This window comes from Diorhabda sublineata, chromosome 8 (assembly GCF_026230105.1).
Source record: "Diorhabda sublineata isolate icDioSubl1.1 chromosome 8, icDioSubl1.1, whole genome shotgun sequence".
In the NCBI taxonomy this organism is placed as follows: Eukaryota; Metazoa; Arthropoda; class Insecta; order Coleoptera; family Chrysomelidae; genus Diorhabda; species Diorhabda sublineata.
The window spans coordinates 26,886,842-27,008,737 of NC_079481.1; the positions used below are offsets into that span (position 1 = coordinate 26,886,842).

The 121,896-nt window shown below is 31.9% G+C and overlaps 7 protein-coding genes across 9 annotated transcripts; 3 read left to right on the plus strand and 4 right to left on the minus strand.

Moving 5' to 3' along the window:
• Positions 1–13,981: 13,981 nt before the first annotated feature.
• Positions 13,982–26,975, minus strand: LOC130447456 (uncharacterized). 2 transcript variants are annotated; one of them, XM_056784277.1, is made up of 4 exons: positions 26,843–26,975; positions 19,695–19,868; positions 15,123–15,239; positions 13,982–14,277 (listed from the first exon to the last, which is right to left on the minus strand). In XM_056784277.1, the coding sequence occupies exons 1-4, from the start codon at positions 26,895–26,897 to the stop codon at positions 14,051–14,053; spliced, it is 573 nt and encodes a 190-aa protein (XP_056640255.1). In that variant the 5' UTR covers positions 26,898–26,975; the 3' UTR covers positions 13,982–14,050. The 2 variants fall into 2 exon arrangements, with proteins under 2 accessions (XP_056640255.1, XP_056640256.1); XM_056784278.1 differs by having other exon boundaries at positions 13,994–14,277; positions 19,728–19,868.
• A 1,222-nt stretch (positions 26,976–28,197) lies between these two features.
• Positions 28,198–29,207, plus strand: LOC130447947 (signal peptidase complex subunit 3). The gene is made up of 4 exons (XM_056785019.1): positions 28,198–28,454; positions 28,509–28,671; positions 28,852–28,955; positions 29,024–29,207. The coding sequence occupies exons 1-4, from the start codon at positions 28,312–28,314 to the stop codon at positions 29,151–29,153; spliced, it is 540 nt and encodes a 179-aa protein (XP_056640997.1). The 5' UTR covers positions 28,198–28,311; the 3' UTR covers positions 29,154–29,207.
• A 1,099-nt stretch (positions 29,208–30,306) lies between these two features.
• LOC130447946 (FGFR1 oncogene partner 2 homolog) lies at positions 30,307–33,362 on the minus strand. Its single transcript, XM_056785018.1, has 3 exons — positions 33,015–33,362; positions 32,480–32,857; positions 30,307–31,248 (listed from the first exon to the last, which is right to left on the minus strand). The coding sequence occupies exons 1-3, from the start codon at positions 33,147–33,149 to the stop codon at positions 31,147–31,149; spliced, it is 615 nt and encodes a 204-aa protein (XP_056640996.1). The 5' UTR covers positions 33,150–33,362; the 3' UTR covers positions 30,307–31,146.
• A 562-nt stretch (positions 33,363–33,924) lies between these two features.
• LOC130448113 (E3 ubiquitin-protein ligase UBR1) lies at positions 33,925–53,458 on the plus strand. Of its 2 annotated transcripts, XM_056785323.1 has the most exons (13): positions 33,967–34,147; positions 34,256–34,429; positions 38,853–39,036; positions 39,140–39,310; positions 40,938–42,183; positions 43,118–43,415; positions 43,732–44,166; positions 44,227–44,415; positions 45,516–45,761; positions 45,816–46,104; positions 48,704–48,837; positions 49,655–50,038; positions 51,385–53,458. In XM_056785323.1, the coding sequence occupies exons 3-13, from the start codon at positions 38,866–38,868 to the stop codon at positions 53,153–53,155; spliced, it is 5,334 nt and encodes a 1,777-aa protein (XP_056641301.1). In that variant the 5' UTR covers positions 33,967–34,147; positions 34,256–34,429; positions 38,853–38,865; the 3' UTR covers positions 53,156–53,458. The 2 variants fall into 2 exon arrangements, with proteins under 2 accessions (XP_056641302.1, XP_056641301.1); XM_056785324.1 differs by lacking the exon at positions 34,256–34,429 and having other exon boundaries at positions 33,925–34,147.
• An 849-nt stretch (positions 53,459–54,307) lies between these two features.
• On the minus strand, positions 54,308–58,016 carry LOC130448114 (RNA-binding protein 28). Its single transcript, XM_056785325.1, has 4 exons — positions 57,648–58,016; positions 56,769–57,577; positions 55,407–55,584; positions 54,308–55,304 (listed from the first exon to the last, which is right to left on the minus strand). Exons 1-4 carry the CDS (start codon positions 57,670–57,672, stop codon positions 54,436–54,438), a joined length of 1,881 nt encoding a protein of 626 aa, XP_056641303.1. The 5' UTR covers positions 57,673–58,016; the 3' UTR covers positions 54,308–54,435.
• Positions 58,017–58,223: 207 nt separating this feature from the next.
• On the plus strand, positions 58,224–63,970 carry LOC130448116 (uncharacterized). Its single transcript, XM_056785326.1, has 9 exons — positions 58,224–58,503; positions 58,570–58,920; positions 59,174–59,292; positions 60,320–60,514; positions 60,599–60,786; positions 61,233–61,456; positions 61,788–61,971; positions 62,192–62,367; positions 63,711–63,970. Exons 1-9 carry the CDS (start codon positions 58,488–58,490, stop codon positions 63,818–63,820), a joined length of 1,563 nt encoding a protein of 520 aa, XP_056641304.1. The 5' UTR covers positions 58,224–58,487; the 3' UTR covers positions 63,821–63,970.
• Positions 63,955–115,686, minus strand: LOC130448117 (alpha-N-acetylgalactosaminidase). The gene is made up of 9 exons (XM_056785327.1): positions 115,492–115,686; positions 100,612–100,800; positions 89,782–89,956; positions 82,682–82,871; positions 82,377–82,618; positions 69,261–69,458; positions 67,468–67,632; positions 65,008–65,080; positions 63,955–64,180 (listed from the first exon to the last, which is right to left on the minus strand). The coding sequence occupies exons 2-9, from the start codon at positions 100,773–100,775 to the stop codon at positions 64,053–64,055; spliced, it is 1,335 nt and encodes a 444-aa protein (XP_056641305.1). The 5' UTR covers positions 100,776–100,800; positions 115,492–115,686; the 3' UTR covers positions 63,955–64,052.
• Between the last annotated feature and the right edge of the window lie 6,210 nt (positions 115,687–121,896).

Here is a 121,896-nt window from a genome sequence, read left to right on the forward strand (position 1 = left end):
AGCTTCAGTTCAACGTAATCCTGGTCTATCGACTCGCAAGCGATCAGCCAAACTATGGTATCCAGAGCATCTTTGCGTAGCATTTTGTCGGAAGATCTGAAATTACACCCGTATAAAATTCAACTTGTGCAAAAATTACAGCCAAACGATTCAATTTTAAGACGAGTTTTTATTGGAATGATGATGGAACGCTTTCAGAATGTCAACAATATTCTTTTCTCCGTTCTTTTTCACTTAAATAGGCATGTCAGTACACAGAATTACCGTTACTGAGCTGCAGAGAACCCACGGACAAAACATCAAAACCTCTGTATTCGCCGAAAGTAACCGTTTGGGCGGCCATATCAGCGCACGGAATTATCGGGCCCTATTTCTTTCAACATCGACAAGGGCAATCTGTCACTGGAAATTCTGAACAATACATAGCAATGTTAAGAGATTTTTTCTTTCCGCAACTGCAACAATTTGAAGCCTATAATCGTACGACATGGTTTAAACAAGATGGCACGATATTTCATACTTCTAATGCTTCTTTGGCGGTCGTAAACCGGAGGTTTGCTGGGAAACTCACCAAGATGACATTGCATGACCCCCCTAGAAGTCCGGACCTAACACCAACGAATTTTTTTATGTGGGGATACCGGAAAAGTAGAGTCTACTCCAATAACCCGGCCACGCTTAATCAGTTGGAAACCAACATCTGAAAAGAAATAGCAGCTATTTCACAATGTGCTAGCGCAAAATTCGCATAACTTTCTGGCCTAGCCTGTATTACGATATTACATGGTTTATAATATGCCCATGACTAATTAGAAGTATTAACTTTACATACAATGTTCCATCTTAACATTTTTAGATCAATATTATGCAGATGTCCAAACGATTTTAGTGGACCGAGAAACATCTTCAACATGTTTTATTGGCCATTCGAAATGGAGAGTCAGAAAACTCCGTCTCGAACAGCTTCAACATACCGAGAAGACTTTAACTCGTTACATGAGTAAAGATATGAATAAAAAGCAGCACTTGGAAGTAAAATGGTGTTAAGTCCCAAAAATAAAGCCGAACTAACTGAAGTAGGTTATCCTCTAACCAATTCTGTTTTTAACTAGTGTAAGGAAAAACATACGCCTCATATGTTTTCGCACGATAAAAGATTATCTGGTCGGTATTGGTTGAAGGCGTTCTTAAATCGTCATCTGGAAATCTGACGGCCACAAAATCTTAATCCGGCTAGAGCTCAAAACTGGAATAGGTATATGGCCAAAGATTATTTAGACAAACTTAGAAAACTAAGAAAAGGATATATAACGTAGCTGAGAAGAGATGTAGGTTAACAATGCATCATCAATGAAGTATTCTGGCCAAAATAGATACAAAGTGAGTGCACTTAACGCCTCCAGAGCACGGTGATAATGTAACAGTGATGTCCTGCAGCAACGCTAGTGGAGTAAAAATTTCCCCTGCCATTTTATCAAAGGGCAAAGCCTAAAGCCAGAGTGGTGCGATCATCTACCACCAGGATCCCTTACTATAATGACGCAAAAAGGAAGGACAAGGTTGAAACCTTCGATAAATGGTTACAACACCTATAGAAGTATTAATTGCAAGTAAAATGTCTCCTAAATTTCGATGGTGCTTCATACCATTCAGTTAAATCTACTTTAACGAACTCCAGTCCATGGACAAAGCTGTTTTGGAAGCTTTTGAATGTTACTGGGATGAGCTAGTGCTCTTATACTGGACATGTTACAAAGAAAGAAGCATATCCAAACGGATATATTCTCACCATAAAATATTGCATCTGGTTTATCTGCTACGGGGATATATCCATTTGATCCCGAAGCGATTTTCGGTCTAGCTTTTGCTCCAAGTACTTTAACAGAATTACCACAGCTACAAAAAACTTTAGAACAAACAAGGTGTTTGGTAATTAATAGCAGGAGATTAATTGAAACATTTAAAGATATTTCACCACAACTAGGGCCCTCAGGATCATGTCAGCTAAGAAACTACCAACAAGTTTTCAACGACAATATATATCCAAAGCAAAACCACAAAAACAACAAAAACGAAAACCTAACGATCTTCATTAGAAAAAAGGTATTGCCTAGTGCCTAAATGTAGTGTGACCATTTTTAACGAGTAAAGACGTGGAGAGGTTAGTGAAGCTTTGTTGATTGTGAGTTGCGAGTACTTGTTCTTTCTCCCCGGTAGAAGCAGACAAAACTTTGAGTTTATTTTTCACAAATATTTTCTTTATTAATAGTAAAAAATGAAATCCATCTCTGTCCACAATTAGTTACAGACCATCACGGTTTTTTCAGCATTCGAGAAGAAGTATAATAGTTGAAACGATTCAAAATGTGACATCGATGATTTAGCAGTCGGTTATTTTTCTAGAAATTGCATCCTTACTCCGATTTAGTGTTTTTCGCTTCACCTAACTTTCAAAATATCTGCCTCGTACCCTTTCAGAGTTATTGCTTTGAACCAGATACGGAAATCATTAAGACCCTTTTATGGTTAAAGTAACTTATGATGATGAATGGCGTGACGCCATTTTGATGCGGCTACGCCAACCGCAGATTCATTTCAATTTAAGTTTGCGGTTACTTTAAACTATTTGCTACTGTTTTCATCCAGAAATTCTCATTAAATTAGATTTAAATGTAATTTTTGTTAATTTAATCTTTTTTCTGTTTTTATTTTTGATGGATAAACAGAAACTCCTTGAATAAGAATTAAAATTGATAAATCAAGATGTATTGCAGAAGGACGTTTTTGTGTTAAGGAATATTTTCCTTTTATGTCACGAGTTTCTAAGAAATTCTTTAAGGTTAGAACGTTGATTAAGATCTTTATTACTTTTTATGTATATAGATATTCTATAAAATCTTTCCAATGAGTTTTTTTCATAATAAATAAATTTTAGTTTCTGTTAGAACGTTTTATATGTGTGATGCAATACTGCAGCATTATGAATATATAATCAAAATACCAGGAATTATATTTAGAAAGTGATTATCAGAAAAAAACTTGATGTCAAACTTCCCAAAAACGGCTTTCACGTGATATTCAGCAAAAACTAGTTAGATCATCTTCCACCTCTTTTAACCATTTTGTCCTACTACCAAAATTGCACTGCATCATATTGTATGCTTCTTTCTCTTTATATATATATTGCAACTACTTAACTCGATAAATTTTAATTTTAGAATAACTCCACTGAATTCGTCAGTTATTTCTCTGTTTGTTCTTATGCTATATTCATATCCACTAATGGGATTGTGGCAAAAGTAAACACCAAAGTGTACTAACTCTAAGCTTTCGGATGAATACATAAGTATTCGAAAGCTCGGAATATATTAGAGTTAGTACACTTCAATGTTCAATTTTGTCTCCGTAAATCGCCGGATCCATAACAAAAACCTAATAAGATAAAAATTTGGAAAAATCGTATACTTATTAACAAAAGTATGCAAATAAATATAGGACAAACAGAATTGTGAAAAGTTTTCATATAAAAATGTATTTTTGAAGCAGCTTCGGCATAAACTTGTTGACGTGTTCCAAAAAAAAATGTTGGACATATACCGCATCTGCAATTCGTTTGTACCTCTTTGGTTCATTGTTTATATATTCTTTAGATTCACCAAGGGAGTTTTTAATTCCCGTTCTGAGCTCAACACTTTGTTGTATTTTATCTCGTCGAGATGATAGATTCCCTTGTACTAATGACATGCCAAGACTCTGTAAAAACGAACGTATATAACCCGAATAATTTTGGTAAATCACCCTTGCATTGCAAGCAGTTGTTCATCAATAGTCATATATTAATTATCAAAAAATCTTAATTCTATTTTCTCCCTATTATCAAATCTTAGGCAGGCTAATAAAATTTTGAATATCTGTAGATTCATCACCCTTCTAAATACAACCAGCAGCAGTTGTAAAATTAATTGGCTTGTTCATACACTCAAGACAAATACAGTGAACCTTATGTAACACATATGTCGACTGAATCAGTATGTTTTGCTATGAATTTCAGGAATTTTATAGATTTTTTGCAATGGCTTTAACACCAGGTGGATATGTTCTAATTATATTTTCAGCTCTTGTTCATACAGAAGGAGTAGACAACATTTCTTTCATTTAGTTTTATTTATCTTTTCCTATATAATATTTTTGAGTTTCTTCACTTCCATTGCCATAGGTATCTCTTCTATCTATCTCTTCTTGTTTTCTATCTTACCTGATGGATTACGTCGTCCAACCGTAAATCCATCTTCAGCGAGAGGAGCTGTTTCCATTCTCGTCTCTGTGATTGCTTCTATTCCATCTGCTTGCTCAGACTCAAATTCATGTGAACTATGTTCAGAATTACTGGAGCCAGCTTTAAGCCTTCTTTTCGGTTCATTTTCGTAGCCGTACATATTTTATCTAAACAGTAATAGAAATAGAAATAATCGAGAAATGAAAATGATGGGAAAAGAATAACAAAAAGGCAAATTATACTCAGTGTGGGGGGTGACAGTGACACAAGTAACTCTAAAATTATAGCGCTAGATATGTGGAGTGGGGTTATTATCACCTACGCAGCTTTTTCATTGCACGTTACCAAAACAAACACTCTCTCACATCGAAACAGCAACTGTCGTTGCAGTCTAGACGCTGGCAGCACAAGCTGCCGAAAAGAGGAGGAACTTAAATTCTCTTAGTAATACATGGTGAAAATTTTGTACAGGTGATTTTCGCCCTACCACATACCCGCGGTTGAATGAGCGGGAAACCGTCTTTACATGCACGTAAGTCGTGTTTGGTCATGTAAACTTCGTCGTTCAGCATCTTTTTCCCACTGACTGGTCTCACTGATATATTACTGCTCGAACAAAACTTGTGGGTGCTGTTTAAATGGCAGTGGGATGCAGTAGAGCAATAATTGTTGTCTGTCTTATTGAGTATGTAATATTGACTCAATCCTATTGATCATAACGGCGAAATACTCTTCTACCTCTCCTACCTTCATAAATTCACACTCGCCAATTCTAAATTCCAAACCATGCCATTGCTTTCCGAATCTCATAATTTTTGTTTTAGTCTCGTCGATTTTTGGACCCAATTGCTTTCTTTATGTAACTATCTCGTTTAACATTGGCTCTATTATAGATCTTTTGATTTCCTCATTATGTATTCTAATGCCATGTTGAATAGTTTTGCTTTACTCCTTTGTTAATCATAAACTCATCAGATGATTCTCCTTTAGATGTTAGTATGCTGATCCTTGTTTCCTTCTTAGTTATCTCGATTGTTTTTTAGTTCTGTCAATAGCTTGTTTAATTCTATTGACCAAAAATTAGTCGAAAGAAATGATGAATGATTTATTATTTTGGTGTTATCCTTTATTGTTTCCAATTTGTAGACAAAAGTTTGTAAAAAACTGAGAAAAAAACATACAAATAACTAAATAAAGACACAAATTCAGATAAGCGTTTATAAGATTGGCGAAATGGTTTAGGTAATATTATTCGGTGGATCCAAGTTTCTTAAAGCGTATTTAAATCTAAACGAATTACTTCTAAACAGCTTCATGCTGAAAAATAAGCGAATCATTTGGATCTTTAACGTCTCTGAACACGTGGAAAATGCAGAAATACGTTTAGAAGCAGTTTACGGTATTTTGTAAGTAGCCAAAAAATCGGACTACGCTCTCTTGATTTATCGCAATTAATCATTAAAAAAGAAATTTTAGCTTCATTCAAATATTTTTTTCTTTCTTTGTTGACTTATATTTCCAAGTTGCAGTACTATATAATTCCCGAAAACGTGAAGGTTGTGACTATAATAATAGTATCCTCGATGAAGAGTTTAAATATATTCCAGTCTGTTAGAATTGCAAATATTACCCCATTCTTGAACTGTCAGATACGCATATTCCACAGTAAAAAATTCCCTCTGGTGCTTTTAGATTCTATGACTTTATCTTATTTTTCATATAACGCCGACTTCGAGACGCAGGACCGACTTTCTAGTTTTAGTTGTAACTTTAATCTCAGTATTTATTATTATTATTTTGTAATATCCACAATGAGGTTTCTTTATTTCCCCTGGTGTAAAAATATTTTATGTTAGATTATTCCTCACTCCAACATGCTGTTTGTACTTTTAGAAAACTATGTTCAGATTACCCTGATAATGATCTAAATGTTCGAAAAGTAGCCCCGATCATGTTCGCTGTTGTTCCGAAATTGGTCGAGTAGATTAGGTCGTAGTCATATTATGAGATCCTTTCTACCATGCTAGACCAATTGGTAAATGCGATCAGCTGACGGATTATTTCGTTCGTTAATGTTTTTTTTTTGAACAAACAAGCAGCATAAGTTACGGCTTTCATATTGTGGCATTTCAATATAAAAATAGCTTATTGACAATGAACTTCGATAATTCATCCTATATCAATTATTAAACATCTATAATCTATTATACAGCTAAATAAATATCATGAAAAAATGAACAATTCGTTTGAAAGCACTAACCGCCATTGTAAATTTGTATACATATATAATGTATAGTGATATAATCAAGATGGTAACTCCCCATCCTCAGTTATTTTTCAAAATTTTTTACTAATTCAGACGTATGCTGGGCTATGGTCTACTATAAACGCCGTCGGCCGCGTACAACGTCAAACCATGCGCCGAATGTACTATTGTGGTCTTTCTTTTTTTGGCCAAATTCTAATTACCCATTAGTCGCAGTGTTAAAACTATCACCTTTTGTCACTATCGTCTTAGATGGGTTAAGGCTATATGTTTCACTTCCAGGAGTTCTTCAGGGTGACTAACTCAAAGGCAAGGTAGACTACGGTGCAGGTAGGAACAGGTATCTTTGGTTGAGTAACAGAGGAAACGAAACTAACTAGATTTAATTCCAGTAAGATCCTTAAGGTGAATGGAGGTAAAACATCGATTTTTATTAAGTTCTCATACATTTCTTCTCTATGCTACATATACCTTATGACAATCCAAAATAATGTGTTCCAAGTCGTATATACGGCTGCAACTATCGCAAAAGTTGGAATCTACTACATTTGCTGGATAGTCTACTTAAAATGACTATGTTACTTCGATGTAATTCATACTTCCTATGCCAGCTTTGACTAGGAATTTCTGGATGTAATTGTCTATATCTTGTTAGGTTCTTGATGCAATATTCATACAAAAAGTGCTTCCAACCTTCTTCCACAGTTATTTTGTTATTTATTGGCTCATTTTGCTAGATATCTACATGTTTGTTATGACTGAGTGCTTTTATCCACAAAAATTTTATATCTTATTCTTTAATGCGTAGCTCGTTAGCTTTCAGTTTAATTGGTAGAATAGTTTGATTTTCGAAAGTGCCATATCAAAAGGTTGACTAGTGCTTCTAAGAGCTGATAAGTAGTCTGGTATTTTGATCTATGGTCACTTTCACATGCTGAAGTTGGTGTGTGGACACCGTAGACGCCATTCAATCAGCACAAAATGTCGAAATTCGATCAAGACAAAGACTTTTCTTCAGGATACCTTTTTGATGGCGGCTTCATTATATATTCTCGTACAAGTTCTACGATATGTTTGAGTTGTTCTTGATTAACACGAAAGTATTTAATAAATTTAGTATTGTTGTATTTTGAGTGTTCCATTATCAAAATATGGAAACATCCTTCTTTCTTCCTCTTCATAAATAATCGGTGCCTTGTTGCTTTGAGTTTTCGTCGTATGTAGTCGTCTTGTGCCTCCTCTCCAAGTAACATAAATGTCGAATTTATATCCATTTTATATCATACGACTACACACTAACACTATTTGTCAACTACTGTTGTGAACGAGGCGTCCCAACTCTCAAAAATTTATCTCCCTAAAGCCCAAATCAAAACCCCTAAAATCTCCACAATTACTAGGGATATCCCCTAAGAAATTTTATTATTTATGAAACATCTATTGACATATATTTAAATAAATAACATTGAAAATTATAAAATATCATTAAACAAATAATAGATTTCAAACGTTCATATTTTGTAACATTTCAATCGATATAATGTAACGCAACATAGTTAAAAAAATCTCTAGAATACCCCTAAGCACAAACATCCCTAAAAACATCCCATCTCACAGTTTTTCCCCTAAATTTGGAGGGGAAACCCCTAAGTTGGGAGCCCTGTGTCGCCGTTCGCGTATATGAGATGTATTGACCACTGACGCTGTGTCTGGCGTTCAGACGTCGATCGGAACGTTCATGCTCAAGTCGGACGCCGCATACAGCAGTTATTAGGAGACTGAGGCCTTGGTGGTCAAAAGTATACCATGTACCAGAGTCATGATAAGTAGCTTAATAGTGTCCAGACAAATAAACATTATTACAAGGAGAGTGAATACGCAATTATATTAAAATTTCTTTTATTTTTTGTGCTATCGGTAATTTTGGAACCCGTAGAATAAGTTTTCACTTTTGGTGTCAAAACATAAAGTTGGAAATAGTAATAGAAATCATTTGTTTATATAGATCATAAACATTTGAAATTTCCACTGAAAAAGAAATGCAACTTTCGGAAACTGTCATCAAAATCTCGTTCTGGGTTAAAATCCCCAATCAGCAAAAGTTCTATTATTTATCTGTGATTAGATTTCAGTCATAATAATCTCTATTTCTTGAAGCTACTTTTTTGTACATTTTTAACTGTTACATGTGAAAATATAATTTCCAACTCGAAAGATCCACCTAGCTCAAGGCTGTAATATGATATAAAACAAGGAATCACAAGGTCTATCCAGTTTTTCACGCATCTACATATATCAGTGAAAATTATGAGGCTTTAGGGTCCTCAGGGAATGAGACCAATTCTTTTAGAACTTTATTGAGTTTTTTACTAGGTTCCTACGTGATATTTTATCTTGGCATTATATTTTTCTCTGTAGAAAGAAGGACAGCTTCCAAATTAAATATTTGAACGAATCATAAATTGAAAATAAGAAAAAAAATATTACAGAATAGATGTTTTATAAGAAGTAGGAAGTTGTGAATATTGGCCAATAGAGATAGAAATATGTTGTAATTTTTGAATTTCTTACCATTTTAGTCCAAGAAGATGATGATTCAAATTTCATTAATCAATTACTCGAAATTTTGTGGAAAATATCTTAAAAATATGGAGAAAGTGTCAAACAACAAATCCATTGACACTATATATCGTATTAACATCTGCATTAGGAAACGAATTATTTCATTCTCGAAAAATATCTATTTTCCAATTCTTTTTAATTATACAAGATTCGACACAGAGCAGTGGTATATAAGGGAGCCCTAAATATGACGATTAGTAGCAATTTATCTTTATACGAAGCAGCTTCTCCGAGGAATTGAAGAACCTCAAATTAGAGCCAAAAATTTCAAAAAAATTAATGCTTTGCAACCCTTTAACATAGAACCACTGTATGAGACGGTATCAAGTGATGGTAAGTAGAAGGTCGAAACGGTGTCCCACAAACAAAACATAATATTGTCTATTATTTGCTTACTTTTTACTAGCGCATGCTTATATTTCTTCGGTATTTATGTATTTTAGTTATTAACCCTGTGAGACTCAAGATTGTGCTGCGATTTATACTTTTTGGACCAAGAAATGTTTTTGTGACCGGTTGGAGCTCATGCATTAATCGCAATCTTCATAATGTAGGCAAAAGTGACCGTATCATTGCCGCCGAATTAAAAACACCTCGAAAACGTGAAAAAATATGCATCCACCAGGAGCTTCAGCGATAAAAAACGTTCAGTACGGCCTCGAATAACCACAGCCTCTGAAGATACTTATTATATTGATCAGTAAATGTAATCGACGACTAACGGGTCTAAAGATAGAAGCTCAGATCAATAAATCTAGGAATCTACCTTTGAAACTTCTACAGTAAAAAAGAGATTGAGAGAAGCTGATGTTTTTAGAAGGATAGCAGAGAAGAAACCTTTTTTAAAACATCAGAATAAAATTAGGAAGTTGCAGTGGAGGCTAAAGAACATAAAAATTGAACGCGTGTAGCGGGGAAGAGAGTTTTATGGAGTGATAAGTCAAAGTTTGAGGTTTTTTTAGTCTGAGCTAAGAGTGTTTGTACGCAGGTCCATGTGTAATCCCGACTGTAAACACGGCGGAGTCTCGGTGAAGGTTTGAGGATGTTTTGGAGATAAGGCGACTAGAGACCTGGTAACATCTAGAGGAATTTTGAAAAAGGGAGGCTACAAAAAATATTAAAGGAAAATGTAGAACATTTTGGCCAGCTAGTGATCGGTAGAAAATTTATCTTCCAGCATGACAACGAACCCAAGCTTCCCTCTTAGCTCTAAGAGTATTTGAAAGCATTTGAAAGGAAGAATGTACTGAAAGTAAATATTTGGCCGTCATAATATTTGTATTTGTTGTGTATCACTTTAGGGCGTGCAAATACTTTTGACAAGTAGTGTATATATTTCCATACATATATGACGCTATTTAACATTAGCTGGTATTAGTTTCAGTCTCTCGAAAGGTGCCTTGACTCGTTGTTTTTTCAAAAATTTTCAATTGCCGATATGGAACTTACTCATGCTAGAGTTAGAGCTCAATTAATTGAGAGATAATCAACTTTTCATAGAAAATTACTGTCTGCCTTATTAAGCTCAGATTAAATATACATACACTAAAGAAAACTTTCATTCATTCAAAAATTTCATTATTTTGTTCTTGGTGGAGAATGTAATTTGCTATTAAATCAATGTTGACAAAAATAATCATTTTTCACATGGTATAATTTATTAACCCGCTGTCTGGAGATTCGAGGTTAGGGATGGACTCTACCTGAGCTAAAAGAAGATATGTCCAAAAATGTTACGGACGAAAATGAAATATCTATATGATTGAATTGCTACATAGTATATCAATATTTTTATCTATTTACCCAAAAGAGTTACATAAAAAATAAAAATAGCTGCAATTTATGAAAAAATTGATGACTAAAATATATTTCGAGATCGTTATATATTTTATTATTCGCGAATGTGGGAAATTTTTGGTGAACAAACCATGCAAATCCCTTGCCCTTTATTTCGTAAAACATTCCCCAAGGTCTAAACTTTTAATGGGGAACGAACGACTGTAAATAACGACGTAGCATTGTATAATTTGAACTGTTCCTTCCCTTTTTTTTTGTTAATCGAAAAAAAGTTTGTCTAAATTACCTCAAGCGGTGTAATTTAACGCTTTAATATTCTATATCTTTTACATTAAAATTATTGCTTGTTTGTATTTTGCCTTTGCTAATAAAGATTCTAGAAATTTTAGCGTTAGAGTGTCTCAAGAGAAGCGAGGTCTAATCCCAGACGGATAATGCCCTTGTGCTGACATCTATTGATTATGCTGTAAGTTATTAAACTATATCTATAATTAAACGTCTTTCCGTAAATAAAGCATAGATAACATTTATATGCGGAAATAGATCTCAATATTAAAATTTAGGCACTGATTTTGGTGACACCGCGTGGTGCCAGGTAAATTTATTCATATAAATTTTAGATTATTAGTACAATTTCCGTACTGCTTTTGATATTCTAGATTGTCCAAGACAAAACGAATTGCTGGTACATTGTTCAAATTTGTATACCCCGAACTTTTCTCACCGAAGGAGGCAGGAAAGGCAGCAACCCTTATGCCACGACTAAGCAATCGCGGCGATATGATTCCAGGGGAAGACCTCCTGGAATCTTTCAACGGAACTAGGAGAAGAGAGTTTTTGAATGTCCTCTTTCGTGATCTCTCGTAGCCATTGCCGAAGAGTGGATGCTTAAAGCAATGGACTTTTTTATTTATGTGTATGTGAGTGAATGAATGTATTGTAAACATGGTAAAATTCCATCAGATGAAGAACCACTCCAGTTAAGAATTTTGAAGAACTTCTCGTGATGATCAGAAATGACGAAACTGGTGGTCATTTTTCTGAAACGTGACTTACCACCTTAAGACAATAGACATGGTAGAGGACGACAACTGTAGATTCTGTGAGCAAACCATAGAAAATACAAACCATCTACTCTGCGAATGTCCTGTTCATTTCGTTAAAGTACCTTGAAAGACTAATACTAACACCTAGGGAAGTAGGACACAAAAACCCCCAAAAATTGTCTTCTTTGGAAGTTGAACAGTAAGATGTAGAGTCTTGTACAAAATATCTTCTAGGTATAGGTACTGTAAAGCCAAAACAACTCCCCAAAACAATCTACAATCTCGTTTCTAACACTGGTCAGCCTCGGTTGACCACCTGGTGTTCTTCGTATACTTCTGCTTCCCTTAGTCATACACTCATGACCGTCACTGCAGTTATTGAAACGAAGAGAGAGAAATGTAGTGATATGATAAACTTCTTGAAAGACTACAATTATACACCTATGAAAATCTTAAATAAATGCTTTGAGTGCCGAGACATCTGATTAAACAATTTAATCGGCTTGAGACAATTACAAAGGAACCGATAGTGATGACTGTTGTTCTGATGACCAATATCAAACAAAATGGTTTTCGGAGGCATTGAACCGAAGACAATTCATTCAAAAGATGGTAAATTAAACTTCAAGTCTAGGCAAGGTCTTTCAAAGACAATAATCATAATAAATTTAGGGAAATTATACCTGTATTGAAAAAGATCCCCAACTACCCATTTGCGGAAAACAATAAAGTGGAAGTCCAAAACTGAGACAAAGATCATGGAAGTAAAAGAAAAATCTAGGCGATGATGATAAGTTGATTTTTTGATTACAGGAAAAACGAAAAAACGAAATTTGCTATGGTTGTGTTGTCGTCGGGTATTGTCGATATTAAGTTTCTAATAGTACAATGGTTATATAAGTTATGAGATATGGCAACACTGATGTTATTATGTCAAATTTGACATTGCCATCATAAAGTTTGACATTTTTAATGGTAAATGTACTCAGAATGTGTTGTCGTACGAGTGTTATTTGAATTGTTTACGGATACTTGAAAAATTCATCTTGATAGAAATATGGAATTAAACCGATGATTTTCGATTATATTCGCTTTAACTTTTGGTGATGAAGCACCATCTCGAGTCACCGTAAACCCTCCGTTCCATTAGAGCAACATGGAATAGTCAATTCTGAATCGTATACCAGCATTTTTTTGCCAAAAGTGTTCGAAAAAATCAGGGGAACCAATCGTAGAAAACGAATCTTTCGAGCTCTCACACATCACTTTAAACAAAAACGGTTTTGAACAGTCAAAACATCGAATTGATGGATCATTCGCCGTACAATCCTTATTTGGCAATTAATGATGTCTTTTCATTTCAACAGATTAAAAATAAATCGCGAGGTCAACGTTTTTCTACACCTGGAGAAGCGTAATATTTTGAAAAACAATAAAACCATTTCTAATTGTAGATATTTGTTTCTATTTGTCTTTCTATTATCTTAAAATTGATGTAGCAACCCTCGTATAAGGTCACCAAAAGATTTTATTTGTAATTTCTCTCAATATTTATATATTATTATGTTAATTTTTCATATTTCTGATTGGTATTACCTTAAATTTGTTTATTAATACCTGCAATGTTCGGGTTAGTAAACATTATATTATAAAGGGTGTCTCATAAGTAATATAGTTTTTCATATGTGAAAATTAAATCCAAAGGAGAAGTCGAAAATTTAATGCGATAATATTTTTCATCTAAAAATGATTTTACCATGGTGTCATAGGTTAAAAGCGTGAAGTACGATGGTCTATACCTACTTCGAATATTAAGGCTTTCATTCTCAATGATTATTTAATACAGTGAACATTGGAGACCGATATTATTCATGTGACACCCTCGATAAATTGAATTTAATTCAAAATACAGTTACCTCCCGCTTCTCTACATCAATAAGAAAAAAGGGTAATTGTGTAATAAAATAGACCGCCTATAATTTCACAACTATGTATTAATATCAAGGTTTTTGTATCGTTCAAAATGACTTCACACTCAATTTATTAACTAAATAAACTATGTAATAAACCAGATAACATTATTAATATCAAAATATTAAGAGCGTTAATGTTATATGCAACATTACAAGGCCAATGTATCCCATTCGTAGATTTACACACGCATATTTCAGTTTCATATCCTTCTGTCAATTTCTGTTTATAACACCCACTATCCACTATTCCACCAGAGTCGTGCTGAACTTTTGCGCACATGTAGGTAATATTAGCAACTGAAAAAGTAAAAATATTAACAAACATTATCCACTATTTTTAATATCTTCGAATTAATCCCAAAACATCATTTTTTTTATTTATATTTTCAAACAAATAAAGTTTGTTTCCGGCTTTTGGAGAGGATAGTCATACAATGTAAATGGCATAATTTAAAATAGAACTCATGATAAACCTCCCAGATTTATTATTATAAATTATGTAAAAAAGATAATGAAACTCCACTCGCGTTGTAAGTATTTATTCTGATTTTCACTTAGTGGACATTCTGATTTGTAATTCAAATATTACGAAAACAGAGAGAAGGTAAATCCGGCTCGAAGGACCAAAAGTTAAATTTAGTAGAAATGAATAACATTCATTTATTTTGTGCTGGTTTGTTATAATCAAGTTTTTTTATAAATTTGAGTTATTTTTCGGTTTTTAATACATTTTAAACAAAATTTGGTATTTCATAAAGTATTTTTTTGTCTAATTTAAATGTTACTAGTCAAGTATATATGAAAACAAGTAAATTATTTTGATGTTGATATGGATTTCGGTTTGTTTCTTGTTCACAGCCATGGGGCATAATAAATTGTTTCGAAAATCAATCGATAATGTCCGCATGCAAAGAAAACAACCTCCTCTCACTCACTATTGGATTCTTATCACAAGCACTGCTAGCAGTACCAAAAAATGAGGAATTGAATAAAAGAGTTGCTGGCTTTGAAAGAATTCCAAACATTTTTAGTGTTTTATTTTGTACTTCCCTATTTTCAATAAAATTTGTCGTTTTATTTTCAATTTTCGTATGTTCCAAAGTAATAATAACATAAACCCGCATTTGTAAGTTTATACTCACTTATATTATTATAATAATATGTATACTTGATACATCTTTGACTTATACTTCTTTTACACAAAATACTTTCTCTATATTTATCCCAAAGGTAATCCATATTAGGCAAAGTTCCATCATCTACAAAGGTAAAGCTTTCTTAATATATTCTATTAATATACATTCCAAATAACTATGGGCAAATGGCTCTGATAATATGATTATTTGAGAAACTAATAGTTGCTTCTCCAATACAACGAAACTAAAAAATTACTTTTCTGCTAAATATGTTAGATTTTCATATTTAAATTGTAATTAATTTATTTATAATCATCCACTGACCAACGGTAAATAACTTTCATGGAAATATATAGATTTGGGGACTCTTAAACTCTGCAACCCAAAGGATCTATTGTGTCCCACTTTCTTGCTGCGATACTAGAGAACACAGTGTTTACAGCAGTTTTACACTTCGAGAGAATGGGGATAGAGATTTTGTCCCCTGCCCAACATAACCTGTACGCTATATTATCCGCTAGATCTAGCATCTTCAGGTGTTTGTTAAGGTAACAGTGCCCCGATAGAGCTCCTGTTAGAATTCGTAGATAGTTCTTACTTAGAATGATACAATCAACAGATTTAGTCTGATAATAGTTTCCCAGAAGAGTCTTTGCCAGTTTTAGCCCTTGTAGGTTGTCCCAATAATTAGTTTTCCTCCTATCTACCTTCTTTTCCAGTGCTTTTTCTATTGTTCTGTAGCTGATACCACAGAAGGGTTCGGGTTCCATGAAGGGCTTGTCTATCCCCGCTTTAGCGAGATTCACATCTATTTCATTTCCCTTCACTCCGGTGTGTTCCGGAATGTAGGGTAATTTTATTTTTCTTGTGTATCTCGTTCAATTTTTCTAGGTAATCCCAAACGATTTTGGATTTTATGATATTGGAGTTTGGAGCTCTAATGGCTGCTTGACTATAGGACAAGATGATGATCTCCATGAATGCTTGGTGTGCTGCCCATGTTTTCAGAGTTTTTGGTTCTGGGCCCGTACACTCCTATCCCAGTTCCGCCTGCCGTTTTGATCCGTCCGTACACCATCTACCCTTTGTCGAAGTATGCTTTTTACTTGTAAGTGGTAAAAACCATCCCTTATTACAAAATCTCATATTATAAAGTCAATTAGTGTAAAACTAGAGATTAAACTGAAGTTTAAACTATGATTTAACTCTAGTTTAAACTAAGAAGAAACAAGATCGCCCTATTTTACAGGTCATAGTTAAACAGACATATTTCTGCCAGTTGTCACCAACATAACCAGAATTTTTCCAATATTTGTTCTAAATTAAATTGTTTAAGAAAGTTTTATACACAAAAATGAACAAAGAACAAAAAGAATCGTGCAATTTCTATAAGATATACTTTTGGTTAACGTTGTGAAAAAATACAAAGGAACAGTAGAATCCAAAATAAAAGTAATACGTAACTTGGAAGGAAAAGGAAAAAAATTGGCAGGAATTGGCAAGGGAATTGGATATAACTATAACAAATTTTAAAAATTTAAATATTCACTCTTGAACAAATAACTTTTCGATTTCTCGGTGCGTCGATAATGTTAATAACTTATTCATCATCATCTTCGAGTTCATCAAATATAAAGTGCAAATTTTTAATCATTTTATCGTAAAATTGTTAACAATTTCAAAAAGTTCCGTTCAATATTAAACTAAAGTTTAAAATACCACTTGTCGATTAACGCCATCTATAAAACGTGAAAAAAAAACGATATCTGTAGTCTAAACCGAGGTTTGGGGTTTAAACTAAAATTGAGAAATATAAAATAAAGTTGAAATGAATTATTTGTAGATTTCTTGACACCCTTGACACAGGTTTATGATTAATTCGGACAGAAATATAAATAATAACCCAGCCTCGTAGAAAGTAAAAGTTTGTGAATGGAAATTCTAGTCTGAAGTTAGAAAAACAGCACAATTTCTGCATTTTCTTACATATCTTTCCCAATGAATAATGTATTTAATGATTTTAGCTCATATTTACCACAAAATTAGTAGTCCTCCCACTATTGGCAATAGTATTTTCCCCCAAAATCACCCAATTCAGAACAATTGAATAGAACTTAACAATTCAGATCAGATAATACTGATTAGAGGTTGACAATACACGTTCTGTCGACATGTAGGACATGCACAATGTCCACAAAATACAAAGATGATGCAACGTGTTTTTACTGGAGATTAGTTCACATTTGTGTTTACTATAAGCAAACATATATAAAGAAATAATTTACATACTGGATAATTTATCATATATATTAACCCCGATGAAACATCTAGTGACTATCAAGTTACTTCATTTGAGGAAACGTTTGTGCCACAAGTATTATAACTAAATGTTCAAACGACCTTAATGGATCTGTTGTCAAAACAAAGGCAGAATTCTTTGAAGATGGAGTTCAAAATCCAATGTACGATACGACATGTACTTTAATAGTATTAGAAATTATGTTAAAATGTGGATTAATGTACATATTTTCATTTAAAAGTAAATTTACGAAAAAATCTCTGTCTATACTTAAAAACAAATTACTTATTTCCAAATCATCAAGCTAACTTTAATTTCGGTTCTACTGAACAAAAATCATTCCGTTTTGTAAAAACGTCTCGTACTTCTTCCTACAAGTAGTTTTCTTAAACAAAAAGAGTAACTGGAAAAAATGTAAATTCATAAGTCCTGTAACTAGAAAATTTCTTTCATTTATAAAATTACCTATTGTAATAAAACTTCTGAATGGTTCAATCTTATTAAATTAAAGCTTGCAGTGATTTCCAAATTGGATTTTGACTTTTCTATTCTTATCAGTCCTTACAAATTATCAATTTTCAACTTCATTAATCAAATTTTACTACCATTCTCTCAAATACATTTTGTTTATAGTTGTTCTAAATAACTAAATTTCAAACAATTGCGATCTAATACAATATCTGAAGATTTACTCTCACGTATTCAGTAAATCCATATTCATCTGACATAGCGTACACGGTTGAAAGAGCTGCTTGATGAAATTGGACAATAATAACATGAATTATGGGGATATTATAGATATATGAACGTATACAGTGCGTATCTCCCAAAATTTTTGTTAGAATTCAAACATATTTATATTTATTTACACATATTCTGTTTTAAATTACCCCAAAGAAAAGCATCATCTGGAGATCTGCTAAGCCTCTTTGAACCTGCCAATTCATTGAGATCAGGTCAACCATCTTGCTCTAACCAAATCTGCTTAATGTAATTTGAAGTAAGAATTATTTGATTTTAATTATGTTGGATCGAGCTTTTGATGTAAATATTTATTTTCCGGTTAAATTTCATTAATCCGAAATATGAAATATACCTATGATGTACCTAATCTCTATAATTCTCGCTCAAACACTAATTTTTTACAGAGGTTAAATCAGTACAAGTATGCGTCATTGTTTATTTTACAGATACTAGTGGATTGATTATATTTTATCTATCGAAAGCGTAGATTTATCAGTAAGCAATATGTTTTTACAAAATTCTTCTTTCCCTTTCATTATAATTTTTACTTCTAATGTTGTTGAAATATATTTCTGGGCTATTTCAATCAGGGTTACTGTAAGGGTCGTATATGAATTACATCCCGAATACCTTCAAAGAAATTTAGTACTAAATACTTCTGTAAACTAATTATACTTCCCAGGATTATCGATATCTAAAGATTGAATTATGGTTAACCATTTTCTATTAATCATAACACCTCTTTTAATGTTGGTATAAGTACAATAGATGGCGATAAATTTGAAGTAATCGGTTGAAATATTATGACCTAACCTAAGCTAAGCTTAGCCTGTAAATAAGACCATTGTCAATCCAGTTACAACTAAAAGCCATTTATCGAAGAAAAATAGTAAACCAAAACAATGATTATCACGTGAATATCCCGAGTGAAACGCAGCACGGCATTGTTATTGGTCCAAATCAGTGGCACTATAATACACCACAAATAAAAAGCCGCGTGGGAGTGGCGAGAGCTGCATCGCTGCAGAAGCTGCTAGATCAGGTGTAGTTTCCGTACATGAAATTGTTGACAGCTATACTGCTTATTTCCAAAAAGGCAAATATATCGGGAGTATCTTCTTCAAGTATCTACCGAATCCTTCACGTGTACAGAGCTTATCATTCACTGGCCCACCAAAAAAGTATCCATCCATGGTTTACTATTTTTTTAGATAAATAGACTTTAGTATACACCTTTACAGGTCCGATTGATCGCGGGACGCAACTAGTTCGCAGCGGTTCAAAAGTGTTTTTTTTTCCTTTTTATTCAAAATTTATCGATTTTTTAAAACAAATTCTTAAAAAAGACGAGAAACTGAGAATATTCGTGGTAGTTTATTTTATAACAAATTTTCACTTTTTCTCAAATTCCAAACCGAAACGGTGAAAAAATATCTTATGGTGACAACTTGTTTTCGCACACTGAATTCGTTTTTTTATTTAAATAGTACAATTTTGAAGCCTAGTTATAACACCCTATATAATCGATAACTCACATGAAATTACAATTGGGGCAGCACAGGGTATACCTTCAGCCCGTGTTTCGTCCAGATAATCAGAACAAGTGCCATTATACATGGTGACGTTACTGTATTCAGGTCCGAACCATGTCATTTCCAAACAATACGTCCATTCTGGATTCAATTCCGGATAGTCCGAATTATTTGCTCCTGTCAATAAATAAGTTACACAGTGTTTAATCTAATAGATTTATTATAAAAATTCGAATAATATTCTACTTCATATTTATAAACAGAGATCCAACTTAATGCATGATATTTATTGTGAGTCACATCTTGACGTGTTTTTTTTCAAACTTAATTCAACTTATCTTTGTTTCAAACTTTATCAATTTCAATCAAGAAAAGATACACAAGTGAGTTGTACGTTAAGATTAGTGGAGCTTTTTAAAAGAATGTACGATCAAATTAAAATGCATTTTGTGCATTTCGAGAATTGTGTGGTCAGCATAATCGATCAAATGTATCCATAATCGGGAGAATTATACGCGAATTTCAGCAAACCGGGTCTTTATGTAATATAAAAGCACTTGTGCATACTGACCTATTTAGTTCGGTGGAAACATTGATGTTGTACTGTCGTAGTCAACAATAAAAAATTTCACGATGCGAATTTTGAATAAAAACTTGAATTTACACGTTCACAAGGTTAAATTGACACAAAAAAATCTGGAACCTACTGAACATTTCAAGTGTGTTCTATACGCCAAATAGTTCACTGAACAAACAATAAATCAATAGTGACTTTAATTACCGCAAGATTGTTTGGTATGATTTATGGACTGGAAATAGTACCGGGGACCATACTTTTTCGAAAATGAGGTCTCCCTATCACGAGATCATAACGGGCTTTTTGTAATTAGAAATTGAGAATATAGATATGGACAATACGTGATTCCAACGGAATGATGCCACTTACCACACAGTCAACGAAACAATGGCTCTTTTGCGCGAGAAATTCAGTGGCAATGATATTTCATATTCCATATCAAGATCGCCACGATCATGTCTTGCGACGCCTTCTATTTTTGATGATATTTAAGAGAAAAAACGCCAAGAATATTTCAAAAAGTAGAGGATGAGATAATTTAACCACATTGAACCTCAATTATGCGTCAACGTAATTGAAAATATGAACTATCTTATAGAGGTATTCCACTGAAACCATTACCAAAATTTGACCAATATTGTGTTACACATTATTTGGTTGGAACACCCTCTGGAAGATTTGTCAAATAAAAATGTATAAGTACATATTTTGATAAATTTCTTCAACTTTAGTTCTTATACCTTTTAATAGAAATTAGTCAAAATATTTTGATAAAGACCGAAACAAGTCGAAACGTCAATCTTTACTTGTTTTTTCAACAAATTTCCTAATCTAAAATCAGGACGATTTAACAAGAAAAAAATTTTAATATAAGCATTAAAAAACGAATGATTGGAGAATTATTCTATATATATATATATATATATATATATATATATATATATATATATATATATATATATATATATATATATTATCATAGTTTTACTATATTGGGTACATCAATAACAATCCATAGAAAAATAAGAACACTAATGTTGATTTTATGCAAAAGAAACCACTTATGTAAGAAAATTTGAAGAACGTTTCTAGTGACATAACTTCCCACAGATCATACCCTTGGTATGTTGAAGGTTATCATTATGGAGACTTTTCCTTTGTATGCAGCTGTTCGAAATAATTCTACCGAAGTATACATAGACAAAATAATGCTAGAAAACGCGATTCATATACTCTCTAAATTGAAAAGTTGTGCCAACCGTAAAAAGTAACAGTCTCTGATCTAATGTATAGTTATCTTTGTTCCACTATGCGGTTAATGGTGGAATGAAATAAAGGAATAGCGAAATAGAATGGTGGAAAGAGTAAGATAGAAAAAATTGGAAAAAACACCACTAACTTTCGATAGAAATTACGATACCGTAACATTCTTTGTATCTTATTCTTAATATTCACCCGAATTTCATAGAAAGCACATTCTAGTATTGAGCTTGTTTAGTAATTAAACCACCCAGTATTACCAACCCCAAATTACAAAATTTTCCAAATTCGACGCCATGTTGAAGCCAGTTATCTTTCCTTTCTACTTTCTCTATATACATATCGCTAATTTTGCTATTTGAATACTATAATTATAGCTATAATATATTTTTACTTGAAGAGATTTCTTTTTTATGCCACTAACCGGGCCCATACATGCCTTTCACTAAGCAAAAATGCTCACTGGATATTGTCTGATGAATTACCACCTAGATAACATCGAGAATAAACCCCGACAGCTCTTGCCCACAAGGAAACTGCCAAATCATTTGTACGTGCGGGTCTGTCCATCAACAAAGTTTACAGTACTTACCATCATTATTCTTAAAAACAGAAGAAATTAACCGCATATCCCTAGCAAAGTCGTTGCTACCTGATTGGTAGATCAATAGGGGAAATGTGCCTATGATGGACCTCCGCCAATGATGGACCACTAGCTATATTTTCAAATTTACCGCGCATATTACACTACCACCATATTGGTTGGGTTGATTGATGCTTATAGTCAGTTGTTTACAAGCGCTCTTGCGAATCTAAACCGTTTTTGTGAAAATAAATAAATAAATTGAAATTGCTATGTATTGATATAACCAAGTAGCATGGCATGATGTTAGATAACTTTTGTTTTACTCTTAGCTAGAATCTGATTTTGTTACTACAGCTTGATAGAACTGTTGCATGTTGATTGGCGAGTAAAAATTGAGGTTATGGCGGAGAACAAAAAAAATTGACATTTTTATCTGATTTATGCAATATGGCCTATGATGGACTACTTAACGGATCCCAATGATGGACCAGGGGTCCATCATTGGAACTGAAATAAACAAAATAAATATATTGTTTTAGTAGTTTTTCTTTTCCATTTATAGAGATGGCATCCAAAAAAAGACAACAGTGGGACGAGCATGATATGCGACAGGCTATTGAGAACGTACAAGATCACAGTATGGGCTTTAAGTTGGCTGCAAAGATCTTCAATGTTCCCAAAACAACTTTGCGAAGGCGTTTGGCTAAACAGGACAGTTCCAAGGGTAATTTGGGAGGACGAACCGCAATTTTCTCTAAAGCCATCGAAGAGGAGATTGCAGGATATATTATTGATATGGAAACACGTTTTTTTGGTTTAACCTCTAAAGATTTGCGGCGGATGGTATTCGAAGTAGCCGAAAAAAATAAAATAGGGCATCGTTTCAATCGTGAAACAAAAATGGCAGGTTGGAAATGGGTGAGGGGATTCCTGAAGCGCAATCCACGAATTTCTTTGCGTAGTCCAGAAAGTACATCATTAGCTAGAGCCCAGGCTTTTAACAAGCCTAATATTCAAGCCTATTTCAATGCACTATCTAACACTCTGGAGCAGTACAACTTTCCTCCCGAAAATATATTTAATATGAATGAGTCAGGTTTGACTACGGTCCAAAAGAAAAAGGTTGGATGACCAGTGAAATTTTTTGTAGATGGCTAAAGCATTTCGTGAAGTATACGAAAGCATCTAATAACAATAAGGTTCTTTTGCTCCTAGATGGGCACAGTAGCCATAAGAGTCTCGAATCTCTTCAGTTTGCAAAAGAAAATGGGGTAATTGTGTTCTGCTTCCCGGCACATTGTTCACATCACGTTCAACCATTGGACGTAGGATTCTTCCGTCCTCTTCATACGTATTTTGATCAAGAAATTCAATTATGGCTTCGTCAAAACCCGGGGAAGGCAGTGACTCAATTCAAAATAGCAGGTCTTCTCAATCAAGCTTATTTGAAGAATGCTGTACCATCAAATGCATTAAATTCGTTCAAAAAGACTGGCATTCATCCTTTCAATCCTCATGTCTTCGAGGACTGGCAGTTTGCACCAGCTTTAGCAACGGATAAGCAGATTCCCGAGGCTCAAGGAGATATCATCGAGAACCAAATGGAATTAGAAATTCAAACCCCATCAACATCTGGTCTTAACATGTCTTCATCGTCAGTTCTCGACATTTCTGTGAAGGAAATTTGTCCTCCCCCTCAAACTGTAGCAATTGGTACTGATAAAAAAAATGCAGAAGAAGGGGAAAAACTGGTCATTTGATTTCAACACCAGAAATTCATGAACTCAAAGAGAAAATTATAGAAAAGGAAACAAAGATAAGAAAACAATAAGCCAGGATAGTAAAACGGAAACTTTTCATTGAAAATGGCAGTTCTGATGAAGATGAATCCGCCTTAGAGAACTTTTTGGAAAAGGGACAAGATGACTCAGATGATGATGCTAGCTGCCTTTACTGCAATGAGTTATTTTCGCACTCACGTGCAAAAGAAAAGTGGATTCGTTGTCAAAAATGTAACTCGTGGTGCCATAATGAGTGCGCTGGTGTTTCCTTCCATTGCAAGTCTTTTATTTGTGAGCTCTGTACCTAACGTGATGTTAGTTTGTTCTCTATTTTTTCTAATAAAACTTTAAAGACATTTTTTTTTCATTTATTTTAAAGGGGTCCGACATGGGCAGATGTGTGCCAATGATGGACCCCTCGACTACTTTTTTAAAAATAGCTATGCTATTAAACAGGAAATTATTTGGCAGAAAAATCTTCCTATACTATAATAAACTGCGAGTTAAGTATATATTTTCATGTAAAAAAAAATTCCAAAACTAAAAAAGTTGTAATGATATTTCCTTAAGGGGTCCATCATAGGCACATTTCCCCTAAGTTAAAGATTAGTCGATTCACAGTATTTACATTTCATCTACAAGATTTAGTTTAAATAATACTTCGTAAAATTACTTTAACTAAATAACCAGATCTATTATTTAAAATGTATGAAATTTGTACTTCATATTTTTTGTAAAAATTAATTTAATTTACGTGGAGAAGCTAAAATTACAACAGAATCGCTGACATATTTTCATTAAATAATATGTTCAACGTTCTTTCCATGAAATTGTTTTTCTAAGCGGAGCCTTCATTAAAATACTCCTACGGTGGGATTGAACCAAATTAAAGCTAATTTTAACTAATTTCATTTCAACAAATAAATATATTATGAACCGAAAAACGTATAACATATATACGAATAAAACAATCCGTTGAAACCTAAAATGAAAATGTAAGCAATATCGGACTGACTCGTGGGAGGAAACCCTGTTCCATGCAAATATGTGGTGAGGAAAGACTCGAGGGGGATCTTATTATTCGGTTTTGTTTCCATTCTTCGTTCGTTTATATTCTATTTTACATTTTGCTTTGAACAAATCTAAAATTATGGTATTTGGGGATATTAGCAGCGAATGGTTCCATTTATACAAATAATTCTCTAGTGAAAATAAAGGGATAGTATTTGAAATTCCATTTGGATCGTGCAAAAATAATACTAATTAATTTATTAACAACATTTTATTAACAATATTTAGGAGATTTCATGGAAAAACTGATGAATTTTAAAGAATTCCAAAGATGTCTTACTAGTGTCGTAACTTTAAGTCTTATGCGTTATGCGCATGAGAGTTTTGACGATTGAGATTAATGCTTACCGAGGCCTTGTAAACGTCCTCAAGTTGTGCAGGTAAAAGGGGTTGACGTGGACATGTATAAACAAAAACAAAGGAAAAAATAAAGAAAAGCATCTGTTCAGCAAGTGCTCGTGAGCAACACTATACGCGCTAACAAAACGTCGCAAGCGCTTGACGTAAGATTAATTTGATTTTTTGTTCAAAAACCTAGCCCGAGTAATCGACGAGAATCTCACGCAAACCCAGCACTCCGTTCACACGCTTGTGTTTGTGGATACTTGTCGAGGCTTGCTAAGCATGTAAATACATTCTCTATATTACTTGAAACGTAGAGCGACAGAGTTGTGACTGTAATAACAAGTGGTAAGTTTTCCAATATCAATTGCAGAAGACAGTTATGCGAGGAACAATCAATATTTCGTAAATACGCACCGCACTCATATCAAATTGAGAAATGAAAAATAAAGTTTACTCCCCATATAAAACTCGGTAAACATCTAACAAACTGTCAGTCCACGTGAACTCATCATCTATACTGTTTACCAATATAAACGTCGAATCGTTAACACAAATGCATTTCTATTGGCCAAAGCTGTATGGCGTATGAACACAATTTCTTTGAAACATGCCTAGTAGAAAGTCTGCGATAAGCATTGGCGTGGCTTGGTGAGATTGATTTAATTCATAAATTTCTTTAAATAAACAGAAATATGGCGTTCTTTAGATTAATCAAGGATAGTTCGAAGGCGACAAGATTATTTGAATCAGATAAAAGACTACCGAAGTTCTAATAAACGAATATGGTACAAAAAGAGCTCAGTTCACGTCTGGTACTCTATTTAAACCAAACTCCCTCACAGGCACGTACATTTTACTCGTCTATTTACGTTTTATATTTTAATATTCATTTGTAGCAAGTTAACGAGGTATAATAATATTTTTTTTCTAATTTCCAAGTGGGACTACAATTAAGTGCATCAGTTTAAATAACGGCGTATAATGCCGTCTAATTTATAATGATTCGATTGCCTTTTAACGAATACTTTCTCGCATAAGGTATACATATTTTTAAAAGTATTTATAAATATTTATATTTATATTTTATAAAATGAGGTATCTACGCCTATGATAGATCAAACAAAATTATCGGCAAGGGTTTTTATAATCTGCAATTGATATTGGAAGAAGATTCATTCTCAAACATGCCCATAATATCAACATAAGAAGCAATAAATGCTTTGAAAGCAAATTTGTTAGCATGGGAATTAGTAATTTCGTAGACGTCAATAAAAGAAGAAATTGGAAAATATAGATTAACATTGTTTGCAATAATACATCCCATGTAGTATATATTTTATATCGCGAATTCAATATTTTGTATGTATAATAGAACGTTGATTATTAATTTTGATATAATAATATATTTCGTTTGATAAACAACCTAAGACGCATATTACCTCAAATGTCTTAGGATAGACAAAATCGAATCGTAATAAAATTTTTTATAAACGGATCTATTATATTGGTTATAATAGTAGTTATTACTTACCAAAAACACATGTTCCAAATGAAAATACGATCATAAAAAACATAAAATATATCATCTTTCTTTTCACTTACCCTACTCTATCATAATCATAAAATAAAGATATCGACTATTGCAGTCTAACGAATGTACATACTTATCTTCTAAGATGATGATGGCAAGATAAACTAAATCGTTGATAATTTTCTCTTATCTCATGATTAAGTCCTACTTGTATTTTCATTTTACCAGAAACTGATACCTGTTGGTACATCCGGTATTAGAATGAATATTTTTATGACAGGTATTAAAAATAAATTACCGATAACCATAAAATCAACGTGATTTTGATCATTAAAATCGTTAAAAACATAATCGATTTTCATTGCAAGCAAATTTTAATATAATGGGGACAGCACATATTAATTAAAATACAGAATACGTTATTTTAGAAAAAACTACATTCAATAAGAAAATTATTTTAAAGACACTTTCTCTGTCATCTATTGGAAGATAGTTAAACTATTCCTATGAATTGAATAATTATTCTAAAAATTGACATGTTTAATTTCAAAAGCACGATGAAGATACCGCTAATCGTGACTACTTACTTTTCCTAAATGATTTTGTATTCATGGTCATTTTCAAAATGTACTAGTACTTTTGTATAAAATTTATTTAATAAGGTATTTGTATATAAAGTAACGTTAGATACAAACGAAACTGATCTTCAATCCTTCTGCCATCTGCTAAGCATTAATCAAACTAATAAAATAATCAATAATCACCATAGATCACGTCTTTTAGATAGTACACGATATTATTTGCTGAAGTAGCGCTATCAAGGCGTGTAAATCCATCATAAGCTACTGACAAATTTTATTAACAGCTGTATGATTGAATGTACTTTTAGAAAAGAATTTTGTGAACTAAAGGCAAATAATGTAAATATGGAAGCTGTAATATTATTAAGATGAAGGTTTTGAATATTTTAATAGTACGTGTGAATATTTTAATAGTACGTATTTTCTTCTTCATACAAGAATAAAAGCATCATGTTAATGAATTCGGATTATGAAAACAATATCTACTCAATGGCATTCTCAAAACACTATAGTCGTTGGAATTATAGAAAAGTCACAAATACGGCGTAATAATAATGAAACAACACCAAATTTATTGATAAACTTTATATGGAAACTCAGTATAAAGTCAGTTAGCATAAAATTACCTATTTTTTCGTTATTTTGGTCAGTTTGATTTACATTGCCACCATGAAGTAGAAAATAAAAAATTAACTTAACCTTGAGTCATACACGTGAACTGTTTATAAAATATATTCTCTCAATAATCTGTGATACCTTCTGACGTGTCAAATTAAGTTTGTCAATTCTAAATTGAGTTGAGGTTATGTATACTATTAGTACAAATTGAAAGAAATTCATATTGACGTGTCTGTTAAAATTTTATTACACGTTAGAAAGTTATAGAAAATGCACTCGGTACTTCAAAGAGGAAATTCAATATTAGCTTATACTCTCAGCGTTCTGGCATGTTTAACATTTTTCTGTTTTGCCTCGACGGTATTCCTCAACTATGTAACAGATGCTAAAATGAATACAGTTAAAGTTGTCGTGTGAGTATTATTATATTTATATATTTCATTTACTTTATTTGTTGGTTTTTATAGGAAAAACGTTCCGGATTATAGTGCTAGTAGAGAAAAAAATGATCTAGGTTTCATTACATTTGATTTACAAACTAATCTCACTGGTTTGTTTAACTGGAACGTTAAACAATTATTCCTCTACCTCACAGCTGAATATAAAACACCCAGTAATGAACTTAATCAGGTAAATCATTAAAAATAACATTCTTCTAGTAATGGTAATAGACTTTCTTCCAAAAATATCGAAAGTTTCATGTAAATAAATTAACTGAAGTATGATTTATAGAAATTAGTATTTTAATTAGAATCTAAATAAAATTATTGTTCTATCAGTTCTAATTTATTTTGGAAATAAATATTTTAGGTTGTATTATGGGATAAAATAATTCTGAGAGGAGAGAATGCTGTTTTAGATTTTAAAAGTATGAATACCAAGTACTACTTCTGGGATGATGGAAACGGTCTTAAGTAAGTAGCTTAATATATTAAATGTTCATTGTAAATATTTACTTCTGAAAACTTAATTTTATTTTCAGGGGTAACAAGAACATTACATTAAGCCTCTCCTGGAACATAATTCCAAATGCGGGTCTTTTACCAAACGTTTTTGCTAGTGGAAGTTATTCATTCAAATTCCCTTCAGAATATACGACTACTAGGGTTTAAATTTTATTTATTATTAATAGGTGTAATTTTTTTAATAAACATCTCTGCTAACAAGGTTTTTTGATTATTTTTAAATCATTTGTTAATTGGCTACTTCTATCACCACACTGTTGATTACCACTACACAATCACACTGACTGATTCTTGGAGCCGGATATGAATCTGTGACCTATATAATGCTCAAAATACCAAATACTGTAATTGTATGTGTGTGATGTTCATTTCAAAATCACCGATATTTCCAGAAATTTTAATTTCTATCAATAATCAATTCTTTTTGTATTTGCAATGGGTAGAGTATTAACCCTTCAAAAGAAACATCGCCTGTCAGGTGGATATAGTTTATAGATTTGCTACTAGATCTTGCTAGAGAGTGAGTAAAGGACTATGGCTTCATATGCGCCTCAGTGTAACCCTACTTTTCATTGATAAAAGATGTTAGCTGTCTTTCACCAAGCCCTAAGTAGGGATGTTAGATGTTAAAATCGTAAAGAATCTTGAAATTTCGAAATAATGGTCCTGGAGTGGGAATACAAATAAGCAATATTGTGTTTCATAGTTAAATGCTTTCAGGTCCGTTGTGTCCCACTTGACTTTACCAAACGCCGATATCCTTTGAGAAACTGATCAAGAAATGGTTTATAACTTTTCTTGAATCGAGGAATGGCATTTCCTGTGTGATCTGCATTATTTTTGTTCTCTGTCAGACAACTCTCATAGTGTACTGATGATTCTGTTTCTTCGAGTCATGAATAGGCCCCATGGACTCTTGGATACTGAATTTTTCTCCTTATACTGATAATAAAATATTATTAGTCTTGTTTTCATGTATTTATGTCAGTGTTGTTGGAGTATTATGGATACAATAAGTATATTTTCAAAAATGAAGTAATCGTAAGGTCTGGCATTCTGGCAAGTAACAATTCCTTTTTTTCTAAACTACCCCGTCTCATATATGAATGTTACGGTTTTCCTCATCTTCTCGTTATTTTTACTTCCTGTTTTTACTGTTCATTTTATTCTTTATATACTTATTATCAATCTACTCCATACTTTAATTTTCTTATTGCTTCTCAGACCAACATACTTTTCTAAATTATTTTTTGGATGTGTTTTATTAAAGTTTTTATATTTAAATGATAGTTATTACACATTTGTTTCAACATGTCCTTTTATTAGTTACATTTTTGTTATATTTGGCATTTTTTTTTTATTATAATATGACTCTTGTGTTTCGATTGATAATCAGCAATTATGTTCCACATTCTTTTCAAATAATAAATAATTTTTTTTATTAATAGGATTTCTTAATTACTTATGAACTGTTTATGTGCTGATTAACAATAAAAAGTAAGATGGGGTAAATAAATGAGCTAAAATATTGAGCGAATTCAAAAAAAATAAGCTGAGTTCCCATATCAGTCAGTGAAACAGATGTTCCTCATAATGCAAAAAAATCATGTTCTGTCTGAAGGGTTAATTAGTCATTGAGGATTCAATAAAAAACTATATACAAAAATTATATTTAAAGAAAAGGACAGATTTGAATATACATATAATTGTAATGGAAACTCATAAATCATTGAATCTGTAAGTGTAACCTGAGCATCTAGGTTATTTTGACAATAGGCAAAATTATTACTAGTCACAATTGTAATGGATTAACCTTACATAAAAAAAGACTTGAATTAATTTCCAAAAAAATAATATTACTCATCCTATTAGGCAATTGAATGATAAAATACAGTATAGAATAAAACTTTTTAATAAAAAAACTTAAACTGCTTTATCGTTAATTGTGAAATTGAATTCATTACAAATAATAATGTTCTAGTCGCTCCTATATTCATTAATAATATGCATTGGTAAAAAATAATAAATTAAACTTGTAAGAATTATTAAAAAATTTGAAAATAACATACATTTTTAAAATTATTTTGCAACACACAAAGAATACTCATAAAATATTGCATATGTGCAAAAAATACTCTTATTAAAGTTTATCGGGAGTGTTTTCCATATCAGTTTGTACAGTCTTGTCTTCCTTCTTCAAGTTCCCACATTTATGGGCAATATCCAACATTTCTCTTAAGCCCTAGAAAATAATTATTATTAAAATAATAACACATTTAAATGCTTAGTTATCACATTTTTCACACATTCTTTAAATATACTGTTTCTCGTTTCAAATAATCATTTATTATTAACTGAAAACCTAAAATTATGTATAAAAATTTCATCCAACTGTTTGAAACCATAAGATGATTTAGATTACTTGAGCTACAGATAATCTACCATACTAATGTTTCAACATTTATAAGATTGCACTACATGAAACTTGTATTATTAGTTATAAGAAGCCTAATCAACGCAAAAGCTAAAACACATTTTTTTGGAGCAAGATTATGATTTTGATAAATTTTATGGCTTCAAAATATAATGTTGGTTAATTTAATATAATCTAGTACCAAAAGTATTGATAAGTATTTTTGTGTCAAAGAAATTATTTGGCAGCATTAAAATTAAGCCTAAAGTTCAATCATTAAAAGTTTTAAAATGGTTACATGGAAAATTATTATTAGAATATATCAACACCAGCACATACAGGGTATATGTTCATTTAATAAATAAATCGAAAACAGGTTCCAGGATGAAAAATGTTTTTTAGTATTATTTTCTAGTCGTAATATTACTAAATATCAAAGAATTATGCACATAGCAAAACTTTACTTGGAGTTTTCCAAAAGTAGTCAGAAATATCTCATTTGTGCTCCAAGACAGTGTTTATCAATGTGGGCTCCCCAGTACCCTGGGGTGTTAGTAAGAGTATATATATATATATATATATATATATATATAGGTAGTATATATATATATATATATATATATATATATATATATATATATATATATATATATATATATATAGGTTCTTCACACAGGCCTTTTAGGCTCATAGCATGGAAGTGATTCCCTTCCACTCTTTCCTATTTTTTTCCTTTCGTTTTCCAATCTTAAATTTTACTCACACATAGCTAAACAGCAGACATTAGTGAAAATCTCCTAATACTATTAGTTTCGTACCTATTTATAATTAAGATTAAGACTACACAAATGCCACCTTTTATTCGTTATTTTACTTCAAATTATGTTATTTTTCTTCCAATAAATAAACCAATTTAAAACGACTTTTTATAAAAATCCTAGCTAGATAGATTTATCACCCCCACAACTCCTACTTTGCTAGTTTAAAGATATAAGATAATAAATATCACCCATATACTCCCAGAGTCTAATAGGAAATTACTTAAACCAGTGATGCTCACCTGATTTTCCACTTTTAGCATAGACACAACTTCTTGTTCTCTAGAATCCCTATCCTCATCTATGAGAGCAGCTTTAAACATCACGGCAGCCATCTCTTGAATCTTCTCTGCTTGTACTTTAATAATCTCACTATATTTTTTCTCTTGCATTGCTATGAAATTGACTTTTGATTTATATATTTCTTCATTGGTATGTTCACGATATTTGGACATCACATGTTGTAATGTGGTATTGTATTCTTCCAATGCAGCCCTAAGTTCTCTATTTTCTTGTTGTATTTCTTTTAAATGTCTATTTTCTTTCTGAATGTTGGCTATAAGTTGTGAATGTGGTCTTTGATTTGCTACCTCATTCAATTGTTCTACTTCTTCTTGATACTGAAAAAAATATTAATGTTTGACTATATACTGAATTATTAGTGTTTTATTGACCCTCTTCTACATGAACGAAAAATTCTGCAAACTATGTTTAAATCTACAGTAAAATTACGTTGATCCCTTAAGTGAATATTTATCTTATTTTTATTTTTCTCACCTGTTTCATGGCATCAATTTTTTTATTAATTGCATGGGTTTCGTTCAATAATATATCAGCTACTACATCTCTATCTTTTAATCGACTTGCAAGTCGTTTTGCATCAGTAATTATTTGCTGAATTGTGAGGGACATATTTATTAGATAACTGTTTTTTAATCTACAAACTACTGATAGTTATATACCACCCACTTTTACTTTTTTATATGATACTAATGGCAATGAACTGTTAGTTGTTATTTAGTAAAAGTGACATAGTGATAAGAAAAATTCAAACTTATTTACTTCTTGAAATTATATAGTAATTGTGACAATCTATTGACAGTAATTAGTAATAGATGACAGTCTGGTTTGTCGATTAATCGTTACCCTAGTAAAATGTAATCGATGTTTGATTTAAAATAATCGATTATTTAAAAAAACTGGAAAAAATTGACGTTTCGACCTATTTCCATCTTTATCAAAATATAGGATTAACTAAGGACGCAGTTAATTTGATATATAAGCAAGTATATTTTTCTCGAATAAATATTCTAAATTTTAGGACTATTCGTTTCAGCTTGCTTTTGTCCTTTATCAAAATATTAGCTTTGTTCATTGGTCAAATTTGGAATCAATTCTGAATTAGCTTGTAACAAATTTGTTATCGCTATAATGCGAACATACGTAAATCAAAATATTCAACTTTCAATTCAACAATTGCGGTAATTGATTTTGTTGACAATTCTCAACAAATTAATACATTTAGTTCGGGAATTTTTACCCTGTATCCGTTATTCGTTACGCTGATGGAAGATGCTGGGAATCTTCTTTTTTATATGACTTGTATTACTCGCAATACAGTTAGTAATAATATTAACATTGATTGGCTATGAAGTTTAATGCTGTACTGAGGTAATTTCCGAGATATGATTGGATAACTTTCCTTATGTCGTAATATAATCTCCAATCAGCTGATTTACAATTTTATTCTAAATCCTGGTGAATGGATCCTAATGAGAACTTAACATCCATTGTACATTTTACATTTTGACAACATCTCAGTAGCAGAAGTAAGTGGTTAAATGATCTGTTTAATAGTGAAGTAGGAATTCAAAATCGCTTTTCAAAAATATTCTCTTAACAAATTGAAGGTAAGTCACATGTTTTACATTATTTACTTCGTTTTATCTAAATTTACAATCAATCGAAGGAAACAAGTTTCTCCATTTCTTGGCACTTGACCAATGTGTATTTTTTAGATCACGGAAGCTTTGCACTAAACGTATTGAAATATAGATTCAGTATAGTTCAATTTCTACATAATATATTCAGTTTGGTTTTTTCATATAAAATTTTTTGTGATATCCATACAGTTAAAAACGAAAAACACCTACATGAGATCTAACCTTGTCCTTGTCAATCGGGATAAAAAGGTAATTGCGTTTCTCTTTGTGTTTAATAATAACGTGTCATTTATTTTCAAGTTATTTGAAGATTTTACTTGTCATGATGTACTATTTTCCGATTTTTGTAATTTGGGAGAAAGTTTTAACTGCAATATTACTTTCTCTTCTTGATGTTACTTAATGATTTGCAGCTGACAGCCCTACACCTTTGTATTATATATACCTATGGTTTTTTTAATATCAAAATAACTTAATATTTATTCATTTATGACAGTTTATCACTTATTTTTAACTAAATGTAAGGAACCTTTCATGCAAATTGAAAAAATTTTTGCAATATTTATTTTTTCATTCCAGTAAACAAAAAAGGTAATATATGGAAATTTTTACTTATTTGACTTCATACTATTTTTTATTTTGGTAGCTAGATGTAGTTTCATCAATGTTTGTATTGAAAAATTATTGGAAAATCGGAAAATTGGCTACAATAACTATGAGATCTTAAATATAATATAATGAAAGTTTTATCAATATTTAGTACCCAGGGATTATTTATAAATCACCTGACTAGCAACTATGTTTATAATCTCAGTACCACTTCCTACATACCACCCAACCTCCTTAAAAAGTATAATATTGATAATAATCAAATCTGTTGATAATTTTATGTGGTAATTATTTCCAATCAATCTGTGAACTTTTTAAACCAGCACACATAGTTTTTTTATTATTAAATTTGTAATCCACCACAATTTGGTGACTAACATGTATTATTTTTCATTATCAAGGATTCCATTCTTATCAATTTTCACAATCTTTAATGATTTTAATCAACTCATATCATAAATTATATTTAGATTAATAAAAATAGTATCTAATATAGACAAATAGAGCCACTAGCTTTCAATAAAAGTTCAATAATATTGGTCTGGATTTTTAATGTAAGGTAAGAGAACCTGAACCCTTTATGTATTTACCAGTTAAATAACTGACTGCTGTTAATGGAAAAACAAGACATGTTTGGGTTGATGTCAGGTAAATCATGATATTTCTGTGATTGCTAATAAGATTTTACTACTTTAAGTACTCTTAAATAAAGTCTCTTAAGATTCAAATTGAAAGTATATACTTGATATTTTCAGTTTTCTGTGACTTAGAGTAATAACCATTTAACAGCAGAGCTTGGAATTAATATTACTTTGTTTTTGTTTTAAAAATGAGGGGTGTGTCGATTTTGGGTACACATATTTTTATTTGTATCAGTGGTTGACATGTTATGTCGACTATGGATACAATGAAGAATATGTTTTATCACAAAGTAGACAAAAATAAAATCAGGTAAAAATACAAACAGCTTTGTTTAATTTCACATGTCTAAGATTGGCATGGAGTAAATGTCTTCAGCTCTGTCTGCCTGTGAAAATGGTATATCTCTAGCAACTGCTACAAAATAGTTTAATATATGAAGAAACACCCTTTAGAGAAAATTTCATGAGTGTTTAGTGGATTAAATTTAAGGCAAATAGGAAGTTTGTAAAAACAAAGATTAATTTAACATTGTGTGCAGCTAAGTTGGAAATCGATCTTGATGTAAAAAGTTACTAGATCAGATATAAATGGTTTCATGTGTCAATTTTTACCCAAGTATCTACGTAAAATCTGCATCTGTCAGATTTTATTTGAATAATTAGAATTATACTATTTTATTTTTCAATTTTGTTATTAGCTTAGCAGTATTATATACTGTCTGCCATTGGTACCTGGTTATGTCTGACTTTGCTCTACCATGATTAGTATAGGATCATTTGCACTTTTAAATGAAAAAATGCATATTCAATTTACTTAGTACTGACTATCTAATAGCCGTGCATTAAAAATGGAAGTTATTCTTTGTTTTTTTGTTTGAAATTGTTTTTTAAAAGAAATATCTTCTCTAAAGTGTCTATCACTAGTGCTCTTACCTTAATTAATAGATTCATCACATACCTAGTTCAATATAGAGGTTTAGATGATAAAAAGATCAAATAGGCTTGGTTTCACTCTCCTCAAATAAATTTTAGAAATGGAAGTAACTAAACGAAAAACATAAATTTTTCATAACATTTGAAAACTAAATATATAAATAAACCAGTTCAAATTATACTGGAAACTTGAAATCTATTTGCTGATGAATTATAGTGTTTCAATAATTAATTTTTGTTGTATCAAACTTTTACATTCACCAATGTTGTTATTTACAATAATCTCATGATCGAAATCATCAATAATAATTCATAGATTATTATTTTCAATTATCTTGCTATTATTCAAAGTTTCAATTTTATCATGTATAGTTTGAAAACAATCAATATAATGATGTCATTTCTAAATTTGAAAATTTTATTACTAAGTAGTTTGAAAAGTATAAATATTCTTTATTATTAAGTTAAAATATATAAAAGTCATATCGGTTAGTACATCAGGGAATCACAATAAAATTGTTGTATTTATTAATGTATGTATGAGTAATTAGATTAATACATACCCAAAGTTTAATTAATAAAAGTTGAATTTTATCCAGGAGTTATTAATAATCAGATAACATTTCTTTTCTCTGAATTCAGGTGAAAAAATTTTAAGAGAAATTTTTGCATTTGGTACATCCAGCAATTCATGTATTAGTTATTTGATTTCTTTAAACCCTTATCAGAAATGTTTCCTTACTTCAGAAGGATTGTACAAGTATTACTCTTTTGCTTGAATGTGTTAATTGAATTTATTGTGAAATTTTATTTAAATATAATTACAATCTGGAAAGAAATTGAATTGAGTTTCCAAAAAATACATTTCTGATCACTATTGTAATAATATTTTGTACAACCTTATACAAAAAAAATATATTGATTACTTTCAGCCACAACTTCATAAGTGAGGAAAATTCTTACAATGTTCACTTTCCTTTCTAGATTAATTTATATTTCTAATCATTTCCCGCCCTCACATATTGTATTCTAACCACTTTCAACTATTAATAAACAACAAACAGGAATCATTGTTATAAATATACTTTTGTTCAATTAAAAAGCAAAATTGCAAGTTGTAGTGTTTCATTAAGTTGTTTAACCACGAGAGTTTGCATTGAAAGTATAGTTTGTTTTTTAAGTTATTAATTTCTGATTCTGATATAAAGCAAATCATGCCTAAATGTTTTATCGTAAAGTGGCATCAGATATGTCCTAACATGTAAAGTATATTCTAAACAGGTATATTTTTATTACTTATAAATATAAGAGATAATATATACATATGAGGAAACTAAAACATTTTTTCATGTACAACGTCTCCCTGATAACGTGGAAAAAAACATGTACTAGGTTTGAAGTTGTAAACGAGTCCCGTCATCGTATGCGTATCGAGCTTGAATATATTTTTGCGATAAATATATTGATTTGAATTATATCGGTATAAATTGATAATGTGAAGAAATATTTACATTTTATAACGTTTTGAAGTTGATAAGGCTTAAGTCTTTATCCGCCCAAATAAGTTTCCAGTTACTATATCATAAATAACCAATTTTATATAAGAGAAAATTCCACCATGTATATTCACCACAGAGGATAAGGCAGCGGTTTCACGAAAGTTCCTAGGCTAACCAATCTACACAAAACTTCTACAAATCACACACCTAAACCGTCTTCATGAATCATTCTATTGGTGTTAACAGCATGAAAACTGGTCAGCATTTTGAGGTTATCGCGAACTGACAGTCAGATGCTGCCAAGAGTTTGATTTTGTAATATTTACTTATTAAAAAATAAACTTATTTTTGTTTAATAAAAATAAAAACATACATTTTGTTAATATAAAACATCTTCTAGAATACAGTAATCCCTCCTTTAACAGGGTAAATTGGTTTCACATTGTAGGAGTATTCCCTTATTTAAAATTGCTTGTTGGAAGAAACGGTTTCTAATTCCATTAAATGATTGAAAATTTTTGAGCTTTTGCTTTCATTAAATAACTATTTATATGAATATTATTTTGATTGCTATCTTCTATCCAAATCATCAAACATTTTTCTGCTTTTGGTATTAACGAATCTTTTAACTTTCATTTTGTAAAATTGTTCAACATATAACTATTGACTTTTTACCATTATTTGTTGTAGAGAAATAAATTTCCTTTTCAACTTGGGTTTTGTTTCCTTTTCACTTGTCATGGCTTAAAACTAAATATTTTACTTAAAATAGAATTTTTACACAATTTACACACTATAAAACTAACTGTACAAATAATTATATATTTTAAAGTATGTACAAGAATATAATGTTTGACATCCCCGCGTTAAAAGGAGGATTACTGTATTTATTATTTTTTATAAAGGATGTTGCATAAAAACTATAGTGTCAAAAACATTTTTACTTGTATATATTGCTCTAAAAAATTATAGTATTTGTACTTGCTTCAGAACTAATGTGGTCATGGACGAGGCTGCGGATATAGTCATGTCTTCCGACAATGTTTCCTTTGAAAGTGTTCCAGTGGAAAATTCGGCCCGTATTAAAGAATTGGTAACAGATATTGTTCAAAATTGGCGTGAAAAACATAACGATGGTTTACTTGGACCGGTCCATTTTGAAGAACTCTGGAGGGTTTGTACCACAATTGTTTACCGTTTACTTTTATCGTTTTATAGAGTGTTTTCTAATAATTTTTTTATTTGATTGAACTGATTAAAAGAGAGTTTTTTTCTAGCTATGGGTACCAAGGATTTACAGTCCATCCTTGAATGAAAGTTGTTTGAACTGGAATTTCAATGAGGAATTAAGTCAGGAAATATTATTTAATACTTTGGACAAATTCATATGTAATGGTGATCCCAATACTGTGTTGGCACATATGGATTCATTCGGGACAAGGCCTTCTGTAAGTTATATTTTGTAAATATCATAATTATTGTTCGTTTAATCCAAGCTTTACCGAAGGCAGGGCCGGATTAAGATTTGTAAGATCCGGGGCTAAAATAATGACGGGGCCCCCTTAAGGAATTCGGAAACCCGGAAAAATTCACAAAATAATATCAATACGTTAGATTTGTGGTGTCAGCACATCAAAAAATACAAAATGATGGGGCCCGGGGCTATAGCCCCCCTCCAAGTCCCTAGCTTAATCCGGCCCTGACCGAAGGTTTCTAAAATTGTAGGAAGTTATTTTTTGATATATTTCAATAACACAGTTTTTCCTTTAATCAAAACTTTTTGTAATCCTTCCTCACATATATTGGAACTAGCTTTATTTAAAAACAAACTTCTTATAACTTTTTTAGCAGCAAACTACTGACAGATGAATTGTTAAGACTATGAATTACATAAGTACTAAAAAAGAAATAGGAAAGAGATTGCAAAAGTATTTGCAAATCTTAAAAATAAAAATATCAAATTACATTGCCAAAAGATCAAAACAAATTTTGTTAACATTAAGGAGGTGTTGATATTTCTAATCAAATGGTTCAATGGTATACCTGCTAACAGACAGACAACAAAATAACCTAGTTATAGAGTTAATATATCGAATAATCCTGAATGGCAAGTTCAAAATAAATCCCAAAGAAGAGAATTTCTTTTTGAACTCTCTGAATAATTATTATCTCAACATATACACACCGATGAAGAGCTGGACCTGGCATCGCCATATGAATGAATGTATGACTATTTTTGGTTTTGTTACCATTGTTCCAGATGTTCTTTTTCATTCTCCAAAGTATCATGCAATGTCATAAGATCCCCAGTTTTCAAAAAATGTCTAATCTGTCGCAAAACCATGAAGATAGGTGGCACTATTTACAATTTTGTTTCCTACCAAGGATATACTGCCCTATTTATCGCCTTGTTGATGGTGTGCAAGTGGAGATTCCTTAGAGAAGATGACATAGTTTGGTTTTTATTAAAATTGTTTTTATTTCATTTCATTTTTTCACTTCATCAGTCAATCATCAATATGAAATATCTACAAGCTTTGGCCCCCTGTTTCCTAACCTAAAAACTTGTCAGGATTTTAATCAAATGTAGAAGTGATAAGATATTTTACATATTGCATTTGAAAATATTTTGAAGAATTAAATGATGTTCTTTTATTCAATTCATTTTTTTAGTGAAGCTCTAACTTTTTTTAACTCTTGTAAATAATATTTTTGGTACTTATTTGCAAAATGCGCTTCCTCTTCCAATATATGGAAGACTTTAGCTTTGGCCCCCTGTTTCCTAACCTAAAAACTTGTCATGGTCTTTAATTAGATGAAGTGAGAAAATATTTATAAATTGCCGTTGAAAATGTTATTTGGATGAATTAAATGATGTTCTTTGATTCAATACATTTTTTAGTGAAGCTCCAATTTTATTTTACTGTTCTGAATAATATTTTTAGTATTTATTTTCAAAATATCCTTTCTCCTCTGATATATAGAGGACTTCAACCATTAAAGTAATAGACTCCCATTATGTTTTTTTGGAGGATAAATGATGAAAAATAAATTATTTTATTTCTTCTATTTTAGGTTTGCGGTCGAGTTTTCAAATTAGGTGAACCCACATATTCCTGTCGTGAATGCGGCATGGATTCAACCTGTGTGCTATGTGTCGAATGTTTCAAAAATTCCGAACATCGACATCACAAATACAAAATGGGTACATCGCGTGGAGGAGGATGTTGCGATTGTGGTGATCGGGAAGCTTGGAAAAAAGATCCGTTTTGTACGATTCACATGGCTGGTTTAACAACGGAAGAACAAAACAAAAGTTTACCGGAAGACTTGAAGGAACGTACTAGATTAGTTTTTGAAACGGTGCTTTGGTACGCTTATCGTCTATTGAGTACTGAACAAGTGTCTGACATAAGATTGGGCGCCGGTTCATCTGAAAACTTTTTTGACATAGATACATACTGTACTATATTGTATAACGACGAAATACACACTTTTGAACATGTAATCAATACGTTGACTAAAGTGTTGAAGTGTAATCAAAGGAGCTCTACAGAATTCGTTACCAATATAGATCGCGAAGGAAGAGCTATTGTTAAATGTTCTAGTTTCCAACATTGTTCTGATTTAAAACAAGATATTGAAAAATATACATCAAGACATGGTAATAAACCATTGAAAGTCCTCGTTAATCATTCGCACATCATAGCACATCAAATATTTGCTGGAAAACTTTTATCGTGGTTAGAAAGATTTTTAGGACAAGGTGAAGCTTTTCGTGCTATTTTCGCTGAAGTTGTTCTTAAACCGAAATCAATGGAACCTTGTATAGTCAAAGGTATATTACAGAAAGATCTTAGTTTGTGGAAAAGCGCTAGAACACAATGGCATCGATTATTGATATCAGGAATGCTCCTTGAATACGAAAACAAAAAAGCTTTAGCGAAAATATTTACTAAAAATTACGGACAAGTTATGAAGGATTTTATAAAGGACGATCACGATCATACATATTCTATATCATCGTTATCTGTACAGTTGTTTACTGTACCAACTTTGGCTCATCATCTAATAGCCCACGATGACGTCTTGTATATATTATTGAACACTCTAATTTCAGAGTGCAATAGGAAATGTAATAAAGCGGGAAAGCTCGAATTTGAAAGGAATCCTACTTGTCAAACGTTCAAAAGGGCGCTGTATATGTTGTATGATCTGAGGTATTTACTCGGCTCCATTCCAGAGACATGGACAGATGATTTGAGGAGGAGTTTCTTGCACGGATTATCTATGATGCTTTCACTTTTAACTATGATGCAAGGTAAAATAATTTAATTAGTTTTTCTTGTTTTAATGGATGAAACATAATTAAAACCCAATGACTGAACTATTAAACTCATGTCACAGAATTTATGAATAGTTTTGTAGGCAATGTCATTGTATATGTCCACATTTATAACATTTTCTCTGACTTTCCATTGATAAAAAAAGCATTTTGTCCTACTTTTTCACTATTTATATTCCTTTGAAATGATACTCTCTTTTCGCTTTTTTGTAACAATTTATTTTTGGCTTTCTTATAAGTTAGATTATTGGAATTATCAATTATGGCACTTACTGTTTCGTAAAATTTTGGTAAGGTTAATAACAAACTTCCTATTTTGTAGGAATCAGTCATTTTACAACCAGGATTACTTAATTGTCTAATAAGGCTCCAACATGTTTCTCTAGTGATTCACCTTCTTTTAGTTTCAATCATAATAGCCTCTTCAAAAATATTTGTCCTGGCAATCCTTTCTTTTCATATCGATTCCGTAAAGCTTCCCACATTTCAAAAGTATTTTCCTTGTCATGTATAAAATCTAATCAGCTATCATCCAAGCATTGTTCAATAATGGATTGGCATAATTTATCCTTTTTCTTGTCCTGCTCCCTCTCAACTTCCAGCCCACCTAATGGTTCCAATTGAGGAATTCTGTATCAAAATTGTTTTTGTTTGCCATTTCTTTATGTTTTTACTTTACCATTACTTTTTTATTGTCATTAAAACTAAAGTGTCAACAATCATAGATCTGTCTAAACTTGTAAGCATTTTAGCGTGACTCTAATAAGGGGCTCCTTAAAGTGGTGAGTTGAATGTGTGAAACAAAAAAAAAATCGCAGACCAATAGATGAGCATATGAGTGTATCAGATTTTGTTTTATTTGCCTTTTAACAGCAGAATTATGATAGTAAAAATTTTAATCTTATCACAGGAATGGACGCGGTGACCCGTCAAGTTGGTCAGCATATGGAATACGAACCCGAATGGGAATCTGGCTTTAATTTACATATAAAATTAGCTTATTGTATTTCATTAGCAGTAGAATGGTGTGGTACTGATAAAATAGTTCTCGTAAAGGCTTATAGATCAGTATTGAAGAAATTAGAAGAGAACCCTTGTTATGAACCTAGCGAAGCTGGTAAAACTAGAGAATTAGCAGATCACAGCACTGCATGTCTGCATTATGACGTTTCAACCAAACCAGTTTCTATACATCTACCTTTAACCAGGCAAGTAACGTTCTTTTATCAATAAATCTAAATTTAAAGTATAGAGAACCATTGAGCCAGGTGTCATTCTCTATTCTCCGTGACATCTTATCCTTATTTACTTTATAAAGTTGAGTTCACTGGTTTAAACTTATTTGATTAAAAATTGTAAAAGATTTCAGTGATTTTTAATTTTTTCTGGTTTCACTCACTTCTTCGAGAGGTAGTGATACTAAATTTCATATATTAAGAACAGATTATATTGGTGAGATTGCATAGTATAAATTATTTAAACAATTTTGAAGTATACAATCGAATTAATAATTTGACAATTTAGGTTTTTGGCTGCACTACACCTACATTTGGAAAAATTTAATCTGCATTTCGATGGGCCCGAATTCCAAGTTCCCAAACCAACACCAATTCAAATAATAGAACCGGTGTTAAGGGCTCAGGTTATGATAGCCCAAGTGCATTCTGGTATGTGGAGAAGAAACGGTTATGCTCTATTGAATACACTCTTTTTCTATCACAACGTCAAATGTAGAACGGAAATGTTGGACAGAGATATAACCTTATTACAAATCGGTGCTTCATTGATAGAAAGCAACGAGTTTTTGATCCACGTTTTAAATAAATTCAATTTGATCGGTTGGGCTATGTCCGATTATGAAATAAATAGTTTAAAATCCCCAGAAGAAGATAGCGTAAGACAAACTATCAATCTGGTAGAAGAAATGTTACACTTGTTAATATTTCTTATTGGAGAACGGTAAATTATACAATATTAACTATTTTTTTCATATTTACATCACATGTGCTATTTTTTTAGGTATATGCCAGGAGTTAGTAACGTTACGGTAGAAGATAGAATACGTAAAGAAATTATTCAGTATCTCTGCATCAAACCTTTACCACATTCAGAATTAGTGAAAACAATACCTGACGATTTGACATATAGAGAAGTTGCTGTCGACGAAGTTATACAAGAACTGGCTAATTTCAAAAAACCTGTGCATGGGTGAGTAATTGGGAAAAGGCTAGTTTGAATATAAAACTTACTAACATGTAATTTAAACTATAAAGAAACTTTACATGGTTGGAAAAAAAATACCTAATATTAAATACAGCTTCGCGGCTTTAAGAAAATCTAGAATTTTCTTCATTTCTGTTGGGCAGTTAAATGTATGTGTAAGCTCTCCCCCAGTAGTAGAAGAAATGAACGACAACGTGATCTATTTTTCCATGTACAACGCAAATGAGTCGAGAGCACCAATATCAACCATGTTCATGAAAAGTTTTAAGTGGTCAACGAGCAGTTTTGCTAGCACATGAATATTCTCTTATCAGTTTGTCAGTATTATCAACGGCGCACTTGATTTTGTTATACTCTAAAATTGTTAGTGGCTTGTTTTTGGTTTCAGGAAAATTTTTGTCTTGTTGCATAGGAAGTAAATGAACCATTCATGATACCCCTCATTTCTTTCTGCTTTTCCAGTCGACAACTTTCCGGTGTACACTTGAAGATTACAAAGATACGATGTTTTCACTTCAAATTTTCATGCCATAACGCCCCGGTTTTGATTTTATAAACTGTCTTAAAGAGACACTCGCCACTAAAACAAATTAACTGCTGTTTAATATGGTTGTAAAAACATATTGCAAATTTCTCTAATTGCCGCTAATTTGTCATTCTTCCTCCTCTCTTCTCGCGTAGATTTATCATCGAATCGTAAAAAACAAATTATTTGCTTAAATCAATCTCTAGACATGGCGGCTGTAAAAAACAACCGACGTATAGATCTGTTCATAGACCACATTACTTGGGATGATTCTTTTCTACATATCAATACTCCAGCTTTCATCAGAATGCCTAACCAATGTTTTTGTTTGTTTGGATTTTTTTCATTCCAAATATTGTAATATCTAGGATATTCTTCGTTTTTGTATGTGGAGACAAATTAATTCCTTCATTTGAGTTATTAAAAACAATTTCTTACTCAAATGCATTACCACTCTTTTTATGATTAAAAAATCACAATTATTCGTTAATTTTATTAGTGCATTTGAAATTAATATAGTCCTATGATAGATCACATCATAGTTTCTATTTATTGCTAGATCTGGAAAAGGCGTTTATGAATTGAAAGAAGAATACTACGACGATTTTAACGTTTTCTTCTACCATTACACAAGAGAAGAATTATCCAAATCCGAGGAAGCTCAAAGGAAAAGACGAAAGGCTAAAGGAGACCTGGAATGTTGTCCACCGCCAAAGTTACCAAAACTTAACGAATCTTTCAGTCTTCTAGTTAATCTTTTACAGTGCGACGTCATGTTGCATATTATGTCACTTGTTTTAGAAAGGTAAGACAATTAAAATAATACACAAAGTTTATTGAAATACCGTTTTTTTTTTAGATGTATTAACTTGAGGGCAAGAAGTTTCTCAGAACAACAACTTCACAAAACGCTACATCTTATAGGTTACGCTCTATTGGAAGAAGAGTCCAAAGCATATCCCTTTTTCAAATTTATAGAAAATTCTCATAAATTTAGAATTTTCCCGCTTATGGAGGAATTATTGAATAGCCCTAGAGTCGATTCACACAAGGGGTTATTGCAGTGGACTTTGAATAAATTCAAACAACTTTCAGATAAAAAGGAAGTTAATCCAGAAATCAATGCAGAAGCATCTACATCAGAAAAGGTAAGTACATCAACCAAGGACAGTTTAAATTGGTGACAAATTTAGCAGGAGATGAATATTTTATGTGATTTGCAAAATGTTTGAAATAGTGGCACTCAAATCTCTTAAAAATGATTTTCAAATATTCATCAAAATCTTTTTGTTTCTATTTATCATCAAATTAGTAGTTTCTTGTTAAATTGCTTTTAACTTTGGAACAAAATGAATATTTTATGGTATTAGGGGCCGATTTCTTCACGTTATAATAAAGTACCAAATAATTATTAGCCACATAACTTTAGTAGAAACTTTTAATTGTTGAATAAATGTTTACAGTTTCTTCACCCCTAGTTAGTTTGAATCCGAACTAACTAATAACTATTTGTCAATTGATTCTGTACTTAACAAATAGTCTGCTGTTGGTAACACCATGAAAGATGACTATATAGCAATCGAAAAAACGTTCTTCTATTGACGGTTTCCTATGACCTGTGTTAATGACAATGATCTGTGCTTAATTCTATTTACACGTGTTTTAGTAAGGTTAATATGTTGAAGTAGTCGCTATTTGGAGAAGATTGTGTTGGCCTGAAAATTATAGTTCATATTGAAAAAAATGGATATGAAAAGAAAAATAAAACTGTTAAAAAATTTGCATTAGCTGTATTTCCTCAATCAATTCCTCATGAAACAAATCTTCTAAATCTTCGAATCTAACCTAACCACTTTTGATCTATAATATTTTAGGTTAAGTTTCTACTAAACTCTTTAATTCGCACTTGTGACTGCTTAACAACTTATGTGGCAAATAACTCGATTTATTCAAAGGTTTAATTTATTAGAAGGTTGAGAAACCGAATTTTTGCTTATTCGGTAATTAATAGTTAGTAGGGACTGTATTAGGGCCTGAGTATTTTAGAAGACTCTAAAACCTCTTAAAACAACTTCACATATAGTTAAACACATTTTGCTTCTATTTACTATCAAGGTTGTTGAAAACTTGCATTTTAGGTGGTGGAACTATTGTAGGGCATTTTTTCCATAAAATTGTATGTAAATAATAATGATAAACTGTATCATATTTTATCAAACTTGATTATGAAAAAATAAACAGTGGATATCAATTAACTTAGATCTCTTCTGTTTATTAAAATAATTTCCTTATTTAAGTGACAACCTCAGTATAAGTTTCGAAAAGTACTGAATGTTTTTAAACTATACTTAAAAGTGGTGAAGACTCACTTATCTTTTTTCCAAAATCTGATTGTATGACAACGTTTTAATCTGGAGACTTCCTAAAATTTTTATGAATATGTTAAATCATCATTTTACTTCAAATAGAAATAATGAAATACCCAGTTCACAACTAAGCAAATTAAAAAAGAAATATCCCTTTTAAATAACAAAAACGCGCCAGGACACAAAATCAAGTAAGCATAAAAAAGCTAAAAGAACTCTCCAAAAAAGGGAATCGTAATGCTAACCTACTTATTTAATGGTGTACTGTCATGGCCCAAACAACTGAAGGTAGTAGACATAGCAATGCCCATGTTAGGCAAAAGCCCAAATCATGAAACCTCCTACAGACCAATTACCATTTGGTCAATCATATCTAAATTTTTCGAAAAACTCCGAATACACAGAATGAGTTCTATTCTGCATCACTAATTTGGTTTTCGCCACAGAATTTTACACATGATCAACAGATCCTTCTACATAAGTCAAGCCTTCGATAAGGCCTTCTTTTCAAAATCATACATTACTTCAAATCAGACAGTTCAGAACAAGAATTAATGGAAAAGTCTCAGATACATTCCTGATCAAGTACCACAAGGCAGTGTTCTAGGGCCATTATTTTATTTATTATGTACATCAGATCTCCCTACGGCAGAAAAGACTGTAACAGGAACATTTGTGGATGATTCAGTCACAAAGATCCAGCAACTGCGATAGCTCATCTCCAAAACCACTTAAACCTCTTAGAAGATTGGATGAGAAGGTGGAAAATAAAAATAAATCTGCACAAATAAAATTCGGTTTGAGGAAAAATCAATGTCTCCATCAGTCACTATCAATAATATAATAACACCAGAAACATATTCAGTCCGTTATCTTGGAATACATCTAGATTCAAAGCTAAACTGGAAAGAGCACAAAATCAAATTGATTTGCGCCTCAAAGAGTTGCATATATTGTTAAATTGACTAAGGTCAACAAGATGTTCATTTATAAAACTGTGATAAAATAAATATGAACTTATAGCAAAGTACTTTAGGGTTGTGCTGGTACATCAAGTATTGCTACCCTCCAGAGGTCTCATTTCAAAATATTTCATGCAAAGGTGTGTACTTTACACAAAGATCACAGCAGAAATCCATAGCAGCAAATATCATGATCGACTAGAGGGAGATGAAAATCCTCTTACTACAACCATTATTAGTACCCCAAACGGAAAAACGACTCGTTATAGATCTTGATGAAATATAGAGCCCCCTTTACTGGAAGATACCTTATCGTGTCTTTTAGAATTTTAGAACTTTTAGATACTGTGTTCAATGCTAATTGGCTCTGTACAAATAAAAAAAATGTGAAAGTTTTCATAATTCATAACAAATTTCAGGTCGACAATGAGAAAGAGAGAAGAGCTAATTTGGCAGCAGAAAGAAGAGCGAAATTGATGGCTCAGATGCAAACAATGCAAAAAAATTTCATTAAGAACAATGCCAGTTTGTTTGAAGAAACTAGCACAGATGTGTAAGTAATAAATTTATATCAAACATGTATTGAAATAAAACAAAACAGTTTCATTAAATCCAATATAATTTAGAAAATCTTTGTGTGCACTAAAATAAAATCTATAATTACAATTTCAACTTTATTCTATAACTGTCGGGATGAAAACCAAGTTTTGGAATACAATTAAATAAAACAATAGTATGATGATATAGAACAAAATAAAACATTAATAAGGTCAGTGATTGCGTATGCCATGGAAACAACTGTCATAAATAAAAAGGAAGAAGACCTGAAGATAATCGAGAGAAAAATAATGAGAACTATACTAGGACCACATATTACAGGCGATGGTAAGAGAAGATTGGAGAAAAATAAAGAAATAGAAGAAGAACTGGGAGAAAATATAATAATGTATGTAAAAGCAGGACACATCAAGAGAAGGAAACCTACAGAAACGGTAAGGAGGATAACACAATAGATACCAATATGGTCAAAAAACACCAAATTGAAAAAGATACCAGAATCCTAGGAATAGTAGACTGGAAAGCCAAATCCAAGAACAGAAAAGAATGGAGAAAGCTGACAAACGAGCGAGGACCACCGAAAAACTATAACAAAAGAACATGGGGAGTAATCCACCCCAATAAAGGGATATGTAGGAGCCCCAAGCGCTAGTCATAATCCAAGGGATTAAATGACGTGATGGTTAAATTTTTCGGTTCCATTTTTTTGCTACTTGCTGTAATCTGAATAAGCCGATTTATCACGTTATTATTTATTAATGTAGTTAAATTTGAATATTAATAATTTAATATCTAAATTTATTTTGTTGTAGTAGAAAACCAAGGACATCTAGTCAAATCGAAGTAATGGATATTACCGAACCAACTGAAGAACAACCAATCGCTCTCGGACCGAAACAATCGTTGAGATTTTCCGAAGAGAAAACATATACTTGTATATTATGTCAAGAAGAAGAAAAAATTACAGCAACAGGTAGAACAATGGTCCTAGCCGCATTTGTTCAACAAGCTACAGTATTATGTCAACAAAAAAACAATGAACTTCTCATGGATATAAGTAAACATGATCCGTTGTACCTTCATGCTAATTTAGGACCAGCACCCCACACAAGTACCTGTGGACATGTTATGCATAGTGATTGTTGGAGGAAATACTTTGACATTATTATGGTCAGGGAGCACAGAAGACCTTATCGGTAAGACCCTATTTTCCATGCAGTACCAATTTTTTTTAAATTGACCTCATCAGATAGTTGTTTATATCTGACATTATTGATACCACATTTTACAATATAACAAAAGACCATTTTCGCAAATTAATTCCAATAATACCGAAATAACTTCACAAAATGCTTCCATTTTCCATAAAGTAGTCTATAAAGAGTCCTCTGTTTACAGTACAAGGATCAAAATGGACTGATTTTAACATGTGTTGAAATTGCCTATTGGTGCAGTATTTACCCTTATCAATACCACAATAACTGTCATGTTTTGATGATCAACTTGTAGATAATAAAGTTTGTTACTGATATTAACTGACATGAACCAAGGGACCAAGCTTGCAATCCCAATGGGCTCAGAACACTTTCCAGATCGTAACTATCGAAATGCAGAGATATTTATCCTATCAGATAGCAGAGCAGCCCTACAAAAACTCGTCTCTTATAAAATTAAATCAAAGCTAGAATGGGATTGTATCGAATATTCGAACTCGAATGTGAGCAAACAATAAAGTTACTCTTATGTGGGTACCTGGCCACACCGGAGTATCCAGCAATGAACAAACCAAACGCCTGGCGAAAAAAAAGGCGGGAATTCCTCTCATAGGAGCACAACCTTTTACAGCTTTCCCAAAAAGTCATCAAGTCGTGGCCAAAACAAATGAGAAAACGAGAAGAAATCAGAAACATAGAATAATATCCCAGATCTGAAAAAAATGAAAATATTTCTTTCCTACTCCACCAATTGGTCTGAAAAAGGCTCTTTCCTTGAACAAAGACGAGCTAAGGAGAGTTACTTATATGCTTATTGGACACTTTCCGGTGAACTACCATTTGAAGAACATTGGAGAAACTCTCGACAAAACTTGTCTTTTTAAAGCCAGAAGAGGTAAGCCGAATAGATAGGTGGCTCACATGACCTGACTGGTGAACAGTCTGGGGTACACAATAGATCAAAGTATTTGAACTGAGTCCTAACTCATCTAATCTAACTGATATGACATAGTCGAAATTACATTACATCTAAGCATTTTGTCGCATTTAAACTCCCCAAAATTTTCTAATTAAACTCAATCATTTTCGTTCTATAAGTTAGTTTTCTCTTTGTTCGCCTAACTGAAACAACCTCACATATGTAAAGGTTTAATAAAACTTCTCTTGACGCTTAATTTTTTTTATCAATTTATATAGAAGTATAGATAGCCTAGTTTACTGTTATTTTCACTTTTTATAAAACAAATTCTAACACATATTTGTTTAAATTAAGCAAAAATGGTGTTTTGTATTTCAAGGTTAGATTACTAATTATTTTTTAATTATAGTTTACGTCATCCAGCGAGTTTCGACGTTGACAAACAAGAATTTCTTTGTCCACTATGCGAATGTCTTAGCAACACTGTGTTACCTTTGATACCACCATTGAGTATCTTACAACCGACTCAACCGGTAAACTACATATCTTTTGACAACTGGCTTCTCGGTATTTCACATGTACTAAATAACAAACAGAAAACTTGTCATGGAATCTTCAAATGCGATGCTTCAGATGAATGTAAAAATAAGCATTGCAGTGCTTGTATCTATGCCACCAATGGAACCAACATAGAACAGCACGATAATGCAGAATGTGAAGTTAATTGTACTCTACAACCTCATCAAGTATTTTGCTCATATGAATTTACTCCAGATGTACCGGATGAATTCAAACAACTATTTCTAATACAGTATCCGGAATTGGAAACCAATCACAAGGAGATGATACAGGTTTTCGCGCAAGTAGCATATACTAGAGGATTAAATGTAAATCCACATCCCATGGATAAACGTTTGGTACCAATGTGCTGGAAAACTCTTGGTTATACAATTCATTCGATAGAAGTAATGTTGCGGGATGCACAGAAACCACTTTTGGGTCATTTATCTAGCAGACAAAGAGACTGCATTGAAAGTTTAGTCCGTATCGTAGGAGTTTTGGGTTGTACGTGGCAACGTAGCGTATTCATAAATATTCACGCGGTCAATCTTCTCACAATATTTTTTGAAAACGGCAACGACGTTTCTTCCTTACTACAATGGGATTCTTTAGGATTTTTAATTAGTTTAACGTTCTCTTTACCTAGTCTTTCTTGTAAAAATAATTCGACACCTGTACCAACCGGCGGTACATTGGATTGGTACATTTTAAGAATAATATTCATATCTCACATAGTTAAAATATTAATTTTGATGAAAGACGATGATCTCGATACTTCGATGGACACAGATACGAATGAGGACGCAACAATTGAGGAACTTTTACGAATAATTGGGAAAAAAACGGAAGGAATAAGTACTAATGAAGTTTGGAAGCATGTACAATACGCTTGTTTACCTTTTTTGAGATGTTGCGTGCTTTTCTATCATTATTTAACCGACGTTAAAGCACCTGTTAATCTCACTGAACAGGATGGTGATACATTCAGCAACATGTGCGAATACTTAGATTTACCGCAAACCCCTAAAGAATTGTTTAATTCAACAAACGTAATGGATTTAGTTAAACGATGGTGTAGTCACGAAGAAGTAGTTTCTTGTTTAGCACAAACGCCTTTACAAGTTATACGCGAACCTTTGCAGGTGCCGCGTTTAATTAACCTCCCTAACGATTATAGCGAATTGATTAACACGGTGTCGATGTTCACCTGCCCAAATATGGACGAAGATTCGAAAAATCCATGTATGTGTTTGGTGTGCGGGGAAATATTGTGTTCTCAGAGTTATTGTTGTCAAACGGAGTTGAATAAAACACCAGTAGGTGCTTGTAACTACCACGCGAATAAATGCGGTGCCGGTATCGGTATATTTTTAAGAGTACGCGAATGTGAAATTTTGTTTTTGGCAGCTCCCCATCGAGGTTGTTTAGTATCACCGCCATATTTGGATGATTACGGCGAAACGGATCAAGGACTTCGTAGAGGAAATCCGTTAAGATTGTGTCGAGAGAGATATAAAAAGTTACAAACGTCTTGGCTTGGTCACAGTATTCACGAAGAAATAGCCAGATCTATAGAAACTAGCAATCACATTATATCTATTCAATGGAATCTTCTGTAGGTGACTTTTTTGGAAAAAAAATGTGATTTAATAATTTATACATTTATGCACATACTACAATGTGTATTTTTTTGAACGCGCTCTATGACAAAGTCGTTCTTTATTAAAGAAGCGATTGGAACTTTACAATTTTAGTGTTTTCTTTGTATTTAGATCGTGTAGGTACTTATCAGAGATTTTTTCCTATTTCCACAAAAAAATACTCTCTTTCTCCCGCCCGAAGAAAGATTTTTATTTATTCAAAATTGATTGAAAAGTACTGTTGTATTATATAATAATATAAATAAAATGTTTATAAATCTCTTTTGTAGAATTATTTACATTCTATTCCTCAAATAAGTTGGCTGTAGTAATATGTGTTCTCAACATAACTGAGACGATAATAACTTAATTAAGTGATTCACGAGATTTCGGAAATCACTCACGACATAATTGAGAAGGTCACGATAGTGCAGTTTAAATCCATTCCAAAAGAAACCTTCCAGTAGGCTTCGCTCATGGATTAAACATTGAAATAAATGCATTGCTAGTATAGAGTAGTACTTGGAAAGCAAATAATCAAAATATTAAGATTGCGTTTCTCCTCTATTTTCAATTATCGTTCATTACACTTATTACCAATCAAAATCCATTATATTGCTAATCTGAGTTATAACAGTCTTGTACATTGTAATTTTACGTGCATAAAGTTTATCAATAAAATTATAAAAGTTCATTAACACTTCAAACTTTATTAAATCACAATTATCACACTAACTACAAACTATCAACAATTTTGTAACTATCACCCACTTTATACCACCCTTCTATCGCTTTCCAAATATTTCTTATATTGAGTTACTCTCCTTTCCGAGATGCTGACTTGTATATACTTTTACGTATATTGTAGAATATTCTGTGCTTGACAATTCAAACTTCTTCCAGAAACATCTGGAATATAGTTCAACAATTGCCCCATAGACGGAGACACCTAACAACATTAATTGATTATCTCCTACCACCCATCCTATTTTTACATTCTCTTCACAAATATTTTGAACGGGACATCATGTGGGTTCCCTAGAATCAGTCCAACCACATAGAAAACATTTAAATCCACTTAAAAGGAAAATTTAGAATAAAAATTATCAAGGTGGTGAATATTAAAACGAACTTTTAGTTAATTGAATATTTATTTAAATTTTGCACAACAAATAAATAATTGTTTTAAAAATTTCATTTTAACAAAGTATGGTTTTATCTATTTAAAACTTTGTATTATTTCAAAAACACTATAATATCTACGACTCTTCATACCACTTAGATTTTTTCCCTACGTTTGCATTAGTAAGTATTTTCTTATAATTACTTACAAGTTTTGAAAAATTGTCTTTTACAATCACTTGGTTCATTTTATGTTTTGGTTGTTTGATAAATTCTTTTCTCTTCTCTGCTAAAGATTTTTTAGCAGTTTTTTTCCTTTTCTTTTCTTTTTTCAGGTTTTCGTGGTGCAATTTGGCCTGATTAACTAACTTATATCTACTTCTCAATTTATCTTTTGTACCCGGCTTTGCCGTTACCCCACCAAATTTCGGTAAATCATCTTCAAGTTGACTGGTATTTGGTTTTTTGTTTTTGTCGAAAGTTTTTCTAGATATTTTACCGTTTCTTTTAAATATCTTTTCATTTCCTTCTGGTTTAAATGATTTACTCAGCGGGTTATACTGTTTAGATTTCTCTAACCTTTTCTCCCTAGCTTTAATAATACTCTTATTTTCTATACTGAAAGTTATTATTGGTCGTTTATGTTCAGAGAATATTTCTGGGTTATTGTTCAAGTTTCTCAAAGCAGCCAGAGCATTTTCATGTTTAGTGAAAGTGACAAAACCATATTCTTTAGATTTTCCAACACCATTGGCATCTATGATTTTCATATCTCGCATTATTCTTGCTTCTCTAATAACAACTCCAGGTCCACCATATTTTTGAAAAAGTGTCTTCAATTTCTTATCATCCCAGCTAGGTGGTAGATTGTGTACCACTAAACGTTCTTTTGATACAAACATGTTGAGATTTCTTAACATTTGAGTTTTATACTGTTCAATTTGTAACCTTTTAGCCATATCTGCTGCTGATACACCTTCTGCTGCTTTGTGACCAGCCAATATCACTAGAAAAAATTTTCACTCAATTACTAATTAATAGACAAAAAGGTCAGGATGTTAGATTTTTAATTGTATGAAAATAAAAAACAAAATAAACATTAACTTACCCCCTTCTTTAACTAGGTAAAGATTCCTGGAATCCTTAGGCTGCATTTTATTTTCTTTTTTATTTTTAATATTCTTATTAATATCATCTCGGTCTATGGCTGGATGGCAGTCTAATATATTTCCCAACAATTTTAGTTCTGTACCAGCATTCAAGGCCTTTTCAGCATCCTCTTTATTCTGAAATTCAGCAAAAACATAATTTAATTGAGTATTCAGTCATGAAATACATTTTTTTAAACCTTGACTCCATTAACATTACTTAATAATTAATTGATAAAATATAGTTCTTTACAATATCCTTCTGTAAATATGAGACTAACAACTGGATTTTTTTAGTCAGTACATAACTAAAGTAAAGGTTGAATTCAACAGGTGCCTTTTGTGGCTTTAGGAAGTGAAATTAACTTAAATGTACAATAAAAGCTCAACAGATTGATATTAAAATGTTCTATATTACATTTTTCTGTTCCAAATGATAATTCCCATAAAATTTAGTTTTTTCACAAGATTACATACAGATAGATATAAAATATAAAAAGGAAACAAGAGATTTTATAAGAACAGTGACATGTTTGAAAATATGACTAACATATAGAATAAGGATACCTTCTTAATGCAGAAGGTTCAATACATGAATGTAAATCACTATCAAATTGTTTTCAAATATTGTAAGTCGGTCATATTAGCAACCAACGGAGATCCAGTAGCAGTTTCCAGAATTCTACAGACACATTTAGTGACATCCAAACATGGCTGACTGACAAAGTCACCTTCTCTCTAGGAAAAATGTCACAAGCTACTAATAAGAAATACTTAGGCATCCATGTAGACACAAGCCTCGTATGGAAAGACTATATCAATAATAAACATAAACAAATTGAACCAAAGTAAAAGATTTATACTGTAATAGAAAATTCAATTTGACACTTGGAAAACAAGCTCCTACTCTATAACACAACAAGCAGCCTATCTGGACATATGGAATTGAACTCTGGGCTTGTGCAAATAAATAAAATATATCTATTATACAGAAAATGACTTGCTAGTCATGAAAACACATTACTTCATCCACTTATATAAGACTAAGAAGAAATTGGCTAGCAGACGCACAAAACAGGTAAAGTGGACTTGTCGCTGGAGAAAACCACACCATACTAGAGCTCATATACTCTGAAGCAATCTCATTAGGTTAAACAACTGTATGTTTTGATAGCTAATGAATAAAATTAAAAAAAAATTGTCCTAAGTATTATAATCCACAGAAACTTATTTTATAGATTTTTATAGTATGTGAAAAATAATTTGATCCAAAAAAATTTTATTGGAAGAGAATAGTAAAAGAAAAACTATAATTTACTAACCACAAATTTTACAAAGGCAGTACCCTTGGAATGTTCTGTAAGTTTGTCAACACATATAAGAGCATAATAAACAGGTCCAAACTGCATCATGCACTGTCTCAAGTCGTTGTTATTTGCATCAAATGGAACATTTTTTATAAACACTGTTTTTCCTTCATTGACATCATGTGAAATTATATGAGGCTTATTAGTGTTATGCTTTGGTACTTTCTTTTCATCACTTTCATCATCTAAATTGTCCCCACTTTCATCACCTAAATTGTCCTCACTTTCATCATCTGAATTTTTCTCTCTTTCATCAACTAAATCTTCATTTTCAGAGTTGGCACTTGTTTCTGTATCACTTTCACTTTTAATAACCTTCTTATCATCGTTTTCTTCAGGTATATTATATTCACTCACTTCATCTTTAATTTCAATAATCTCAGTAGTCCCATCCTCATTCTTTATTTCAACTGATTTTTTTTCTTTTATGTATTTATTTTTAGGTTTTGCAAAATCAACAGAAATTTTCCTACCTAAGAAATTTGTATCATTTGTATGATGTCTAGCTTTTGCTGCTTTCTGCACTAGATCGAATTGAATGAAGGCACAGCCTTTAAGTTTACCCTCAGAGTTTTTAAGTAAATCAACTGATTTTACTTCACCATATTTTTCAAAATGTTCTTTCAGTTTTTCTGGAGTTACTTTAAATGATAAATTCTTTACAACAAGACGTGCTCTTTTTTCTTTTAATAAGCGTGCAGCTTCTTTCTTTCGTTCCCGTAACCTTATTTTAACTTCTTCCTTCGTGAGCTTTTTTTTCTTTTCTAAGAATAGAAAAATTTGAAGTGAACAAATATTATCATGATTAGTCAACAAATTTTTTTTTAAACTTACTTCCTTCAACTCTTATTCCATCCATTCTAAAATAAAACAATTTTTGCCAAGATTGCACGTGTCATAACAAAATATAACCTCAAAAACTTAATTTGTTATTAACGAAGGTCCCTTTTTAAACCACAGAATATCTGAGTTTATGATAGCTTTTGACTTCTGTATAACTATAGCTTCGATGTTTTTTTTCAAATCCGTATTCTAAACGGAGCTATGAACCTAATTCAGAACAAGTGTTATCAGTTTCCGAACGTCGCGTTCCGTTTTCGATGGAAATTTAAAATTAAAAACTACAAAAAGCTTGGAATGGAACGCGACATTGGGAAACTGATAAAAATCTTGTTCTTGTTAAGATTCGTAATCAGCTGATCGGTAATCTAAATGATTCCGAATCATAGTTTTCGAAAATGTATTTGCAATGTATTATTGGGTATGGAGGGTAGCCTCCATATTATTGGGAAACGTATGTCGTAGTGACCATAGACAAACTTAAATCGGAGTGAAATTTTGCAAAAACCAATTTCAGTAAGTCCAAATAAGTCAAATTTTAAATGTTCCTTTATATATTTTTCAACGTAGGAAGCATGAACGTGATTTATAAATATAAACACTATTTTCAATACGATGTATACGATGTAAATATATAATATCAAACACTGGCTGGTATAATTCGGAACAAGTTAAAAGTACTGCTAATTCATGACGTCATTATCACTGGCCAGAGTATTGATGTATATTTTAGAATACAGGCTTTATTGATTGCGGATGCTGTTTTTAACCTGAAAAAATAAACAACAAAACTGGCACATGTTTGGATAATATTAAAATTTCTTGTGAGAAACAATGTCTTTTGAAGATCGTAAGTATTTTGAATTATATCTTAATCCAAATTTCTATTCATTAAAAAATTGATTACCAATTACAGCAGACAGAATTCCCTATTCAGATTTGGCATCAGGTGGCCCTCCTCTTGATGAAGATGATTCTGATGGATGGGATGAATTGGAAGTTAGTGGTGAACAAACCACTTGTCTTTTTTGTAATCTACAATTCCACACAATTGCTGTGGCACTAGTTCATTGTCGGAGTGAACATAATTTTGATCTATTATCACTCAAAAATAAATATAATATGGATTGTTATTCATACATCAAACTAATCAATTACATTAGAATTCATAAACCTGACCCAAAGTTATTAATAGAGGCTAAAACAACTTTGTGGGAAGATGATATTTATTTAAAACCTGGAGATATGGAGACTTGGCTCATGTATGGTAAGTATTGAATTTTCAAATAGCACCACAATATCTAATTACTAGTTCAAAAAGGACGAAACTGCATATGAAGAAACCTAATTTATTACTTCAGTTTTTATCCTGTCAAATAATAATTTATGTTTCACATGTTAGCCATTCAATTTCTTTCATAAAAGGTAAAAGTTTAACTGCACATAAGGACAATGAATTTAAAGAGATAACAAGGAAAAAATATTGTGAATTAAACTATTCTACTTATTCTACTCTTTAGATTTTGATGATTTGGGCAGTGCCCCATCAACACCACATTATGCAATTGATGGGAAAACTCCAATTAGTAATATCAATTTTTCTGATCTTCAGAGACAAATAGAAGACTTGACTCTTCAAGTAAGTTCTAATTTCTTTAATTTAATCAGTTTTTGTTGTAAAAGTTAATCTTAAACCTAATTTGAGTATTGGCATGTAGATTGATATTAACTGTAATGTTGTTTGTCATAATTTGCCAAAAAATCAAGGATAGTAGTTCAGCCTAACTGTTCAATATATCAACAACTTTGATCATACTTTTCTTCTGGAAATTATAAATACAAGCAAATCATGCTTCAACAGTAAAGAGCTATTTGTTCCATGCGGGAATACAGTGAAAATAAAATCTACATCATTGTTAGAAATCAAAAAATTATGAAAAACAGGTATTCAACTTTGTGAAGCTATTTACAAGTAGTTAAGCAGTGTGAGAGAAGGTTTATTTATGGAATGGTCCTGATATAGGAAAACTTTTCCTCTGCAGGTCATTTAAAGTCAATTTGATGCATACTTCCATCCATTACACTACCTGGTTCCTGAAGGATTAAAGTTGGACTGTTGGACTGATACTGTACTGTGAAACTGGTTCCTCTTGGAGTAATTATCAATGTAACAATATCTCGTTTATTATTACTCCAGTAGCTGTTTCTTATCCGGTTGGAAAGACCAGACAGTGTGATTGGATCTGTAAAGGTAGTGTCAAACTGGTTCCTTTTGACTTTAATATTGATTCATCCCTTATGATCACTTGATTATACTGCTTGGTTCCTCGAGGCTTTCATAGCTCGCTGGTTTTTATCCAGCTTGAAGGATTAGACATTCTAACTGGGAGTGTTGGACTGATAACTGTACTGTGAAACTGGTTCCTCTTGGAGAAAATATTAATTCGACAATATCTAGTTTGGTCCTTGGAACTTTTCATAAATCACTGGTTCTTATTGAGCTCAAAAGACCAAACAGAGTAATTGGATGGATAAAGGTATTAATATTGATGTATATCTTATGAATCACTCGATTAAACACATTGTATGAAATTGAAGCTTCTACTTATTTATTAGTTTAATAACTTCAATGGAAGGAGCATGATTTACCTATCTTATCACTTCAGGTAAAACAAAAGGATTTATTACTAGAAAGCTATTGTAAAGATATAGAAAAAATGAAGGAAGTTACCAGAACAATAGTAGAAGCTGGAGATTCAGAAAATAAAAAATTTCCACACTATGTACTTTCTTCTGGATGTCAAAGTGGAGACTATTTTAATTCATATTCACATTTTGGTATTCATTATGATATGCTCAATGTAAGTAAAAAGTTAAAAATCAAAGTTGCATCCTTCCATTATTTCCGTTTCTGTATTCGATATCCAGATTTGAATATGTTTTAGGATAAAGTTAGAACATATAGTTATAGAGACGCTATAGTAAAAAATTCTGATCAGTTCAAAGGGAAACAAGTTTTAGATTTAGGTTGCGGTACAGGAATTCTGTCCATGTTTTCATCACAAGCTGGAGCACAAACAGTTTACGGTGTTGACATGTCTGAAATTGTATATAAGGCCATGGATATTGTAAAGTAAGTTATTATTCAAATTCAATTTTCACAAATGAAAAAAGATTGGATTGTACAATAAGGATGAATAGGTCAATCACTTGATATTGTTATCATTCACAAATCAGTATTAATTTTAGTACCAACACCCAATATGGACATATAGTATTTACCTTAACATGAATTTCATTCCAGATTAGTACGTCTTTACAGTTTTTCTGGTTTATTTTTATTATGTAAACCCCCTATCTTGCAAGTTCAGTTGGTCATTTCTGATTTTAATTGTGTTTTAAACTCATAGAATTCGTTGAAATTTTCTAAAAATTTGTAATATTCATACTTGACACCATGTTTACTAACAATACACCGAAGGTAAACCTGAAGATGATAGTTTCATTACCAAAATGTACGTCAGATAATGATTATGTTGTGGTGGTGGAAAACTGAGACATTTTAAGATTTTGTTTCAGAGAAAATAATTTGGACAACATTGTTTTGATTAAAGGAGAAATAGAAAAACTTCAGTTGCCCGTTACCAAAGTAGACATAATTGTTTCCGAGTGGATGGGCTATTTTTTATTATTCGAAGGAATGTTGGATAGTTTGATAAATGCAAGAGATACATATTTGAAACCAGACGGGCTTATGTTACCTAATAGGTGTAACATAAGTATAGTAGGTGTGAGTGATGTAGGTAGGAAAGTGTTTTTATGTAATTTACTTTAGTATATTTAATTAAGTTCACATTCTATTGATAGTCACTGCACAAGAAAAGAATACACTTGAGATTGGGATATTATTAAACCACATTTGTTTTCAAAATTGGAATGTTTCTAATATCATCTAAATATAGTGTCAAATCATATTTTGAGGACTGAAAGTAGTCTTATCAAATTTTTATCTAGCCTTCAAAAATTATGAAAAAACTAATTTTATAACAAAATAGACCTAAAATCAAGAAGATTTAAAAACATAAACATCTTAAATGTTGTATTTACATAATATTCTTATTTTTTTGTATATAGATCGGTACAAGAGTGTAATAAATTTTTGGGACGACGTATATGGATTAACAATGAAATGTATGAAACAAGAAGTTTTGAAAGAACCATTTGTTGAATATATTCCAGAGGAGAAACTTCTCACCAATCCACAAATAATTACTGAAATAGACCTGAAAACGTGTCATGTGAATGCTTGTGTATTTAGGTATTATTTTTTTATTAATCAAGTTGAAATGTTTTAGTTAGTCTAGCACATTATTTAATTTTACTCTCGCAGTGGTTATACTTACTTTAATACATAAACAAAAAGATTGTTTTAGTTCTACAGAATGTAGGTCCATTTTATTAGTTATATTTAATCATCGTAAATATATAGTTTCATGAAATGTAAGAACTATTCTAGATTTAAATTTTCATTTTTTTAGCTCAAAGTTTGCTTTAACAGCTACCCGAGATGGTTTATTAACAGCTATTGGTGGTTACTTTGATATATATTTTGATCTAGAACATAAAGTCGAATTCTCGACTAGACCAAGCGCTTCCAAAACTCATTGGCAGCAGACTTTATTTTTTCTACCTGATTGTATAGAGATGAAATCAGGTAAGTGGTTTTTATTTTGTTTTTATCAATATTTTTAATGAGGCAAATGGTTGATCTAAATAACGGTTTTCGATTTTCTTGTATATACTCCTGATAGCTTTTCTTGGTTTTTATTGGTAGTAAGAGTTTTGTATTGTTTTTTTTTTGTTTTATGGTGTTAGATCCTTTTTAGATCTATTTCAGTGGAACTAATACAGCTGAAATTGAATATTTTTTAGTCCATCTCCAAGTAAGCAAATTTTCAACTCTTTTGTCTGCTTTATACTTAACTTACGGAAGTTTTTTAGACATTAGTTTTAACTGTTTAGATCTTAAGTTTATGAAACTTGAGTGAATACTTTATAAGGTTAGGTGGATATTACATGAAAACAAGTGAATCTTCATTCGCTGAATTTCCAATTGAATTAGAGATGCAAAACATAAAGAATCAGTTTAATATGGAACAATTTGGGGGCAGAGATTGATTAGGGCAGTAGAAACTAAAACAATATCATCTAATATAATTTTATCTGCACTCCCTTGAATATGAAATAATGTTATGGGCCTACTTTTGTAAGTAGTACTACATTTTACCACACAGCAATAAGCAGGAATCTTTTGACGTCTAGAATGTTTTTCAGCATTATTTTACTATACAAAGAAGTTTAGTGGTAGTCTTTTTCTCAACCAAACATAAAAAAATTAATTCAATGACGATATGTTCAAAATTATGTGGCATTAAAACTTACGTAAGGCTGTATTTAATTAGCAAATGAAAAATAAGTTTTCTACACTAAGCGCAATAGTTGCAAAAAAACCAACAAAGCTACGTTTCCGGGAGGAAACATCTTTAATTAACAACCCTTTAAAAAGATTTTTCACAATAAATAATGAGGTCTAAAAACCAAAAAATAACTTCAAAACGCAAGTATATCTGCACACAGGTTACGGAAAATGCATTTGCTTATTTTAACAGTTAATTAGATTCCCTAATGAGCATTTAGTTGATATGATTTAATGTTTGATACAAACCATGTGGTAGTTTCTCTCTTGTTCTGTCCATTTCTTTTATCCCAGTAATCTGATAATTTCTATTTGTTCCCCAACTGCCTCATTGTTATTCCATTCAGTTCTGCTTCCACAAATAAATTGCACATTCTCTTTCATTTTGCTTCCATCATATGTTGTTGGTCTTATTATTTTATATCTTTTTCCTCTTCCTCCCTATTTGCTACCGAACTCTTAAGCGATTCTGGTACTTCTTTAGAAGTCTATACATTTAAATTCAAATGATTTCTTTAGATTAAAAAGATTGAAATAATTTACTAAGGGTTTCATGGTTTATTGATAATTTATTTTTCTAGGTGACACCGTAGAAGGAACCATAAGCTGCACTAGATTTACTAAAAATTTACGAGGATTATTGATTAATATAACCATTGATAAAAATAAATATCAATACATATTTGACTGATATGTATAAAAATGAATTTTTGAAATTTGCATGAACAATCAAATGCATTTTCAGTATATATATAACTTACTTGAAGTGTAGATTAAACGTTGTTTATATACCTTCTAATATTGATAGGAATGAACAAAAATAAATTTCTCAATTTTTAAATAGTTTTATTTCTTAAAAATATATTACTACAATCAAATCCTATCTAAATTAATAATTTACTTAGCTCGAAATTATGAGAACACTATTTGAATCTGTTGTCCCTTACTCTGAAACCTTGATTAAGAGGACTGAAAGTTGTTCGTTGAGTTGTGAAGTATGGTATACGTCTGTTGAAATCTACTTGGACGTCAGCTCTTAATATTACAACACCTAGAAAAATCAAAATACGTGGTATGTGTTTTTAAATAATAATAGTTATTAAAACAGAGAAACCCACAGTTAATCATTATTTGCATGATACTACAGTTTCAAACAAAAATTTGCTACTTCATCAACTTTCAAATTTACAAATTTCGATCTAAAGAGGTCAAAAGACAGCTGTCAAAAAGAATTCCTTGTTTGTGTTTATGGAAATAGCAAGCACGAGTAGTTAGAGTGGTGTCCGCCCTGTGAAGATGTCTGTGGATATTGATCTTGAACTTTTGCAGGCCAACTCGGTATGGTATTCATGAGCCACGTCAGCTTATTGAGTAGGTCTTGCAGATACTGCTCTAGGTGGGATTATGTTATATAGCTTTGAAGAGCAACTGCCCTGTTAGCATAGGTAAAACAGGTCAGCGACCTTTTTTCTATGCGCTAAGATGCCCAAGTTTTTGGTCAACTCTGGATTACTATAAGTTGAATTGCTCTTTTCTGTACTGAATCGAGCATCCTCGGGGAATTCTTGGGTGTTTTGTTTCATCATAATTAAATTAGCCATTATTAACCGGTATGTAGAGTTCACACGTAGCCTAAAGAACTGATAATTCCAAAAGAAGTGAAACAGTCAATTATGTTAGAGAAAAGTTTGAAATATGTGATGGCAAACAGTTTTATTATAATTTTACAAAAACATGTTATTTCAACTGACTATTCAACCCAAATATTTATTACAATCCGTTTATGATGTGCATCTAGAGTTTATTGGTTCACCCAGTATATAAGATATAAATATGAAATATGAAAATAATATAAAGCTTCATGAGCTAGAATATTACCTGATGGATTCACTTTTACTTTGATTTTGGTTTGAGGAGACAAAACTCCATAATCCACATCTTCATACAAATCCTAAAAAAAAGTTTTGTCACTTTTTATTAATGCGTGGACGTTAGTTGGTATAACCAATGGTTATATTTAACCGCAGTGTATAACCGTTGTTTGAATTCTATAATCAAAATTTTGGTCATACATATAACCAACAGTGATTATAGTGTTATATATATCAATAAGAAGAAGAGCCGGTATTCTTAACCTAACTTGTTGGATTTAGATGTATCAAAGTTCCGAAGAAACATTTTTTAGAACGATTCGGATCGTGAAGGCGCCGCCCGATTGGTTCGTTTTTATACGAGCATTTCTAGAAAGTTTATTAGCTCCATATCCTTTGATTCCAGGAACCTAGACTAAGAACAATGATTATAGACACAAAGGATTGCTCAGTTGTATTTAACACTTATCAGAAATTTTTGAGGGGATAGAAGACCGTTGAATTTCAACGGTTGAAAAGTCATCTGACGTCACCATCAGTGCTGAATTGTTTGTTGACATTTGGTGATCGAAATAACTTTTTCTTAAATGTATCTAACTTCACGTAGCACAATAAAAATTATTAAGTTCACTTAACTTTTCTAGTTTATCATTATCAATTTGTTAGTAGGTGTTTAATATTTAGTTTTTTCATTTTTTAACGAAAATTCCAAAACTTTTTGATGTGTTGCCGTTCTAATAGAGTAGTCATTCGGCTTAAATTTATTGCCAATCATTGTCTATATGTGAATGTGTATTCTGTGGTTTTGTAACAGATGCCTAAGGTGGCATATGTGATTTACTTAAATAAATATGTATATATTTGTATATGTATATATTAGTGTGGTTTGATTTACACAAAAGACAAGTAAAAATTTTCTGAGTTTTAGACTGTTAATTGCGTGCAATAATTTGATTTATTTCGACAAGTTAATTTGTTATACAAAGCTAAATAAGAGTTACTGTGAGTAAATTGAAAAAGTTGAAAAAACTTGTTTACTGAAGAAGGATATTTTGAAATATTCTAAAATATTAAATTAGTATGTAAGTACGGCATTTATTATTATTATTATTTGTATTTTTTAGGTATACATTCATTCACGTGTAAGCACATTAAATATTACTGATTATTCTAATTATGATTTTTAATATGTTTTTTAATACCATTTTTTTCTAAATAAATAAATTAATACCTAATTCCTTCATGTTTCATTTCATATTTAAAAATAATTTCTTGGTTTAAAGTTGTTGGAAACACATTTAAATGGTATTACTTATGTTAATATTTGTTTCAACTACAAGCTCTTAATTACAAATATTGCGTGATGTAACATTAGATTTGACTTTATAAATGATTTTGCCAGACAGATTTGGAGAACATAGCAATCATTTTTGTCTATAACCTTTAGACTGAGATGTTTCTCCTATATCAATTTTTATATAATGACATGGGAATTCAGTGCTTTGATAACTGATTGAATTAATCTCTGTGTCAAATTTCTGATAATTGCCTATCAAAAGAGGTATTTATGACTAGAAGTCGCTTGGTTGGGAGTTAGAGGACACACTTCAGCATCACCTTTTGTGGTTGCTGAACCACCAATATACCTTTTATTTGCATTTCTTCCAAAATTTGACTTCAATCATAGTTAGAATTGTGTTAAATATCATTTCGATCTCTTCTCAATTATTTTATCACTCGAAAGATTTGCTGAAGAGATGTACTTGGTTAAAGAGGGCCTATCTCACTACTTATTGAGATGCTCATATCACAGTTATCCTTAAAATGGTAAAAGAGGGTCAATCCGACTTATTATTGAGCCTCTCATATCCCCGATACTCCCAAAATGGTAAAAGAGGGTCAGTCCGACTTATTATTGAGACAAATATCATTGATGATCTTAGAATGGTTAAAGCACTTCGGTCTCACTAATTATTGAGAGGCTCATATCCCAGTTATCTTTAAAATGGCAAAAGAGGGCCTGTCTGACTAATTCTTGAGAAGATCATATCCAAAATGGCTATTTAAAAACACTATTCTTTCATATAATGTTCCGCTCTGTCAATTTCTTTTGTATTTGGTACTAATTTAATATCTAAGTAATGCATATACAGTATGTTCTTGCTAATCAGTCATAATTTAAATCGTTTTTACAAACATAGTTCATACAAACAATTCCATTATGTTTTTGTGAAAGTTTCACACAAAGAGGTATGAATTTTTTCTAGTTAGTAGTATTGAAAACGTTATTTCCTTTGTACTGAACTACAATTATTAATGTTCCTGCTCGGTTTAATAATATATACAGTGAGGATAGTACTTCAAATGACACAGTTATTATAATATGCAATTCAATTTAAACATTAAGTTCAAAAACATATCTAACTGTTAATATTGAGCATTGATATTATACTTAATTAATTCTTACTTCTACTCTATATCCAGTGGGTGATGTGAGACCCAATTCTTTAAGAGTTACAGCCACATCGGAAGGTGTACCGTCAGTCCGTCTGTTTACGAAAGCTATGGCATAGGAAAAGTAACTTTGGTATAGAGGGGTGATTGGTCTTGACCAAATTTCTATTCCTTTGTGCTTAAAACAAACGAATTTATATAAATCATCAGTCAAAAGTTTTTGCCTGCCCCTTAATCCATTCAATACATTTAAAAAAAATACACTTTAACAAATTTCTTGAAACGATGTCTCAAACCAAAAATGATAGTGTCCCTTATTTGTTTACTTTATACTTTAAACTTGCAAGTACCGGTTGATTTGTTTATTATGTTTTAACTGTGCATTATTTCTTCGGTGTTTATGATTGCAGTTTTTAGTCCAAGTTTAGTTTTTTGACCAAGACATCTTTGTGTGAAGTTCGTATACGAATTGTTTTCGTTTTTCAGACTTGTAAAATATTTAAAATGGGTAAAAACAAGAAAATATCGGTTGAGACTCGTGAATTTATCGCAAGTCTTCATAGTATAGGCAAAAATCAAAGCTGCAGAAAACAGATTCTATTGATCAAAAAACGTTATCGACGATTCACGTGCTCAGATAAGAGAATCTAGGAATATGCCTTTGAAAACTTCTACAGTGAAAAAAAGATTTAGAGTCAAAGTTTGAGGTTTTTGAGTTTAGAGTGCTCGTGCGCATGTCAAAGGAAGAACGAATGCTAGATCCATGTGTAATCCCGACTGTAAAACATGGCGGAGGCTCGGTGATGGTTTGGGAATGTTTTGGAGGAAAGGCGACTGGAGACCTGGTGAAAATTGAAGGGTTTTTGAAGAAATAAGGCTATAAAAAATATTAAAGAAAAATGTGCAAAGATAATTTGAAAGAATTGTAAAGGAAGAATGCACTTAAAGTAATTATTTGGCCGTCACAGTCGCCAGACCTCAACCCGATTGAATTGTGGGACACATTGGACAGGAATGTTAGAAAGCAGTGTCCTTCTTCCACTTCACATTTTTGGAATATAATGAAAAACGAATGGAACCAAACATTTGGGCGTCGAAATCATGAAAGCAAAAGCAGCGGGGTTACATCGATGAATGAAAAATTTAAATTTGTGATAATTACAGGCTGTAGTTTTATTAATACTTTATTCTTATCTATTGGGCGAGCAGAAACTTTTGACCGGTAGTGTATAACAAAATTTAATTTCATAAACAGATTATATACTTTGAAAGATATATTAATATGTTATCAAGTTACACTAGGTTCATTTTGATGTTGATGCACGTAATATTTATATTGTACAATACAAGTTATAATAAACAATGGTTAAATGAATTCTTGTTATCGCTCAATTTTTACCAAAACTCAACCTACAATTGAAAACTTTTTCATTGTAAAGGGAATTCGACTGTCCCAAAAGAATATGAAATATTCTTGATCGTAATTCGCAAAGAAATATTTTTAGTTTATTACATTCATATCAAGCAAGGATGAAAATTATTCAATGCCTCAAAAGTTTTATTTCTAATTTAAACGTGTTTAATGTGTAACTAAATCCATAATATTCGACCTTAAAAACATTAAAACTAGTTCATACATATTTAATGTGGTCTTGAAAATGTTAAATTGGATTAGTTGATAATTTTAAATATTAAGTCGAAAGAATTTTCTCAAAGAAGCAGCAACAAATTTTTTTCGCACATATTTTACAAAGAATGTTTTTTACTATTAAATGTATGTAAATAAAATTGAATTAATTCACTTACCTTATAAATTCTTCTTCCTTGTATCCCTAGCGGATCTTGATCTACAGCTATAATTTTCTTATTTTGTAATATGGCTTTGTATTCTGGTCTTATGGTCCTTAAATCTACAGACATCAATAGTGGGGCTGCTAAAATGGCCCAGATCGCCATTTGCGTTTTACTTTGTTCATAACTAAGTCCAAAATTTCCAATAATCAACTAAAAAAGAAATATTTAGAAATAATAACTTTTATCTTAACTAAATTTCTCCTAAATAAGTTATTCTTTTTAAACAATTAGACACAATAAATTTGTAGTAATTTTCTAAATAATTTAAACATCTGCCAGGTCATGATGACTTATGAAAAAGGCTGATTTCACAAGTTTTGTATCTTAAGCAAACATCAAATTTTATTCGCGTGCAGAAATATTTACGCAGGTGTGTGGAAAAGTATGAAAACTTCTACTGATACTGATAGTGTCACGTCAGTGAACCATCTCACTGGTAATTGGCTGACATACAATTTGAGTCCTTGAAAGTTGTTAATTAGTCCTACTACTGCCGGTTTTAACATTTGTCGTGGAAGTAAAGTACGCCGAGATGGAGTTCGCTTCTTTTTTTGATCCATTTCATATGCAATAAAACAAACCGTGATAAAAGCAAAACACTTTACGTGACTTAAAATGATCAAAATGAAAAAACCTAAGACGTAACCTCACTTATTCTTGCCGGTTATGATAACGTATGGAAGATTTCACAAAATTTGCATCTTAAGCAAACAAGCAAATTTTACTTGCTTGCAGAAGTATTTACGCACGTGTGTGGAAAAATATATAAAATAATCAATAAATATGAAAATTTTCTTGAAAAATACTCCTCTGTTTCACAAGTATTCTAAACTCAACAAATTAAACAATATTTGAAAATAAACACACAACTTACAAGGTCTCTTCTTGTCGGATGTTTCCTGGAGCAGCGATACGCGATCAAATTTTGTGTAAGGCTTGGTAAAACGAGCAAAGAGACTCACGACATGATTAGGAGGCCAAGGTGATGCTGCCGTGGCTAGATAAAGTGATCAGGTGAGTATCAAAATGATTGCTGATAAATTGTGAATTCTTAAAACTCAAGTTTTTGAGATCGCGACAGAAAACTTAGCGGGGGAAAGTGTGCGCGAGTTGTTTGAGGAAAAAAAGGATAACCGGAAAGTGATCTGTTGTTGGCCCCCAAAATTTTTTTTTATTTCAGGTGCTAAACGAAATTCTGGTCCAGGCGTACGAAAACTGGAAAATTCATTAGCAGCAATGCTATTTTGAAAAACTCTAATCTTTCGTACTATTTTCACGAATAAATATTTAAAATGAGTTCTACTACTTTCAGAACAACTCCTGTACCTATTACTACTATACCTAGGTAGTTACGAAGTATTTCATTTGAGATTAACATCAATTGACTTAAAAATTCTATCTATATAAGTTATTGTTTTCTCTTTTTTCATAAAATATCAACTCAAAGTTCCGAACATAACATAAACCAAGTATCTACGTTCTTTTACCATTTTATCAATGGAGTTTGCACACTAAACTAGACGTAGTAAAGAAGAAAATTCAACAAAAACCACACTTACAACAATTCATATGGCAATACATGCTTTTACGAATCGAAAATACGTTTTCTACATAGGAAATTAAGTTGGAATTTCTGGAACCGTTAGCGATATTAATACTGAAAAAACTGCTTACATCACCACTACATCAACACTCACAATTACACTGTATGACGCGCGTTTCGATAACCAAGTTATCGTCTTCAGAGACTCTGTTTACTTTCAGTCTCTGAAGACGATAACTTGGTTATCGAAATGCGAGTCAGACTTTGGAATTGTGAGAGTTGGTGTAGTGTCGGTGGTGTGACAACTTCATATTCCCTATATAAAAGTGATGTCATTGGCCGTACTGCGTGAGAGACAAATAAATATAACTTGATTTTTATTAGAACAAAAAATAAATGGTTTTAAGTATATTAGAAAAAAAAACACAATTGAACCTTTTCCGCTCTTTTAGAACATTCTACCACCGATAAAAACGAAAGCATTTTTTATAAATTTCAAATTTTAAATGTTTATCCGTATCACTTGCACTCACGACAATTATTTTGCCGCTTTCTATTTCTATCTTTTGGAAGATAAATCTGTACCTAATCATAGTTCAAGCGTTGTGCTTGAAATAATAGTGCATAAATACGGCAATAATAAAAAGTACCTACGCTGGAATTAGAGCATTCAAGATTTGTTATTAGTTTAATGGTAGTTATTTAATATGCAGCCGGTTGCTGAAATTTAAAATAAGAGTAAATTCTTTAAATAGTAATGGCAAAATAAATGGAAAGTAGGTTGACATTGTACGTAATTTTTTATATGAAATGTCTCATTTTATGAGTGATGATAATTAAAGATAGAAATACAGAGTTAAGTATATTTATATTATAAAACTATTCATTAAAAATTTTAAAATCTCCTTTTAGCTACACAAACTTTTCCCATCGATGTTCAATAAGTTCGAAAGCATTTTTATAACAAGAATCGTCAAGCTCCTCAAAATTGCCATTAACTGCCGACATCAACTCTTCATTGTTGGAAAATCTTTGACCATTCAGTCATTTTCTAAAGTCTGGGAATAGAAAATAATCCGAGGGGGCTAAATCTGGCGAGTAGGGTGCATTAGGTAGTAATTTAAACTATAATTTATCAATTTTAACCATTGCAATAACGGATGTGTGAGCTGGTGCATTGTCTTTATGAAACAACACTTTCTTCTAAGTCGAATACGGCCGTTTTTGCTTGATTTCTTCGCTCAAACGTTACAATAAGTTCGCATAATACTTGCCGTTGATAGTTTTTCTTTTTTAAAAATAGTCAATGGAAATATCCCACGCGCATCCCAAAAAACCATGACCTTGCCTGCAGATGGAACGGTCTTTGCCTTCTTTGGAGCCGGTACTCCCTTTCCAGTTCATCGTTTTGATTGACCTTTTATTTCGGGTGCTAAGTGATGGTTATGAAACGGCGCAAAAATTCGGCTTTATTTTTGTGAAACATTACCAAACTTTCGATGGAAACATCTTCACGACGCTGTATTTGTTCAGTTGCGCACAGTTTTCTCATGTTCAAATTTTAAATTAATATGCGATGTACCGAACTTTTTGAAAAGTCTAATATATCTGCTAGCTCCAACACTCTCAGTCTACGATAATCCAGTACCACTTTGTGGATTTTCTTCAACATTCTTTAGATTCTACAAGTTGCCCCCGTAGCAGTTACGAATTTTTAACCATTAGACATGAGCCGTCTCTGACCTTCAGATAGTAGCATTATTTATTCCGTTAAACAGACTACATGGACATACTCAATCATCCATGTATGTATAATTTAGAAAATATACTTAAATATAAGTTCTGACTTCGCAACTTCAAATGCCTATTATTCAGAAACTAAGGGTCGTATGAGAAAATTTTTTCACATCATCTACTCCCGAATTTTTTGCATCAGTTTCCGGAATATCCGGTATATACGAGTATTAAAACTATCAGTTTTATTTTGACAGATGACATCATAAATGTATAATAACAATATAATCAATGTAGTGAAATTTGATTTCATTTTTACATCAAACCGCCCTCGTATATAGAAAATAAATTCATCGTTTACTTCAATACCCCACTGTATTAAATCTTAAAGTGCCAACAGTAATTTAATTCAAATTAAGGAACAAACATCTTCATCTTAATCACTACATTCGTTACTAACTTCGCTTTGATTTTCCCACCATTAAAGAGCTATTTGCTTAACAAAAAATTATTGTCTAATATTGTGCTTTTATATACATATAGGATGATTATTATTAATTAATGACCCGATTTGCTCGACAATGTAATATTGTTACGAAGTTTATTAATCATTTAAAATATTAGTAATAGAAAGGCACAAGAAAAAATGATATTTTCTTAAATTTCTTAAATCTGTTTTGATTTTAGGTCACGTTTGGTTGAAAATTAGTTTTTCAAATAGTCTTTATCAAAATATGATTTGACATTTACAAATTACATAATTATATTAATCAATAGATCACCTACAACGTGAATATCAAAATAATAATCTGATTTAACCCCAATAATTTGATATCTGAATGTTTGAAAAACAAAAACCTTTTTGTGTCGGGAAAAAAGTTTGTTCATTTTATCTCTGTTGACAAAATGTCTCTTTTTTCCCCGGGAAAAAACTAAGTACTTTTTTCTTGAATATTATAAGAGTACACACTTGTAAGTAAAGGTATTCAATTTTAGTATATTTCATTATACAATGAAGTTACATTACGTTCCTTAAATTATTTGGTACAACAGTCGAATTTTCTTGTGTTGAAAAAATATTTCTTCCTACACTAACAACTCCCGTATTATATATATATATATATATATATATATATATATATATATATATATATATATATATATATATATATATATATATATATATATATATATATATAACAAATCCGGTATTTTTTCTGCACTACCACAGGTTCTAAATACCTATTTCATTAACTAATTCTTTTCTGTGTGCTACCGCTTCATCAATATACCGATTGATGACTTCCAACCGCAATGTTTCTTTGAGGTCATCAAGTCTCTTCCAGATTCAACTAAAAGTGTAGCAGATAATCTTCGTAATGAATGACCGTTATGTGAGTTAGCATTTTCAAGTTGAAGAAATTTAGTCATTGTTTCGGAAAAATTGGTTTTAAAAGAACAGGGTCATACTCTTCTGAGATTACCTCCTCACTATTGCATATTTAACCCTATAGAGTTAATATGGGCAAACGTAAAATTAGAATTACGAAAATGTAAATCAGTTTCCAGAACTGAGAAAAGAGATTGTAGAACTCGTAAAGAAAATTCTAGTAATAGACCGCCAAGAGCTTTGGAAAAACTGTGTTGAACATGTTATTAAAAAAGAAGATGATTATGTGTTATCACCCTGTTTACAACCCTTTATAATTCAATCAAATTATGGCTCTAGTTCAAACGATTATGACTACCATTATTATTTATAAAGATACTTTGGAATTGAAATGAAATTTTTTCTTTTGTTCTATTTGCAAGGAATTTATTTTCCATTATGGTTTTTTCTTAGAAATTTCATTTTCCAGAAAAATAAACGAATGGGGTACAAAAAGTGTAGGCTTAGTTCATGTCTAGTACCCTGTTTAAACCAAACTCCCTCACAGGGAGGTACATTTCACTCGTCTATTCACGTTTTATAATTTAATATTAAGTTGTAGCAAGTTAACGAGGTATAATAATGATTTTTTCCAAGTTACAAGTAGGACTACAATTAAGTTCTGTCTAAATAACATCGTATAATGCAGTCCAATTTATAATGATTCGATTGCCTTTTAACGTATACTCCCTTGCATAAGATATACATATTTTTAAAAGTATTCATAAAAATAATAAATTTATAAAATGAGGTATCTACGTCTATGGTAGAGCAAACAAACTTGTCGGCAAGGGTTTTTATAATCTGCAATTGATATTGGAAGAAGATCCATTCTCAAACATGCCCATAATATCAACTAACAAAATAAAAATATAACAAATCAACATAAGAAGCAGTACCTAAAATTGTTTACAAAAATATTATTATATTATCGAAGAAAAAATAGCATTTCTTCCATTGAATTTAAAATTACAAGATTCTGTACTTTTTTTCCAGTGTATTCTGTTATATAAACAGTGCTTTCTTTGTTCTATTACCAGTTAAATGATTGATGGATCTTTTTACGTCAACTTAAAATTTCTGGAATGATTTAATTCACTCGTTAAACAAAAAAAGTGAATCTAAATATAGGTTAATTAAAAATTGTACCTAATACAAATTTAAAAATAGTATCTTGATTTTAATTAGGTAAATAAATCTATTCATACATGTGCAATAAACATAATTAAAGAATAAGTGTTTGTATACTGATATATTAATTGAGAGTGGTAAAAATATTTACTCAAACATTTGTTTTTATCTATATGAATTACTAAAACACAAATATTTATTATTTATTCGCTATTTATATACTACAAGTTATTTTACTATCCAACTATTAATTTCACATAATATAATCTAAAGTTTTTAAAAACACTTGACACGTGTGCACACTTATATGTGCTCCTACTTAATTGTAATAAAACATTTAACAAAAATCAATTCAAAGGTACTCTAATGTGATATTTGAATCTCTATTAGTAGTTTCAACAACATTTCAGAACTTTTATAATGGGATTATTATTTGGAAATATCCATATTTCATTAGAATAATTAATAGAATAAAATATTTAATAGAAATTAATGCTGCCAAACAAGTTAAAAAGCAAAATTACATTCAAGGACAAATGACTTCAAATAGAAAGTTTTTTATTTTTCTACTAGACCTACTAGAAGAAGAATCTTTTTCTGAATTTACGATTTACTCTTTTCCTATGCATTAATGATAAAATAGTATTTTCCTATAGTTTACTTAATAGTAACGTGGTTAATCTGAATATTTTCATTATAAGTAGCAGTTTAATGATCAAATACAATCTATTCTACGAGAATTATAATAATAATTTTATTTTTTTAGGTCACGTATTTTGCAATTTCTATATTTCAGTTCGATTATTATCAAGTTTAAATAACATGTTTGAAATTTATGTACTATATATTAAACACACGTGTAAATGTATAACTAGAACGGTTTCTTGGAACCTATTATTACCTTTTGACACTTAAGTAGTTTCAGTAATATCCGGTGAAAATATAAATCCAAAACAATAGGTAAAGATAAAAATACTGATATACCGTTCGTTGGTTTATAATTTAAAAAATATATAACAATGTATAAAGAATAAAGGTAAGATGAGAACTAAAACATATCTTTTATTACTGAGTGGGTGACTGAACTCTTAAACAGCTGTCCGATTTGAGTGAAATTGTCTTTTCAAAAGTGTAAATTCTTGAGAAGTGGCGCTGCAATTCAGCGCCTATAGGTTTGTTCTTGGTAGCTGCACTGGCAGAACCTATTCAGGAAGTGAACTAGTTCACCCAGTTCGGTGTACTGCTTGCACTGGGTCTAAAGTTAATTCAGCCAGTGTAAGACAGTACAGTAAGTGTAATCTATAGGCGACTGCGAAGCTCTGGCACTACACATTCCGCCATTGTTGACATTCAGGCGTCAGTTGGCGTTATGCTACAGCTACAGTTCCCATCAAGTGTGCTGTAGAAATTCATCGGAGAATGGGTTATGTGTGTATGGAGAAAACTTTATCAATGATGATGCTGTGCACGAATGGTGTCGAAAGTTTAAAGATGGCCGTGCATGATGAAGGGGCCAAGGACGCAAATCTGTCGTTTCAGATGAGCTGATTCAACGAGTTTACATAATGATTAAAGTTAACCGTAGATTCATCATTACTGCTTTGTCTATGAAATTGTCTACGGAATTTTCAGAAGATTCAAGGTCTGTTTTGTACTCTATTGAATTCATTGACGGCAACTTTCTTTGAATAGGGTATTGAACAGTTTGTCCACAGATATGAAAAATGTCTCAATCTCGTCGGTGATTATGTCGAAAAGAAGCCGTAAGTGTACCAATTTTTTGGTAATAAAATTATTGTTTTAAATGAACTTGTCTTTTATTTATAGGCTATCGGTGGTTGAAAAGAAAACGGCCCTCGTATATATGGGATTTCCTAGGAGAGTATATAATAGAGCGGAACATTCTACGACTATGGATAATTTTACTTTTTTATAAAGTTCTGAAGTAAAAGCCAACAATTATTAACATTTTGGAGCAAACATGTATTAGAATTCTGGATTCAAGCAGTAAAAAAAGAGAATAAAGTAACATAAATAAAGGATAGCTAGTCATAATTGCCTTTTTAGGGTTTTTGGTTTTTCTTTTTATATTGGGAGGTTACTGTATAGGTATGAACAAATAGCAAAAGCTTTTAACATGCAAATATCCCCGAAGAAAACCAAATCTTTCACAGTATCCAAAGAACCAAGAACTCGCAATATACGATCAGAGTGTAGAACAAGTGATGTCATTCAAATATCTAGGAGCGATCATAACAAGTAATAGAAATCTAAAGAATGAAGTGAAAGCTCAAACAACAAAGGCGTCATTAATATCAGGGTACCTGATAGATACCAGAGCAGAGAACATAACTAAGCGGCTTTTAAGAACTACTGAAATGCAAACACTGAGATCAATAACGGGACATTATTTGACAACAAGAGAAATGATGAAATAAGGGAGATAAATGATATCCAGGATGTAGTGAGACGGGCGAGAGATCGACGAAGGGAATGGAGAGACCACGTGGACAAAATGTCCGATGACAGGTTAGAAAATATTGCAAAGGAAGAAAAACCGAATACATTCCGACCACAGGACGACCACCTTCAAAATGGTATGAAAGCTGGTCTTCATCATCTTAGCTGCAGCTAGGCAACCACTGATGCAAATATAGGACTAAGTCATATGAAGAGTCCGGTGAAGAAGAAGAAGATGTAGCGAGATCTACTTCTGCTATGACATGTAGATGTAAAATGTTTGAAAGTGAAGTCTCCCATGCCGAGTTTTTTTCTCGTTTTGAATGTTCGCGATGAAATTAATATCACTACGTGAATTTCACAAGAAACTCTTGGAATAGGTCAGAAAAACACGAAAAAACTGCTTGTTTAATTTTAAAATGTATGATTAGAAGATAGGTGTTTGTGCCATTTCATTTAATGTTTAAAAAATTCCCCAAATCGGTTATTTTAAACAGTGAATTATCGATTACGATGCAAGTGGGCACGAGAGATAGTATTGACCGGACCTTGACGTAACTATGACGTTTCGTCCAATACAAATCGACCTTTAAAAATATTGGGTTTGGATTTGGATCATTTCAAACAATTTAATAAATATTCATAAGAGAATTCACACTTTTCATTGCTATAATTTGTTAATAGCCACCGAGTTCCTGTTTGATACACTTTCATTCTCATTTTTAAAGACATGAAGATATTGCAATATCACTTGACATTGTCCACTAATATTCCATTGTGACTTGCATTTTTAATTATATGCAAATTATCCTGATAGAAATCGGTAAATTATTAAAGTCGTGTGCTAAATGTTGATGTAAGGATAAGAAAATTCTCATTTGTAATAAGGATTTGGTAAGTGATAGTGTGTCCTGAAACAATGGGTACTAATTTGACAGTCGTGTGAAAGTTTCAAAGAGAATATTAAAAGACAGGATATTACCAATATAGTATTGCAAAATTTAAAAACTGAATGAATAATTAGAGGATTTCAATTAAATTTACTCGCCTAGAAACATTTTATTAATTTTGATTGCTAGATTATTTGTAAGCAATCTAGTAACAAATGATTTTGAAATTATTTATAGTATCATACCTTAAATTTCTTTGACGTCCTGGCTGTTTCAACTCTATAGTTGCTTGTGTGAAGTTTCGTTTCCTGTAAGGATGTGATCGATGAAGTGCTGGTCATTACGATAGTAATGAAGAAATATGAGACTGTATAATTCTGGTAGCTTCCTCCTCGTGAAACCCAAATCAGCGGGTTCACAGAATGCAATATCACAATTCATCAGAAATAATAAGCACTTCTATCAAGATTTCACGCATTCGTAGTTTTTTTCGTTCACTAGCTACAAGGTTATATTTTCCTCTGTCATTGTTTTTTTACTCATTATTTTACTGTCAGATGAGCACACAATCTTTGTACATACAAATCGGATAAAGTTTTGTACTTCCATCTTAAACGTCCTAAAATTTCTGGGAACTTTTATCACTAATATATTGAATAGGATATATTGAAAAGTTCTTAGCCTACTATAGAACCAAACAACATTTCAATGGCAAAATATTTCATTGTTCAACATATTCTCCTTTTAATTGGATACATTTATTACAGCGAACATACAACGTCTCTAGACCTTTCAAATAAAATGTTTCTTCTTGCTCTGCAAATCAAACCTCCACGGCTTTTATTACCTCCTCGTTGGAAGAAAATTTACGACCTTTTAAAGTTTTTTTCAGTTGAGGAAAGAGATGATAGTCGGACGGAGCCAAATCTGGTGAATAAGGGAGGTGTTCTAGTAATTCAAACCCTAATCATAAATTTTTTTCCGTAAAGTGGTCAGTAATGTCGAATAGTAATCTCCAGTTATTGTTCTACCCTTATCCAAAAAATCAATCATGATTACTCCATGGCAATCCCAAAAAACTGAAGCAAGACACGAAGCTTCTTAGGTCTTGGAAGAGTGTCGCCATTCTATCGATTGTTACTTTGTTTCTGGATCGTAGAAATGTACCCAAGTCTCATCCATGGTAACAGTTCGGTTTAAGAAGTCCAATGTTTTAAATCGGGCACAGATCGAATGCGATGCTTCTATCCTTGCACGCTTTTGGTCAACATTGACGTGAACTATATGATGAATGCGTTCGTATGAAATATATGAACGCTTTTATATGAAATATTCAGTACTTCAGATATCCGTTTTAGCCCAATTCAACGGTCTGATAAAATCATGTCATGAACTGCATCGATATTTTCGGGGACTGACACACAAACTAGCCTTCCCGATCGGTCATAATCTTCAATGGAAAATTCACCTCTTTTGAAGCTTGCAGTCCAATTTTTCACGGTCCCATACAAAGGACATTGATCACCAAGGGTATTAAGTATATCTTCGTAAATCTGCTCACTTCTTAATCCTTTTAAATACAGGTACTTGATGATAGCTCGGTACTCCAATTTTTCGATTTTCACAATTTCGGTGGACATCTTTTTTTTTCAATTTATTGCGTAACTCTAGTTTACTTTTTTGACGTCAAACTTTACACTTACACTTCTAATAAGTTATTGTTCGTTGCTATGGTAACGCAATATTTTGTTTATGCATGGAACTGGTCTAAGCTAACTAGATATCAATACATTCTCGTATGATAACAACCTTGGAAGTTTTTTCTGTTCAGCCCACGTATTTCACAAAAACAATATCGAAATAAATGTGTACAAATGTGCCTTCTAGTAGTGATTTCCGGTATTTGTAAACTCATATTATGGTACATTAACGAGCAGTCAACACGAATATAATAGTGTAACTTCAAATATTAACTGCCTCATAATTGGGCTATGCAATAATTATATAATAAACGATGTTAGCTAACTAAAGAGCTTACGTAATAATTAACTATTTTCACCTATAAATCGACATAAATCAATTTCGATTTCTCACAAAGTTAGTTGTAAATTTTGTGGAGAGCGAAATTAAAATAAGATAAAATTAGAAAAAATCTTTCAGTATCGTCTTCTATGGAAGATGTTCATTTATTTATTTATATTTTATTTTTTTTATTTATAAAATTTTGGTTTAGTTAACCTTGAAATAAATTATTTTTTTATCATTATATATAAATATTGAAGGTGTTTTAACGACATTCAAATAATAATTGTTACATCTCTATCTAAGGCAATATACACCGCACACCTAGAATTTAAAGGTGCGGAATAATCATTACGTAAATGCGAAATAAAAGATTCGTTAATATTGCCCTATAACATGATCTAAAAACATTACAAGAATAATGATTTCATTCATTATTCAACCTGTCACGAATAGAATCCAAGCTATTTATGGTAGTCATCACTCAATATTATTAACACGCCTTTATCGATTTGACCTCTACGTGTGGGTCTTTATGTTTTAATGTTTTTGTAACCCGTTTTACACAAAAAAAAAGATAATATCAATATTGACTGTCTGACAGGTACTTAACTTGTATGTGCACTAAAAAAACTGCACTGAAAAGTAAAAAATGAAAAGTTCGTTTCGATTGGTTAAAAAAAAAATTAAAAATTTATAACTTGGAAAAGATAACAAGACGGCGATGACCTGTAAGGTATATGGTGCCCGGGGTGGCTAGCTTATACATCGTCTCCTGGTGCCTCATAGAAATTCGTTATAAAATTGGTTTACAATAAATCTTGGGGGGTTTAGCTAGTTAGCTCAAGACCAGCAGGGAGTGTGTTAATGTCATCGGTGATCTTGATGGTAAGCATATTTTCTATTTTAATCATTGCATATTTTTGTTTCAGCTTTTCATTTCTTCGGTGCTAAATTCCAAGGAATAGGCAGATTGAAGCTTCGGAATAAATGAAAAAAAAGGCTGATTCGTTGCGTGGAGTAGGCAGATGAAGACCACGGAATCGGATCACTTTTACCAATGGTCGATAGGGTGGTTGTTTTTGTGTTTATTAATTAATATAAATACGCAAATTGTCAGTGTCAATATCTTATTTTGATAAAGACTGTAGTAAAGTAGTAAAGTCGAAACGTTAATTTTTGTCATTTTTTCAAAAATTATTAAAATAAACTAATTTTAAAACAGAAGACTCCTAAAATCAAATATATATGAACGGTTTCTTATTGGGAACGTGGCAATGAAACACCAAAGTATACTAACTTTAATATATTTTCCGAGCTTTCGAATACTTATGTATTCTTCGTCTGGGAAATAATAATATCTTCTGTTCGGGTTTCAAGCCCGAATGAGTTGTTAATGTTAAACTGCTCTGATAAGACGTAATAACGTCGAAACTAGTCAGTAGTTATAACCTCTCTTTGCAATTGCGAGCCATTGGGAATGTTAAAATTGTTAAAAGGGTCAATGGACATCACAAGTTGTAATTCAATATTTTTCGTGGCATTAGCCAGGAAAGAACAGCAGAATTCATTTTCGAAATATTGAATTTCGAAATGATTTCAGAGGTGAATAGTAGATATCCTGTATTTTGATTGTCTATAAAACTAAACAGGAATTAAATCTACGTTTATTAAAATAAGTATTATTGCATTAAAAAATTTTATTTGTTGTTAACTTGAATAAAAAAGTTTTAAGTAAGTTTTTAAGGTGAACAAGCCTGGCTAAGAGAGTCTTGCCATGCTTGTTTCACTTTGTAATGTAATGTACTGTTACTCTGGCAAATAAATAAATAAATAAAGTTCATAAATCAATGACTCACCATATCGGGATCGTTCCAGTGACCAGGTCCTGCGTTAGCAATAAGTACGTCTTGATTATTTCCATAATAATCGATTATACTTTCCACGCTGGCCCATGAATCTTGAATGTCATCGAAATTTCTCCACATGTTGCAATGTTCGATAATGGCGCTGAAGTTTGGCTGCATTCCCGAATAAATTTGATACACCGGCCAACTACACGAGTAAATTATCGGCCGACCTGTTCTGTTTAAATGATATCCTACGAATTAAATTACACACCAATAAATTATTGTTAAGATGCGAAATATTTAAAATTAATTACCAAATTCTGGATATCCTCTATCCATATCTCTCGGATGTGCGTAACAACCATCCAATTTTACATAATCCACGTCCCATGACGCAAAGGTTTCGGCATCTCTTTGAAGGTTACCTAGTACACCTGGATAACCAGCGCAGGTGTAGTTCCCATAATCTTCATATATACCAAATTTTAAACCTTTGGAGTGGACCTGGAATAGAAAAGAAGAAAACATTGTTATTCCTAATATTTATAATATAAGAGAACAAAAATCCAGATGAGGGAGCGCCTTCTAGTTGCAAACGGAAGACGAAAGGAAAAAGTGTATGGCTGTATAGTAGTTCTATTCGTACTTGGAGGATCATTAATTACAGATGTTTCTTCTTAATGTACTCCAAGCTATTTCTATAGGATTGAACGCATAATTATACAGGGGCAGTCTTAATAATATTTAGATTAGTAAATTTAATAAATTTTGACGTGCAAATGCAAAGAATAGATACACAAGTTCGGTTATTTCAAATATTATTACATAATAAGCTAAAAGAACATTAGAAAAAGGTTTAGAAAAGCCAAAATCCCTTTTATTAAAGATTACATGCTCGTATTATATCTTATTCGATTCAAGAATCAATAAATTTTGTTTTATTTTACTTTCAAGAATTGGAAAGGCCGCGTAAATCTGCAAAAATCAGTCATGCACAGTCAATTCACCGTAAATTTAAAAAAAAATTCTTCTCGGCTGCTTTAATAAAATTTCAGAAGATTTGTTTGAAGTTGATAATACAAATTGAGTCAGTCAAATGAACATGTTCTGAATTACCACCAAGTTTACCCTAGTTATGTTGAGAATAAAAATCATAAACGGTTCAATAAATTTCAAATATTTTTTCGAAATAGTACATTAAAGATAAATAGTGAGTAGTTCATTTGCTTGAACACACATGTCTATAACTAATCATTTGGTTCGTAAAACAGACAATGGATTTTGTTGAATTGAAGACTAGCACACAATAGAACTGAAAATCATGACAGTTGATGAGCAGTTACTTAATCAAGTATTAATTACTTCCGACCAAATTATATAAAAAAATACATTGTTTATGACCTTGGTCTACCATATATGAATACATACCAATTAATAATGAATTTTTTTATAAAAAATCAGCGATGTATTGAACATGTCTTGGTAAAAATGAACAAGGAATTAGATTACTTAATATTATGTTACAAACTGATGTAAGTATTAATTTTCTGGACATAACACAGAGGCCGACATAAGTCAGACAATGCTCTCGAAAAATCGGCATAAGTCCGGAAAGACTTATAAGTCTGGCAACGCTGTCGAAGAAGATTAAACCGAAACATGTTGGTGCTTCAGAATGCTGTGTCAAAAGAACCACTTTTTTCAATTAGTTGGCTTAAATACGAACATAATGAATGGTTTCATTAAAAAAATATCTAATCAGAACTTGCCTTAATTTTTAAACATGCTTTTGTATCTTGCATGTTGGGAAAGTTGCGTCCATTTAGAATTTTTTAAATTGCAAATTTGTATAATAGCAATAATTATTTTAATAAAATTTTTTGAATGGATGAGTTTCATTTTCTATTTTCGGAAATTTTTGATAAAAAAAATATTTATGGAGAAATCTATCAATAAACGTGTGATAGAAATTTCTCAAAGAAGAATAGTTGAACCAAAGTTTGAAGGCTTGAAACATTAGATGACCACCAAACAGTCCTGATTTACTTTCAAATAATGGTTTTTTAAGGTTTTTGAAAAGAAAAACGGTATTTTGATTTAAATACAAATATTTAAACCGGACTAAAAAACTAGCAGACAGTTAGAAATAATAATAATGACTTATCTTATATGGCAAGGTGGGGAGATTGGAAAAAAGAAGAGAAAGACCAAGAGAGTCAGATCACATCAATTAGTCAAGAATTGCGGTATGATAAATTTTGTAATCTTATATATTAAAAAAATTGATGATTTCCATTCCGAGTCCGTTCAGGCGTTCTACCCAACCGATTTGCTTAATTTTTTTTTTCAATGAAAGATATTGATGCACAGATCAGCTATAAACCATCGGATTTCATCTAATTTTCACCATTGTCAAGTTATACTCAAATGCGATTTCCCCCCTGTACATTACTTATGAGAGTTTTTCACATACACACGTTCTATCCTCAATATCTCAGGTTCTATTCAAGATAGAGACTTCGTTTTGGTTTAAGAACACTCATTGAAATACCTTCTTTCTTTTGAGTTGTTGAACACTTAAATCGGTTGAGTTGGAGAGGAGCTAGGCGCGGACATTTAATGTGGAGTTATGGATTTTTGTAGGTTTTTGGCAATTTTTCTACATTCAAAGATATATATCTCAGGTTCTAATATAGCTACAGAGTTCGTTTTGGTTTAAGAACACTCGTTGAAACACTTTCTTTCTTTTGAGTTGTTGAACACTTAAATCGGTTGAGTTGGAGAGGAGCTAGGCGCGGACATTTAATGTGGAGTTATGGATTTTTGTAGGTTTTTGGCAATTTTTCTACATTCAAAGATATATATCTCAGGTTCTAATATAGCTACAGAGTTCGTTTTGGTTTAAGAACACTCGTTGAAACACTTTCTTTCTTTTGAATTTTTGAACACTTAAATTGGTTGAGTTGGAGAGGAGCTAGGCGCGGACATTTAATGTGGAGTTATGGATTTTTGTAGGTTTTTGGCAATTTTTCTACATTCAAAGATATATATCTCAGGTTCTAATATAGCTACAGAGTTCGTTCTTTTCTATTATAATGATTTCTGATACTTATTTAATGGATTCGATGCGAGCGAATTCGAATTTACGCTTGATAAAAATACTAAGAGTATTGATTCTGGTTACTTAAAAATCGTTATTAATTTTTATTGGGTAGATTATGAATGACGATGAATTTACATAGATTATATAAGTTTAGGTTGTTGTGAATGATGTTGAATATTAATCGATTAGTTTATGAATGACATTAAATTTTTATAGGTTAAGTCGTTATGAATTGAGTTGAATTGGTTCGATTATGAATGACTTAAATTCTATAGGTTAGGTCGTTATGTAAAATTTCATAAGTTAGGTGATTTTAGTTGGTTGTCCATGCTGTAGAATTTCTTTTATAGGATTTTGTTTTTTCAAAATATAAAAGACATGCCTAGAATACACTAAGGTTATTTAAATCAGTTTTCTTATTAATGCATTGATGATTATGGGCAATATGCAATATATGTTATTTCTAAAAATAGACGTTTTCTATAATTTTGTTGTTAAAACGGATTTATATTTCATATTATGTCCTATCGCTTTTGTGAAAGGTTATCCGATTGGTGAGTAACCTCTTCGACTAAATCAATAGGCTCAATATTTCTATTAAGTGCCAATTTGAATATTGACTTTTGAAGTAGTAGGGAGAAATACAATATTAAAAATGTTTTGTGTTCCCAAAATTAATAAAAATAGGTAGGGGATCAAAGATACCGAGGATCCCTATAAATACAACTCACATAAAACATCAATATTTATGTCAATTAAATTGTAGAAAATTTAAGTATGTTAAGTTTCATTAAAATATCTTCTTCTTCTTCTTCTTCCTGCTGTGTATAGGCATCATTGCCTGTTTTTCTTCACGTCATTGCCTCTACTCAGTCACCTGGGAGGTTGTCACTCCATCTTTTCAGTTCACAATTCGTTCTTCCGTCATGCGGTCAATGTGCTCATTCCATTTTATCCTTCTATCCAGTACCCAGTCATTGATGTTATCTATCCCGCATGTTCGTCTTATGTTTTCACTCCTTTCTCTATACATTAGTGTTCTTCCCGTTATTCTTCGCACTATTTTCATTTCTGTAGTCTCCAATATCCGTTTCGTTTTAGAGGTCTCAGGTCGGGTCTCTGCTGCATAGGATAATATAGGTCTGATTGCGGTCTTGTAAATGCGGGCTTTTGCTTTAGTTCGAATGTATTTATTTCACCAGATTGTGTCATTTGAGGCTCTTGTAGCTTGGTTTCTTACTTCCGTCTCCACGTCCCCGTGTCCAGATATTTCGATTCCCAGATATTTAAATTTCATTTCCTGGTATATTATTTTGTTATCCACCACAAGCTTACATCTGATCGGTGTCTTGGAAGTAACCATTGATTTTGTCTTTGCCGCTGATATTATCATATTGAATTTTTTTGCTGTTTTGTTAAATTGGTACAGTAGCCTTTGCAGATCGTCCTCGTTCTCCGCCAACAGTACCGCATCGTCTGCATAGCACAGGATTTTGACTTCTTTGTTTCCCATTTTGTATCCTCTTAGTTTGCGTACTTGTTTTATGATTTCATCCATCACTATGTTAAATAGGAGCGGACTGAGAGACTCCCCTTGCCTAATGCCCCTATTTGCAGGTATCTGTTCATTTAGGTCATCATTTATTTTTGCTTGGATTGTATTTTTTGAATATATATTTTCGATTATTTTAATGACATTGTATGGTACCATACAATACCATACCATACCATTAAAATATAATATGTAGTATTTTTGATTGCTGATCACCCTTTTTCTATACATACACTCATATTTTTACAACTTGTCAGTTTTCCTTATAATTTGATTAATTAGAAAAAAATATTTTTAATTTCAGTTAAACATTATTTTAATAGTATGTGTATCAATTATAATCAATAGCAATTTCTTCATAATTATAATTATTATAACACGTTTAAGAAGGGAAAGTGGTATTTATAAACTTATTACTTCCTTCATAAATGTTATTGGTGTTAGTTATTTTTTATTGAAATCTTTTGAATATAACAAGAAGCAATGACCGTCGACGTACATTTAATTGTAACCGTTATAATGCATGAAGTAACGGTTCCAACTCAATAATACGTTCTACAGCTGTTCGATATTGTAGATGCCAAATTATCCGAACAGTTACAAGAGTCGTCATCTTATATAGTTGCAGATTAGTTCTCAGAATTGAATTAAAACTTTTAACGGATTAAAAAGGGAACAGAGATGCAATTAGATCAATTTTGTACTAGTCACGGATTTGTAATACAATTTATTTTTTATTATGACTAATAATAGATAGGTGAATCACCTGTTAAATCGTAATAACTTCTTAGTAACATGTTAAGTAACGATCAGGTTATTGAATATTTTTCATAATTATTGCTTTCTCTACCTTCGCGTCCATAAAACTTGTGTAAGCCATTTACCTTGAGACTGTTATTGTGGTTCACGTTTGAGTATGTCTCAATAGTATCAGTTTTATTTTATTTTTGATTCGGGTAGGTATTCACAGAGTACTTTTTATTATTGGCGTGTTGTAAAAACTGAATAACTTTTTAGGTTAGGTTTAAGATTATAAAATATTTCAATTCTTACGTAGTGCATTAGCTCCTGGCTTCGCAACAATTCACGCGTCAGTGACGAGTCTCAACAAGCTTTACACAAAGTTTCAACTTGCCTTTTAGATTCATTTTATTATAGTAGATCTCAAATTGAGTTTCGCGCTGTTATAAAATATTAACACCAATGTAAATAAAAAGACTGGAGGATGGGGATGAGAATAATTAGAAAATGATCCACGTGCGGCATGTCCTGTGACGATGACTACTCTAGAAAACATTGTATTAGTGGAAGATCCATCGCAGTGTGTACCAGTCACGTGAGAACGAACGATCTATAAACATGGATTTTTCGACATCTTTTCCGACGAGGAAGATATTATTCTGAATTCAAATGTACAGTAAATTACACCACTTAAACAAAAAACGTACCTAAGTTGTATTACGAATTTCATCATTTATATAAAGATTTAAAAAAAGATTTAGATCGTTTCTTGGATTATATGAGAATGAAAATGGAAACATTTGATTATATTTTAAACGGGTGCCTCTCTTTATTCATAAGATCGAGGGTTGGAAAAATATTCGACTTTTATTCTAGCACGTAATTCAGTATCACGACCATTCGCAGAGTAATAGTAGGGTTTTGATGGTACCATATTATATCTAATACTAAGTTTTTTCTGTGAGCAGAGCTATGGTCGGAGCGATGGTTGGAGCTCCGTTGTGTCCATATACTAAGTGACCGGCGCCTAAAATCAAAATAAATTGCAACATACTCGGTATTTAAATATGACAAAAATTGAAGCGAAGTGGTTGCCTGGAATACTAAACACAGCGCATAACTACTATGATCCGATATTCAAAATTGGTTCCGGGAATGGCATCGGAAAGTTGAGTCCGCGCCAAGAAATTAAAGGACACGAAAAGCATCGAAAGTGATGTTTGGATTTTTATTGACTTTAAGAAACCATATACAACCATGAACGCGGCATATTACTTTGACATACTGACAAGCTACCGTACTCGAATGCGGCTTCTTAGGAATTGAACAGCTACTATATAGCACTAATTTGGTTCTTTCCGATTATTTGTTGTTCGCAAAGCTGAAGACCGAGTTAAGGGGTAAGAGATTCAACGAAATTAAACAGGCGATGTACGAACATTTTGACTGTAAAGATGCGTCATATTTTATAAAGACAGAATATATACAGTTTTTTCTATTTATGACCTTTCTTTCTATGTTAGATCTCATGGACCGCAGTACTTTTAAATAGATACGGTAACTTGTGATTAATCGAAATATCGGTTTTTCTCAAATCGGTATTTAGGACGGAATCGAAAATGTGAATCGATATTTTTCACGCAATGCCGCTTTCTACTCAGTTTCCAACAATTTCTTTGATTAATATAAAAATATTACATAGGGCATAATTAATGGGCATAGATCTTACAGACTGCTGTTTCTGAAAAGCTTGCTTATTAGTTTTTTTCATTTTTAAAGGAATTTATATTTTTATTTCAAATTAATCGAAAAAACATCGATCTCTTTGACCTTTTTTTTTCTAGTAATCGATTTGTCTTATGTCTATGGGAACCAATTAAAAGATCAATCTTTTCTAATCAATAATCGATTAATTTTGCACCCTCAAATTTTGACATACACAATTTAGAGAAATGAAATGATAAACACTATTTTTACGAAATTTTTAAAAAAATCTAAAGTTTCCATAAAAAACTTACATAGTCAGCTAATGATTTCATTCCTCTAGGAAACCTCAACCTATCCGGAACAAGTTCTCCGTAAATATTTCTGTCTTTTTCCAACCAACAGTCATCGACATTAATGTATTCGTATCCTACGTTGGCATATCCTTCGCTGACTAGGATGTCAGCCATTGTCCTGAATAGATTCTCACTGAAACATGAGGTGGAATTTAGTATGCTTGGATTATTGAATATTTTCATATTTACGAGGGCTATTAAGAAGAAAAGAAAGTCTTGTAAATTTAAAACCACCAAATAAATCGAGGCGCTCATCATAACGGTTAACAATTTTTGAAATTTCAGTGCTTCTAGTCGGAGAGCTGGTCGCCACTTCGACTAAGGTACTTTCACAAGGCTGAAATGTTATTTAATATAGTTAAAGTAGAAACTTCTGGCAGGGTTAGCGCGGTTGCAACGATATCCACTGTTTTTGCATATTGCAAATTTTTTATTTAAAAAAATGTATCTTCACAAATCTGGCTTTCGAGTATTTTTTTAATTAGACAATTTTGAATATAAAAAAAATTGTCAGATGATTTGCTCGGTTGCAAGTATCTGTAAATGGACCGAAAGTTGCTAAGACGGGTAGCACAGTATTTTCATCACAAAAAGCAAAGAGCAAAAAAAACCTTTCGAAATCCTTAAGAAATCCATACCATATCAAAAAGCATTAACAGATATTGGAAATGCTCATATCACCGGACGTAGTAATGAGATATTTGAAACAATCGAAAAATTCATTTGCCAAATTTATATGGTCAAAGCAGACAACGTCAATGAAGCCCGATACTTCAAATTCATCTCAACATACAATGCAAATGATGAAAATGAACCTTTTATTAAAAAATATGTCAATTATGATGCATCCAATTTACCACCCTGTGAATCAGAATTAAAGCAGCAACTTTTACGGACTCAATATATATCAAGTATATGGCGCAATGCCCATCTGAAATGTCCTACAACATTGAAACCAGACGATTATGGATGGCTAATAGAGGAAGAAAAGTATACTTTTCAATGGCAAGATGGAAATATTGTACCATCATCTATATATGACGTTTTGTTAAAATCCAATGAATCAGACAATACTACTTCAGGTGAGGAATTTTTAACATTAATTGAATTAATTGTATGAACATTTATGTGTAATATCACGTATTTATAATAATTTCTTTTCCAGAGAGCGAAGAAAATGTAGAGGACGACGATGTAATTTCGAGAGACGAGATTATTCCTGACGAAGAGGGAGATGAATAATTAGTTATTGGAAAAAAATTTTTCTTAAGTATTGTAATTAAAGTATTAAGCTTTTGTAATTAAAGATAACTATATATGAAATTACCTGTATCATGATATTTTATTATAAATACCTAACTTCACAAAATAGTTTACAAGATATTTTCTTTAGGAATTAGATTTGGAAGATCGTACCAGCCGTCTTAGCAACTTTCGGTCCATTTTACAGACACTCGCAACCGAGCAAATCATCTGGCAATTTTTTTTATATTCAAAATTGTCTAATTAATAAAATACTCGAAAGCCAGATTTGTGAAGATACATTTTTTTAAATAAAAAATTTGCAATATGCAAAAAACAATGGATATCGTTGCAACCGCGCTAACCCTGCCAGAAGTTGATTTTTCTACTTTAACTATATTAAATAACACATAGAAAAAGTTTCAGCCTTGTGAAAGTACCTTAGTCGAAGTGGCGACCAGCTCTTAGACTATTCAGAGATGCAACCGTCTTTGTACTTTTGCTGTTCCGTTTGCGAAAGGGACAGTAGAGACAAAAAAATCACTATACATAGAAATGAGTCTTGTTAGCATTCTTTTAAAACTGTTGTACATGTACAGGTGCTCGACCTGTAAAAGCTATACCTGAAGATGGCAGTGGTTTTGAATATGTGAAAGAGAAATTTCTCAAATTCAGAGAGGCAATAATAGCATGAATATTTGTAGGTCCACAAACTGATAAAAGATAAAAGCATTTAAGAAAAACTGAATGATCAGAAATCACTCGTCTGGAAATGTTCTGTAGAGTTTTTCTAGGAAACACAAATCGTAAAATTTTAAGGGAAGGATGAACTTACAATGTAATATAAAGTTTCGGGGTATACTATTTCCCCAAAAATACATATACTGGACTTTTATTTGGATTTGATTGAGTATTGTGAATGACAAACAAAGCGAGAAGTTTCATCAGGACATTTCTTCAATGGAGAAGCTTTATCAAGGGAAATGGAGTCAAGATTATTGTTGGAGACTTAAAAAAAACTTCAAGAAGCAAAGTATTCACGAAAATCATAAACATTTATTCTGTATTAATCATAAATATCTCTAAATGTAGCTAGTGCTTGTACTTTTTACGAAAATATGATTTTTTTTTCATTAACATATTTTCTGGTGGTCCTAGTACATTCAAAATTTAAATTTTCATGTGAAAACAGAAGTTGAAATTTTGTTAACCAGTGTTATTGATCATATTCTTTTTAATAAAACTACTTTTTGTTTTAATTAACTGAAATTTCAACAATCGCCGCACAACAGAAAATGTTTCTCCGTCTGGGTTACATTTGTGAAGCGTTGCCTAATTTTAAATAGATTATTATGTTGGAACAAGATCCTCTTTGAATTTTTTTGAAATAACATTATATTATTAACATTCAAGGTCACATCATCTACTTTTTTCATTCATTTACAATGGTTATTATATATTTAATCATTTATCTTATTAATAATGAATAAAGTACAATCATGTACCAAGTGATAATTGATAATTATTAAGGTCAAAAAATGACGCAGCGCAAGTTCTAGTTTCCTCAATTAACTTATTATTTACAATTATGTGCCGAAAGCTACTTTTAAATCGTGATGTAAAACAAACTCGCCTTTGGGCACCAGTAACCGTTCTTAATAATTGTGTCTATCAATTTATAATGTGAATTCGTATTCTCATTTCAATAAACTGTTAATACCTATTCAAAAAAAACATCACCACTAAATCAACGTAGGTACGACATATTTCTTTTATATTACACTATTTTTTCACTTGTCTTGAATGTTTCGTTGTGACTGGATCTACAATTTCGTAACACAATTTTAATGTATTTAAATACCTCAAATCATTTATATCTGAAAATACACACTTAAAATAGATAATAGATATTCTATGTTGAATCAAAAAGCTCACATTAGCCACAATAACTTTGTACCTCCTGGCTAGAGGAACAGATTTTTTACTGATTACAACATTTTCTAACCCTATCAAGCCATAAAAACGTAAATAATCGAAATATTGATATTTAGAATATACATAATCCCTTTTATGGCGTGTTACTCCAAACGACACCCAACTTGATAAACAATAGATCTTGGATCTTGAAATGGATCGAGGTGTACCTATGTTTGTTTTTGGCATCGATTTTGCCCAGCTTCAAGCCATCAATGTAATCAATGCAATAATTCGATCAAAAGATCTGTTTATACTGATCAGAATGATAAATTTCTTTTGGTATCTTTTAAATGAGAGTAAGAAAGATAAAGCTAGTGGGCGAACTAAGTAAGCATCTTTACATCTCCTCATGACTTCTCTTGTGTAGTTGTGTATATTTTTTTGTTGGAACCATGTGTTTGTTATTATCAGATTATTTAAAAGGCGAAAGTTAAAGCGACATTTCCCATTACAGTTTCTTGTTTCCTCATTTACCAATTACCAATTGATTGTCTACTTTTCCGTTGAAATCCCCAACTAGATATATTTTTCCATTAGCATTTTCTACTGTTTCTGTCGTGTCACTTACCAAAACCTAACCAAAATTTATCCTTATTATTTTTATTTTTGTAACGTTTTTCCTATTTATTCACACCCTTTCTATTCGTGGGTTGAATCAATAAACACTGTCTCTTACGTTCTTAATTTATTTTTACAAAATCTACTATAGACTTATAATAATTCACTTATAAATATAACTTAAATAATTTCTGCGATTACTTTTACTAATTCGCTCTTTCCACTACGACTATTTATTAAAAACTAACTAACTGCGTTTAAACAAATCATTTATATACCTAAATAAAATTCTAAAAGAGCAAAGAGAAAAAAAAACAAACAAATAAATAGACTTTCCCAGAAATTATTCAGAAAAAATACTGTGAATAAACCGCCTGCTACTAAAAAAATTATATACAAATAAACATAAAAAATGTGACAGACACCGCCCGAAAAGCGCCAAGCGAATTCGCCGAATTTTTAAAATTCCACAGTTGCTGGACAGGGCCGACTTAGGGAACCATTTTGCATACTTGTTCGTAACATTATCATCATCATTTGACCCATATTCCACATACTATTCTACTGTCATTATCCTTTCTGATTGAGGCTCTCATTTAAGAACTAGGCCTTTGTGTATTCTTTTCGATGATATTGATAACCAATTCTGTATTTTGGAATGAAACTATTAAAAAATTATGAGTGACCTCGAGTCCTGAATTTCGATTTTGATATTTTGTATTATATATTATGTGAATGAAGAAATGAAGAAACTTCTGACTGCGTATCCAGGTCTGTGTTAGAGAGAAAAAGTATTCCGAAAACTGTGTAAGCGAGTCGTACTTATAAGGACTGAGGAGTGAATTAAGTAATCAAATTTTTATAGCAAAATAGATGTATCTAGGCTATCGCAGTGTCCATGACCTTCCTTACATTACATTGTTCTGTATCTGTGGAGAGAAACGAATGAAACATAGATGTTAAATAAAATAAATGCAATGTAGAATTATAATATCGAGTATTTATCTTTTATTCATCGGTAATCAATGATTCCGCTCTAACCTAACTTAACAAATTGAAGGTTTTACTGCAATAGATAATAATCTACCCACAAATGCTTTAAATTGTAATTGTATATTGTGTTATGATTCACAATGTTTCGATAATTCACAATCTCGTTAGATTTATTATAATCTAATTATATACAATTTTAGGCTGATAGATAAAACCATACCATTTAATCAATTTGCTTGGAATAGATCGCATCTGGATTTTATTGTCAAAAATTTTACTGGAAATTAAGTTTAGTTAATGACTATGCCCAATAGACAAAAATTCAAGCGTGCCCCAACTCGTGCTTTCAATACTTGCCATAAAATTTTAACTTCTGTTATAATGTGCAAACTTGTGATCGTGATTGTCATGAAGATTAGACAACTCGTAAAAGAAGGTTATGGAACTCGGGATTTTAATTATGAAATGAATCTAATCTAACATATCTCCATCGTTATGGCCCTTTGTTTTATATCCTTTTTCTGGAAAGCACCAAAGAATGTTGCCACTTTTTTTAATCTCTGTTTTCTAAATTTAAAATTCTAGACATTCTAGATAATACTCTTAATTAATCCGTCACGAATTGTATTATGTACTAGGATTACCTTTTCGTTTACCAGAAATATCCCCGTCCCGAGCTGGCGCATCCTTATCTCAAAGGATTAAAAATCGTCATGGTAAAGTGGGTAGTCCAGTCATTTAAGGTAGTTCACTTAGGAAAATCGAGATACTCAGCTATAAAATCATTTAAACTTGTTCATTTGACACCCTAAAATTCGTTTCAAAACGCACATATAATTCGATGTGAGCAACTTTAAAAATCGGGGGTCAAAAGTAAAAAAAAATCGATTTTTTGAACATTTTTCGCAAATAACTCGTTTCCTATGGATTTTACGCTATTTGTATTTATTATCAATATTGTAGAGCATTAAATTCTCTTCGAATTTTGTTTCAAAAATTTTTTCATACGGTGAATCGTTTCTGAGATAGAGGTCAAACGAACAAGTTTAAACGACTTTATAGCTGGGTATCTCGATTTTCCGAAATTCTTGCCTAAATCTACCTAAAATGACTGGACTAGAGGGCATATTCCGATCAGAGATCGAAGGAAAACAATACAAATAAACAATCATGTAAAGAAACAAAAATGGAAAATATTCTAAAAGGAGACATTTCAATACTATTTAGGACATTAAAAAGGCCACGGCAGAGTAAGAAGCGGTCTTTTGCAAATACTTTCAATGATGGATTCAAGATTTACCGTATTTTTTTATTACACCTCGTATACTTGATTAATTACATTACATTATCTACGTAGGAGCCAAAGGAATGATATTTGATAGAATAATTATTTGTTGGTTGTAAATAGATCTGCATAACGGTGTTTCGCTTAAATGATTCTTTAAATAACACCTATACGTCTTTATATGTATATATACCCGAAGGCGTGAAACTAACAATTTCAAACAATCCGTTTCATTAGATGAAAGTAATCCAGAGAATACAATCGTTGTACTCAGCCTTGCGCTTTCCTTATTTGTTGAGCAATATGTACCTACTTGTATATCTTTGCGTGTTCACTTTTACATACCGTATGTGCTTGTCTATAGAAATAGAAAAGTGAAATAAGTAAAAGTGATATAATTTTACTAATTCTTATATGTATTTGTGTACATGAAGGTGTACTCCTTTTTTGATGCGACTCCACTCAGGCTACGTTGACAATAGACACAAATAATGGAAAGAGCATATGAGCACCAAATATACAGGGTGTCCCATGTCGAGTTAAAACTATCTGTATATGGCAAAATTCTTATAGTAAAATCATAAAAATTTCTATGTTTGGGTTTTCGGATACGATCTTTTTAACTAAAATATTTTCAAAGATGGCCGACTTCCGGTTCTACCGGAAGTATTTTAAATAGAATATCCTGTATATTAATACATTTTTGAAATCTACGTAAAATTTTAGTAGACTTTTATCTGAAATTTTTTTTTAAAATGCATACTTTTTGAGTTATTTTTTTTTGTAAAAATTTGACCGTTACAGACCCTTATAAATTATTTTTTTACAAGGATATCCTTAAAGATATGAAAATGGTTTGTACTCGGTTGCTTTTAGCAAAATCAGACATATTTGAATCTATGTTGAAAAATTTTTCATTTTATACAGGGTGTGTATAAAAAGTGTTCAAATTTTAACTTATTAAATATCAAATTTCTTTATTTTTTCAAATAGAACCACCCAGTTTTTTATATTTTAACGCATTTAGGGGCGAAAAATAAGGCCAATTCATGTACACTTTCCTATACCTAAACCCCCATCTAGATTTTAAATGTTTTCTGTAAATTTTTAGAGATGCAGGTGTGGTCTCAATTTTATTTTGACCCGTGATACAAGCTCTAAGAAAAAAGTATGTTTCTCTATCTTGTCAAGGTCTATAAAAAAAATCAAATCAAATTGTATTTACTAATCTTATTCCAACTTTTAGTCGTTTCCGAGATATTTGAGGTTTTAAATTATTATTGTATTTTTGAACAAGTTTTAATTTTTTATGTATTTTTTTAGTAGGCTTTGTAATAAATGACACTTATTTAATTGTCATTAGTCAATTATTGATATTTTCGAAAATCGTTACAATCTTGACATCAATTTTCTCTAAAGTGATTTTATATAAAACAGCTTCTTTATCAAACGGCTAATCGAATTCATTATTTCAATGATTCTTTGTTTGAACTACATTATTCTAAGTTACATAACTAACTGTTATTTAAACTGATCGAAAGAAAGAATTCTTGATTTGTGCAAGAAATTTGAACTCTGCCATTTAACAAATCGCTGAATAATTGATCCATTTGAAATTATGTATTGAAATAGAGAAAAAATTAAATGAGTTTTATTTTAGTGTTGCTTTTTTTGTATATTTTAGATCTGTGATCTATCTCTAAATTCAGAATTGCTTATTTTTATTTACATATTATAAAAATATGTACAAAAGTTGATTGATTTTAATTAATTAATAATGCTAGGGAGAAAATTAACTATCAAATAGTTTTTTCGGACTATTGGATTACCCTAAATGGATGTTGCAAATCGACTAAATGTGTCCCAACCTGTCATTTTGAGGATGCTTAAACTGCAACTGTTTCTAAAAGAAAAAACTGGAAGACTCAGAGAAATAACCACCACTCATGATCGTTACCTGGAAATTAGTTGAAAACCCCGTAGTACCCAGAATCCTAGGAAGAAATCTTTTTAATGCTAGAGGTGTTTCTATACCGATCTCAACAATGTCGTCAATTCCAAGACAATTGAAATGATGAATACTTTTTTATTTTGTACCGTGGTAATTGTGCAATGAAAACCTTGTGCAAATTACTTTTGCGCAATATGGTTTGCGGTAGTAAAATTAGTTGTGAGTGGGTACGGATAGTGTGCTTCACCACCAAGGGTTTTATCGGAATTCTGAAGAATAGAATAACCGCTAAGAATATGCAAGATTGTAATTTAAAAATTTTTCATTCGATTCAAGGATGTTTTGGTAGTGAACCGCTAATTTATAGCATTTTTGGGTGAACTCTCTTTAGAACACGATGCAAATTTGTGAATCAAATTAGTTTTGAAACTTGGCATTCATAGTAGACATAATAAACGACCTAGACTTAAAAAACAAGGGCAATTTTTGAATTAGTTGATCAGTTTGCAGAAATTACAAATGAAGAACTACATTTGTTAACATTATCCAGTCACAAAAACATCGAATGCGTTATACTCAAAAATTGAAGCTACTAGTTGAGCAACTGAGTTTGAATTTCTGGAACCGTTAGTAATATTCATGCTGAACATACTGTTTACACTATCACTACACCAGCACACACTATTACACGTGCGTTTCGATAACCAAGTTATCGTCTTCAGAGACTGAAGATAAACAGTTTACTTTGTTATCGAAACGCGCGTTTGATAGCGTGTTTACTGGTTGAGCAATTTACTGATATATTTCCCCTATTTTAAGAATGTAGATAGTATTTTTAATATTTTAACGAAGTTATGTGGAAGATGCTCCGCTTCACCTATAAATAGAGTTGATCGATTTTCAAGAAGACTCATATTTGAAGTTTAAATTTGATGATGTTGAACTAAGCAAGTTTTACTGAACATACTTTTCCAAAGAAAAGTATACACAGCTGAGATTTTTCGCTCGAAAAATAAGTAGCTCCTTTTGAAGCACGTATAAATGTAATCAGCTTTTTTCAATGATGAAAATTAATATAAATTATAAAGAAAAAACACGCTTTATTAGTAGTAAAAAGTCAAAAACAATTCTTTGCATAAATTTATGAGTACTAGCGAACCTAATCGGGATAATCAGATGTTTTAATCAAATTATTGCACTGTCGTCAATCTTTGAGAAGCGTGCAAAGTTTAAATTAAATCTGATCGCTCAAAGTACAGTTACAAACATTCTAACATACATGTCGTATTAACCCTAAAATTGATCCTTTTATTTCTCATTTCACATTAATAATGAGAAAACATTTTTATCTCCAATATTTACTTATTTCTAATCTACGCCCAACTACAGGGTGCGGCAGCATAACTTCCTTTTTTAAAAAGTTCGCCATTTAGTCGGTAGATGTCGTAACGGAGTGCTAGTGGTCTCGTTCGAGAGGGGGGACTATAAAGTTTTGTCCCGGCACAGTTCAGTCGCCATCATGCGTTGGAACAGTGAGGAGCGTGCGTTTGCCGTTGAGGTTTACTTTTCGAGCGGATGTTCTGTGATCGCAACCCAGCGCGCCTTTCGGAATCGCTTTAATTTAGCCCCCTTGGCCCCTGTCCCGGACCGGAAATCAATTGTTACGTGGGTCACTACGTTCAGACAAACTGCAAGTGTGACAAGACGAAGAACTGGAGTCCCTCGGCCCATTAGATCACCGGAGAACATTGAGTTAGTTAGAACTTCAGTGTTGCGATCACCACGGCGTTCTGCGCGCAAACATGCGTCTGCCCTTGGACTTTCCGATCGTTCTGTGAGGAGAATACTTCATGATGATCTTCATTTTCATCCATACAAGATGGCAATTGTGCAGGAACTTTCTGAACGTGACTTCAATTCTCGGAGGAACGCGTGTGAGGTTTTTCTGGAAGTCGTTCCTGAGGACGCTATTGTTTTTTTTAGTGATGAAGCCCATTTTCATTTGTGTGGATCCGTAAACAAACAAAACATGCGCTACTGGGCTGATACCAATCCTCGACAATTGCATCAACGGCCTTTGCATTCACCTAAAGTCACAGTGTGGTGTGCAATTTACTCACGTGGAATTATTGGTCCCTGGTTCTTTGAGGAAAATGAAGTCACAGTGACAGTGAAGTCGCACCGGTATGTAAACATGTTACAGGAATTTTTTTTCCCACGGCTAGATGAGTTGGACTTAGGGGACACTTGGTTCCAACAAGACGGAGCAACGGCACACACTTCAAGAACATCGATGGCTGTTTTGAGGGAACACTTCCCAGAGCGCCTTATCTCAATTAGGGGCGATTTGGAGTGGCCAGCCCGCTCTCCCGATTTGACCCCTTGTGATTATTTCCTATGGGGTTTTTTGAAATCCCGTGTGTATGTGAACCGTCCAAGGACCCTACAAGATTTGAAGACGAACATCCAGGAAGAAATTGCCAACATAACGCCTGCTATGCTGGCAAGAGTCATGACAAACGCCAGAAATCGGTTTACTCAGTGTATGGAGAATGGGGGACGTCACCTAACTGATTTGATCTTCAAAACTCAGTAAAACAAAACTTTATGTATGTGCCTGTATTATAAAAAACGAATAAAAATTTTCTGATTCATACAATAAGTTTTATTAACTTTTGAAAAAAGGAAGTTATGCTGCCGCACCCTGTACATCATTAAGTCCTAAAATTGCGCCCTCATCTAAGTAAAGGTAAGGGTAAATTTATTATCTAGAACTGATTACCTGATACAATTGTCGGGATCATTTTTACAATCGGTGTTGCACCTGAATCTCTCCCACGCGAGCCATCCCATCGGTGGAGTTCTGGCGAGTCCATTTTCAAGGGTAGTAACTTTATTTCCTAAATAAAACACCACTACTGCTAGTACGAACCATATTTTGTACATTTCACTACAGGTACTCAGGTATACCCTGAAAAAAAATACATATAACATAAACATCCGTATATAATAGAAGCTTATACCATGTTGAGGACATAAAAGTAGCATTTTCGTAGATATTAAGCACAAGCACTGAAATTTCGATCGATTATTTACTACTGACAAGATATAATACATATTTTGACAACTACTAATATTTGACAGTCAAATAAAGTCTAACCTTACGTGAACTACACGGATAGAAGTTTCGATCTGTACTATGTAGGGTTGCCTGGATCCTTAGTTTATTTTTTATAGGTAGTATATCTTTTGTATTGTAACGTTTTCCGTATTTATTTACAATTTTTCCATTCGTATGGTGAATTAACAAGCACTGTCTCTTACGTTCTTAATTTATTCACACACTAAATAATTCACTTAACTTATAATAATTTACTTATAAATATCCCTTAAATAATTTCTGCGATGGATTTTTCTAATGCGTCCTTTTCATTACGACTATTTATTTAAAACTAACTTATTGCTCTACTTATTTATATACCACAAATAGAATTCTACAAAGTTCTAGAACAAAAAGAAACACATAAATAAATAAAAAGACTTTCCTAGAAATTATTTAAAAGTCATACTGTAAAAGTCCGCCATTCATAAGAAAACAGATCAAAGGCGCCGCGCGATTTCGTCGAATTTTAAAATTCCATTCTAGCTGGACAGGGCCGGCCTAAGGACCCATTTCGCGAGCTTGTTCGTAACAGTAGTTTTTTGTTAGTTTTCCCTGATAAAATTTCTCCGTTGAACATATCTAGCGTTGTATCCAGCAGGACTGAACATTGAGAAAAATAAAGTGAGTGGCCAGCGTTTGGTGTCTTGGATGCTACTAGCAAATCTCTGCTACTATGCGTTTTCGTGACATTGTCACTTCAGCTACATGAGGTTTCGAAGCGTGATTCACGAAAAATAAATGGTTACGAAAGGGTATTTTAGAAGCATGTTCTTCGAAAATAAACCTTGTGAAATATGAGAACATGACCAGTTGTAGACAAACCAATGCAAAACTAATTTGAAAACCAAATGTGGAAAAATGAGTATACTGGAAATAAACAATGGTGAACTAAATCAATGTTTAAAACGCCGAGTTTAGGAAAGTGCCATCCGACATTTAATTGTGGTCTATTTTGACAGTTCGTATCAAAATCAGTTCTGACAATGATATAAAAAGCATAGAGTGAATCAGTTTTAGAAACGATAAGTTATCTTACACTGTCAAAGAGTGCGGAATTTACAACAGAATTAATTATAATTCTAACGAATTAAATTGTGAAACTACACGCACCAGTTTGGTTTGGAATAAAGCAAAACAATTTATGCTCGGATGGTGCACGAAATCTTTGGAAGCTTATTAGGTATTCTAGATGTATGGACAAAAAGTATCACAAGGTCATACATCCTGTCATTAAACGCAATACATATTTTGCGAATCCAGAAAACATTCTTTTGGCCATGGAAACAGGTTCCAGGGAACAAATTAGGGAACTGGGACTGCGAAGAATACTAAATGCAAGAAAATTGGCATCGGTTAAATGTTAGAACTTGGGTTTATAAAAGGAAAGCTGAAGTCATAAACGTTAATGCCTTTGAAACCAAAAGGGAATATAAATTTCAACAGCTAATAGGAAATTTGAGAGATCTTAAGATGTCACAGGTTTTGACGTAGGCTGCGTGGTAGGGCTAGGAAGTGGAGGAGCTCAAGAAGCATTCACCTCTACGTAGTGGGTCATGGGTTACTTTGTTCTAGACAAATATCTATAATCTTTATAATAAACTTCTTTAATTTCTTATTTCTTAAACCTTTTGATATGTTTATATTTTTAAATCATTTTGATTTTAGGTCTATTCTGTTTCAAAATTAGTTTCTTTTTTAAATAATTTTTGAATGATAGATAAAATTGACGTTTTGACTTTTCTTTAAGTCTTTATCATAATATTTTGAAATAGAAGACACCTAAAATCAAGAAGATTTAGGAGCATAAATCTCTTTAATATCTATAATCTTAAACTTTGTGACTATTAGAACAAAAAAATATTAAAATATATTTAAAGAAGTCTAAAAGAAAATATCCATTTTCTTTTAAAATTTGGCAGACCCTCAAGAAATAATTTTATTTTAAATAGCTGAACCTCTTGTGATCGACAAGACAACGCAGCAACTTTTTGTATTTAATAGAAGTCTGAAGCAAAAAAAAATTTGAGCGTTTTCACTCTATCTTAGCTGCCATGTTTAATCCAAGCTAAGACACTAAATAAATTATATTCGTATTTTTTTAGTTACATATATATTTGAAAAGTTTTTGATTAAGTATTTGATAATATAAATTACGATTTCATAAGCTTTATTATGAATAGAACAAATGCTAAATCAGCCATGTTTGGGTTATACATGGCGGTCACTCTCTCTGTCAATTCACTGTATTATAAACTTCTGGAACAAAACCAAACATCGTTAAATTCACTGAACTTCAGTTTAGGAACGGGAAGGAATAATCTTGTTATTAGATTTAACGAATTTTGGCTAAAATTTCAGCGAACTTTTCCGAAATTCAATTTGTTCAAATCATATCAATAAAGTCACTTATTTCATGATATTGATTGTGCAAACTTCTAACATGCTCAAGCATTTTACGTACTAATATGGAATTTTTGGCACAATTAGATTTCGAAATATTAATTAAGGATATATTGTATCTATTTAAGTATTGCGTAATACACAAAATATAAAAAATCATCGATTCCTTCAAGTTTATCGTTTGAAACAGATATAAACTTCACTTTCACTCGTTTGTTGCCCTGTTTCTTTGAAATTACTTTTAAAAAACCGGATAATATTCAAATGCGCACTCGTGCCTCTCGATTAAATCACTTTATTTAGCGGATTACAAAATAATCCGGTTCATTATTATTAAATGGATATTATTTAATCACTCCAATTCTAATGCAATCATATTTGAAAACAAATCTTGGAGAATGTAATTTCCGTTTCGACAGGACAAATTGACGTCAGTTTAATATCTATTACATGTCACGATTACACTGTACTAGTGAGTGGATCAAGTCAAATGGATCAAAGTGATATGAACATATAAATCCATATATTCAACTCACTTGGTTCAGCAGCGTAGCCAGAATTTTGAAATGGAGAAGGTTTACCAGAGATTTGAAGGCTCTTCATATTGTCTGCTAAGTAAAAAAGGTTTCCATACCAAAATGCCTGTTTCACCATTAGGTTTTTTATTACATAATAAGGTACATTAAGCTAAAACCACCTATTAGCTTTCCTGCTATAAAACAAACTTCATTCTTTATGGCTTTAAAGAAAACTCATTTGGTACCTCAGACATTTAACTCTCTGCACTCGTTACTGGCAGCGTTGCTAATATTTTGAGTAACTTGTGGTTTGCTGGTAAATTAGTTTTGCCACTCGCTTCAATAGAACATTTTGGGTATTTTTCTGTCGATTGACGAACATATACCGTATCGAAATTTTATCTAATGCAGTATCCTAAATGCAACCGACATCTGTGGTATACTTGGCAACACGTTGTTTTACTCATATAATGTCAATTCATCTTTTGTTGCAAATAGGTACTGAAATAATAATATTTCAGTTGAAGAATGATATGAATGAAACTATTCTGTAATAAACTTCAGGGTTTCTGATTTCCACATTGCACCTTGGAGTTTTTAAACTTGCTAGACGCTGAATACTCAATTCAATGTCAAGGCCTTCTGGCCTTCTGCATGATCTCCCTGTGTCAAAATCTAAGGCAATAACAGTACAATAAATACAATAAATAGAAACGATTAGGAGAAGTCGTTGAACTACAAGGAAGAAGTGCTTTAAACCACTGAAACTGTCATTCTTAGGGCGTTGTTGGAGGTCGTATGGTTGGCTAAACTGTATAGTTTGAAAATGTCTGCTCACAAATCACCTGCATACAGGAAAAGCTGGTGTAGGTTTACGTTTATAATAATTTGATGTCGTGAAGTATTTAGTAATAAGTCTTAAGGCATAGAATAGTGAATAGTGAGTAGTTTAGTGACTTTAGTGTTAAAGTATGAATGAATCAAGTAAGTGAGAAACATTGTGTATAAATTCATCCCACCGTGGAAAGCAGTTAAAATAGATCAAAGAAACATTACATTATTCGAAAAATAGCTTGTTCATATGTTAGATCGGGAAATTATCAGATAACGCTCGTAAATACATCATACGTTTAGGATAAATTTTATTTTGAAATTAATTTTCTATATTTAATTCTCGTATTGAAAAGTAAAAGAATTTATTTATATCTGGTGTCATTTTATTAACGATAATTGAAAAAATTAATCAGATATACCGGTACTAATTTTACTTCCAGGTAGATGAAAATTTTTTATAGCTGATACGGATCAAAGAAAAAAGTGACTTCTCGAAAATGCAGTTAACCTACTAAACGATCATCGATAAAAAAGCACTTTAGATCTTATAATAAATGAATAAGATGGTTTCTTATTCTAGAAAACGGATGTTTTGTTATAGTGGGATATTTATCAGGATGCAATCTGGTTTTTTAAGTTGTCGTAATTTTATTTTTGTCTTTCTAAAGAGATCATTTTTCGAGGTACCTTTACGAGAAGTATTTATGTATTTATTTTCAAGTTGATATAGGGTGATTCATTAATATGACAAATTGAACTAATTACGTCCAAAATATTATACATTGGCCTGTACGATCTTGCAACTCTAAAATTTATAATCTGTTTTATGAATTTCTTTCCAGTTTTTCAATAGTTTTATAGGTTAGGAATAACTACTGTGTTTTTATTACTCTTTATACACACGGTTAAATGATATATCTTGTATGTGATGCCAAGATTCATTGTCGTTGTTCTTCTCCTCTATCTTTCAGGACAGGACTTGCTTTAAGTTTATATCAACGAATATAGATACTTATGGAAGATAAATTCCATGTATAAGGTTAGCATATACTTTGGTGGATAGTTCCACATTTCCACGTCTGTAACTACTCGGCTGTGCACAAGGTATGACTATTAAATATTTTCAAGTCGCTCCATAGGAATCTTCCATAGTTGAAAATAGTACAGGAAGCTTTTTTCTGTCAGTTCCTTCAAGAAGATTTTCCTTTCCTGTTTCAACAGAGTCAAATATTGTTCCTTTTAATGCAGATTTGGCCTTATGAAAGAGAAGGAAGTCTTACGGTGCAAGATCTGGCGATTGATGTGGATGGGATGTTGTATATGGCTAGAAACCTCTTGACGGACAGTGTGGAATGAGTCACTAGTTTGCACACAATTTTTGTTAAATGTTAAAATTTTTCCGTAAAATTTGCCGCTTATATTCTTTGTCAATTCACTATAAGTACATTCAGAAATCGCACGAATACTTAGCCGATGGTCAAATCAAACAAGATTACCGACCTTTATTCATCCAGTTTTGACGTGGCACTCAGAACGTGAATAATCTTGAACATCTTCTCGGCCATCTTGAAAACGCTTAAACCATTCAAAAATACGTGGACGCGACAAATATTTATTATCATACACTTCTATTTTTACATAAATACACTAAAGTTATAGTATGTAGTCGTTTAGATTATTCCATACCCAATATCTAGAATAAATTATGAGCATTGGTGAGCATTTTTTCTACTAATATAAATAAATCGTCTAATTGAAACCACAGAAAACATATATTTAAGCAAAACACGCGATCGCAACCCTTTAGCAAATACGCCACGCCACATATTTAATTATATATATTTTTTACATCTAATTTAATTGTTTCCGTACACACTCAGCCCATCACACGCCACACCACGCCACGTCATTTTACGTGGGACGATTCAAAATTCTCAGATGTAACCGATGCGTGATAAGACGTGTGAATGCTTTTCTCTTGCTTTGTATGCCAATCTATTAGAAAATTTTATCGTATTGGGTTCCTATTGACTCTTATAAAACTCTAGGTCCCTAGACGAACTACTGGTGCTCTCCATAACGTACTCAATGCTGTAAATGTGTACACAACAATGTACAACGTGAACCGACGTCGTATGGCGTGGCGTGGCGTGTTGCTCGTGGGTTTTTACCGTTAGTCTGGTTAACATCGAGTTTCGAATTTGTTTTTGAAACAAAACTACTCGCAAGTGAGTCCGTTTGGTGTCATACTGATTCTTTTTTCTAAAAATTTTATAAGATCTTAATTTAGATTACGCGTGTCCTTATTTCAGAAAATTATAAAGTAAACATTGATTGGATCCGAAAATTGATGTGGTTTTATTGAATAATAACGTAATAAATTTTGTTTTATAAGTGATTTCTACACTATAATGTGTAGATGTTAATTGAACTAAACACGTTTTCACTTTTTTATTGGTAAATATCTGTAAAGAGAAGATGAGTCCATTAAATAAAAAATAAATACAGGTTCGTTGTACAATAGAATGCTAGATTATTTTTATTATATTCGGATCAATTTCACGTATCATTGCTGCAAGGTCATTGGTATTATTCAAATAATGAGAACAATGCATTATTATGTCAATAATCTCGTTGATTTGTCAGGGTTTTGAGAGTGGCGTAGTGCGTGTTTTAGTCGCCTGGGGTTACTGTATATTCACGTATATCTCACAATATAGTCTAAGATCCCACCGCTTGATCTTGCAGGTATCTGTTTTTTTGATGAAATTAATTTAAAGGAATTTTGAGGATATATGGAATGGATTAAGGATAGGTTGCCTTGTAAAAACTAACCGCAATCACCTGTTATTAATTTTAATGTCATTAATATAATAATATGACTTGCAGCTTTTTTTTCAGTCAATATTGCAGCATTTGAAAGAAAATGATTAGGGTTACCTAATGTCGCGGTAAACGGTGCTGTCAGAAATAATTGATTATATTTGGCATTTTGAACGCGGTTTAAGATTCTTTGGCACACTGTGTCTTCCAAAAATTTCTATCAACTGAACAACAACGTAACTTTAGGTTTGAAAAATCAAGTATGCCTCCGAAATTCACCAAAAAAACTTCTCTGTAAAGTGTCCCTCATGTTGTAAATATGATTAATAAGTTGATCCATAATTTTTTTGTGTTTCATAGATAACTAACAGTATATAAGGCATTGATAAACATCTAGCCATGGAAAGGCTCCATCTTCTAGCCCAAGTGTTCATGCACTCTTCTCCGGGCTCCTCGAATTCGCAGAGAGACCACTTCCAATATCACCAATTGAATATATACATATACCACACCATCCCAGCACCTGTTTATACGATTTTTCCATTTCATAATGAATTTAGCATGGTCTCTTTAAAAAAATGCGCTAAATACTGCGTGCATCATCTGCTGAACAGAAAAGGTGGGTGAAGAATCGAAGAGTCGTACTTGTCAAGCTTTCAATTTTTTAAAATAAAAAGTCACACTAGGTTAACACTAATTAGTAATAATTAAATAAAAATCAGTTAAAATTCTCATATTAAATGTTGGACTCCATTAATGCCCTTCCTATATCTGCGCATTTTTCAATATTTATCCTCTAATAGTTGATCGCCGTTCTTAATCCGCTTAAGCTTTAGATCCTTAAACAGAATAGAACCAATGGAAATGTGGCTGTTGCGCAGACTTCTGCGGATCCCATGGACCGAGCACATGACGAATGAAGAAGTATTGAAGAGAGCGGGTGTGGGACCAAAACTGATCGCGGTAATTAAACAACGAAAAGTATCTTATTTTGGACACATCCTGCGAGGACCGAGATATTCAACTCTCAAGCTCATTCTTGGTTACGGAATATAAAACCCTGGTGTGAAATTCATGGTGCGGAAACAATTTTCTCTCTCTCTGCTGTGTATGTCATTATAGGTCTAATTGTTGTTTTATATATTCCGCTTTTTGTTTCATTTGAAAGATGTTTATTTTTCCAAATAGTGCTGTCGATGCATCCTGCTACTTTATTTGTTTTGACGACCTGCTGTCGCACCTCATTCTCTACATCTCCACAGCTCGGTATGTCTATTCTGAAATATCTAAATTTTAGCACCTGTTGTAATAAATGACCATCAATTTCTATTTTGCAGCATAGAGGTTCCTTAGACGTTGCCATGCATTTTGTTTTCTCAGCTGAAATTATCGTACTTTTTTTATAACTTCGTCAGAAAAAATTATAAATTTCATTTAATTAATGAAAATGAAAATTAGCTCCCATAAGGACAAACAGAAGTGCAATCGCCTTGCTTGGTCACCTTCGTACTTTGTACAAGGGAATACTGTTTGCTTTATAACATTTTGAAATCTGCATCTATTGAATTTAGAGTATCTGAAGTACCTTTATCAGTTTCATCACAAACTTTTGTGAAAGCTTTATGTTGTAATCAAACGCCAAACAGTACATTTGCTCATAGCAGTATTTAAATACCTTGCATTGCACAAGCAATAACAAAATTTATCGATCGGTTCCATTACTCTAGTTTACATAAACTCATTAACTCTTGTATTTAAAAACAGGTTAAGTCTAATAAACTAGTGTTTTACGATTCTTATTTACAGATGAATTTTGTTAGAAATCTATGAGTTGTGGAATAAACATAAAAATGTCATCTGGGGACCAGAGCATCTTGGTGGAATCAACACCAATACTTGATTTTTTTCTATCCCACATTACTGTACTGTACTTAAGGGTCTTACTCAGTAGAAACTCCTTCAATTATTATTGTCTACACTAATTTCTAAAATTCGGTAATTTGTTCTGCTTTTACACTATGCACTTAGATAACTAACACAAAAGGCTTCGTCCTCTTCGGTCTTCTCTCTAGGTTCCTGTTGTCGAGGAGCTGGATTGCCTCCATGTTCACATGTTTCAAGAGCTGCTATGTGTCTGTGACATTTAGATATATCGATTTTTTCTTGTTTAAACTTGGCGATAATGTGGTCTTTCAATCGAGGGATGTCACACTACCTCGTGGTACACCCGCGATGATTTCCTTTAAGCATCTTCTTGCTTTATTATGAAGGCCCGTTTTTTATTTTATTCAGTTTATTCAGTTTATATTTGAGCCCATCATGACAAACTGTGTCATGAACGTTTTTCTTTTCTAGTGCTTTTTCTATCACATCGGTTATCCTGTGTACTTGGTCTATGGTGGAGTGGTTTGACCTGAAGCCGAACTGATGTGGAGGTATTAGTTTTTTTTCTTCAAGTATAGGGCTTAATCTTTCTAGTAGTATTTTCTCGAATAGCTTTGATATCATTAGTAATAGTGATATTGGTCTGAATGAAGATACTACGTTTGGCGGGTTTCCTGGTTTCGGAATCATTATAACTTCAGCTACTTTCCACAAGGTAGGTATTCAACTTAACCTAACTAATAAAAATAAAATAAGAAATCATGGATTATTCGTACAAGAAAGTAGGACTAAACAAGCGGGGCACTAGTCGGAAACTTCGACCAGAAGACCAAATCAGAAGAAGGATTAGTTTGAATAGATAGTTTCAACAAAGTGTTTGTACTCTAATTCCAATAGAAAAACTTTGAATCAATAGTGAAAAACTAAATCATAACACATCTAGTATTCAAGCCGGAAAAATAGTCACGAAATATTTTTGTGACCATTTCATTACTGTGTACCTCTTGCGAAAGAGAAAGTGTCTACAATTTAATGAAGCACGTTTAACGACAGTTAAAAGTGACTTATTGAATTTAAAAATTAATTTCTCTTCTCACGATATTTACATTTTAATGATATGATTATGTTTTTTAATTTCTTTGAATATGATTTCGCTAAAAAATAAAATAAAAACTGCATGTAATCGATAAATGGCGGAAGAGCCCTCTATGTATATTTGAGATCTTTTTTCATATTTTTTCTAGTACTCCATAGTTAAATAGTGACAGAAAACGTTGTAATTTTTCAAAGCAACATGGCGTAACTAACACCCTCTATGAGAATGTGATAATTAAGAGATTCCAATTTTGTATAAATGAAGAAAATGGCAGCAAAATAAAAAATGAAGTGATAAAAAATGTTATAAACTACTCAATTAATTGCAGATCTTAACAAAATACTGACATTATATCAATGGATTTGATAATAATTTTTAAAAAGGAGAAAAAGTGTATCTACGAATACTGTAAAAAAGTTAAGTGACCCAAACACGTGGTAGTCGCAGGGTGATAAGTCCACCCTGTAAACCAGCCGTGATAGTGTTAGTGCCCTCGTTGTTCTAATCATTTTATATTTTTTAGTTTCAGCATTTCATTTCTTCGGTACGAATTTCAAAAGAATTGTAGATTGAGGTATTGGAATCAACCAAAAAAAAGGAATGACTCGTTGCGTGGAGTGGGCAGATTGAGACCACCTTAACAATGAACCAATAACTATCTTATCCCCCCTCTATTGATAATGGATTCAAAGTGGAAGCCAGAACGTTGAAAATTTTCAAAATTCGCGGGTTTTGGGTTTTTGGTGCGCGTGGGAAGTATATTATTGAAGGGGTGAGTAATAGATGTGTGGAGATCGGCTTCTAGGGAGGTTTAGAGGAAATTTTATTGTTGGCCGAAGTGGTATTGAAATGGATGAAGAAGCTGTTTCCAAGTAGACAATAGTCTCTGACTATCGCCCCTTGTGCTCAGACAGTTTGGACTTTTCTCTATTTCGTTAGTTTTCCTAATAATCATGGACTTGAAGGAGGAGGATTGGGGCGATAGTGTTCCTTGGCTCTGAGGAAATACGTCGATTTGTCTGGCCAATATATGAATAGGGGCAGTCTGAGCAGGTGATTTCATACATTCCAACGGTGTTCATTGAATTGACAGATCTGATCTAAGTGGAAGAGTTTCTGATCGGGTTTGAAGTTTGATACTAGTCTATAATATATATATATATATATATATATATATATATATATATATATATATATATATATATACTGTCCTTTTATTCAAATTAACTGGTTCGTGATGATATACAGTGGCATAAATCATTATCGCCTTGAATGGAAAAAGTTTCCAGGAAGATACGAAAATAATTTCATACTTAAATTAATCGTTTTACGTATGTAGAAGGTCGATGAATTAGAATTTTAAATATTAAGACATTCAGAAGAAGCCATGTTATTCAGAGTAATGCATCGGATCATTGTTTTTTCTACTTCGAATTTGTGATGAATATCGAATAAAAAATTGTTTATTTTCTTTATTCGAAATCAACAAACAAACAAACGTAAGACTGATGTTTACTAAATTCTGAATGTTTTTTCTTTATATTTACCCAACAACAAAAATATGTCGGAATATAACATTATATCAAGCTTTACTCTGGAAAGTCAGTCTCTTAAACACGTGATTACCGTTTTGTGACCGCATTTATTAAAGAAAAGTGTTTAGTTTCATCCGTATTTACCTGATCTGGTTCCCTCCGGTTACTTTGTGTTTACAATTTTAAAAAATGACTTGGTGGAAATAGATTTTAGAGAAATGAAAAGTTCATGGTAAAGATTTTTGCATTGGACTACGTTTCTGGAATTAAAACGAGATTATCTTTGAAAACAGAATATTGACAATGAACTTTGTCATTAGAAGTTGCATTTTCATCAAACCCCCCTCGTATTACTACTCTACTACGATTCCCTCCATTTGTCGATATACCTTGTCATTTATATATCGTGTTATTCTTGCACCAATTATTAAACGTTCACATCCTTTACAATACTTTAGCAACAATAATTTAAATGTTTGGTCTTCTACACAATCCTTTCTATTTGACGTTAACAAGGATATTCATTTATTTACAATAGATCTGATATAATAAACCGGTTATACTTTCAAAATCTTTCTATAAAATGTTGATGTTTTGATGATAATTTTGCTATACGAGGATGATTCAAGAAGTATCTGAGCCAACGAAGAAAACACAGAAATTATGGAAAGTTCGATATCCCTTTTATAATAAGAATTGTCAAGCTCCTCAAAATAGCCATTAACTGACAACATCACCTCTCCATTGTTGGAAAATCCAAGCCCACTGAGCCATTTTTTCAAGTCTGGCTACATTGCATAATCCGAGTGGGCTAAATCTCGCGAATAGGGGGCATGAGGGAGCAATTCAAACTTTATATTAATTTTGGCCATTGCAATAATGGATATGTTAGCTAGTATATTGTCTTGATGAAGCAGCACTTGTTTCTTACCTAAATGTGGCCGTTTTTACTTGATTTCTTCGCTCAAAAGTTGCAATGAATTCTCATAATAGTCGCGGTTGATAGTTTTTCCTTTTTCAAGATAGTCAATGGACGTGCACCATAACCTTTTCTACAGATGATCGGTTTTTGCCTTCTTTGGAGCCGGTGCTCCTTTTTCACTCCATTGTTTTGATTGTTCTTTTGATTCGAGTATGAAGTGAAGGATACACGTCTCATCAAGGTTATGAAACGGCGCAATACTTCGGCTTTATTTCTTTGAAATATTGCCAAACACTCGATGGAAACATCTTCTCGACACTGTTTATTGTTTCATTGTGAACAAACGCGGGACCCATCTTGCGAACAGCTTTCTCTGGTCCAAATTTTCAGTTAATATACGAAGTACTGCACTTTCAGTTCAGCTTTTATATTGGTTGGGCTTAAGCCTTTCAAATAAAAATATTGTATCATATAATGATGACCAATTTTTTCCAAGTTTATAAATTTAACTAGCGCCTTATTCAGGTCAGACCAGGTACTTCTGGAATCATCCTCGTACAAACTTATATAATATACAAATTCGCTTCAGTACAATTTGTGTTATGATCGAATCGTATTAAAACGTAGCAGACAGCCAATTATAAACTCATTGAAAGAGTGTTAGTGAGATGAAATGAAAAAAAAATCTTCTGGCATACCAGTGAAACTTAATTAGTTTATAATTTGGGCTATTTCTTTACAATCGTCTTATCTTTGGGAGAAAAAACGCCATAACTAATTTATATTTTTTACATACAAGCTAGTCCAACATTATAAAAAATTTACTTTAAAAGCCAAATGGATTAAATTTCCGTGACAAGTTTATTTGATCCACCTCAGCAATTTGTTTTGTAATTATGAGTCGTCAGTATCATAATTTTAATTTGTAATTTGTTAATTTCATTGCTGAAAATGGTTGGATTAACTGAAATAAATAAAATTTACAAATTATTTTGTTCCAGTATTTAATATTAGTTAATTAATTTTAGGCAATGAATTACAGGTTTTTAATGAGAGAAAATTCGTATCAGTGTGATTCATACATCCAGATTATGAGGTGTGTTATATAACGAAACTTTCTGTAAAATTTTATTTTGGATTTCTGTATTTACTTTTTATTATTTTGATTATTTACCCTTTCCCTATCCCTTCAAGACTTTACAGAACCTCATGATGCGTGCCGCTTTTTCTTTCACATTAGGAAACAGACAAAAATCACACAGCGTAAGATGCGGCAAACATGTAAGGCAGTTAAAAATAATAAACGTCGAGTGATTAAATCAAATTAGATGTGATGCTTGAGGTTGAGGAACAACCACGTACATTTCATAAACCGGCATCCATCATATTGAATATTATTTTAAAAACTAAACATATAATAAACATATTGAATATCCAGTTTAAGACGACGATTTCGAAAACAAGAAATTTCTGCGAATTATGTTGGATAATAAATAATTATTCAATTAGAAGACGTTATATTTTCTGATGATCAAAAGGTTGATACTTGGGTAGGGATTGTTGGAAATTTGTGGGAATTACTTGAAAATAACTTTGGTAAAAATAAATACTGATCCAGAAATCCCCAATTTCAAGCGCTTCAAGGATTGCTAGAAAGGATAGATTATTAGATTTCTTTCTGTTCGCACATGTGAAGGACATTGTATACAAATCTCAAACTTTCGATTTTAATGACTTAAAAAAATGAATAAACTTTGCGACTAGGTCGATAAGTTGATTAAGGTTAGAAAACGGTTTTATTTAAGATTAGGACATTGTCAAGACGTTTGCGGTGAATATTTTAATCATCTACTTCATTGAAATTTATAGTTCTTCATGGTTTTTAACATTACATCATATGTTGCTTTAAAATTTAGTTTTTGATTGTTTTTTGAAGCGAATTTCTATAATCATATAAGTTTATTTCAATTGTTGCAATAAAACTTGAAAACGATAACGAATAGAGAATAATATCTTCCCATTTAAAAATTTGTTGTTGGTACCTGTCTTTGATGAAATTAAGTTATTATATTAATATAAATAATATTCATTCAATTTTATCACTTTGACGAACATAAATTAATTGGAGGAAAATCAGAACTACTACAAGTTCAGCACTTAAAAAAAATAATAAATTTAAAACATTGTTTCATTGCTATGAAAACTATCATTAAGAAAATTCTTAACGTGTAATTATATGTTGCACGAAGTTAATATACTTTAGTTTACACTGTTTATCAGCCTTTATTTCACAACTTTACAAGGTTACACAAAAACTATATTTAATTATATCATATTATAATAACTTTTTTCTTCACAGAAACCTTTTTATGTCTTGTTTTCAGATCTCTCTTGATAGAAAATTAGTTTCAAAAAACAAGTAAAAATTGACGTTTACCAAAATATATTTATAATCTTATAGAAACCACATTAACTAAATAAACTTACCTTGATCCTTATGTATCACAAAAAAATATATATTTTTAAAATAATTATTCACTGTCATTCACCGCGAAGATTCAGTTTATTCACTGGTTTATACGCGAGTTGCACCCGTGCGACAGAATACGAACACAACCGCAATGAAATCGAAATACGAAGTTAAAGTTTGTGTGAGAGAACGACTACGGATTATTGTTGTAGAAGGTAGGGCTCCGTGGTGTAGAGATGGTAAATTGAACTGTATCGTTTTTATTACCGCAATATTAAACTATTAATTACTTAACTTAAGTGTTCATGAATGCAAGTAGTAAAAACATATTGGAGGGCTTATAATCTATATAATAACTTGCATAATTAAATTTGTGTTAAATTAAATAAATGAGACTGATGACATACAGAGATTACTATTCAAATTCAACACTTAAAAATGAAGATATTTGCAGCAAAAACGAAATGCATGACCACCTCAAAAACACCTATCAGATGCAAACTGGTTGTAGATGATGAAATTATACCACAAGAGTGATTTAAATATCTAGGCATAGAAATATCAGGATACGGTGCTATCGAAGCGAAGGTAAGAAACCAAGAGGCAAAAGTAGCACGAACCTCAGCTTACCTGAACAATCTTCCGAAACAAATATATCAAATCTCGAATCTACAAGGCTCTCATCCGACCTATATTAACATACACATCGAACACAAAGAGAATATTAGAAATCACCGAAATGAAAATAGTGCGCAGGATCGTTGGAGAAACGCTTTATGGCTGAGAGAGAAGCGAGGACATTAGAAAAACCTTAGGGCGCCGAAGCGTCACAAGACCCCGCAAGAGATGGAGCGACAACCTCTCTAATAATCAAACGGCAGAGAATACGAGGAAAAACAAGCATTTTGCTTACAATACAGAAAGAAGAATAAGAAGATGAAGAAATGAGGCTTTGAAATTTAAAAGACATTTGTACGATTGCCAGTGACTAATTTAGGCTAGCTGCTGTCCTAGACCCCGTTCAATCTGCCGCACTTTTCGATAAAACGGATTTTATTGATTTTGATCACGGTATACATTCACAGATATACCAAAGCACAGGCACACGCGATATCTCTCGCACACACATGTGACGTCACGCTGGAATCAAAATATGAAGTATAATATTTTCTGTAAATCTATTATTTGATTTCAAAAGTACTATTTCATACAAAGACATGTCTATATATTTATTAAACTCATACCACATGATGTGTTCAATGCTTCCAACGTTGGATGCATTGTGTGGTCGTAATGCGCATGTCATTCAACGAAAGCTTTGCTTCCAACGTGGGCATTTGAACGAAATTGGAACCAACACTTGTGGTAAAACTACACACACTTCTCTTTATATTTATTTTATGCTGTTCATCACTTTAGGTAACCAATTTCATTGGAGTCCAATCATTGTCCAATGTTAAGTCAACATTAGAAGGTTAATGCTGGTACAAACGTTGAATGCATCGTGTAGTTCTTCAGCCGTATCTTGAAATACGAATGCTGGTGCAAACGTTAGACGCGTCGTGTAGTACCGGCTTTATATATATGGTTGAATTTACCAGCTAAAGTCTACGCTCTTGAGGCTGCGTGCTGTTTACAAAGAATATAATTTCGTTGAAGTAAGAGACTCTAGAATATTATTAGTAAAATTATGGACTATTTTAATCCTATCGTATCCTAAGTATAGTATCTAAATATTTGGACAAAAAAAAACGAATTGTATGATCTTTTAAAATGTACATATTATTTTGTAAATTATACCATTTATTTATCATATTTTGAATTAAGTTTATGCTCTTGACAGCATGCTTTATTTTGGTTTTTTTGTATTTAGCTAAGGCACAACCTGGCATGATGATCTTACAATAGTAGAAAGTACAATCTTTTTAAAGAAAATAATAACATTTCGGTAAACTCCACAATAGTGTCGAATACTGGTTAAGTGGATAGCACAAAAAAATATCCCAAACACATAAAATCCCGGTAAATACGTACAACTCTGACCTAATTTTAATGACCATGAAAACATTCTGATTCCAACGTGACGTCATGCGCGAGGCGTGTCAAATGTGAGTCGATAATTTTATTTCAAAATAACTTTATTATTTTATTGAAGTATAATTTTTAATTATAAATAATAAGTATGAAATATAAATATGTTATAAGCTTTAGATAGATAGAGAAGACTCCGTGAATGCAATACATTGCATATTTTTGTGCACAGATATTTTCTCTTGATTCGAATTAACTGTTGTTTCAGTGAATATCCCATAGAAATTTTTGAAACGGATTGTTCTTACTGGCGATTGCGATTCAGTATTCTACGTGCGTCAGGTCTCTTTTTATGTTACTATAACTACAGTCATTATTTCATGATAATTAAGTAAAAATAATCGCGTACACAAATAACATTTTGCATATGAACTCCAACACTTTTTTTATAAGTTCGTGCAAAATATAAAACTTTATTGACCTATATTTCAGTCAAAACTAGTAAATTATCGCTCTAGTGTAATGGAAATTTGAAAAAAAGTTAATTGGTCAATATTATACTGATGTTCTGGCATGTTTTTGATATTGAGCTCAAGCAAAAATAACCGCAATTGTTGATAAAGATCTGTTTCATCACTACAATACGCTCGCCCATTCGTCTAAGATTACTGTTTGTTCCCACACTTGAAAGAATATCTTAATAAACAGACAAATAAAGAGGTTATGGCCAAACGTGTATTGCGGAGCATCCAATTGTCTTCTTGATGGTTTGAAAAAGTGTGTTGAGCTAAAAGTATATTGAAACATAAAAGATTCCACTCAAAGTAAGGTAATTGTTTCAAACAATATACGAATGCTGGCTTTATACAGATGTAAAAATAACATAACCTAACATAATAGAAAATAAAAATATAAGATATTACTACCTGAGGACGTTCATACATGGCTTGAAATCAAGATAACTTAAAACAACTAACCAACTTTTTCATTTTGAAAACAAATTCCGCGCGTGAGTCTTCCTAAACAACAAATAACTAGCAGAGACAGACTTTACCAAATACATCTGGACACAAAGTTCAATTGGAGGAAGTATATATTCAAAACATCTTGGGTGCAAATTACACCAAATGTACTTGATTGGTAGACAAGATTATTCCTATGAAAACAGGCTCCTCATATACAAAACTGTATTGAAGCATATATGGACCTGTGGTCAAAACAAAGTGTTGAGGACCATAGTAGCCGCTCTATGGTACGATCCTGTCAGAATAATAGAGAAGGTATGAAAAAAGAAGTCATCAAATAAATATGAAGAAAGACTAAGTGTGCACCCAAACTGTTCGATATTCGTGTTGAGGTACGCTGACTGAAGCTTTTCAAACCAATCGACTTATCTTAGTTAGTAAGTTTTCAAACAGGTTTTCACTGGAAATCATATCTACATATACCATAATTTTAACTTATTATTCGGTAAGAGGCACAGATTCTTAAATAAACTGGAGTTTGAAGAAAAAAAGTTATATGAAAACGCATTCCGCGCATAGTCGTGAAGTCATCGCATTGACAGATTTTTCCCATATATTCCAAATCAAAATATCAGTCTGTGTTTAAAACCAAAAGTGGCTTTGTGAATGTAACCTTAAATAGTTTACCTTATGTTTGAGAATTTTTGAAAAAGAAAAATGTGCCAGTAAAAATTCCTTTATAGAATGTTACTTGGTTTAAAGGGAAGATATTTTCAGGGACTAGACCAGCGTACAGTTTTTTATACTGTTCGACCTTGCAGCTATTACACTAGGACTAGTAGGAATGAAAGATGACAAACATCAAAGTATTTATCAAAAACTGGTAAGATATGCTGAATTAAACGACATAGTCTAATTTTTTAAGTACACCAGGATGAGTCCAAATCATCTACAAAAGAATCTGTCAAATACCACCAAAACCAAGACTGGTTATGACGTTGAAGTACGTTGTGCTCTTGACTTTTAAACTTTTTCGTAATTCTTTATGTCTTCTGATTATTACCATTAATTATACAAAAAAGTAAAAGCGATAAGTAAAGTCTGGTGCGAAATGTGGTGCATCTCTAGTGAAATGCAAGAAATTTGTAGAATATTATTTTGGAAAAGTGTGAAAATGTCATGTAAAGTCTGGTCTGTTGAATATAAAAATATAATGAAGGCAATGTTGAGCTAAGAAACTGAAAGAGACACTTAGGTGCTATTTTATAAAGTGTTGGTACAGCAGGATCCATCTCCAGCTCCTCTAGGGGCTGTAAAACACCAATGGAATCGATAGTACAAATTTTGATTACTAGAAAATTTTCGTAGAAATACATGTTTTCAAATATATTTATATATTCAATTATATTTACGATATTTCAAATCTTTTTGTTTTATAGTATTTAATATCTTTGAATATTTTATGTTTGGAATACTTCAAAGAATATTCAACCGTTTAAATACTCAGCTGATAAATGTCGGAAGACGAGTAACATTGAAATATTCATTCGCATGCGTGAAAATTTTCCTTTTGATTGGGAGTTTATGTCTTTTCTATGTTATTTTATGTTGTTCTTATTTTCTCTTTTTTTTCTGTATCAATCCATAGAAAGTCAGATTTATAAGATTTGTAAATTATTATTTTATACTTTCAAATAACTCCATAAATATTCACATTCTTTTCATCGTTCCACTCATATTGTTCTTTGTTTGATTATGGCAAATCCAGAACTAAACGTTTCAATGACCCTGGAAATATTCATTCTATAATTTCCTCTAAATTAAAAAGAGGAAGAACATAGCTGACCTCTTGTAGAATTATAAACTGTTAAAATATTTTTTTTTGTATAAATATCAAATAAAATCATGAATATTTTATTGATTTTATCCAACTACTAACCTTGACAACCGTTCTCTCAGTGACAATGAATTAATTACTATTTTAGAACAGAATCTTCACCCGGATATCTGATTAGTATAAAATATCTGAATATATTTAGTCGTGGTGATAACCCCCGCGCTATATTCAGAATTCAGTAAAATAAACAAAATTATAATTAAAAGACGATAAATTTTAGTATTATCAGAAAACATATCATGTCGTATTGATACTTCCAATAAGGCTCGAATTGGAATATAAGGACTTGGTTTCAACTGGACGGCGCCACAAGCCACACAGCACACGTTACAATCGATTTATTGAAGAACAAGAAATGGACCAGTCGATTGGCCGCCTCGTTCGTGCGATTTAACTCCTCTAGATTTTTTTCTTTGGGTCTACGTCAAGTCATTGGTCTATGCTAATAAGCCGACGACGTTGGAAGAGCCCAAAGCTAACATTGAAAGCGTAATAGCAGCCATTTCGGCCTAAATGTGTGGTCGAGTTATGGAAAATTGGGTCCAATGAATCAATTGCAGCAAACGTGTCCACGATGGCCATATCAGCGAAATCGAGCTCCATTCATAAACGTTTTGTATGTACTTTAACCCGATAATAAAATTTTTGAAAAATCTCAAATGGTTTCCATTTTATTTTGAAAAAAAGTCAAGTCCTGGAAAACCCTTCAAATACATCAAATGAATATAAACCCGCCCTAGCATATTCCAAATAGAAATTCTAGAAATTGATAGTTGTGTACAATTAAATTTAGGCAGAAGAAATCGGAAAACAGAATGGTTAGATAAACTAAATGAGTATGAAAAGAAAACTCAATTCCCTTAATAGCACCCAATAATATTTGGAGAGAACGAGCGGTTTAGATGCGTTATAACATGGAAAAAAAATAGAAAACATCAGTAAAGAGCTCGCATTTCAGACATTCAGAGACTGTTCCTTAGACACTTAGTCGGGAAAGGTTTAATGTCTGCTGCTTAGGTTTAAGTAAAAAAACCTTTGTCACACAAAGCTCACTTGGGATGTCGTAAAAAACTCAATGACTTATCGATGTTGATTCTAGTTCCGATTCACACGAGAATCAATGGTAATGAGGAAGCCTATACATTTACCAAGAAAAGAGCCAAACGCCATTCGCTAAACCATAGTATTTCGGTTGTATAAGCAAGTACACCGACAAGAAATAGTACTATGAGGAAGAAAAATATAAAAGAGAATTTGAGGATATTTAAAAAAAATCCTTAAATATTATCTAGCTTGGATCTTAGCGTCTTGGCTTTCTTACAAGATATTGCCGCCTTAGGAAGCAACTGATGAAACTGGGCCTATCAGAAACAGAAATGTATCGAAAAGAGAAACCAACTTCGGTGAATCTAGTTAAAGCCTAGCCATAAGAAGTTAACGCAAAAATTTCAATGTACATCTGCACATCTGTAGCATATTGTCTAATCTATGATCTACAACAGAAAACTGTCAGTTGAATTGAATCTCTG

Excerpts from the sequence above, each read along its gene's own strand:
- LOC130447946 (XM_056785018.1), bottom strand. The coding sequence starts at position 33,149 with ATGTCCCTCACAATTCAGCAAATAATTACTGATGCAAAACGACTTGCA. Across the intron at positions 32,858-33,014 it reads AAATTGATGCCATGAAACAG|TATCAAGAAGAAGTAGAACA; the intron begins GTGAGAAAAATA and ends TATTTTTTTCAG. Across the intron at positions 31,249-32,479 it reads TGCTAAAAGTGGAAAATCAG|GGCTTAAGAGAAATGTTGGA; the intron begins GTGAGCATCACT and ends ATTATTTTCTAG.
- LOC130448117 (XM_056785327.1), bottom strand. The coding sequence starts at position 100,775 with ATGTACAAAATATGGTTCGTACTAGCAGTAGTGGTGTTTTATTTAGGA. Across the intron at positions 82,619-82,681 it reads TAGAGGATATCCAGAATTTG|GATATCATTTAAACAGAACA; the intron begins GTAATTAATTTT and ends TTTAATTCGTAG. Across the intron at positions 65,081-67,467 it reads CCACTGGATATAGAGTAGAA|GATTTGTATGAAGATGTGGA; the intron begins GTAAGAATTAAT and ends ACTTTTTTTTAG.
- LOC130447456 (XM_056784277.1), bottom strand. The coding sequence starts at position 26,897 with ATGATATATTTTATGTTTTTTATGATCGTATTTTCATTTGGAACATGT. Across the intron at positions 15,240-19,694 it reads TGCCCCAATTGTAATTTCAT|ATGATGGAACTTTGCCTAAT; the intron begins GTGAGTTATCGA and ends TTACCTTTGTAG. Across the intron at positions 14,278-15,122 it reads ATATTATTATAATAATATAA|TTGCTAATATTACCTACATG; the intron begins GTGAGTATAAAC and ends TTACTTTTTCAG.
- LOC130447947 (XM_056785019.1), top strand. The coding sequence starts at position 28,312 with ATGCACTCGGTACTTCAAAGAGGAAATTCAATATTAGCTTATACTCTC. Across the intron at positions 28,455-28,508 it reads AATACAGTTAAAGTTGTCGT|GAAAAACGTTCCGGATTATA; the intron begins GTGAGTATTATT and ends TGGTTTTTATAG. Across the intron at positions 28,672-28,851 it reads CCAGTAATGAACTTAATCAG|GTTGTATTATGGGATAAAAT; the intron begins GTAAATCATTAA and ends TAAATATTTTAG.
- LOC130448113 (XM_056785324.1), top strand. The coding sequence starts at position 38,866 with ATGGACGAGGCTGCGGATATAGTCATGTCTTCCGACAATGTTTCCTTT. Across the intron at positions 39,037-39,139 it reads ATTTTGAAGAACTCTGGAGG|CTATGGGTACCAAGGATTTA; the intron begins GTTTGTACCACA and ends GTTTTTTTCTAG. Across the intron at positions 50,039-51,384 it reads GAGCACAGAAGACCTTATCG|TTTACGTCATCCAGCGAGTT; the intron begins GTAAGACCCTAT and ends TTTTAATTATAG.
- LOC130448114 (XM_056785325.1), bottom strand. The coding sequence starts at position 57,672 with ATGGATGGAATAAGAGTTGAAGGAA. Across the intron at positions 57,578-57,647 it reads TGGAATAAGAGTTGAAGGAA|AAAAGAAAAAAAAGCTCACG; the intron begins GTAAGTTTAAAA and ends TTCTATTCTTAG. Across the intron at positions 55,305-55,406 it reads TTACCTAGTTAAAGAAGGGG|TGATATTGGCTGGTCACAAA; the intron begins GTAAGTTAATGT and ends AATTTTTTCTAG.
- LOC130448116 (XM_056785326.1), top strand. Across the intron at positions 59,293-60,319 it reads TAGAAGACTTGACTCTTCAA|GTAAAACAAAAGGATTTATT; the intron begins GTAAGTTCTAAT and ends TTATCACTTCAG. Across the intron at positions 61,457-61,787 it reads AGTAGGTGTGAGTGATGTAG|ATCGGTACAAGAGTGTAATA; the intron begins GTAGGAAAGTGT and ends TTTTGTATATAG.